Genomic DNA, 111,930 nt, shown 5'->3' with positions numbered 1-111,930 from the left:
CCTGAAGTACCTTATAAGGCTAAATATCCCTAAATATATATTAAAGTATGTGTGTATGTATAACACTTGGCCAAAGAATTGTGTTCAAACACTTGGCGTGTTCTTTGTTCGCCAAGGTATAACATAATAAGGACATAAAGGAAAAAAGAAAAGAACAAATAAAATTACAAAAAATAATAAGTTTTATTTACTGCGCATAAGCTGCAGGATAAAGTATATAGAATTATATACTTTAAAATATAGAGAAAACATGAAAAAAATATGACAAAGATTTATGAGAAAAGACGAAGAAACATTATAAAAATAAAATTATTTAAAAAATATATGAGAATTGTATTTAGAATTATTATTAAATTATTATTAAAAAAAAAATTTTATAATGTTTCTTCATATCTTTCATAAATCTTTATTATATTTTTTTCTTGTTTTCTCTATATTTTTAATTATATGTATAGATTATGAAACCACATATATTAATAGGAAAAAAGTCATTAATATTTTCCCTCGAATTTCAACTTAAAAATAAAAGCAACTAATTTTTACAGCTTCTATGCTCTTTCTTCATAACCCTTCTCAATAATTATAACAATTCTGCTTTGTTTTCATTTCAACAACAACAAAAATCATAATTTTATTTATTTCATTTATTTTCATGTTCGAAATCGTAAATGAATTTTGGGATTCCGCTAAAAGAAATTCTATCATTTAATGGTCCCATAGCCATAAATTAATTGGGTCTAACCCCTATATTAATCTAAAGAAAGTTAAACCATTTAAGGAGCTAAAAGATGAAATTGAAATTTTTTTTAACTTTACTATGCATATAACAAATTCATATTTTTTCCATGGATAGATATTTTTTATCTTTGACATTAAAATGCAATTTTTCCTTCTCATTCCTCAAAATAATTACGCATTTTTTCATAACAAAATATTATTTCATTTATCCGTTATTTCAGATTCATTTCCTAATTAATTAGAATAAGAACAAAAAAAAGAACTGGATAAATTTTTGTTCTCAGTAATTTTCCTCCTCTCTATGAATGTCAAAAGCAGTATTTGGTGAAAGGGATTATTAAGAGATAAAAACTTGAGGATAATTGTGCGATCACAATGCAATAAACAATGTGTTACAGTCACAGTCACTCACTGAAGCATACCATCAAACGTGACCGGAACATTAAACTATTTCACTTTTCTTTTTAGAGGGAAAAGTAACAAATTATCCTTCAATTGCTCCAGTGCATAAGTAACTTGATCTGGGTGTCTATTCCTTTCATGCTCCCTTTAACACGGGCTAATGGGTTTATGTCTCCCTTGTAACCTTTTGCACACACCGACTTTAAAGTGAATGATCTTCTTTCAGTGAACACTTTGCAAACGATAAAAGAATCAAGTTTTATTTTCAAAAATAAATCAATAAATTTTGGTTAACACTAGAAAACTATAACAGAAAAGCAATAATTTTAAATTCTAAAAAAACGAAATTTAAATAAAACTATAATTTTAGCGAGCATTAATTTGTTATATGAATCGTGTGATAGAATGAGAAAGTCATTTTAACTATGCCTATTATAAACGCAGATGCAGGCGACATTTTAAGTTATAAAATTGGTTATGAAAACGTTCTTTCTGTAGATAAATCTGTCCATCTCTTTACATTGGATTCGAGAGACTGGTTGTATACAGAAGAGTTTTCTTCCAAACAAAATTATCTCTATGTAAATAACACTAAAATTACAGCGGGGCCATTGAGAGTGACATGTTATATGCTAAAATACTTTATTTCATATGATAAAAGAACCTTCAAAAAACAGTATAATTTGCGGTATAAAAAATGTCTAACTTTGTAAAACATAGTAAGTGAAAATAAACTGATTTTAATTTATGCTAAAAATATAGTGATTTCCACCAAATAATTTTTTTAAATTAATGAGAGAGAAACGTATACTACGCTAACTATAAGTGCAGATGATAATTTAAATTACAAAATTCGACATAAAAACGTTTTATATGTGGCAGTAGTGTATAAAAATGTATGGATGCCGAGAGCAAACTTCTAGCCTGTGGAAAAATAGGGAAAAAATTTATATTATTTCTAGACATTGCAAAAACAAATCTTATTAAATTAAAAATGGAAAATAGTGGAACGATACATAATCATTAAATTTTTATCCATAATTTAAATTCGTGTTTATGCAAATATATGCGGAAATGATCCTGAAAATTTTGTTAGTGATTAAATGTTCTTAAATGTAAAAAATATTTCAATTTAATGACTTAAAACCTCAATAATAAATTTATTTGAAAATCATATTTTATTTTTCGTAAAATATTTCACTTAAGTCCAGTGTTTCTAATGAAAAGTTCAACATCCTAGTAAAAGTAATACTAGTTTCTAATACCTGGTTTAAAGATTTTATTGCAATTAGTCGTTGATTTTATGCACCTGGATGCCTGGGGTCACCCTATTTTCGAACCTGCCACCAGAGCGGTCGAAAGGGGTTGGCAAGGCAGGCTATCGAAGCAGGCCAGGTTAGAGGGGAACCTAACCTGTGCCTACCTACTTACTGGTAGTACTTGTGCATGATGGAAGAAAAAAATTTTTTGACAATCCTTTAACACATTATACGCTGCAATATTATCGAAGTTTGTAGTTAAACGATCTAACTAAATAAAATTTAATAAAACTAAATAAAATTTTAAAAAAACTAAATAAAATTTAAAAAAAATTACTTTTACAAAATTGGTTCGGAGAAAAAGGTGGGAGAACCAGGTAGGGGGGGGGGGCCGAACATCCCTTTCCTAGATTTAATGCTCGGTAAATTATTTCTTTCCTACTTTTTTAAAGATTTGGTTTGAAAATTTATTTATAAGCTACTTTTTATTAATTATATATTCTTAGGTTAACTTTTTTATGGTTAAAGTTCTCTCAACAAAGGCTTTACTGAAAGAGTGAAAAGAAACGAGTGCAGCAGACAAACAATTTGTTTGACATTGAATGACATTACTTCGTTTCGAAATGTAATTTTAATTCACGTTTTTCATTCAAATCTCGGTGGGGGTTTTTAAGAAATCAGAACTATTTAGAAACAAGACTAAAAGATTAATTTCTAAGATTAGATAATTACCAAGTTCTTAGAAAATTTTAAGTTAACAGCAAGAAACATATACAACGTTTTCCTTGCTTTAAAATTTAGTTGTTTCTGCTCTTTGTTCAAAATAATTACTTTTAAAAAAATTTCTGGAAAAAAATAAGACTTTTTTTCCCTAAAAATATTTGCTAATAGCAGACTTGATATTTTCTTTTACCCTCTGATTTGGCCGAAACGCGTATTATTGTTGCTTTTAGCGTAGCGCGTATATTTTTATTTATTTAATTATTTTTATACATAGTTTTATATACCAATATTATATACCAATCTGACTAGAAAATACCTAATATTTCCCAAAGGTTATTTGAAAGGAATAATCATTTAATATTAGTATGATGGCTGTTCATTCTTTTAATTATGTGTTTTTAATTAATTTTTAGAGGATATTTGTTAAGATAAATTTCATAAACAATTTATTACGAGTGCACTTGTCGCTTCGTCATGCAAACTGTTATCGTGAACAGTTTTAGACACAGTGAGTGAATAAAGGAAGAAAGATGAGTGATGATTATGGGCGCATCATTAAAGTGTGAATGAATGAGCTTTTAATTGCGTAAAAATATTTATGAGCAGATAAACTGTTTCATGGCAATCGACGACAAGTCATTGCCAGTTTTTTCATTTTTGAAATATTTTTTAACAAAATGACGATATATTGAATGCAAATTATATCGATAATGTAAATCAAAAATTAAACCGCAAAAACAACTGGTTTAGAACTGTCCATAAAAGTGTTTGTGACCGCTAAGCCCGAAAAAAAATTTTAATGTTTATGCCAATATATTCGAATGTTATAAAAGATTATACACATTAAAAATATTACCTATAATAAATATTAATTCTAGAATACTTGAGTTGATATTATCATTATTTAAACTAACGATTTTAACCTTGAATACATTAATAGGATACCTACAAGTAACGTGGTGGTGAGGGTATCTCGATCCAGATTGGTTGTTGAAACGTGGCATTTGTTTACTTTAGTAACTGTTCTTTCCACTCTATTTCGAGTAAGCCAGGCCCGACAAGTATCAATTGTCTTAAGTAACACAGTCTACATTCTTTCACAAATATTGCAATTCTTTCACAAAAATTTACACAGAGACTTACCACAAAGACAGGCACAAAGCCATGTGGACCATAAGCTAACTAATTCTGCATCGAAGCTGCCAGATACACAAAACAAAAATATATATCATAATAAAAGACAATACAATAAAATATATAAACAAATAATAAATCTAAAAAGTAAAAGAAGTAGACTAATTATATGTGCGATACGGCTCTGTATTTAATTAACTTATCGTTGATTAACTTATCGTTAATTAACATTGTAACTTATGTAGAGAAACTTAGCTAAACTTATATACACTTATATTAGATAACTTATATTACTTATCTCAACTAAAATACATAAACAAATAATAAATCTAAATTAAGTAAAAGAAATAGACGAGAAAGAATTATATTTCAACTAATTTGATGAGTGATACGCCTCTCTGTACACAATTAACTTATCGTTAATTAACATTCTAACTTATAAGAGAAACTTAGCTCAACTTGAATACGCCATTTTGCCGAGAAAGATTAACTGGTGCTGACATCATAGGTCACATAATGGGTATAAGAGGTTTTCTTCTTGAAGCGCAAGTACCCAATTGTAATTTACCTTGTTAACATATTTCCCAAATCAACATTTAGGACAGATATAGATTTTATATTTCTCTGATAAAAACATCATAATTTAAAATTAAAAAAAAAAGCATTTCTCCACATCGTTATGATTTCGACAGCAAGAAAAACACCAGAAGACGTTTTCAGTATCGTCCGGGGCGCAACAACGTGTTTCGTCAGCACTGCACGCCACTATTCTCTGGATAAATATTTTTTTCTACATAAAAAATAAAGCAAAATAAATGTACTATTTTAATGATGTCTTGTGAATCTGAAACATCTTTTCATTGTTGTTCGTTAGGTTATGTTCCTCTTTAGTGAACGGTTTTTCTATCGATAAAAAAAAGAAATAGCGAAAATTTTAAATTGTAAAATAATCTACCACAGTTTTTAAAAACTGAAAATCACCTGTGACCTAATTTCTAACACTTAGAAAGATTTGTTAGCAGTCTTTTTTTCTTTTTGTAAAAATTAACTAGTTTTTTACACATCTTCTTCTGCTTCTTCTATGACAGAGCATGACAGCCTTTTGTGGGCCAGAGCCTTCCCAAGAACCTTCCTCCATTCTGCTCTTTTCCCAAATATGCAAAATATATTTCCAAATCAAGTCAATCCTTTTCATCAATACAGCATATTTAGCATTAAAGGATGTTATTACTTCGATATTAGGTACCTCTAAATGGATTTTTTTAAACTTTCTTTAATAAAAAGTTTCAAAAAAGTTATACTTCAAATTTTAGTCCTAAAATCACGGACATAAAAGCACTAATTAATATACTTTTGTTCCACATTTACGAAATTCGTTTATCCAATAAAAATGTCACGTAAAAATAATTTTTAATGAACATTTATAATTATTTAATTTATTTATCAGCTAATGAATTTTGAATCCTATGAAGCTCGTAAAAATTTCTTTCACATTATGTTAAACTAGGGAGCCTATGGCATTCGTGCCACAAATGGCACACAAAACAATCCCAAATAATTATGTTACGTAATATTTTTTTTTAAAGTTTTTTTTCTTTTTTTTTCTTAGTTTAGTAATTTTAGTAATTTGTATTTCTTTCCTAATTGTTACTCCCTTTGCTAAAAATAAATATCATTCACCACTTCACCGCCCGCTGACTGATGAATTACCACTTTCTACTCCGAATATTGAAAAATTAGTAAAAATTGTGAAAGTTCTTCGCCATTATTATTTGTTATTGAAAAATCATGGTCTCATTTTTTTTTTAAATAATTGGTTTTGAATACTAATTTTCTCTCATAAAAATGATTTTCCTTTCTCAGTGGGATTCATTTTCATAATTATTTTATTAAAATTAAATAGTTATTGTAATTCAATTAAGAATTTATAAATAAACGATATTTGTTTTCCGTATAAAGTAAATTAATTTGTTTTACCATGTTTGCAAATTGTAAAGCTAAAAATATGTACGATTTAAATTTTAAGTTTCGGAATTTAAGGGGAGTTGGTAGGGCATATACAATTAATGCTAAAACTGACCTTTTTTCGATTCACCTTTTCTCAGCATCTAAACAAGATAAAGATTCAGTTTTTTTGCTTTTTTCACAGCATATTTACATGTACATGTTTACATTGCGGTAACTCTTAATGCATATTTTCAGCAGAATTTTTTTAAAAAAACTATGAACTGTAAACTTTTAATTTCTGAAGTAGTTTCATCAAAAATTTTAAAACAAAACTCAATTTTAAAACGAAAACTCAAAAAGTATTGGTGTTAACTTTAAAACATTATCACAGCATGCAACTGATATAATCTGTAATGTCACAATATATATATATATATATATATATATATATATATATATATATATATATATATATATATATATATATATATATATATATATATATATATATATATATATATATATATATATATATATATAATATATATATATATATATATATATATATATATATATATATATGTATATATATATATGTATGTATATATATATATATATATATATATATATATATATATATATATATATATATATGTATATATATATATGTATGTATATATATATATATATATATATATATATATATATATATATATATATATATATATATATATATATATATATATATATATATATATATATATATATATATATATATATATATATATATATATATATATATATATATATATAATTGCTCGTCTAATTAAATTTAATTCATTGCAATCAAAGTTTTAACTTAATCGTGTTGAAGAAAATGTGCTTTTTTAAGACAAAATGAGAGTTTAAAGGAAATAAATTCATTCTTCTGTGCCTTATCAATCCAATCATCAGATTTCCTGCTCTCTAAGAACTGAGAGGAAATAAAATTTCATAAAAACAATAGTAACTTTAAATAGAATTTTTATAGGAGATCAACAACTATTTGCCATTAGCAAAATATTAAGAATTCTAAATTTGTTTGATACTAACTTTGTAACAAATATGCATAATTGCCTCTGGGTTTGAGGCTTCTCTCTTCTTGCAAAGGTGCACTATTCGCCATAAGTGAAATAATTTTTTTCCTTTGGCTCGAAGGGATACAAATAAATCCGTTAAATGACTACAAATCCTTTTATCTTGTATTCGATGCATTATTTTCTATTTAAGTTATAAACCGTGTGGGAAAAATGTTTTAAACCAGTTTAACAAAAACTGTCATCCGAAATGTTCACAAGGGTGAGTTTTCCCACACTTTTCATTACATACAAAAATAGTTGTATTTCTTTTAAAGTATAGTAGAAACATTACAAATATTTCTTCTTTATTGTTGTGGATAAGGCATGTCGAATACGCATACATATGGCCGAATGCAAGTCAAATACGCATAAGTAAGGAATGCCATATAGGGGGTCTGTGAGCCATATGTGGTAAACGAGATTCCAATTAAAGAGGAATTTTCTTAAAATTGCATTATAATATACATATTTTTGAAATGATTTCAGAGGATCAATAGAATGAATCTAAATTCTAAAAGAGGTTCTTTCTTATAGAATTAGTGAGCTGTAATAATTTCATAAGACGTACAGTGAGCCAAAACAAACATTATTAGAATTTCATTTTAATGGTTTGAGAGGGTGACCTAAAATATCGTACTTCCTCTGAATAAACATAACGTACCTTTTTTTCAGCGGATTCGGATTTCTGTCCCCGAAAATATAGTGGGAAGTCGTAAAACTGGGAAATATGGTTCCCATAGTTGAGTCAGGAAGGCGATCCAAAGTATGGATCTTCTAATGTTAATTTTATTTTTTGCCTATTTTTCCATGTCTCGAGAAGTTTATTGCAAACAATTTTAAAATTCGTTTATCCAAAGATACTTCTTGCAAAAAATAATTTTTTTTAATATTTACCATGTTTTATTATTTATTTAAAAACAGTCGTAAAACTTTCGAATTGCAAGGTATATAAATTTTTAAATAGTTATAAAGCATCTAGTTTTAAATAGCAAAATACAAAACTTGAGCGAAATCGGTTAAATAACTCCTGAGAAATTAAATTTCAAATATCGACTTTTTTAAAATTCAGTTAATAATTTTGAAACAGTAAATTTTTAAACTTATACCTATTTTCTCTATTAATCTATGTCTAAATACAAAAAATATTGATCCCTGTGTGTTTTTTCACATTAAATCAAATAAGATCGAAACCAAAGTAGATAAAACTTAATAGTTTTGAAAGATTCTATGCGTAAAAAGGTCAAAAATTATAATTTCTTCACATAAGTTCAGTCAACTATCAACTAAGTTCGGACAGATTTCAATTATTTCAATGCGAAAAAAATATGCAGAAATATGCATTTTCTGACAAGCAAGTATTAGTTATGTACTGCTTATGTATAGAAACCTTTATTTTTTTCACCTATTCATGCTTATTTATACACACACTTTGTCTTATCGAAGGTTTCGTTAATTCGATTCTGTCAGATAGGCAATTAAATAAACATAAATAGAATACAGTGTCCGTCACTTATATATTTTATTCATCATCTCCATTAGAATAAAAACAGTTTATTGCACATAATATTTTTCATCTCACTATTGTTTCTATTTGGATATTTTTAATTATTAAGAAATTTCACTTTTGTCCTTTTTCCTGTTTTCTGTAAAAAGCATGAAAAATTGTCAAAATAAATCGAGCACTCTATTGTAAATCTTTATCACCATCTGTTAACAATAATTTAAATAATTCCCTTTTGATCAACCCCCCTAGCGTTTGTTAAATTTAATATTCATTGTCGAAAGTCGTTCGAGCTTAAAAAGTTGAAAAATAAAAGAACCCATTCGTAAAAAAATGGTTAAACAAACTGATTCATGTGAACGCGAATAAATATTTCTTGATGATTGATCACGTTTGAATAAGTCAATTTTTTGTTCCGAACTATTTTGAAAATAGGTATAAATTAAGTTCTCTACCCAAGTTCGTCTTCTAAAAGTAGTTGAAATAGTGCAACATCTGCAAAGTAGTTCGTAGTCGCTACATTAAAAAAAGTAGCCGTAGTTGTAGTTATCTACATTTGTAATTAAATAGTTGTACTTGTAGTTAACTACAAAAATAATGTAGTTTTTCCAACCACTGGGTTCACTTTGGAGAGGAGAGAGCAGAATTCAGATATTCATACTGGGCTTAAATCACGTTTTTAAATACAATTTACAGTATTTCCTCATTGGGCATTTTTTTTTTTGAAATATGACACAAATAATAATAATAAAATTATCTTAAACTATATATATATATATATATGAATGGTTGACTGAATGTAAACAATAATAAGCCTCCTTAAATCTGAAGTTATTTAGAAAATCTCCGGTGTATCACTCCGCTTACGTTATACTTATAGAATATTAAGCCTGTTCACACATCGTCTCGTAAGCATTACATTAGCTTACGGTAGATTACATGTTCTCCCCTTCCGAAATTATATATTTATTAATTAAGTAATATATAATTTCGGAGGGGGGTTTGTTCCCCAAACCCACCCCAAAACTATGCTATTGACTGTCAAACCACGTACAAACAAGGCACCGTCAACGAAATCCGAAAAAAACGAATCACATTAAGAAATAAAACATTTTTCGTTTTTAATTTTAGATTAATAACAATAGCTAAAACGAGAATAACTTTCCAAATTCAAATAAAGATAAAACTTGTTCCATAACTTGATTCTAACATAAGGAAAAGACAAAATACTAGTTTTTAATCCTGACATTATTTTAAAGTGCCCTTCACCTCTCATTTTAGGTTTGACAAAAATAAAATTATTTTCTCTTTTTTCTAAGATATCTTTTAAAATTAATTTCTTCTTTTTAGTTTTAAGTCTTGTTAGTTTCTTTACGGAAAGTGATCGTAATTTCGATAAAATCTACTCGGCAATAAAGGGATGATAACAATAATAAAATTCAGTAAACGAATGAAATCTTTATTGTTTCGGAGCTTCAGCTCAGTTTTGAACACGTTTAACTTGTCAGATCGTGGTAGAAATTATAATTGCTGATAAATTCTATTTGGCCGTAAAAAGACGTCAAATTGTTAAGAAATAGTATTAAGAAACGTTAAATGAAATTTTAAAAGAATTTTTAATAAAAGGCCTAATGTCAGTTGCAAGAATCCATCCTTGCCGATATGAAAGGGATTTAAGATGTGGAAAACATTTTGACGTGTACAACATTTTAAGCGCTCGAGAAGTTGTCAAAAATATTTTAATACTGTACCGAGTGGACGAAGGGAAACTCGCTCTAAATAAAGTTTAAAAAAAAACTGTTTTAAAGAAATGTTATTTTATTTTATCATTTTACAACCATCGTTGAACAGCCAACCGAATTTTCAGTTGACGACTAGCAATGTTTAACTCCGCATCTTTGTAATTTTGATCCCAATCCAAAAGACAAGGGAACTCCTGAATCAAGTACCAGGAGATATTTGCCATCGTGGAGGACTTTTTGAAGAAACTAACCCGTATTTGCGCTACATGGAGAGGAAAACCACGAAAACCTCCCACAGTAAGCCTGACTGCAAGAAGACTCTTATAACCCATTATCCATCAACCACTAAAGATATTTTTACGTCAGCACTATGGTCGGTGTGAGCCGGGTGCTGAATTAGAAACAACCCGTCATTGCAGGGATTCGGACCCGTTTCATCTCATTGGAAAACGAGCACTCTATACCCTGAGCCACCTTAATTTTTTTTTATAACCATCATTGAACAGCCGACCCAATTTAGGGCTTACGACTACTAATGTTCAACTCCGTAGCCTTGAGATTTTGAACCCAATCCAGAAGACAAGGAACTTCGAACTCCCGTTCTCACGAACACGAGTCCAATGCCCTACCAACCAGGCCAACCACTGGAAACCACCTTATTAAAAAAGCACAAGTTTTTCTGTATATTTCAGTATATCAACAGAGGTATAATCCTTTCTAAAACCATCTTTTTGAACCATCAACCGCGATAAAATTTCGCCAGTGAATCGTAGCGCCTATCTCTCACTCTTTTTTCGGCAAACACTTTTCACGATTCGTTACTTAACCTTGATCGCCTCTTAGACTTATGATTTCAATGTATTCAAACATGAATGGCAGACGTATAAAAAAATATCAAAATGGAGAAAAGTCGGTATATCAGATTGAACCCAAATCCTTATTAAATAAGAGTAATTTGACGAGATAGATTAGAAGATTAATTCTAAAAAAAAAGTGCCCTTAGTGATTTTATCCTAGGGATATCGCAAAAGGAAAGATTTTTGATCACCGTAGAACTTTTAAAACTGATAAAAAAAATAACTTTCTTATTTATTATAATGGTAGTATTTTTATCACTTATTTATTTTAATTTCAGAATTTCTATAAAAAGTAATCAATTCTGCAATCAATGCGAATCGCTTTGACAGAGCCAATCCAATTATTACCATTATTTAAGGAAAGAAAAGCTAACTTTATAAATAAATTTACAAGTTTATAAAAACTTTTTGTTATTTTTACTGCGTTTTCATTAACTTACTTAAGTATTTGTTATGACGAAATTTTTCTATCGAAATTTCTATCCTTTTCTGACTAGCTAGTGCACTCAAATATCTTTAATAGCTCTGTGTCTGATGATAATGAACGTTTCAATGGTATCATTGTTACAGAGAGAGTTTATCCTCATTTTATCACCGTATTAGAACTTTTCGTTAATCAAAATTTTCGACCACTTTCCAACTAGCTTAAGTACTGAAATTTTAACTGCAGCTCTGCGTCTGAGAAAAATATAAGTTTTAATTTTTCCTTGAAAACCACAAGAAAAATTTATCTCTAACATAACGTCTGAGATTTTATAGTTATTTAAAACTTTGACCCCTTTCTGACTAGTTAACAAGAGTTCTGCCTTGGATTTCATAAGGGCAACATAAATATTATTTATTCTCTGAACAGCTATGAGAGAATTTTTCTAATTTTTTTCAACTCCTAACAGAACTAAATGTCCATCAAAATTTCGTTTTCTTTCCGACAAATTTTGTTCTCAAATTTAAACTAGCATCTGATGCTAATCCAACTTAATATCGTTTTTTAAATGGTGCGAGAAGAATTCATCGCATTTTTATCACCAGAAATTTCTTCCACTTTCAGATTTGGTGTGAGAGAGAGAGAGAAAAGGAACTCTCGCTTATAAACGCACGCGTGCGCATGCACAGATAAAATCCCACTTAGCCATTTTCAAAAAACCTCTCGAATGTCTTTAAAGAAAAATAAGTATGGAATTGAATAGATAAATACAGTTTGTTTAGTATTAAAAGCGAATGATGCACAAATTTGAAGAAACAAATTATCCATTTAATTACTCACTACAGAAACTTTATCTTCATTTTTTAACGCACAGCAATTTCTACAATTAAAAGACTTTGAAAAACTGCATAAACGACGCTTAAGTTGAACGCTGAACTTGCGTAAATAATTTTTTGATTATATCTCGATATAAAAGAAAAAAAGATTTGTTTCAAGTTCTAAATTTTTGCCTAACTTGCTGCTTACTGTCATTATTCAAAACAATGCAAAATTTTGGACATTTCTAGAGTGCTGACTCATTAGCTTATAAATAAAATAATTAGTTCATTAGTTATGTTTTTATAAGTTAACTTTTTTAATTAGCTAGCCTAACTAGGAATAAAATTGTTAAATCAATAATATATTGATGGAAAAAAGTTACATTTTGTAAAAATAATATAACAAAATAGTTTATTTCTTTTATTGAAATAAATGAAGTACATCTTTAGATCTACTTTATTCCACAAAGTTTATGGTCTTTTACCTTACTTTTTCGAATCAGTCAAATAAATGTATGTATTTTAAAATATATTTATGAAATGCATTTTAAAAGATTCCGATAAATTTAAACTTAATATCCGGCCAGGTTTGTCAAATTAAATATCACATTGTTAGTTTTTCAAATAATAAATAAATGAAATTCTTAATAGTCCATTATTCTAAACATTATGAAAAGAATCGTTTAAAAAAATTTTTTTCATAACAATTATTTCATTTTTGCTATCGGGAATCTATTTCCTTAGAAACTTGATTCAGTTTATTGATATTGTATTGGAAAAAAACGTTGAACAAATTTGAAGAACTTACCTGTAACGGAATGCAACTAGCGAAAAGTTTAAAAAAAATTTCGTCAGTCATGTTCCATTTTGCAATCTATCTTATTCTGATTCTATTTCATTGTAAACTCTGTTTTTGATGACTCTTAATGTACTATATTTTCTCTATTGCAAGAGGATAATCTGTTGGCCAAAAAAAAAAAGATTTGATTTTGGTCAGTTGGCTAAAGCGATAAATTATAAGTTGCAAGAAAAACATAAGGACTAAAAACAAGCAACAAAGAGTCCAAACAATTGTTCATTCGATATAACTTATCCCCGTAAAAAAAATCAAAGAATCTTCGAGCAAAAATCGAAACTTTGTCTGGTGCTCCTTAATCACTATGCCACCATCCTGCCTGAGTACACAATTTCTGAGCCTTAAACCTTCTTGGTCGACAAGAGACTGTTGTTTCAGTTTTTTTTCTTTACTTAAGTTATTCTTCAAACTGGTTGAAATTATTTTTTCTGATGTCTATATATAAGAATTTTATTGTATATTTCTAGGTGTTGTTGTCTAGTCTTTTCTTATTAATTCCATTCATAGTGTACCATGCAGAAGGAACAAAACAAGTAAGCTGGTTGCTTTTTATCTTTTTAATGATAGTTTTTATGTACAGAGCGCAAACGAAAAATTAAACACTCTGATTAGCTTAGTGAGCAGAGTTTTCACATACTAGGACACAATCTCCATGTTCTAACCTTAAATATATTAATTACTTAGTGTAGACAATACTTTAAGTAACGGTATCCGACATAAACATGCTATTTCACTTCATAAACGTACTTTTATTGATGAATTTGGATTTTTAATTTTTAAAATGCTGGACCATTAATGTTAATTTTACTTTTTTAGGATTTCGCCATATTTCGAGAACTTTCTAAGTAAATTAAAAAAAATTTGAACATAATTATAAAATTCGTTTTCTCAACGAGAATTCCCTGAAGAAAAAACTAAACAATTACTATTTTTATTATTTTATTTATAAACAGTTCAAAGCATTTTGAATTGTATGGTATAAGATTTTTCATTTTCAAGAATCTGATTTTAAATGACTAAATGCAAACTTTTGGCCAAATCGGTGGATTAGTTTCTGTGTTATCACATTTTAAAAAAAAGTCGTATATTTAAAATTTTATTTCTCTGCTCTTTTAAAGTGTAAAAAGGAAATAAAAGATGAATCATAATCATTAATAATACAGACATTAATGATTAAATATTCTGAATGAATTAAGAAAAAAACTGCATTTTTCAAATAGACTAATGAAGAGATAGTAAAGTGCATCACTTTTGAAAAACTTTGGGATAGAAGATTTTCGATAGCTATAAAAGTTAATTAGAAAAGTCATACTACGTTTTTTAGTCTATTAAAAAACGTAATTTTTAGCAGACTTAACACAGGTAAACTAGTGTGTCCTCTACACTAATTATGAAAATGCAGTTAAAGAGGAAGAAAAGCCAAACAGTTTTGTGAAAGCGTTTTCTTCTTTTCGTGTTACTCTATAACAGGATTATCTAGACTCAGAATTGAGAATTTTTTAATTAATTTGAATAATTTTCATCTAGATTTTTTTAATAACGACAGGCACTGAACTTTCGTTCTTCGCCTTAGAAAATGCCGGAAATGTTGCTCATTTATCGTTACCCGGTGGGCACCTGCGAACCAAAGAAGGATTTCAAAAAGGAGTCGAGCAACGTTGCCCACACCACAAATACCCGTTCATAAGGTACCACATTCACACATCCCCACCACATTCCATCCGTACCGCATTCACACATCACATACAACAGAAGAAAAAATACATATAGAAATATCCATGCCCTGAGCGGGATTCGAACCATCAGTCTCATTGTCTTCGCAGTTAGGCAATTTAACCACTCGGCCAACTGGCAGTCTCACCTAGATTGCAAAATCTTGCTTAATTAGGAAAAAAGTTTAACATTTCTTTCAAAAACATAAAAGCTACTTGTCTGTTCGAAAGCCTAGCGATAATTCTATACATTAAATCCAATGAATAATCCCAAGAAACTAAACGGTAAGATATACTTGTCGATGGAAAAAACTTCATTTGTTTCGACGTGTTTCAAGCGTTCAAAACAAGGTACTCATTCTCAAGACACACCAGACGTCCATGTTGTTCTGAGATTGCTCTATCCTTAGAATGTTTTTGCAACGTCTATGGGAAGAGTGTGGGAAATTCATGAAACTGTAGTTTCTGGTGGTAAGTTAAAAACCCTTCAAAACTTGCAGAGTTAATGACTCTACAGGTTTTTCAATAAATCCCCTCCGTTCATTTCCTGAACTCTTATTTTTAAGGTTCCTTAACATTCTCAAAACAGCAGCCACAGAGTGAAAGAGCAGGGAAGTTCAAACAAAATAGTTGTCTTAACTCTCTTTTTAAAGGTTGGTATAGCCTGGCTGGTAGGGCATTGGGCCCATGCCCGAGAGGCAGTGAGTTCGATCCCCGCCTGCTGAAGACTCCCCGAGTACAAAACGGGATTGTCACAAAGTCCTCCAAGTTCCCATAACAAATCGATGCCAATGGGGGAGTGGACCGGAGATTGATTGTGCTCTGGTACAGGTCGACGATCTGCGGATGGATGGATGATGTGTGAATGTGTCCTCCCTGTAAAACGGGATATGACTTATGTATGTTGTCCTCAGAAATGTTTCCCAGACCGTCGTCACTAGCCTACTGTGCAGCTTTGTGCGACAAAAGTACCGTACCTTTTAACTTCTTTTTATTTATTTATTTATTTTTCGTGAGTGCTTTGCGTGAAATGAGTTGACTTTTTTCACCTTAAGAGGGCGCTAGAAAGCGTAAGAAAACCTTCTCTGCAAATTCTGTTTCACTTCCATTGGTATTTAAAAATTTAAATTAAGGAATAAGTATATTCATATTCAGAATAACGCTGAGTAGACCATGGAGTTCCAAGTGCTTAAAATAGTTCTTAAAAGTATCCAAATACAAACAAATTATGGCAGGATTACTCAGTAGGGAATAATCCTGTGCAATCCTTTGTTGAAAAGCGTTTCAGCGTTTGAAACTCTGTGGTTTACTCTATGTTAGTCCGAGCGCACTTATTTACTTAAAAATACAAGTAGAGGTGAAACAGAATTTGCCATGAACAGTTTCTCCGTCGGTAGGGCGAAAATAATTTTGAAGCAAATGAAGTTTTACCAAATAACAAAATAATGCTTTGCTTGTGGTATTAAACTGTGACTTTTTTTTTTATTTTCCTTGGAGAAAGAACCAAATAATCTCCCAAAATGTGGAAGGAAAAACAATACTTAATGGAATGCCTGATAACTCTCAACTCCTCTTGAACATTTATAGTTTTTAAAATATTGAAAAAAAAGCATTTCCCACAAAAAAAATTAATTAGAATCTCTTATTTCAGTCTAATCCATCACCCTACCATTATGGCTACGATGTGAAAGATGGTCAGTCATCTCATTACAAGAAAGAAGAAAGGGATCAGGACGGAACAGTGAGAGGTAGTTACGGTTACCTCGGACCTGATGGTATATTCCGAGAAGTTCACTACATAGCTGACCAGAACGGATTTCGAGCTGAAATAAAAACGAATGAACCCGGTACGGCAAACGACAATCCGGCTAATGTCCTGCTCCTCTCTGAGTACGATACGGTGCACGATTATAGCCACGATAAGGAACACATGCACGAGCAAGAAGAAAAGAAAACAAACGAAGAAGAGAAAGAAAGTTACGAAGACGATGAACAGGATCAAGTCGTTGAAAGCAGAACGCCAAAAGGTCGAGCGAATAAGAAATCCAACAAAAAGAACTATTCATATTTTAAGTTTGGTGAAAGACACGGAGGACACGTCTAAAATATAAGTATGTGTATTTCATTATTGCGTGCATCAAAGTAATTTTATTTCGTTTTATTTTACAACTGGCTTTGAGCAGCCACCCCAATTCTAAGTGTACGACTATCAATGTAAAACTACGTAGCCTTTGTTATTTTGAACAAACCCCAGAAGTCAAGGGAACACCTGTATCGAGCAGTGGGACAAACTAGCCTTCATGGAGGACTTTTTAATGGAATTAAACGGCATTTACGTTACTCCAATAGTTAGTCCGACAGCACAGGGATTTTAACCCATGATTCGTCTACCACTAAGGATATTTTACGTCAGCACTGTGGCAGTGGCGTAGCGAGGGGTGGGCAAGGGGGGGCATCATGCCCCCGGCGCTACTCACAAAGGGGCGCCAAATGGTCCCCAAAACAAAAAATTGCTGGATAATTTTTTTTAATTATGATTGATTTCTGGAAAATATATTTTAAATTAGTGCCAGTGAAATATAATAAAAGTTAATTCATAAATATTATTCATAATATTTAATATCTAATTCATATTAAATATTATATTAAATTCATATTCATATTAAATATATTTCAATATTTAATTCACGTCCTTGTCATCGCGCTCTGCTTAGAATAAAAATGAAATGTTATTAAATATTAAATATTATACATAAGTTTAATGTCAGCATAAATTATATTGTACATTTCACTATGTTACTACCTTTCAAATTCAAGGCATTCTTGGTAAGTAATAAATCAAATAAGATTACTTACTACATCTACTCGACTCTTCTATTATTAAGTGAATAGAGTATGAAAAAATTTGTTAACAGAAAAATTTGTTGTTCTCATATTTGTCACCACAGATTCAAATTCAATTCATTCATCTTCTGGCATCTACAGTTCGAAATCAACTAATAAACGATATCAAAAGAAATAAATATTATGGACTTTTGTTTGATTCAACTCCTGATATCTCTCATCGAGAACAAATGTCCCAAGTCACAAGGTATGTAGATGTTGATTTTATCAATAAAAAAGTTTCCATCAAAGAATCTTTTTTGAGTTTCATTGAAATACATGCTAAAGATGCAGCCTCGATCGAAAATACAATTTTAGAGAAATTAAATTACGATGAAATTTCATTCACAAACTGCAGATCACAATGTTACGATAATGCTGCCGTGATGGCAGGTCACACATCTGAAACGCGATGGAGCGCTAGAATACAAGCAGTTATCGTTATCATCTATGAGCTAGAGAATATAAAAGAACTAATAGAAAAGTTAGCAGAGCACACTACCAATACAAGTGACAACAGAAGTGAAGCTATAATTCTGTTGCAAAATATACTAACCTTTAGTTTTATAACTTTACTTCATTTCTGGTATGAAATTTTAAGAAGGATTGATCGTGTGCAGCTCAGATTACAAGATCCTAGAATGAATTTTAGAGAAGTGTTCCATGATCTTGAATCATTAGCGACTGAACTAGCCGAAATTTGAGACAAGCTCTGTAAAGAGGTAATAGAAAAAGCAGAGTCTCTTTGTGAAAAATGGAATATGGATACAACAATACGTGCCTGGAGAATTGGCTATGGTGGTCTTTCCGCAGAAAGTGAAATTTCTCGCGTTATGAAAAGCACTCTTGATCGTCTCCAAGAAATGTGTACACGATTTACACGATTAAGTGACCTTAATTTCAAATTTGGATTTCTACTAGACGTTGAAAATTTATTAAACAAGGATAATGTTGATAACGACCTTGAAAAAAATTGTAAAAATCTGGGTGAATTTTATAATACAGATTTCAATGTAATAGAACTTTTTATCAAAATATGTGACAGCAAAATGTTACTCCGCAGTAGAAAAGAAATTAAACCTAAAACTCCATTAGAATTTCTTACTTTTATAATCAATCTCGAATGAAGAAGATGTTTTTCCAAATCTGAGAGCGGCATTTCAAATACTCCTGACTATCTCAGTATCAATTGCTAGCTGCGAACGTTCATTCAGCAAGTTAAAATTAATTCTGACAGATCGCCTAAGTGACCTAGCATTTTTAAGAGTGGAAAGAGAAAAATTTTAAATGATCAATTTTGATGATATTATTGATACATTTGCTTCATCAAAAGCACGGAAAATTTAGACATAGTAATAGTTATATTAATGTATTATAATCATATGATTATTAAATATATGTATCTCCTTAGAGATAATAAATATTTACTTTTTTATTGTTTAAAAACTGCGTGCTTTTAAAATATTTCTTTATAAATATGCAAAATAAATAATAGGTATCTTTTGAACTAATTCTAGATGATCATATACATTTCAAAATCTAGTCTTGTTCTCTCAACTACATTTTTTGTCTCAAATTTAAAGCCTAGCTTGAGTCTATGACTTTATTTATTTTACTTTATTTATTTATTAATTTGCTATAATCCAAGTCGCCTATATATAAACCATATATATTTTATATATAATATTATATGGTTTTCGAATGGGGGGGGGCGCTAAAAGGGTATTGTGCCCCGGGCGCGAGTTAAGCTCGCTACGCCACTGCACTGTGGGCAGTGTGAGCCAAGTGCAGAATTCATATCAACCAGACACCGCTAAAAGGTGAACGCTTAATGCCCTGAGCTACCTCGGTACAAAAAGTGTTTTTTATTTTTAATTTTATAACCAGGGTCGAACTATAAAAGTATTTTAAAATATGGTAATTTAGAAAGTTTAAATTCACTCTCTAAAATTATGCAGGGTATTGAACAACGTTAACCTTTAAAGATGTTTTTCATTTCACTGCGATTCGAATATTTGTCACCTCATTGGAAGGAGAACGTTCAGTCTACTGATGCTCCTCGGCTCCATAAAAGTAATATTTTTTTTATTTTATAAATGGCGTTGAACCATGAAAGTGATTTCATAACAGTCGTTGAATAGCTGGCCCAATTTTTGGGTTTACGACTATTGTAGCCTTGTAATTTTGAACCCAATCCAGAAGACAAGGAAACTCCTGGATGAAGCAGTGGGAGAAATTTGCCTTCCTTCGTGGAGTTTTTTTTCTGTGGAACTAACCTTCATTTGCGTTTTACGGAGAGGAAAACCACAAAACCTCCCACAGTTGCATGACCGCAAGGAGATTCTAAGCCATGACCATTCTACCACTGAGGATATTTTAAGTCAGCAATATGCAAAGCTATAATTAATTACACCATCTTACAGTAAAAAAATTATTCGGGCTCAAAGTCATGTTTCAAAAGCTCTGTCGTGAGTGACCCATAAAATAACGCAAAAAAAAGAAAGAAAGAAAATTCATAACTGATGTGAATTATCCATTACTGTTCGTTCATGCATATCTTTAGTCAGCGCCGTCTGTACTCTGTAGCAAGTTTAAAAAAAAAAACATTATCCCTATGGAGGGAGCCTGTTAGCATCTAAGTGCACGCCAAATTTATGCCAAGCTCCTAGTACGAACGTATATCAATGTCGCGAACTCTTGAAACGACGTTACAGAACCTCCTTTTTGCTTGCTTTCTTATTAACAATAGTAACAGCTATTAACAAGAATAATCAATTAACAAGTAATAAGAATTAATAAAATTATATCTAAAAATCGTAACAATGTACATTTTTCTGTTCGCACTGATGAGAGAATAATAAATATTGTTTCTGGCAGATGACTTTCTTCTACAACAAAATAAAAGTGAAAATTCTTTATTTCACATCTAATTTGGGCATGTCAGCATAAGACACGTCATTTCTAGTGGTCCAATCAAATCCAATGCTCTCGCAACGTCATATAGTTGCTTCTTTTTCAAGAACAAATGTTCTCCTTATTTATCAAAATATGTCGCCTAGTCTAGGATTCCAGTAAGACTACGAGACTATAACCTTTTTTTAATAATTCTATGATATATTCGTAAAAGATAGCACGAATTAAATTTCTGTCCGACGAGTTTAACTTTTCAAAGCTATTCTATACTGTATATTGTTTTGAAAATATAATTTATAATTTGATAATCGAATAAAACGGAACTATATGCAAGCGCGGATGATTACTTAAATCCTCTACCGCAATGGTCTTTTCTTAACTTGCAACTGAGTATAGACTATTTCCGAAAATGTCGCTTAACATCATTGTGGAGAAAAACCACAGTTGGGTGAAAACGAAAAGCGTCTGCGATTTAATTTTTAAACACTAAAAAGGTTATTCTAACACTGCATCATATACATGTGCAAACATTAAAATTGACTCATTGATTTTGATAATTTTAATCTAGGTGGAAAATCTCCCCAAACTGGCGATTCTTAAAAAAAGTTTATTCTCTGTTGCAAGCTAAGAAGAGACAATTGAGGTATAGGATTTAAGTAATCTTCCGCGACTGCATATAGTTCCATTTTATTTATTTTTTTATCAAATTATACAAATATGCTTTCAAAACAATATTAAAGCTTTTAAAAATCAAAATTTAATTCGTGCTATATTTTACGATATATATCATAGAATTATTAAAAAAAATTATTATAGCTTCGTAGTCTTGCTGGAATCCTAGTCTTGGCGGCACAATGCGATAAATAAGAAGAACTCTTGAAAAAGAAGCAACTATTTGACGTGTCATATTGGATTTTATGGAACCACTAAAAATGGTGCATCTCATGCTGGCATGTTCTTAACAAATCAAATGAGAGATAAAGAATTTTTACTTTTGTTTCGCTGTAAAAGAAAATCGTCTGCATGAAACAATATTTATTATTCTTTCATCAGTTTCTTAAAATTCAAACAGAAAGTATTATTTAAATATTATGCATACTCTAATTTTACGAAAAGCAAAACAATAGTTTTTATTCAATAAGTTTTAAGAAAGCAAGCAAAAAGAAGGCTGCGCAACGTTGTTTCAAGAGTTGGCAACGATGATATATTTAAGTTATTAATGCGTTCTAAAGTCCAAATAATTCTTTACGGTAAGATGATATATTTAGTTTAAAGTTATAGCTTTGCCTCAAGTGCGCTTAAACTGATTTTATTGTTTTATTTTCCTTGGTGACTGAGCTACGTAAAAAGATGTTAAATATTTAAAAAATATATTTGTTAGGCTTTTTAAAAAATCATAAATTTAGTGGGCTAATCCCAACTCGATAAAAATTACTAAAATCATTTAATGAATATAAATTTATGATCCTAGACAATGATTATGAGCCAGAAATTTATCCAACATTAAAAAATTAGCTCACAAACGATTTTCATTTTCGCAAAATTGTAACTTTTTGAGACATTCTCAAAATAAGCATAAATAGCTCTATCTATGCTATCTATGCTTATTACTCTATCTATGCTTCTATATATGCTTATTTTATTTTATTTATTATTTTATAAGAGAGGCCAAGCCTAACGTAACAATCATAACTAACTGTTGCAAACTCAACAGTTATAAGAATAGTATATTATTCGCTAAAAAAATGAACGTTATTTTATGAGATCTTTCGAAGATCATTCTTAATGTATGTTTTTAGAATGTTTGTTTGAAATTAAATTTAAAAAAATATTTACATTCAGGGTAATAAATTAAAATTGAAAGGTGAAAAAAATAAAAATGCTCCCTTAATGCAACTGAGGAAAGATGGGAATTAAGTTATCAAAGAGCTCGAATGATTGTTAGGGATACCTCTAACAATCAAATCTGCATCAAACAGTTGAAGATGGTTTTAAAGGTTTTCAGTCCATTCTTCACTGGTGATTTGTTCGATTTTAGTAGAGAGTTAATTTATTCCTCACTTAAATAATAATCTGGGATTCTTCATGAGTATAATTTTCCGATATCATTTTCGCATGAATTTTAAGAACATCTATGACGGGTGGTGATTACAGCACACTTATTACAGCACAATATAATTGAAATTTAAAATATAAAACTTTACGGAACAAACAGAAGAACGAAGAAAAGCAGTTGATTTTTCAAGAGAGAACTTCAATTTAGAATTTTTAAAGTCTAATATTTAAAAAAAAAATCGCTCTTTAAGATTCCATCTTCAAAACAGTTATATTTTTAAATTTATATGCCTCAAAAACTGCTCGACCGATTTCAATCAAATTCGAATTTCGTTATGGCATATTTTAAAAAAATTTTGTACGTTACTACGTTAAATTGTAAAAAATAAACATAATTAGAGAAATATTGTGATTAATATTTATTAATTATTTTTTTTACTTGGTAAAGATACATTTTTGACACAATGACATGTTTTGGAGAGGTAAGTTTAATAACTGAGCTATCTTTTTTTTCATTGCCCCCCCCCTAACTTTCTTTTTATCTCGTCAATGATGCTGAAGAATATCTAATTTTTTCTTCTACGTTAGTTAAAATGTTCTTTGAGAACACTTGACAAAGCATGCACTTGACAAAGAATAATTAAAAAGAATAAGACTTCCTGAAGAAAGAAGGGAAGTTGTCACCCAACGATTAGCTCAATGAATCGAGAAAAAAGGAAGCTTTGAAGTACCCGGAGCCGCTCACTTCCTTTATTTATCCCTCCTTATATAAAAGACAAACACTTGTCTTAGTAATGACAACAATAAGAAACAACAACAAAATGATCCACAAGGTATGTTCCTCACCTTCATCCATGTTTAAGAATTTTTTCTTTTCTTCTTCTTTTTAAATTAAAATATCGTGTCGTTTTTTATTTATTTGGATTCCATCCATATTATTTAATTTTTTCAAAATAATTTTCATTGTAGCAATTATTATAATATTTTGATATTTGTTGTAATATAACAACAAAATAAAGTAAATAATTTTAACAATTTAACACTCGAGTTGGTAATAATAATAATAATTAATAATAGAAGTAAAGTAGTAGTCGATAAATGCATCGTACATCATCGAATTATTTTTTTTATTTAGATTATATTTAAATTACTTAATTTTTATAGAAATATTTATAATACAGAGTTTATTATCCGAACATATTTTACTGTTTTTTCTTAAGTAAAGAATGAAGTAAACAAATTTAACATTTTTAAATTTAAATTTCATGGATATTATTAAGAGTTATTTATTATGCAGCTTTAATTAATGTAATATATTTTAATATTTATTCGAATATCGAAGTGTTTTTTATTAATATGTAATTATATTCCATTAAAATTGTTTTTTTTTTATATATATATAATTATTCATAATAAGATTTTTACTATGCGATTTTATGTATTTGTCGTAAAATAAAAATTAGAAAGATAAACTTAACATTTAAATTGGTAATGATAATAATAATAGTAAATATAGTAGCTGTAAATAAATTTATCATTCGATATTATCGTATTGTTGTTTTTTTTAATTTGATTCCATTATATTATTTAATTTTTATAGAATCATTCATAATTTGTTGTAATAAAAAAATAAAATAGTATAAAGATATTTAACATTCTATATTATTTTTCTAATTTAGATTTCATGGAGATAGGTTATATTTTGCAGTTATTTGCAATTTAGCATCAACTTTTCGAACATAGTTTAGTATTTGTTAGAATATTGACTTTTTTTTAGATTTATTTGGATGTCATTAATATTATTTATTTTTTTACGGAATTAATCATAGTATCGTTTTTACTATATGAACATATTTACGTGTGTTTCGTAATATAAATCAAAATGAAGAAAATTATTCAACCTGGAAGATATTAAATTTGATAGCTTGAATAAGAAATTTCCATATTACATATTCATAAGATTCCGTATATATTATTTAAATTTTACAAAATTAGTCTGCAAATATAATTATGTAAACGAATTTTAGTATTCCTTGCAATACGAAAATGAGATGAGGTAAATAAATTTAACTTGGAAATAAATTTAACAAAGGAATTGATTCGACTTCCTGAGTAAGAAATTTCAAGCATTTTTTTCGATTCCACTGGAATAGATCTATTAAATTCCGATAATTATTTTTTCAATTTTTACAGAATTAACTTTACTACAGAAAATGACGTAAGCATATTTTGTATACAAAAACAAAATGAAGTAAATAAAGTTTAGAAGTTGTATAAATTTGATACCTTTTGTTAATTTCCAATTTTCGTTTCAACCCAGATCAAACAAAACGAAGTAATTCATTTTTAATTTCAAACATCAGATTCGGGTTTTTGAATGCGCAATTTTAAAAAAAAATCTAAAATTCTGAATTAAGTTTTTAAAAATAGAGGACACTGCTGGACCCTAGAGGAGTGTTGAGATAAGAGGTCACGAGAGGCCGCTGTTACCTCTCAAACGTTTTCACTATTTAGCAAATTTTGCTGACCATCCGGCATGTTTAAGAAAAATAATTTTCTCTTATTTTATTCAGAAAACACAAACGAAATTATGAACAAAGCATCTTACAATGTTTAAACTTCAAATTTATTTGGAGTGATTAAATTTTAAAGCTTAGGGATTGGGGATCAATAAATACTAGCGAGCGTAGTCATTAAAATTAAATATAAGAAAATATCAAGACATATAAATTGGGGAAAAACTTAAGTGAAAGGAGAAAAGCATGAGAACTTGGAAGGAATTTTCGGCGATTAACGGACGATGGCGATCAGAAAGCGATTCCCACTTGTAATTAAAAGAGAGAATATTAAGAACTTTGTGTCTGTAGAAATTACGTGCACATTAAATTGGAGAGAGGCTCTTACAAAATCTAGTTAATGCTACGAGAAAAAAAAAAGTCAACTTTAATTCGAACAATGAATTATCAATACTAATTTTAAAATAATCATTATCATTATTCCATCTGTTTATATGTTGGTTTCATTTTATTTATTTTTATGCATATTAACTGGAAAAATTAGGCAAAAAACAGCATTTACTATACCCGTATCTATTTTATTACTGTTCACTTTTAAATTCAACAAATCGATATATTTTAAATAGGTACATCTATTATTTATTCATAATTAATTTTTTATTCTTTTTTTTTTTTAATTTTTAACTACTGAAACTATATTTTTATTTTAGCAGAATTCTCAGAATACCTATTTTATTCTTCTCCGGTATTAGACCGGTATTAGACGCGTAAAATCCAGCCATTTAATTGGCGCCGAAAACAACATAATTAAAACATAAAATCCAAATGAAATGCATTTTATAACAAAATAAAACAAAAAAGTAACGTTAAAAGTAAATTCATGTAATTTAATATGAGCAGTAAACAAGGAAATATCGATTTATACCTTATTTACATGTTTATGGGCATGTTGCCTTAAATGAAACAACATTGCTAATCTTGGCGAACAAGTTGGCGATAGTCTAAGGAGCATCTCCGAGTATAGTAAAACCTTACTTTTCATAAATATAGATATTAGTGACATTTTATTCATTAGCATATTAATCTTATAAAATATGTCTCAGATAGCTAAATACTTTTAAAATTAATTAAAATAAATAAAAAAAACATTGTGTATTATAAAAATTTTTAAAAAAAGTGAAATAAATTTTTTTGTACAACTTATATTTTTATCTGTTAATATTCAAAATGTCATTTTCAGGTTCTTCTATTCATCTCATTGTGCTGTTTCTGCCTAGTCATTAGTCAGCATGTAAGTATTGATTATATCCTGCTATATTTAAAACTTGCTTTTGTTATAAAATGAATTGAAAAGGAAAATTTTTCTTAACATTTACTTCAATTTTAAAATCGTTTATTTTGAATACTATACTTTATTATAGAACAGTTACTTTGAATTGATACATACGTTAAAAACTCCTCCGTTAAGAGAAAACGATTACTTTTGAATTGATTGAAATGCAGAGAATTTCCAATGAAAAAATAAATCAAAATTATATTTTTTTAAAAAACAGTTACAAATTTAATATTTTAAATTTCAGACTATAAATGATTTTCACATTATTTAGTGACACTATATTACTATCAAAGGTACACAATTATAAAGAGAAACAATAAAATAGAATTCTTCCAAGAACATTTCAATTTCAGAGTGTTTTCTAAAATGTAAAAAAAAACAGGAGAAACTGACAAAATCCAGTAGACTAGAAAATCAAGTAGAGCTAATAGTTATGTGAGCTGTTGTAAAGGTGGGGCACGCAGGGTCTTGACCAAGGCCTTGCATTTCTAATACGTCATAGGTCATCCTACCAGTATAAAAAAATATAAATATTTTTTTAATAATCTAAAAATTTTGATTTTAATTTTATTTTCTGCAAAAATACGGAAACTTCCTTTACTATATCAATCGTACTGATAGAAAACATAGCTGCTAAAGACAGTGGTCTATATATGTTCTAACTATATAAAACAATCTTGGTTTTTTTGCCATAACTGGACGCAAATAAAACCAATGAGTATGCATTAAAAAAGTCCATGTTTTAACACAAATTTACAAATGTTAACTTACTTCCTGCTCCACCTGGACAATAAAAAAACATCAAATTAATAAAATAAAATAAAATTATATCAAAAAGATATCGCGACTATTATACATAACGATAATTATTGAACCCCATTCAGTGAGTGCGGATAAATTTTATTCGGATTACGAAAATATTGACGAAATAAAAAATAATAAAAACTAATTAAATCGAAAACATATTTTGCGATTCATTTAACAAATCACCATGGTATTACTCATCTGTTATAGGGACCAACATTCGTGTTGACGGCAAACACATCGTCCCAATATTTGATAAGCACCCAGTGGTTTATACATTTCTAGAAACTATTTACAGAATTAGAAAACATGAAATATTTTTTAAAAAAATTCCACATTCCGAATTCCTTGCTCTTGATACATCAAATAAACGATAATTTACATTGATGAAAATTAAATAATAGTATAAAATGTTTAACAAATTATACAAAAAAAAATATTTAGTTCACTTTCAAAAATTTATTCAGAGATAAAAAAAATTCATACAAGTTCATTTACATATATTTTGCTAGGCGCCCCACACACACAGAAATAGGATATTTAAAAACGTTTAAATGTGTATGAAATTTTTATTCGATTCTGTTTCAGCTGGAGGAGCCCCTGCCTTACAACTTCGGCTATGCTTTCCAAGATGATCATGGGGCGGCGCAGTTTCGAAAGGAAAGAGGTGATGGTCACGGTCAGGTTCAGGGAAGTTACGGCTTCACCGACGAGAGAGGAGTGCAGAGAGAAGTTCATTATGTAGCTGACCAAAATGGTTTCAGAGCTCAAGTCAAATCTAATGAACCTGGATTGAGTGGCAATGAACCAGCTGACGTCAAATTACATTATAGTGGACATTCAAATTATCATCAAGGCTTTCATCATTTACATGGCTAAATATTAAAAATCTGTATATAGTAACCACTGCTTCTTTTATGTGTTCTTTTCACGTTTATACGAATTAGTTTACTATTACAGATATTTCTTTCTTTTTTTTTTTTACAACACATGTATAGTTTATCTGAGCTAAGAACTCCTCCAACCACAAAGTCTGGGGCCGCCTGGTGCTATGGAAACAAGAATGGAGCATTTTAAGGAGGGTGGCTGCACTCTAGGACTAACACCATAGACTGAAGAGATTCCCTTTCTCTCGCCGAGCCGACTCAAAACCACTCCAAAACAGGGACCTCGTTACCATAGTCACCGCAACAGGTTCAGACGAATGTCTGGAGGAGTTCCTATTTAAGACAAACTATATTACGTTCAAATTCAAAATCAAAAATAATAATAATAATTTTAATTAAGCTTATTTACAAACTTATCTTCAGTTTCAAACAATTTATAAAAAAAAAAAAGAATCAACTAAATTATTTTCTTTTCAAACAAATTTTTTTTTACTCAGTTAAATTTAATCTAACTAAAAATGTTTTTTTTTAAAAAAGATTTATTTTTTTCAATCAATTCTATCAAACAGCTCATTTATAAAAAATAATAATTTATATACAAAATTAACTTTAATTTTAGCTATTTGGTTGAGGAATTTTTAACTATAATTTTTAGTACCCTTAAAGATTATTGAATAAAACAATATAAGAGACAAATTGTCAGTTGTAATGGTTTAGGATTTCATCAAGGTGACAAAAATCATGTTGAAAATTCCGTTCAAAGTGCTTCAGACATTTTCCGTGACTTTTTAAATTTAAAAGTAATAAAAATGGATGGTGTTAAATTGTATTTCTAGACGATTAGGTTTAGGAACATGTCAAATAATTTAAATGAACTGAATTTCGGATCTCTGATTCAGTATCCATTTGCCATAGATACATTTCCCTGTAATTTTGAGGCGAAAATAAAGCAGACACAAATTTATTAAAAAATATATATACTTTAAATAAATAATATGAAATAAAACACATAAAATTAACAATAACAACAAAAAAGACGATACGCAAGAAATCGTTACTTATTTTGATAGACAAATGTACTACAAAGCATGAAAATGGTAATTAAGATGCACAACTCACGGCATGTGTGTCAAGGGAAAATTTTCGCTGCAGCACGCATAGACTTAATGAAAATATGTTCCCTTTAGAAACTTTGCTAATATCTGTAAAACTAATTAATTTTTTAACATGGTAGTAAAATAGAATTTTCAAAGCTTATATAATTTTACTATCAAACGTAATTGTAAGTTTTGATCAATGATCAACATATATTAGTGCACAACTTTTTTCTGTTACAATCAAATTAAAAAGAAAAATATCCTTCTACTCATTAAAAAGAAAAATGTCTTTCTACAAACCAAAAAAAGTCCTATTACAAAATAAACCATTACAAACTGACTAAAACAAAATATGGCGTTAACTGATAAGCACCTACAATATGTAATTGTGTTAGCATATTCAAAAGTTAATCCTAGTATACACTGATGTAGACAATTAAAGGAAGTTTTTTTTTCTCTAAAAAAAGAGCAAAATAAGCAACGCCCATTCGTAAATAAGGTTTCAGATGATTGCTAAGCTCTTCGCAGAAAATATTATACTTATTAGTTCAGAAATTTTAAGTGAATTTAATCTTTTTTAAACATCGAGTTCTTAAATTAGGAGCGCACAACTTCTTGCTTTGGAGCCTCAATAATCAATGCAGGGTTCTTTGTTTTAAAACAAAATGTAAAATTGGAAGAAAAAAAACTATTTGAGTTACATTAAAAATTTTATAACTGTCTAGCAAACCAATATCAACTAAAGTAAACTGGTGCTGCTGTCAGTTCCAAAAATGCTAGCAGAAGCTGATTAAGTAATACCGATGGAGACAGTAAAACGGAACCACAACCAAAGCTAGCATCTATGGAAGGCATTGAAGTCTTTGTTGTTATATTGACGTCTGCCTGTGTAGGCAGAGGGGGTGCGATTGTTCTTGTTTTCCAGGGGCGCCATCTATGGCCAAGAATTCGACTTCTACCACACCAAAAGTCACACCCATTCATACATCCACAGATCGTAATTTTGACCTGAATCAGAGAACGATCGATCTCCAATCCAGTACCCCCAGAGGTATTGATTTGATATGGGAACATTGAGGACTTTTGCGACTCGACAGATTTAACGTGCATCAGTCACTTTACTCTCGGATATGAGTCCAGTGCCCTATCGACCAGGCTATCCCGGCCTTATCGAAGTCTTTAAAACACTGAAGAGCTTTCTGTAATTGTGCTAACTTCTCGAAATTTAACAGCAATTTATAACAAAGGTCCAAATTTTATTGTTCTATTGAGAAGAAACGAGTGTGTTCAAACGGAAGTTTCAAACCATTTTAATTAAATAAATAAGTTTATTCATCTTTTGCATTCTAAATTTTTATTACATTAAATACATAATTTTTTCAATTATGTTTTACTTATACTTAATGTAAAGTTGTTAATTTTCCATTACTTTTAATACACTTCCAAGGCATTTTTTGATATTTTAAACTAACCCGCATTCATAGTTTTCTCGTATCTATCGATCTCTATAAATGTTTTCTTGTAAAGTGATTAATCCATAGTATTAAAATCGAAAAAGATAAAATAAGTTTTAACAAATCATATTCAAAACAAATTTAGTTCAAGGATTTATTTAAAATGTAAGTAATTTAATGCAGTAAAATAGTTCGCAAAATAAATAATAAACTTACTTAGTATATAAGTTGAAAACCAGTTATAATTTAAATTTATTAAATAACACAAAATGTGCGAAATTTCTATTGTTTTGTAATTCGAAAGTGTGATGTACAAATAACTGCATACTTTTTACTTTTAAGTGACATTAATTACCTTAAAGAATATGTTCAATCGATATGTGTTCAAAAGAATTTTTCAGTGGCCTCACTTTAAATAGTTTTGTGGTACCTTGGGATTATCCCGTCGCTCCAATAAACGCAAATTATACTGTGAAATCATTGACTACGCGAATTAATTTTCTTTAGCGTGTTGAAATATACCATTTTTTTTTTCCTCAACTGCAAAATGATTCAAATTTGGGATTTGCTTAGCACCGAAGACAGAGCTAGGCAATTGTTTGGGGGATATTTCCGAATCGTGATCTGTAGCAGAATTATCGCCAAGTCTAGGCAACTTCTGGGCAGCGTGAGCGAGACACTAAGAAATACATCACAGAAAGGGACCAGCTCGAAAGGTATAACTTGTAGCCACCGCCGGGCAAACATCTACATGGGCTTTTATTTATTTATCTTTTTAATTGCAAGTTTAAAATCCATTTGGCACCTTGGCTATTGTAGTTGGCACGACAGATCACGATACGAAAGATCCCCCAAGAATAATTCAATATGTAATTATAAAAAAAAAAACAGAGGTTTTTACTTTGTTTTGACTCTTTTTATTACGCTTCCTTATGACGTATTTTTTCACTTAAATTTTTTGTTATTAATTTTTTATTATTATTTGATAAATTTAATGTGTTTGGAATGTTTATTTTGGAAATTGCTTTTCATAACGATGGCGCCAAGGGTTTGTGCATTTTTACGAGGATTGACAGGATAATCCCAAAGTACCAGTTTTTATTCTCAAATGTCATCTACTAAAGCAACATCATTATGCACAGATAAAATATATTTTTATTGTTTTGTTTTTTATAATGATCATTCTTTTACCACAGTATCGTATCTCACACAGACAGATCAGAATGTAAACTTGTAGTTTTAACTTTTAGAAATAAACTATGAATGACATATGACAGGGAGAAGAAACACTAAAAGATAACAAGAAATAATTTTTACATTCAAAAAGTTTAAAAAATATCAACTTTGATTTATTTAGTAGCCATTTTTTTTTCAAAGTTAATAAGCATTTTCCATATTATGTCCCAATCAATTTTGTTTTTAATAAGATAATGGCACAGTTATTCAGAAAGAAAAATTTTTCTTTTTTAAATTTTTCCAATCTAAAAATTATACCTTGACGTACTTTCGGAGTTTCCAAACACTTTTCTTTCCCTTTATCTAATAACAAATATTTATCTATCAACAGACATACATATATAAAAAGAAAAATAATTGCAGCAATTTTTTTAAAATCAAAACAAATTCTCAACAGCCATACAATATGGGACAAACTAAAAACAACACAAACACAGTTAAAAACAGAGCTAGATAAGCATAAAAACAAGAATTCTTTGAAAAACAAGGTGAATGTTTCAAATAAGAAATAAAATTATGAGAATTTTTATTTTGTATACAAAAATTTACAATAAAATATCGCAGGGTTCCCACTTAATTTCAGAAAAAAAATTCCTGACTTTACCAGGTATATCAGGTAAATTTCAATGAAAATCCATGCCATACTTTATCTATACCATAAAATTTTTCATCCATTTGTTTGTTTGTTTTTTGTTCGTAATGTCAAGCATTAGATATTATGAGCAAAAACATAAAATAGTAAGTGAATGGAGACATGAAAAAGTTTCATTAGATGTCAGAATTGTAATAAATGTTAGAATTATTTAACTCGAATCTCAATAACTTATTACTGTTACTGACAATTCTAAGACAGATTATTTTCCACATATAGGAATTTTCCAGACTTTATGTAACCAATGGAAACTTTCCCTGATTATTCTCTACTTTTTAGAGTTAAAATAAAATTTCCTGACGATTCCAGGTTCTCCCTGACCCATGGACACACTGATATTGTTATACATACTTTATTTTATACATTAAATTAGTAGTTCCCAAAGTGAGGCGCACATTTCCTTAACAGTTTTAGTAAGTAGCAAAGAATGCCAGGTCTTACAATTAATATTAAATGTATAATAATCATCGACAACGTTAATATTATGATCATTATTAACAACGATAAACATAGAATACAACTATTTCCTGAGTATTACTGATACTTTATGCTAGGATGTTGAAGATTGGAAAATTCATTAAAAGCAAAAAGTTTAAAAACCTTCAAAGATGTATTCAAAAGGAAAAATAAGAGTCTTTATAAGTTTCTGAAAAAATGTTTTACTTTAGCTTTTTTTATAAAAAAAATTTCCTCAAATCACAGATTGTATTTATAAATGTAACAAAAAACAATGTAATAATAAAAATAAATATATAATTTAAAAATAAAATAAAATATAAGTAAATAGGAATTTTTCAATTTTTAGTTATAATGTTCAAGAACATTAAAATTGCAATGTAATATCAAATGATTTTCAATTTTCGTCAAATTGAAAGATTGTTATTGTCCAAAAACAAATTCTTTAGCTCTTGAGAAACTCTGTTCAACATCAACACTTGTTATTGAAAGATATTTAAAATAACAAGGATTCAATCAAAATGTATACAAATTTATGAATAAAAAACTTAATTTACAAATATTTACCTTAAAATATCATTCAAAATTAAAATAATTTTTTAAAAAAAAGGGGGAGGGGACAAAAAAAATGATGAAAAAATCATAAATTATGATTAACTATAAAGGAAGAAACAAACAAAAATGCATTTATCATCAGCATTTTAGCCCTGCTGATAATTATTAAAGAAGACAAAATTTCGCTAGTACTAGCAATTATGATAATTAACAACTGCGGCAATGTCTCAAATATAAAATTACCATGTTGATGAATTTATATTCAAGTAGCAAATATATAGAATGATATAAAAATATTATGAAACAGTTAAGTTGAGAAAATTCCGTGATAAAACTTTATGAATTGATAAATGAAGAAAAAATTTATGAATTGGTGATCTTTCAAAAAATGCACTTCACTCTCTTTTTTAATACAACCATGGAGTAACTAAATATTCCTTTTCAAATGGCTCAAAACTTTGGGAACCACTGTATAAAACCACTCAATTTTTAAGAAAAGAAAATTGTATTAAAATGGGTTTAAACAAAAATTAGATAGGGTGTACTTAGCAACAGGTGTTTCCTAACAGATAAGAATAATATAAATATAATAAGTAATTTTTCTTTCAGCAATTTATATATACAAGGTGTAAAGTTAATTATTAATTGATAAAATGGTTTTAGAACCAATTTAATCCATTCTAATTACAGGAATTAAGCAAATAAAGTCACCTTCAATTGTGTATTTAAATCAACCATGTGGAAACTTATATTTGCGATGTTATGAATAAAATTTTTAGAAAAAATATTTATTACATGTTTTTAAAATGCAATTTATCCTTCAAAAGATTTTAAAATCCATCCTTAAAAAAGGAGCTTAAATAACATTTAGAAAAATGAAATCAAAACACAAAAAGAGAATAAAATTTACTGTTATGGGTAAAGAAAAGCATGGAAGTTAACGCTCCCCAATTTTGAGTCCAATGGCACGATAATCGCAATGTAGTCAGTATTGTGCAACAGCTGCCTTTACTTCAAAGACAAGATCTTCTAGTTATTTATCAATCTGGAACTGGGTAGGCTTCAAGTCACCAAAAGGGATTAAACCCTAGTCTTTTATAAAGACAGCTTTAACGATCTCCTATAACAGATCTGACTCCACACATATTGCCACAAAGATTGCTTTAGGTTTACAACAAACAAAAAATACAAAACTTTATTTATTTAGAGAGCAATACTTTCTAATGTACATATTTTAAAAGAGAAAAAAATATCTTGTTCAACCTTTGAATCTCATAATAAGATAAAAAAATACTTTTAGAAAAATATTATATAAAAATATTAAAAAAAAAATTAATAAAACCTTTTTACAATCAATTCTCAATTGGCAGGAATAATTTAAAAAAAAAAAAAACATCTGCACCATAATATAGATATTAGAACATAACATAATACAATAAAATTGTACATTGAATGATATAACTGTATATGTTGTATGATCACATTTTTGAAAGTTAAGACAAAAGTGAGATGTAATTAATAAAAGCCTAATAGTAGTAAATTTTCCAGAATTTATCTTGAAATTAAAGAAGTTGTTACAACATTTATCTTACAATTAAAGATACTTAACTACACATATTGCTGACCATATAAGATCAAATAATGTAAACTAAAATAAATTTTAAGAGGAGATATCAACTTTATTTTCTCAAAGCAACTTTAAAGTAAATTTACCAGGTTGCTTCACTAACTGCCATAGAATGGCTTACCTTTAAAGAGCAAGTCCTGCAATAAAAACAAATTTCTTCACTTGCATCAAATGAGGTGTCAATACAAATTTAAATTTAACTTGTCATTGCATTGGATTTAAGGCTTTCTAATGTCAATTTTTAGACCCATCACAAGGAATTAGAATAAAGTTAAGAGACTTATCAAAGCTGGAGAAAAGACGCAGACTCAATCTTTTTTATCCCACCCCTCTATCTATATTATTTGGCTTGGTAAGTTTTATCTTCTCAAGTTACAACCATAGGCTTTTTGTTACACCCTATTTAACCCCCCTATTACACCCAACATTAATTTTCCTGCATGTATGTATTTTATACATGTGTGTATTGTACATAAATGTATTTTCATACAGATATATATAATGAACAAATGAAGTACAATTTTTAAATTTTTTACCCTTCAGATTTGTAGACTCTTCTGAACAGATATTAGAATATTTTTAAACTATCAGCATAAGAATCTTTCCTTCAGTTCTCAAATATTATAATATACCACAAAATAGTTTCAATACACTAACAAATATTTACAATCCATACATATTGTTTCATTGGTACCTTTTACAGAATGAAGACTAGTTTTTATTTTCTCAAAATCATTTGAATGCCAAATACAATTCATTTGATTTGAGGCTTCCGATTTAAAATTTTATGCAGGGTGTTCAAAATCTCATGGAAGAAATAATTGTTCCGGAAAATTAGGGTTGAGAAAAAATTGGAATTTTTTTTAATTGATTCATAAAATACACTGTACAAAGTTATGTGTGTGGATTAGCATATCAGGAAAGTAGCCTCCCTGATTTTAATGACACACATGTACTCTTTTGTGTAAATTTTTAGCAGCTATTTTGCAAAAATGTTGCCAAGTTTCATTGTAACACTGCTCAATGTTCACCATCAAGGTGGTTGTTGGCTTGTTCTCATATATTTTATACTACTCAACTTAAAAGCAACGTTTTATAGCACAAAATTCATATTATGCCTGAATTCTGGGACACCCTTTTTATGATCAATCTAAATAATAATATTATAAATAAAAATGTTTCTTTTTACATCATTCAGTAATGCAATTCTTTCTTGTCTAGATGTATTTTTCAAAACATCTGCACTAGTTCAAAGGCACTCAATTTAACTTTTTAGTTGGAATTGAAGCTTCAAAGGAGGATTCTAAAAAAGAAAGAAAATTATTATATAATTCAAAGAGTCAACGTTATCACCAATCACAAATAATAAAGTTATTTTACCTCGTGTCCTTAAAATTACGATTTATTTGAAAAATAAGGAGGAGACGAAAATGCATGGTTACAAAATATCTTATTAGTTCCAAACTTTTTCAACAGATGGCACTGTTGAATGAGAAAAGCAGTAAAAGAATATTTTCATTTAAAATGACCACCATTTGCATCAACAAAGTGTCAGAGTCTGAAGACAAAATGAAAAGGCATCCATGCAAACATTACAGTTAGATTAGTCTGACATGTAGAAGAAAGCATTATCTTTTCAAAACAAATTGATATTTGTAGACATACTTTGCAACTAATTTTGAAATTTAATAAGAACATATCAATGATTTCTAAAGTCACATGCAGCAGACTGTGCATTTTTATCTCTATTAGGGTTTTTTTCGATTGATTTTTAAAATCATCGTAATTTTGGGGATAGCCCATATAAGTATAATGAGGTGAACTATAAGCAATGCCATGTAAGTATAATATCGCAGTTGTCTCCATAAAGTCATTAAAATTTGATATACAATTACTTAGTCAAGTCTGTCAAGTTTACTCCCTAAAAAAGATCGGTCGACTAATTTTACTACAAGTTTACCCTTTTTATATTATCATCAAAAATATTTAAGCCTGCAATTTAAGCAAATTAAAATTCGGAGTAAGCTCATAAATTTAATATACAATTTTAGCTCTAATAAAAAAGAAAGTTACTCTGATAACTTTTCACTCTCACTTTTACTTAAGATTTAAATTAAGATTTTTATGTGTCTGATACTTAAGGTATCAGGCTTTTGAAACTGATAAATAGTTGTATAAATATCAACTTATAACTGATATCAAAAAAATTAGTACTTACCACTCTCTAATAAACATTAAAAAAATTACCCCCTTTTAATGCTTAAAAATAATTGGGAATTGTATTTTTTTTTTTTTTAATAAAATAGAAAGGGAAAAATATTTATATTTTTACAATACTATTTCTGTATTTAATTTTTTTTTCTTCAGAATTCTGAGAATCCCAAACAGATAAAATACTTACTTCATTATTGTGAGACAACCACACCCTTTTTAAACAATGACTGTCTGGAAGAGGTTCACCATCACACAGTGCTATGAGCTAATAAAAAAATAACAAACTTATCAAATACAATATTTTTCAACTACAAACATAAAGTGAGTATGCATAAATATATAATAAAAGAAAAATGTATTAATATATTATGTATTAATTTATTATGCACATTATAAATCTATCCCATAAATAGAGCTTATATCTAATGCATAATCAATTAAAACTTTTCCCACGAAGAAAGTAAAAATACTAAATCTAATTATCTAAGAAAATGTGATGATGTGTTTTAAGTAGATAGGGAGATTGATAAGTCCCATATTACTAAGACCTATTCATTTTTAACCCCTTGCCTACTGCAGGCGTATATAACAGGTGGGCTGAAAAGTTCGTATGCTAACATAGAAAAAAAAAAAATTTGATAAAATTTCATTTTATTATTCAATATAGTTTCCTTCAAGAGTGATACAACAATTATAGCGGTCATATAATTTTTCGATACCATTTTTATAGTACGATTTGTCTTTAGCTTCAAAATAGGGCTTAGTTTCAGTGACTACTTCTTCATTGGCGCTAAATTTCTTTCCAGCGAGCATTCTCTTGAGGTCTGAGAACAGGAAAACCAGCTGGGGACCAGATCTGGAGAATACCGTGGATGCGGAAGCAATTCGAAGACAAATTTATATAATTTTGCCATCATTTTCATTGACTTGTGACATGATGCATTGTCTTGATGAAACAGTAATAGTCGATGGTTATGGTTGTTCCTTTTTCAAAATAGTCAATGAATATTAAACCATGAGCATTCCAAAATACTGATGTCATAACTTTGCCTGCTGACTTTTGCATTTTTCCAAGCTTTGAAGTTGGTTCTTCTCGTGCAGTTCACTCGCTGCCGGTCGATTGGACTCCAGTGTGAAATTTTGGAGCCATGTTTCACTCATTGTCATATATCGACACATAAATTCTGATTTATTACGATTAAACAGCTTCAAACACAGCTCAGAATCATCAATTCCTTGCTGTTTTTGGTCAATTGTGAGCTCGTGCGGCACCCACATTGCCTAGAACTTTCTCATACCCAAATATTCATTCACGATATGTCTAACACTTTCCTTTGATATCTTTAGAGTCTCAGATATTTTGATCAACTGCACTTTATGGTAATCTAAAATTATTTTGCGAACTTATTTGATATTTTCGTCGCTAACAGCCTCTTCAAGGCGTCCACGGTGCGCATCTTCATCGGTGTCTTGGCAGGCAAGGAGTTTAATATATTGTCAAGGAAGATATAAAAATCCCTCTTTCCAAGGTCAAATTGCCTCTTCTATATCAATTTGCAATGCTCTCATTTTCAAAAATGTTATGTTCTCATTCAAATGTAATGTTCATTCAAAATGTAATGTTCTCATTCAAATGTAATTTTTATTCAAAATGTAATGTTCTCATTTTTGGCTCTCTTCAGCTCTTACCCAAACAGAATTCAATTTTTCGATTTGTTCCTATATCAGTTTCAATAACCATCAGCTACACTTCCAATTTACCATGTTAATGCTTTCAAAGCATTACATATTATAATGATGAAAGCTTTGCTGCTTCCTTCATTAGGCGTATCATTGATAGTGGTATATATGAATGTTCATTTAGGCCAATATTGAATGAATAAAACAATAACAGTTGAGTTTCCAGGAAATAATGTGCAAATCATTGAATGTAAATTTAGATTTTATTAAGTATAATTTGAATCAGATAGTGGCCACATCAAAATAAGAAAACCCTTAAAGGGATGAAATAATAATACTCTCTATTGAGAGATCATAAAGCCAGAACAACATTTCTGACCGTTAGAAAATTGAGACTTGGGAGGCCCCCAAAAAGGGGTCCCAGTCTCCACAAATTTGAAATTAAAAGTGAATATATTTATTCTCAACGGACAGAGAAAGTATGGGTAGGAGATCCATAATTAGCGGCGATTTATCACCGTATATCATAGCCAAAAACAAAGTCAACTAGCATATCCACATGGGTTAAAAAGAAAACCTTGGCGATCATGAGTCGCCAACAAATTTATGTGAATTCTTATAACATTTTAGCCGTTGGAAAATTAGAATAAAAAGTTATAAATAGATTTTTGTTTTCGATTAAAGGCGACAGTGAATTAATATGTCTGCTTAATAATGAAATAAAAAGAAAGTATCCGTTACATTGATCTGGAAGAGAAGAAATAAATATTTTATGTTCGTTTAAAAAGATTAAGTTTTTGATTTATTTTAAAAGTAATTCTTCCATTAATAAAATAAGTTTAAGTAATTAAGGATATTTTAAAAGATAGAAAATAAATATGTGTATGCCAATTCTGGCATCACATATATCCCCGCTGGACACAGAAAAAAAATATATATACATATTTTATTTTTTTTTTTTTTTGAATTGGATCTCCCCCATGTTACAAAAAAATTTTATGCATTGAAACATAATATATTCAAGGAACAAAATATGAAATATGCACTTATGTATAATTAAATATCAAAGTAAAATTATTATTCAAAAAACTTTAGAACATACAGTTGTAGTTCTAAGATATACTTTTAACACTCAAGTTACTAAATATCATATGTAAATGTTCTGAGCTATACATGAAAAATTTGCAGAGTATTTAAAATGCTTCATTAGCTGAGCATTGTCATGATCTGGCCAGGATATTTTTAATTTCTCTCAACTCAGAGAGAAGAGCAAACTTACAATATTATTATTTCTACCTTTTCGTACAAGTCCTTTTCTTGAGAAAAATAATTTACTTCAGTTTTGTTTGCCTCCATTATTTCAAACTTATATATTTCAGCATAAAAAAAAATCTGAACATTTTATTATGTTCATCTAAATATTTATACTCGGCAAAAAGAATTCTTATCTTTATTTTAAACAATTATTAAATAGCTCATTTAAAATCATTCACTAAAAGTTGCATTAGCTTTTCACAGTAAAAGTATTTAAATCAAAAAGTAGTATTTTGGTGTGTATTACTTGTATTAAATAACCCTTTTCTTATGCACAGGAAAGTATAAATATATTATCGTATTTCATTTTACATTTAAAAAAATTTAGGACTGAGTAACATGTCCAATATTGTTAATAAAAATTATTGTTATTACATAATTTACAACTTAAAATCCATTTAATCTCTACAGTTGTTCTTAATTTAAAAAAATTATTTCCATTGAATTAATTATTCATAAGTTTATTTACATTGTAAGAAAAAATTTATCTCTATGTCACTTAATGAATTTAATTACCTGGGCCCTAGTAAAGAAAATCACCATAAATCATTTCGCACAGATGCCTCCATGCAAAACAACAGCGACAATGAGTTAGTTTAATCAATATAGATATCAAAATTTATTTATAATGTACTATAGTACTAGTTAAATGTGAGCATGTGGTTGAAATTCAATTATATATATAAATACAAGTATTATTTATGAATTACAAATCTTATAAAATACTTCAAAAAAATATTCATTATTTACCAACTAATCCTAGAATGCTTTGTGTTAGCATCCATTGTGCATAAGGGTTAAAGAATGATATATAAAAATTTGATGAGTTCTTAGAGTAAACGATTTCTTTCATGTAAATATTTATATTGCTTGAACTTTTAATCAATTATACAGTTCTTCATATTTCAACTGCACAAAATATCTTTACACCAAAATTTTACTGTGATTGCAACTTGTTAAAGTCTGTTTTCATTATCACATATGAAAACCAAATAAAAAAATATATAACTTGAAATGCAAAAATAGTAAATATATAAATTGAAAATACACTTGAAATAAAAATATATTTATATGAATGGAAAAAAATGTTTTACTTTATATTTGTAAACAAAATGTTACTGCCTTTACAGCAGGAAAGACTCGAAAAATCAGATATCTTTCATTCACAAAATCAAAAAAAAGTTTCTAAACGATTCTATTCCTTAAATTGTAATGAGATTTATAATTATTATTATTCCTAGAGACATTATCGTTATCATTTAAATGTTCCTTTCTTTTATTCATTAATAATAATCTATCAATATGTATTTTAAAAATCCTACCATGATGATTATCTAACATTTGAATTGAATATGTTACATCAGTATGCTTTTTAATAACCTTGTAAGGACCAGAAAACTTTTTGTTATATTTATCCCTTGATTTAATATACACAATATCATTAGGTATTAAGCATCTGAGTTTTGATTTTTCATTATTACTTTTGTTTTGTTTACATTGGGCGTCTGCAATATTTTCATAAGTTTTATTATACATTTTATTTAAATCCGAAAGAATTTTATCCAAATAATAACCTTTATCTATTTGTTGTACTTGAATATCGGGATTATAAGTATCAAAAATTAATGACAAATTTCGACCGAAATGTATTACATTAGGTGAATATCCAGTTGTGCTATGCTTAGCACCATTATACAAGTTTTTATGAATTCTTGCTGCATTTTTAAAATTTATGCCATCGTTCATTAAAGAATTTATTGTTGATTTTATGCTGGTATTGATTCGTTCACTAACAGAATTAGCGGCAGGATGTGCACAAGTAGTGTGATTCATTTTAATTCCTAATGATTTTGAAAAATATTCAAATATTTCTGATGTAAATTGAGTACCTAAATCTGTTAAGATCATATCAGGTCTGCCATAAGTGCAAATATATGCAAAAAGACAATCAGTGACAGCTTCGGTAGTAATTTTTGTTAATGTAAAAAGTTCTAAATGTTTGCTGAAATGATCAATAAGAGTTAAAATATATTGTTGATTAGAAAAAGGTCCTACTATGTCTAAAGAAACAAATTCAGATGGTCCTTTGGGAATAAAATTATTTTGTAAAGGAGCGTGAGGTATTCTATGGTGTTTGTTTTCCATACATTTGGGGCAAGATTTAACAAAATTTTCTGTATCTGAATACATACCATACCAAAAATATCTACATTTTAAAAATTGGTAAGTTTTCTTAATTCCAAAATGTGGAAGATGAATTATTGCAAGAACTTTAGATATTAAGGATTTAGGAACAACAATGACAGGAAATTCTCTATCATTTTCCATATGTACATACATTAATAATTTAGTGTCAGAATCAATAAAGTAATGTTGATTGGATTTAGTGAATTGTTTATTTTCAATATTAATGTAAATTTTCTTGATATTTTTATCTAATTTTTGTTCAATTAAAAATGTTTGATTAGAAATTTCCAAAAGGGGGTCTTTGTTTACATTGGTATTATTTATATAATTTTGTTCATCATCATTTGAGTTTTCAATAAAAGGAAATATTTCATCATTTACTTGAAGTAATTGAGGATTACTACATATGTCCTGTTGGGGAGGTTCTTGTTCTAATCTACTAAAATAATCTGCCAAAACATTTTTAACTCCAGAAATGTGCTTAAAAGTAAAAGAATATTCGCTTAACTGAATTAACCATCTAGTTGTTAAGTCCATGGGAGACGAAGTTTTCTTATAATGTTTAAGGGGTTTACTATCAGATAAAATAATAAAATGTCTATTATACAGATAATGTTTAAAAGCCAAAACTGATTTTACTATAGCCATTAATTCGATTTTGATGGCAGGGTACTTTCTTTCTGCATTTTTAAGTGTTTTGGAAAAATATGACACAGGAGACAGTTTACCATCAAATTCCTGTAAAAGTACACCAGAAATAGCAAAATTTGAACCATCTGTATTTAAAATAAAATCTTTATCCCATTGTGGGAGTCTAATGAATGGTTTATTGAAAAATATCTCTTGTAGAGAATTAAAAACATTCTGATGTTCCTGAGTCCATTTGAATTTAACTTTAGGGGAGGTCAAATCAATTAGCGGTTGAATTTGCTTAGTATAACATGGTATTAAATTTCTATAATATCCACAAACACCAATGAATTTCTTAAGTTGTCTTTTAGTTTTTGGAATAGGAAAAGATGTAATTTTAATGATGTTTGATTCAATTGGTAAAACTTTCTGTTCTGATATTTTAAATCCTAAATAATCAATTTCTTGAAGGTGAAATTTACATTTACTTGGTGATAGAGTTATATTATATTTAGTTAAAACAGAAATGAGAACCTTAAGTTTTTCTACCGTTTCCTCAAAAGAATTACTTGCAATGACTATATCATCTTGGTACGCGAAAATTCCCTCTAGTCGAGTTTCCTCAATTATTGAATCCATAAGGGCCTGAAAAGTTGCAGAAGCTGTTTTTAAGCCAAAAACTAATCTTTTATTTTTAAAAGTTCCCCAAGGGGTTGTAAATGCTAGCTTATCTTGGTATTCTTCAGGGAGGTTCAATTGCCAAAAAGCACTAGGAAGATCATATGATGAAAAGAACTTATAATTAGACAAATTTAGAATGATATTTTGAATCTTAGGAAGTGGGTAAGCCGAATGTTTAACAATGCTGTTAATTAATCGTAAGTCTAAAGCTAATCTAAATTTTTGTTTTTGTTTGGGGTCATTAGTATTCTTTTTCTTAACCAAAAGCATTGGGCAAGACCACTGTGTTGCACTCCTTTCGATCAAACCTGCTTCGACCATTTCATGCAATTGCTTAAGTGTCTCTTGTTGAAGAGCTTGAGGCACAGGAAATGGCAAAGTGCGAATAGGATAATCATGAATAAAAGAAATTTCAGGTATTACTTTATCTGTGTGCCCGAGTGTCTTTAAAGATTTTGAAAAGACTTGATAATTCTCTAACAATAAATGTTTTAATTGCTTTTGTTTTGCTTCATCAAGATGACCTAGCTGGAAATCATCTTCTTTCAATTCCCTTTTTCTTAAGTCCACAATATCTTTTGTTGGTACAATTAAATTTAAAAATTCCTGTCTTTTAGTTTGGTCTAGTTCTTGATTATTGGCAATAGAATCATTTAAATTTAATTTTGAATAGTCATAATCTTGGATAGTATCTATAGGATACATTTGACCGATAGCTTGTCCTTTATTTAAATGTAAAGTCTCTTCAGATTTATTTTTAAGAAAAATATTACAAGCATAGTACTTATTCTTTTTGTTATAGAATCCATGAAAATTTTTAACTTGTTCTAAATTATGTATTGAAGAATAAATTTCAATATTTTTATAGTCTATTCTTGGTTCAAAAATTACATTAGTATTCAAAGGATTCTTAACTATTACTTTAGCATAAATATATTCTTCAGGATTCAACAAAATTTTATGATTTAGTACAGCTTGACCATTTTGTTTAGTGTCCAAATTTTGTTTGTTTACATTTTGTTTATTTACATTATGAATCTCTCCACAAATATCCGACACAATATCTCCATCAAAATCAATGTCTACATTATCCGTACATTGTTTTTGTCCTATTAATGGTACTTTTTCGCCATTAATTGTTATAAAATTGCCCTTAGGTGACAATTGAATGTTATGCATTAGCATAAAATCATATCCCAATATCCCTTCAAAAACTGAATTATCTAAATGTGTAACAAAAAGTGTATGTTTGTATAGCTTGTTGTTGATTTTAAATGAGATTTGAATACAACTTAAAAATGAAACCTTAGAGTTTATAGTACTAATTGAAACTGAACGTGAAATATATTTATATTTAATGTTATGTTTAAGTTTATTAAATGTTTCATTAGAAATTATTGAAAGAGAAGAGCCTGAATCAATCAGAAATGGGGCAGAATAATCTTTAAGTTGTACATTAATGAGGGGTAGTTTAGGTATTTCATTGTGTACATTTGCAATAATTTCATTAAGTTCATTAGTTTGAGTAAAACATTCATTTTGCATTTTTATTTTATTAACTGTTTGGGTAAAATTATCTTTCTTTTCATTAATGCTTGACTTATTATTAGCTGATGACAAAATATTAGGTGATAGCTCAAATGCATCAGCCTTATTTGAGCTAAAATTTAGTTTAAATTGGGGTTAAAAGTGGTGGCATTAGGATTTGGGTAAGTTTGTTGTCTATTATCATTATTATAATTAGGATTATTATACGAGTGATCTCGATTATTTAGGTAACTTCTATTAGGGTAAAATCTATTGCTTCTAAAGTTCCTTCGAGTTTGAAAATTTCTATTATGTTGATTAATCTGCACATCCGATTGAGAAATATTCACAAATTCTCTACAAAATTTCATAATGTGACCATGCTTGCCACAGAAAACACAAAAATTCTGCCGAAAGGTATGTTGGTTATTATGATAAGGGGCCTTACGATAATTACTACTATTCGAATAAGTTTTCGATTTAAAATTTCTATTTTTGCTTTCAAATTGTCTCTTATTTCCATCAGATTTATTTTTATTATCATTATTATTTGAAACAATATTGTTTATCTGCTCTTTTAAATTTGAAATTTCCGAATTTAGATTTAAGATCTCATCAGTCCCTTTAAATTGGTTGTTAATAGCCGAGTCGATATTCTGAAGTTGCTGTGCTCTTTCGACAGCATTCTCATAACTTTTAATATTTTCTTTCAAAATTGTGACCTTAATATCATGAGGAAGAGCTCCCATTAGATGCGTGTACTTTAAAGTATCAATTGCATCTGAATCATTTAAGTTAGGATACATTTTATGGAAAGTTATGTTTATCCTATGAGCTAAGGATCTTATTGTTTCCTGAGGTTTCAACAAAATATTATTCAAAGCAAAAATAGATGAATTATCATCTTGTCTAAAAAAATCCAAAAATTTATGTTTTATTTCAGTCAGTGTTTTCATTTTAACCAATGAAGGTTCCTCAATATAAAATTTTAAAGCATTGCCTGAGATTAAAGATCTAAAAGTTGCAATAGCTTGTTCTTCATCTAAAGAATTAATCTTAACATAATCTTCTAATTGAAGAAAGAAAAACTTTAATGTGATTGGATCACCAGCAAAGGGTTGAATATGAAAGTTTATATTATTCTTACGTTTAGACATATTTATTAATCAGATAACTTAAAATTATAAATAGATATGAAAAATAGTTATACCAATTAAAATATCAAGTTAAGAAAAATAATAATCATTTAAAAAAAATGAACATATAACAGCAATAATAAATTGTAATCATTAAAATAAATAGAATATAAGATATTCATATCAAATGAAAATTAATTCCAAAAATATTTAATGAGAATAAGAAATAATTGCTTTAAAAAAATGTTATGCATTGAAAATATTAAGTACTGAATCTGTAAAATAATCAGTTAGAAATTGAAAAGCACTTAATAATGCAAGAATCTAATTGTGTTAATTTAAAAAAAAATTTTTTACTGCAAAAAAAAAGCTCCGATTTTGATGAAAGAGAGAGAGAAAAAAAATTCACTGTTGAGAGAGACACACACACAGTTGACTTTCATCTTTTCAAAGTGAGAAACACTTTCTTGAATAATATACTGATGAAACAGGAATTCACACTTTTGAAGAGGTTAAAGAACACCACTGGAATACTTTTTTTTTTTTGTAACAGACCCGAACACTCTTGAACATGTAAGGAACACCGTAGAAATTGATTTCAATCTTTTGGAAGAATATTATGAGAAGCACAGAAGACTCGTTTTTCTTTTAAAAACATCTACTGCTGGAAAACTCACTGGTAGGCTGCGCCGGACAGTAACAGATATTCATCAGGACCCCGAAAATCAGAGAACACCGGCTGGAATTTTAAACAGGATGCAAATAGGGATGATACATGATTAGCAATTTTTTTCAAAGATACGTTTCCCCGTCTTAAGGCACCATTTTTATAATGATGAAAGCTTTGCTGCTTCCTTCATTAGGCGTATCGTTGATAGTGGTATATATGAATGTTCATTTAGGCCAATATTGAATGAATAAAACAATAACAGTTGAGTTTCCAGGAAATAATGTGCAAATCATTGAATGTAAATTTAGATTTTATTAAGTATAATTTGAATCAGATAGTGGCCACATCAAAATAAGAAATCCCTTAAAGGGATGAAATAATAATACTCTCTATTGAGAGATCATAAAGCCAGAACAACATTTCTGACCGTTAGAAAATTGAGACTTGGGAGGCCCCCCAAAAAGGGGTCCCAGTCTCCACAAATTTGAAATTAAAAGTGAATATATTTATTCTCAACGGACAGAGAAAGTATGGGTAGGAGATCCATAATTAGCGGCGATTTATCACCGTATATCATAGCCAAAAACAAAGCCAACTAGCATATCCACATGGGTTAAAAAGAACACCTTGGCGATCACGAGTCGCCAACAAATTTATGTGAATTCTTATAACCATGCAACCGAAATATTTTAGCCGTTGGAAAATTAGAATAAAAAGTTATAAATAGATTTTTGTTTTCGATTAAAGGCGACAGTGAATTAATATGTCTGCTTAATAATGAAATAAAAAGAAAGTATCCGTTACATTGATCTGGAAGAGAAGAAATAAATATTTTATGTTCATTTAAAAAGATTAAGCTTTTGATTTATTTTAAAAGTAATTCTTCCATTAATAAAATAAGTTTAAGTAATTAAGGATATTTTAAAAGATAGAAAATAAATATGTGTATGCCAATTCTGGCATCACACACACATATATATATATATATATATATATAATCAATTCTTTTATTACTCCGCAAAATGTTCAATATTTAATTTAAATACCTAATTTTCAAACCTGATGATATGATCTTAATTTTGTGACATGAGTTCGGGAATGAGAAGCGCTCTGAATAGCTTAAACTCTTGAATGAGGAATTTTTTAAAAATCCCATGAGCAATTTGAGAAACCATTTTGAAACAATCTATTTTGAAAAAAAAATTTAATGATCAATCATTTAAAAAAATTTTAAATAATCTATTTTGAATGAACAATTGTTTGATTGAATTCCTGCTTGTTTAAATAGAACACCAAATCTTTTTTGGTTATTAACATTTGCCTTTCTTTAATTGATTTTTTGAATCACCTGTTACTTTTGGAATACTCAGTAATATTGGTTGTTAGTTATGTTTTTTTAAAATATTATTTTTTTAATAGCAGTAATTAAAGAATTAAGAAAAGTCATTTTTGTTTGAAAGATGTGATCAAATTTTTTTATTTAATTTTTTTAATTGAAATTGCACCAACAGAACACCTAAAAAAAATTTATAATAATCATTTTAACAATAAACAGATGATTAGATAGATTTTTAATTTTATCTTTAAAAAATATTTTTCATTGCTTACAGTAATAATAAATTTTTTAAAAAAATCGTACTTCTTTGTTTGAAAGATGAGGCCAAATTTTTTTAATTAATTTTTTCAAATGGAACACTTGGGCACGAACAGAGCACCTAACAAACTTTCTCAGTGGATATTTTAACTCCTGGTCATACAAGTCATTCCTACAAAAAGAAGAAAAAGTTTTTTAAACTAAAGGCACACAAAAAGTCATAAAATTAAGGGTAAAATTTAATTACTCATCATAGGGCTCTAAACAAATGTGAATAAGTTCATCATTCATAAAATAGTGCTGGGTAGATAAATAAACATCTTCTGATTCTTCCAAATTATTTTCAACGGAACCTGGAGAAATAAAAATTTTAACATATGAAAAAAGCACATAATTTCTATTTAAGAAAAAATAGCTAAATCATTTTCAACTTCCACAAAACTAAAATATAATATAAAATATTCATCAATGCATAATAAAAAAAATTTCATAAAATATAACCTTAGGAGAGATAAAAATCTAATAAGTCTTGTCAATCATGTTTCTGAATGTTACAATTTCTGCAAGAAAAATTTTTTAATGATATTGAATTTATATTAAAAAGAAACAATGAGTAATTTTTCTTCGCTATTCTGGAGTAACGGATAATGAATCACCTCTTCATTCTATTCTAGGGAAGAAGCTACTGCTACTATGGGTGACCTAAATTTTATTCATTCCAACATATTTCACATTTTGCTACTCTAAGATTGATATTGGACAAGAATAGACTCAGCAGTCTTTTAGTATATTTAGAAATCATGTTTGTGAAATCGTGTTTATGAAAATCATGTTTGCAGACGTTAAATGCATATAATTCCGCTAAAAAAATCAAAAAGTTCGAATTTTTGTTAAAATTTTTTTTCAAAAATTGGCTTTTACAGATGTAACATATTGCGATCCATTTGTATTACAAGACTGCAAGTATTCTTAACACTCAGTTTTTAATTTTTTTAAGACTAATGAAAACCACTAAACATAGTTAGCATAAATGGTACGAGGAGTAATTTTAACAAATATTATTAGAGCAGTTTGATGTTTTTCAACAGAGTTATAGGCATTTTAAAGCTGCAAAAATGACATTCATAAATCATGGAAAGTTAAATATCCATGATGATGTTTTGTTATACAAACTTGTTTAGTAAATTATCTCATACTTGGCTGGCACTTAGAATGAAATACTATATAAAAGTTTTGAATATTTCTGAAAAGGAGTTTAAAAAATTCCATCTAAATATAATAATTACTTTTGAAAAGATTTTCCAGAGCGTTGACAGTTAAAAAAAAGCTAGAAAAAATTAAACCAAAAGGACATTTTTCTTAAATAGTGTACACAAAGATATGCACATTTATGCTTTAAAGAAGGCGAAATATTTATCATGTGACACAAAAGAAATAGAGAAGTGAAGAAACAAAAATATGATCTTACCCCCATAAGGATTTTTTAATCCCCTTGTCATCTCAAAATCTCGACGTCTCTTCATTTCATCTGTAAATAAAATTCTTATTTATTCAAATTCATTTATTTTTATTTGAAAGAAAACATTTAAATGGTTTAAAAAAATTTACATCAAGAATGCATCTGAAAAATTATTTATTTGAATAATTGCTGAACCAAAAAATCTAAATTATAAGCATTAAATAATTAATAAAGTTAAACTACATAAAAAAATAATAAGGAATACTACAGAGAACTTTTATCAGGTATCTAAAAAAACAAGAAAAATTTTGCTGTCCCCCCCCCCTATTTTGAATTAAAAAGATAGAAGCAAAATGTTGAAATCCCAGTCATCCTTGAAGTTGAGTAAAAGGAAACGTGTGAGGTCCTTGATTTACAAGAGGAATTGCGTTACACATGCATATCAATAAACAGAGGATGGAAGGGTAATAAAAAAATATATATCTACACTTCACTATGCAAATATAATAAAGTTAAAAAAAAGTGAAGCGAAAATGCAAATTTTTAATTGGAATATGAAAATAGCTAATATACGAGTATTTGTAATCAATAGTTAAATCGAAGTATAGTTAACTGTACAGTACAAAAACTTTTTTTACGGTTTTCAGAAAACAGGGAAAGCTAGCTACTCAAGTCATTTTTTAACTAGAACAACTGAGTTATCCTTAAAGCTGTGAAGGAAAGGTGAAGACGATTCATTTCTCTTATTTTTATCCTATCAAGCATAAAGGAGCAACAGGCTTAAATAAAATAAAATGAAAATAAAATCTCAAAAAAACTTTTTGGAAGCAAATAATTGACTCCTGTTTCTCTAGTTTCAACTCATTCGCCATCAACTAATTCTGACAAAGAAATTTCGAAAAAAACTGAATTGGCACTGAATTTCGAATAAAACATCGTATTGTATGAAATATTTAAATTGTTTTTTAGAAGAAGTTTAACTCTGGAGTTGAATAGACGTGTTCAAACGAAACTACAATTAAACAAAACGTTCCAAGAGCTCATGTTTAAGATCCCGTGACATCACCTAAAATGGATAACTTATGTAATGGCGCGTTTGCAAACTGAATGCCGAAATACAACGTTCTCTGCTCCACAGAAAAATTAAGTCAAATTCAGTTATTTCATAATATTACACATTTTGATAAATTTTTATGGTAATGAATAAGTGCCCTTTTAAAACTTATAGTGCCTTTTTCTGAGAGGAAACACCTGTTTATTTCCTAGGGAGAACTCTGTTTTTAGTACAGCCAAATTTGTTTATTGCAAGTGTTGATTTAAAGACAACATTTTGCAAAGTTTTAATTTTGAAACTCAGTTATTCTGAATTCTCAAATTCAACATAGAAATTTAATGTCATTATCTTTAAGAGGATTTTTAAACGCCCATTAAGAGGATTTTTAAACGCCCCAAAATTAAACTAAATAAACCATACATACAAAAAATGTCCGAATAAGTCTAACCATGAATCACACAACTTAGAAGACATGTGAATCATTAAATAGATTCTATATATTGTTATTCATATCTGTGAACAGGTTTCTCACCAAATGTTTCACAGAATCTAACATTTAAATCACAGGACCACTGCTATATGAAGATTGTCATGTCATGAATCCAGCAAGTCAAAGAGTTATTGAAATTTAATCCCAAAAAACTCAAACCTTATTTCAATCAATGTAAATAAAGTTTAAAAAAATGAGTCATTTTTAAAGATGTTCATGTTGATGTATGTAGAACATGCCTTTTATTTTTGATAGTTTTAACCAACTCATTTTTATAGGAGAACCCTTATTTTTAATTCTCTTAATCCCTAAGTTCTCATTATAAGCGAGTTTGTATCTTGTTAATATAATAACAGGGTTCCCACTCTTTTAACAAAGCAAAAATTAAGCCCTCTTAAGGACTTTTCTTTAAAAAAATCAAGTACTTTTTTGAAAAATTAAGACTTTAATATAGTATAATTGTTTATCATCGTATACATATACACTACCAGTGACAGTACCATTTATTTACCTTTCTTAAAAAAAATAATAATAAAGCAATTTTATCATAATGTAAGTACTAATATAATTGTATTAATTGACAGGGCTCACCAAATAAGTACCAGGTAATTTTTGCATACCTTGGTTGCTTTAAAAAAAATAAATAAATAAAAAAAAAACATTTTCAGATTGTTAAAATTTTACATAATCTATTAAACTAATCAGTATTCCATTTGTAATGATTTCATTGAAATTGAATAGTAAAATTAAATGCAGAAATTAAGATTTGCAATTTTTTTCATGTATATTTTTAGAAAAAAAAGAGTAAATAAAGAAATTTGGCAAAAACATTGAAAAAATTATTACAACAAATGTTTATGTTTTGCTACTAGACCAGAAAATGTGTTATATTTATTTTCATGATGAACTTCACACAAAATTATTTCCAGCCAAACCTATTATTAGGAATTAACTTTACATAATGTTACTAAACATTCTGGCGAAAAACATGAACTAATTTTAAAGCAACCAAAAAGTGAATAAAAATTAAAAACGGTATATAGAGTTGCAATGTTAACTGAATAAAATGAAAATTAAAATCAAGGATCTTTTAGTTAAGTAGATTAAAATTTTTATGTAACAATCTGCTTGTCCTTAAGAAATAAAAATAATAGCGCAACAATCTAAATCTTAAAAAAAAAAAAAAAAAAATTTACATTACAACAAAACAAATTGTAAATAGTTACCAAATATTTAACATTAATATAAAATAATATTTATATTATTTTATATTATTGTGTTAGAAGAAAATCATGCTTTCTTATTTAGTACTCAGGAAAATTTTTTTTAAGTATTTTTGAAAAAAACCTGAGGTTTTCATCCTAACCCAATTAACCCCAGGTTTTTGATGAAAAACCTAGGTGGCCTGGGATTTTTCAAATCCTATTTCCTACAGATCTGTTTAATTTTTAGTACAAACACAAATTTTAATAAATGTTACTGCTTTCCATAAATTTACAATTGCCTATTTCAGATTGAAATACTATACAAATATATTTAATTCTTAAAGATTTTAGGAAATAGTTTTCGTTAGGAATTCCAGTTCAAAAAAATTTTTCTGATACTTCTTTTCTTTGTGTTTTATTTAATTCCTATAAGCAGATGTGTTATCAGTAGAACTGAATTTCTTGAATTCTGTCAATTTTGAAGGTTTGTGTCTTCTACTTACTTCTACTACCTTAAAACTGCCTCCCCCACAAAAAAAAGCACTATCTCTTCGATGTGCAGTATCCCCTTGTCCACACTATTCTTTTCTCTTAAAATGCTTCACTCTCTTCTAGGCCAAAAGGCAGTACCATTCTAGGCAAAAGGCAGAACATATTAATGAAATTACATGCTTTCTTCCCCTTGCCTGTAGCATTTTACATAAATTTTGTCTCTCACACACATTAATATTGTCTCCCTGAAATGCTTTACCCTCAATGCATGCTCTAATTCTAAGTCAAATATAATGAAGCTATCAAATATAATGAAGCTAAAAAATTAAGGACTTTTAAAAACCTTGTATCAAAATTAAGCAGTTTTAAGGACTTTTTATGACCATTGGAACCCTGTATAATTAATTATTTATTTAAGGTTTAACAGTCATAAAACTGCTAATAAGAAAGTAAGAAACTTACCGTCCCAGAGACCAGGTACTACTTTATAAACAATGTCCTGAAGAGTTCTGTCTATCTTCAAGTTAAGTAATGGCTGTGTTTCATGAACTTTGACATTGCACATTGGACAATACTTAGTTGTTTGTAAATACTTCACTATGCAGCTCTTACAAACTAAATAATAAATACACAGTAAGAAATTAATAACAAGAATTTATTAAATTAAAATAATAAGAGATGTTCTAAATTATATGAAATTACAAAAAAATTTTTAATTCACGTACATAAATAATTTAAAAATCCACAATCTCTCAATCAGATAAAATACGTAACATTTTTTTGTGTTGATTTTTCATCAATTTCGCTGTTTTTTATTAATTGTTAAGTGTTTAGAATTTTTGTAAAGTTATCTTTAAAGTTTAGATGGAATTATATACATGTATACATCTAAGATGCGGCAAAAAAACTTGGGCAAACAGTTTTCAAACTTTTTTAATAAATTAATTTACAAAATATAACAAATAATAAGAAGAATAGAATTTAATTGGTTTCAAAGTGACCGCCTTTCGCAGCAATGCAAAGGCGCAAACTATCTTTAATCTATTCCATTCTCATTTACTTTACGGAGTCAAAACTTTTGTGTATAAGAGTAAACAAACTATTTCACACTGTTGTTTTCCTAGCTCACACAATTTTAAAATCGCAGATCTTTAGCCCGACATCAAAAGCTAAACAATGCACAAACAAAAAGATATAAAATAGTTTATAATTACAGTGGCAGACAAAAATAAATGAACACAGATATTAAAAAGAAATTAATTAAATTCCATTCTATGGTGCAACAGCTTTGAGTTTTTTCGTCGCACCCTGCACATATCAGGTTGAGAAAGATTTTATTAGCAATGCTGAGCATAATATGAGTATTTGCCTAGAATTGTTTTGATTGCATTGTGTCATAATTAATGATATACCTAACATTAATTTGAAAAATAAGATTAACATTACATCAACATTTTTATTTTAGCATAACCCAGAGCATTATTAACATATATGTATTAAACATGAATAAATATTAATAAAGTAAATGCATAGAATTTTTATTCACGTAGAAATAATATTATCAAAATAATTTTGTGCCATAGGCAAGTTCATACCTTTTTACAATAAAATGTGACATGTAAACTTTAATTTTTTTCTTATGCACCATGAATAGGGTAAAAAAAAATTTAATAAAAATAAGCAAGACATGAGGAATAAAAAATCAAGAGCTAACTTTCCTTAATTAACTAGCATTTATCAAATCAAAGTCAATTATATAAATTTGGTTTCATCAAAAATATTCGATTTTTTCCCCTAGACTTTTGGTGTTGTTAATTTGTCCCATCAGGAAACTTAGTAAATTTCATCACATTTTTAATTTTAAAATGCCCGGCATGTAAAGAGAAAAAATACACAGTTGTATCTTTTATCCTTATGTACATGTAAAGCAAAATAAAAAATAGACATATGTTTACAAAAAATTTTAGAGCCAAATGTATAGTTTTTGTTCTCTATAGGTAGGTATAACTATTTATATATTCAGCATTAAATTACATTATAAATTTAGATTATAATGGAAAACTCTTTCTTTAAAGAATTCAAATAAACCAAATAGGAACAAACAGTAAACCAAATAGAAACAAAGGCTTATAAACACATCTTATTTTCGTTCAGGAGATTTGAAAGCATTGAACCATGAGAAACTGAAGGGGAAAAAACTCTATGGAACCAACCCAAAAATAATGCTTAGTCAAAAATAATGCATAGTCATCCTAATGGACATAGTCTGTAAATATTTGCTTTTATGTTTCAAAAAGTTTAAAATAACTTTGCCGTTGGTAAAAAAATAAGAAATCATCCCCAAAATGGATTAATAATTATAATGAAAAGCGATTAAAAATAAATAACAATAAGAGAAGAGTTGCTTACATGTATGCAGACATTCTGAAATTGTAGTAGCATCAATGAAATATCCAGCACAGAGAATGCATACAATTTGAGGATTAAGGTCCCGTATGCATACTCTGTGCTCCTAAAAAAAGAAATGAAGAATTATGATAATTCATTATAATCAAGCTAACACATTATGTCACTGTCACACCTCAATTCAAATGCATACCAATTCCATATCCTAAATCCAAAATCATTGAAAATAAAAAGTAACAGTAAATACCGGAAATAAATAATCAATCATATTATTTGTTTTCCGGAATATTTTATCACTTTTCGTATATGGATTGAATTTTTTTTAATGTAAAAATTCAGTCCTTAAACAAATTTTAGCTATAAATAAAAATTACATAATCTTCAAAACAAAAAATAAATAAAAGTGAAATACAGAATAGACTAACAATATTTTTTGTATATTTTTCAACTAAATGAACTATTTTTTCCAGGTTTGATATTGGTTTGGTGGATTGTATAAATATGAGGTTGTATAAAATTTGACAATTAGATCATTTTCTAAACATTGCAAGCGTAGTCACACTGCTTATAGCTTGCATGACAGATCTTAATTTCACCTTTCAGGGACCATTTTGATCAGCAATTTACGAACCTCTGATTCTCAGAATCTGATTGGTGACATATATTCTCACATGAAAAACTTACCAATCAGATTCTACTTTTCCCTCGACGATTATGTGCACTCGACGTGCACAGACCAGCAGAAATAAACCGCCGGAAATTTTTCTTATAAATGTAAACAAACTCAAGAAGATCGTACTTGTGCGACTAAAAATATATCTGAATTTGTGGGTACCTACTTCAATTGTACGTAAACTATCTTTAGCTTTATTATTATGAAGAAAAATAAAGGAGAGAAAAGAAAAAAAGTTCATCTAATATTTGATGAAATTGAACGAGCGTAAGTTAATAATTCAGATTATACCCTGCCTATTCCAACAATTATTTAATTATCAAATCATTTATTAACCACTGATAATAACTTTGAAAAGAAATTTGTTATTCTACATAAAGTTCTGTTTTACAATAAGATATTTAAACACTGCTATGTAGTTGGAAAGATAACGTGTTTCCTGACTTACTAATTCAAAGCATGGATGACCCAGTGGAAAATAACCACTTTAAAACTTCTGTAACTGTGCCAAAAAATTTTTTTCAAATTTTGGCTCTAACTGGTAAAGGGCAAGTCTGTGAAACTTATCTGGTCACTAAAGTAAATTTATTGCTGGCCATTTATTTACTTTCTGTAGCACTTTTTACTTTAAAAGTACCTTTAAAATAATTTTGTTTCTAAGTTGAATTATTTGTTTCTATAAAAAATAATTTTTTTAGTTATGAGACTGCTATTATAGGGAGATATCCGTATTATGATCTGTGACAGAATAATCGCCAAGTCTTGACTATTTCCGGGTAGTGCTCAAAAGAAATTTACACGAAGGGACCAACTCAAAAGATATAACTCGCAGCCACCTCCGGGCAAGAATATGCGTGTTTTTTTTTAAATGCAAGTTTAATATCTATTTGGCACCTTGGTGATTGTAGTTGGCATGACAGATCATGATACGGAAAAGTTGTTATTATTAGGTAACTAATAGCATTATTGCATAATTTAGAAATATTTCCCTATTGAGATCTTTTGCACCAACTACAACCACCAAGGTACTAAATTGGCTTGAAACTTAGAAATTTAAAAAGAAAATAAATATGTAGTGGTTTGCTTTAGGGTAACTATGAGTTACTCACCCTTCAAGTTGGCTCCCCTTTGTGATGTTTTATTTAATTGACTGGAAATTAAAACTTGGTAATTATTCTGCTCTAGATCACGAGGCAGAAATCTTTGCAATAATTTCAACATAAAAACATTTAATAGCACATGCTGATAATTCATTTTTAAAAAGAATATTTTCACTTTGTCAATTTAAAAGAGTTATTCTCATCTTAAGTGACTAAAGGCATGCACATGGCAAGTCGTAGGTCCAATTCCATCCTCCGAGTTCTCCCAATTTTTACCAAGACCTCAGAAGCATTTAAATGCGTATATAAGTAATTTTAAGATTTTATTTATTTTTCTGGAATGTTCTAGAAGTTCCTTACGTTAGCTCTTAGATGATTTTTGTTTCCTTATTGAATTATATATAAGTTCATGTGGAAATGGAAGTTACTATATTCTTTTTATTCTCGTCGTTTATAAATAAATCTGTTCTATTTGCAAGCGTAAATTATGTTCTTTATATGTTTCAATATTATCTGAGTTATCAAGCATTATTCACATTAACATATTGGCATATATAAGACATGTTTTATTTTATTTTATAACTGTTGTTGATCAGCCGACCCATTTTTTTGTGTTTACGACTACTAATGTTCAACTTCGTAGCCTTGCAATTTTTAACCCAATCCAGCTGATAAGGAAACTCTTGGATCAAGTATTGGGAGAAATTTGCCTTTGTGGAAAATTTTTTGATCAAACTAACCCACATTTATGTAACATGGAGAGGAAGACCGGGAGAACCTCCCATGGTTAGCCTTACGGCAAGGGGACTCTAACCCATGATCCATCATTGGTATCGACCAGCCGTCGCTGGGATTCGAACCTAGTTCACCTCATTGATAAGGTGAATGCTCTTATCCCCTGAGCCATCAGAGCTCACCTTTTAGCATATTGTTATATTTATTGTGTTTAAATGGCCAGGTGACCTAGTGGTCAGCATGCCTGACTACGAAGCCAATAATTGCAAGTTTGAATCCCACTTAGGGCATGGATGTGCTTCTCTGTGTGTTCTCAACTGTTATGTGATCTGTGAATTGTGCCTACTATGGCAGTGTGTCACAGGTAATATTGCTTGTCTCTGTAACTTAGGTTCGCACGTGCCCAACAGGTAACTTTAAATTAATAATAATGTCTATTTTTTTTTTTTTTTTACAAAAAAAAATATATCTTTTACCGAATATTTCAATTAAAATGTTATCATTTTTAATTTCAGAGAATTTCTCACTGGATCTCGAAAAAGAAATTTGGCTCGTAAAGTAAAAGCTAAACTAAATCTTGATAAGAAGTTAAAAGAAGAAATGAAAAAAATAAAACATAATGTAAGTGGTTCAACTTTATGTCTCACTGATTTGTTTTGACAAATAGTTTACTTATAATTTTTATGAAATTTTATTCTCATTAAAATAAGATATTTAATTACATTTGAGGCTAGTAACCAATAAAGTTTTAACTAGTTTTCTTAAGTAAAGTTTTTAATTATATTTTCATTTCTTTGATTATATCTTGATATTTATTTAGTAATTTCTGTTTATCAATATAATTATTTCTAAATGAATACACTATATAATGTATATAGGGAGAGACAGACAGAGTAAGTTAAACATGGGGACATGAACCAGCAATCATAATATTTGAATTCTATACAAGATTAAGGATTTTATATATATAATAAAAAATGTTGTAACTTTTCAGCAGCCAACAACAATAACAAATAAAAGTGTCATATTTCATTACAGCAATGTAAAGAACAGCAAATTTTAGTAGGAATGTGTATTGGCTGGATCCTACATTAACGGTAATAGCATGGGAACTAAAAGATGTTGTAATTCTAAAACTAAGAGAAAAAAATTCATCTGTAGTCAGTGCGAAACCAAATTCTATCCTAATTCAAGTTCACATATACCACCACATCAACAGCCATCCTTCCAAAAAGGCAACATGGCCTAAACCTTTTACTGTTCGCCACATTGCTCTAATGTAGCCAATATGCAGAGCTCATTCTAGGCACAAAAAAAGGGCAGGGTGCAAAAATTTAAAAATAGGGCATTATTATTCTAAAAAGGCAATAATTTCCTTCTATGGGTTTTACACGTTCTAGTATTAAAAAACATTGTCAATTAGTAAAAGAATTTTTTTTTTTACTTTACTAAAAGTAGCAAAGTAATCATATTAATTACTAATTTTTATTAATAAATTAACATATATATTGAGTTAATGGGTAGTAATTTATTTAGTAGCTTAGTAATTTATTTAAAATGCATGCATATATTAATAAAATAATAAATGTATGTTTTTAAGTTTCTGTACTTATGATTTAATAATTAAAATGATTAATAATTATGATTTAACGGTAGTGAAAGTAACTGCAAACTTTCAATGACAAGTTCAACAAGGGGTGTGATGGTTATTTTTCCTTTCCCATATAAATGTATTCCTATGTATTGACAGCAATGACAAACTAAATAAAAAAAGTTGAAAGTAGCAAAAGTTTAAGAAATCCATGGTAGAGTTTGGGGAAAAAACAAAGAAAGGTTGAGGAAAGAAAGGGCAAAAAGGTTATGGAGTCTATTATATCAGGGCACTAATTTACTTCAGGGGGGGCAACAAGGTGGATTCTTTTGACTAAAAGAGCAGCAGGGTGCTGCGCCCTGTTTACCCTGCCTATAATGAGCTCTGTATATTGTAGCAATTATATCAATAATAAGAAAAAAATTTATTGGTGTGTAATTTATTTATTTTTTTAAGTTTAAATAGATTTAATATTGTTTTATTTTGCTAATTTTTTAAACAAAACAAAATGTTGCCTAAGCATCATGTTTTAAAAGAAAAAAAATTGGGCATCAAGGGGCATTGATATCTCTTTCTTGATGTGAAAAACTTATGATTTCACTGTCTAATGTATCCTCATGATTTAAGAATGTCACTTTCAATTTAGATATCTGTTTCATTTATTTAATATTAACTCAATTTCATCTGGTTTTGGAAAAAACCCATATAGGTTAGACTTTGTTTTTTCTTTCTAATAAATAAGTAAACTAGTTTTTGGCAATATTGCCACTGCTACAGAGCAAATATTTCTCATTTAGCTTTTATTCTATTGGGGGGAAAAGGATTGTTTATTCAGTTGCTCCTATTTGTATTTTTTACCATGCTAACATATTAACTGAATTACTTATTTTTATTCTTTGTGTAGCAAAAGGAAGCATTTGAAGAAGCAATTAAGACACAAAGAACTGTCCCAGGTAAAACTATTTTTGAAGCTATCCATTTTTTATAACTTAAGTAACAATTTCAAAGTTTGTTATAAACTAATCTTCCAATATCATTACTGCTATTTTTATACAGTGTAACGTCCCATATCCGGGCGTCCCTTTTCCGGAAGAGTCGATTTCCCAGACACTTTTTAACAATCAAAATAAACAAGCATCTCTTCATCTTCCCCTCTCTTTGAAAAAAATAATTTAAAAAAAAAAGGTTTTTTGACATGTTTTCTCCTTTTCTAACTTCTAGTGATTTATGCATTGAACCCATAAATCAACAGACAGGGGAAGAGAAGATCTACCAAGACTGTCTAGTGACTCTCCTCCTCTGGAATGCAGGAAAGGAGGGAGTTTTGTTTTCAAAAGAGCACAACTGATTCCCTCCCTCCTCTCCTATGCAGCTGGCTAGTAAAAGATGCATTTCCTGGAACCTTTTTATAAGAGTGTTAGGGAAGGAAGAAATACTGTGAAAAAGGGTAAACACAGCAAAGGTTAATGTAGAGGGGGGGGTCACTTTCAGTCACACAAGAAAAAATAGAGAGTACCCAATCAGCATGCCACCCCTTTATGCTTGATTGATAGCCAATGATGGGAGAGAAAATATTGTCACTTCCCCGCCCTCAACTTGAATGACAAATGAAGAGGAAATGAATTTTTCTCCTTCATCTACCCCCTTAATAAATGACTGGAATTTACCCTTCTTGCTTGAATATTTCTAGTTCAAAATGGGGGGAGAGAATAATTAATATTTTCATAACTGTCAAAAAAAATTTGTTTTCTATATTTTAAGCAATAATTATTTTTTTTCTAATATTCTGTTTTCGGTTGATTAGATATCATTCTAACACTAAAACATTATTGCTCGAAAAATAATGTTTATTTATTTTTTGCTTCTTAAATTCAGATCATTTATTAGGTCGTTTAAGCTTTGTTTACCTTGGGGTCTATTATACGGAAAAATGTATTACCCGAACTTCCGGAGCTCCCACCGAGTCCGGATACGTGACTTTCCACTGTAACAAATCTTTCGTAAGAACTTTTTTTTTAGTTTGAACCTTAACAATGCATGCATTGTTATTTTTACTTAAAAGTGCATTTACTATTCTTATAATTATCCAACCATGCATGGGAAGATTGCCATCTTTAACCAAAACCAGACTTCTGAATTTAATGTTTTTATTTCTTGATTCTCTCTTTACTCTATTCTTGTAATATACTGATGTAAATATTTCTCCATTTTCAAATAATTTGCACCAATTTGGTAGTCAGTGTGACTGTAAATTTAGCTTATTGTTTTCCAAATTTGTTAGACATAGCCTTATAATCGCATAGGCGAAAAACATGTCCAAGGGTTTTTAAGTCAGAAATAAATGGAGTCAATGGACAAAAGTATAAAATAGCTGTGTGTTTAATTATTGTCAAAAACTCTTTGTAAGTTAATTTATAATTGCTTATGGCATGTTGTAAGTTGTATTTAGCCCTGGCCTCTCATTAGCTGCCATAAATTAGGTGCTCCAGAGAGGAAAAAGTTGAATTTACTAAATTCAAATGATATGTAACTTATCATTAGATTTATTTACAACTTTATTTAACTTTAACACTCATAATTAACTGTAACCAAGTCAATGAACACTGTTTAGGATTCACTTTCATTTCTTAATACTTTATGTGTGTTTGTACCCATATACATTTTCATATGTAATGCTTATCTTAAAACTGGAAGAAGTATTATTTGCCATATAATCGAACTTTTATAACCGAAATGATTGAAAGTCCTGACCAAATAATAGGCTTCAATATTAAATATCTTTTTATGGTGCTCAGTTACTCTCAAATACTCTTTTTTAATAATCTTAAGAAATTTTTGTTTTCCTAACTGCAAAACTAATCTTTAAAATGATCAATATTCGAAAACTGTTAGATCACAATGTGGATGATTTGAAAAGCACTAAATTTTTTAGTAGCTACAAGATAGAATGAAACTAATAATTTCTATCAATTCAAAGCTTTTCCTTAATTTTTATTATTAATAAAAGAAAAAGCTATATGAAGTTTGAAATTGTTTCATAATTTAAACTAAGGGTAATTTTGTATTCCGCAAAATATTTTGAGAATAGAATTTGAGTAATTTAAAATAATAAATAGTAGTCATTTTTAATTTTTTTTTATTTGCTTTTAATGTTATCTTGCTTATTTCTTTAAAAGTATTGAATTATAATTAAAAAAAGGGGGGGGAGAATAATTAAATTTTCCATAAATGGAATAATATGTTACACATTTTTTAGCTTGTTTGAAAATTAATATCCTAAATAAGAAGTGAATGTTGATTTTCTTTCATTTGAAGATATTGAATTATCACTTTGTTTCTTGCAGAAGTGGAACATCTTGTTGAACCTGTAACCTATGATTTACCTGACCATACAGTGACCATCAGTGAAGTAGACAATTCTCCTTCGACCTTTCTTCCTCTTGCTGCAGGCAAAACTCAAGAAGAAATTGAGAAGTAAATATTAGTACAACTGTTTTATATCATTAAAAAATAAAATTTATTTATTTCTACATTTTGTAATATTATTTAATTTCAAAATTTATTAGTTAAGAATTTATTTTGAATTAAATTATGGATATGTTGAAAAAAACACCTAATGACCAAATTAACTTTTTTTTTTCTTCTCCAAAGTCTGTTTTACTCCTCTTTTTAATGTTTTGGTCCCCTTTTCAATGATTTGAAAATCTGTTTAAGAAAGTGTTTCATTACATTGAAATTGCAATGCAAACTAGCCTAGCGTGTCAATCTCTCTCTTTTGTTTCTGTCGTTTTAAAGTCAATAACGTTGGCATTAAGTACACTGCTGTATTTTAAGATTTGTACCACAATCTTTGAACCTAGAGATCATTCGCTAATCATAATTTTCGTTGTGAGTTCAGAAAAGTCAGTCATGCTTTATCTGTTCAAAATTTTCATGCCTCTTTTTCTTTACTTTTATTTTTTCTATATAGTTATTTAATTTGTTTATTGATTTATTTATTTGATTTCAGAAAGATTAGGTCATACTTGCTATTTTTCTGTAGGGTATTGTATATAGCTGTATATGCAAATATATATATATACGTTTTACATTCATTCATAAATATATATATATACCCATTTTATGTATTTTGTAATATCTTTTATGACAATGACTTTTTTTTATGTTTATTTAAAGGTTACGAAAAATGATTAAAGAGATGAAAACAAAACGAGCAAAAGTATTACAAAAGAGCAATATTCAATTTGAAGTGAAGAAACTTCAAAAAAAAAGTGATAAGCTGAAAGCTAAAAGAGAAAAAAAACAGTACCAAAGGAATCTGAAGCACATGAAAAAGAAACATAAGAAGAAACTCAGCAAATAATATGTTTTAAAATAAAAGTACTTTCTTAATTTGTCTTCTTTTTTTTTCAATATTTACTAACACCTGCTTTTCATTTATGTACTTAAATTCATAAAGTAAACCTAATACAGTGAAACCTCCAGGGAAGACCACCTCTATTAGTGACCTCCTGTATATACGCCCACTTTTGGGAAATTTTTTCCATACACTTTGTGTTGAAGAAAACCTTTAAAAGAGACCATCAAAACCTCTACCAGTGCCCTAGCAGACCTTTACACCAAATGCAAAACAGGTCAAATAAGGAAACACGAAAAAATATTAAAACAAATAAGTAGATTAAAATGTAATCGATATATTTGTGTGAAGCTCTTATTTATAAAGCTCTTCTTGTCGATCTCTGTTGGAGATCTACAATCTCTTGTTGCAGTCAGGGTGCACTAAAGACGATGCTATCAATGATTGCTTATTTAATTAAAATAGTTCTATCATTCATAATTGGTAACTTCGATTTTAAACATAATTATGTCAATAGGGATCATTTTTATTGACTCTAAATTTTATTCCTTGATCCGGTTTTCATGACGCCAACACAAGTGGCATTTCTATACCAAGAGAATGGCACTGACTAAAATTAAAATCGTTAACAAAAAATCAAGTACATTTGATAACATTTTGAAGTCGATTGTGGTAACCTTTAAAAACGACTAACCTCCATTAACGACCATTATTACTATGGAACGTAGAGTAGTCGCGTTCAGGAGGTTTCCCTATACATCATTTATTTCAAATTGACCCCTAATTTTCAATTATTAGATTTTTTTTCTGTTTTATTTTTAAAAGCAGACTATCAACTTTTGGAACTCGTGACTTAATATTTTGTGACCCTTTCTGTAAGTCAAAAAATGATTGATTTCGAGAGAAAATTTAAAAGTGTACCTAATGACACTAAAAGTTAGTCCCTCTCTTTCTTTTTTTTACATCAAGAAAAAACATTTTTTTTCCTCTACATTTTCAGAGTTGTGGATGCAGTAGGTGAAATGTCTTCTAAATCCCAGTAAAGTAATAATATTTTTACTAAATTCAAATTGTGTATTTCAATTTTTATATATTATAAAGGTAAGAGGCATTTCATTTAAAATTATATTTTGAATTATAACATTTAGTAAATAAACTTTCAAAAAAATGTGCAAAATATTGAAATTTCACAAAACTAGTATAAAAAATTGAAAAGGAAAAAAAAAAGACTAATATTAAAATCTGACAAGCACACTGACACATATATAAACATCTTATAACAATATATATACATATAATAAAAGATGTATATGTTATTAGATATATACTATATATATATTGATGTTAATTTTATACAATTTAAATGGTGAATGTAATTTTAGTGTTGTTTAAATAATTTAGTTTGTTTTTTTAATTATTGTACGAGAGTTATAAAATACAAGAAGATGACATTAGTACTATTAAAAGATGAGTTTGATTGTAAAGAAACATATGATAAGGTAGTCGAAAATTAATTAAATGAATACATCACTTTCGGATGCGCTTTTGTTGAGAAAATTATGCTTGTAACATCGTTTAAAAAAAATATGTATATTAAGTAAAAATTTAAATGAAGTCAGTATTCCGAAAGGATATGAAGAAATATTTCTACCCCAATAATTCAATACTCCCTTAATTTCTTCATTTACTACTTAATGGCCACCTTTGATGTTTACTTTTAGAACCATTGTTAAAAAAGTAAAATATTAAAAAATACAATGTAAGAGTTACATATTAATATTTAAGCGAAGATGAAACAAAACCACTAATTGCTAGCAAAAAAAATAAAAATATCAAAGCCAGTTTGATTGCCTGAATAAACTTTGAGGTGTTTCCAGTCCAAGGCATATATACATATAGGAAAGAAATTGTGTTAAGATAGAATTGCTGAAAATTTTCTTTTTTGTAATTGCGTATCTACTTTAACACAAAGGGAAGGATGAAAAACGGTAAAAGACCTTTTCAGAGAATTATTTCCCTTTCTTATAAAAGAACAAACATATTTCACAGAGAAGGGGAAAGGCCACAGCTGCATGTAGTTGATTGTTAGCACTTTCAGTATATTGCAATTCTGGCTTACTTAGTTATTTCCTCTACTACCTATTGTCAGACCCAGTGGCTTGCCTCCCGGAGGAAGGCAGAGGGCCTCTCTAAAATTTGCAAACAATATGTTTCCCCCTCCTGAAATTTAGACACTCACAGAAATAAAGTCTAGTAAAATCAGAAATTTAAAAGAAAAGAAAAAAATTCAATTTTGAAGCTATTTTTTAAATAGAAAACTTTATATTCCTCTAAAATTTAAGTAGGGGGTCGAAAAAATGTGCTTTGACCCTTCTGATATTTAGTCGTTCGCCAAGACGAAGTTAAGAAATAGGTAATTTCAGAAGAAAAAAAGCTATTCTTTCTCAACTTTGAAGATATACACCAAGTAGGAAACAACTTTATTTTTTATTATGGGTGATTAAATGTGTTTTTTGAGATTTGGAAAAGCAAAATAAAAGTAGAGAAACATTTCCAATTTTCACTCTATTTTTCTTCCGAGATAGTAATGAGGGGGCGAACAAAGTGTTTGTTCCCTTCTGCAATTTCAACGTGCTCAAAAAGAATTAAAATTGGTAATTAAGAAAAATTTCATCTTCGAATCTATTTTCCAAATAGAAAACTTTATTTTCCTCTGAAATAAAAGGGAGGGGGTAAAAAATCTATTTCGCATCTTCTGAAATTTAGACATTAAGAGAATAAAATCAAGTAGAATCAAAATCAATTATCGAAAGAAAAAAAAATTTTGTTTAAAAACTTCCAACTTATTTTGCAAATAGGAAACTTTATTTTCCTCTTTAATAGTGAGGGGGAAGACAACTTTATTTTCATCTGACATAAGAGAAAGGGGAGGGTGGCAAAAATGTGTTTTGTAACTTCTGAAATTTAGACATTTGCAGTAATAAAGTCAAGTAAAGTTGGTTATTTTTTCCAAAAAAAAAAAAAAAACTTAGAAGCTATTTTCCAAAATGAAAATTTTATAGTCCTCTTAAATTAAAGTCATGGGGCGAAGAATAAACTTCTTCCCTTCTGAAATTCAGACATTCTCAAAAATTAAGTCAAGTAAGATTAATATTTAACTTTTTTTTTGTTTTCAAAGCTATTTTCCAAATCGAAAACTTTATTTTGCTCCAAAATTTAATTGAGATGGACGATATTGCTCTGAATACCCTTCTGAAAGTTTAATATTCGCAACAATAAAGTAAAATAGAATTGGTAATTTCAGAAAAGAAACTACTTTTTCTCCAATTTACTAGCTATTTTCCAATTTGAAATAGAAAACTAACCCCCCCCCCCGAGAAAAATACTTCTGTTTTGTTTTAATTTCTTTCTATGTATAACAACTTTTAATTTATTACAAAAAATTTAACACTAAAATACTTTCGTATTTAGTATAGAGAAGAAGAGCACAGCTTAAAAAAATAAAACAGGTCTTTAGAAAACTAAAATAATTGCCACTCTTTTATGATACCCTGGATGGAGTAATAAATGCATCCTACACTGACTATACCTCCCACAGAATTGACCCACAGTTATCTGACTCCTCAAAAAATAGCCATCTCTTTTCACACTATAGGAAAATGTCCTTTTGCTTCTTTAAATTGCCTTAATCATTTTTAAGGCACTGGGCTCTTTTGTACAAAGTCTTATATATTTACCGAACTACCTCTACACGTTCGATAAGTTGTCTTAAACAGGTAACTATCTAGAGATGTTCAAAGATGATCACTTGAATCAGTTTGCGTAGGGACCGAGGGTGTGCGGTATTGGTCTTCGTTAAACTGTTCTACCGTAAAGTGCTCGACTTCATATGTCGGTCGTCGGGCTACCGAAGCGGGGGTGCCATTGCCTCTGCAGAGGATCAAATTTGTATCGGCATGTATTCCGATCATCCTGCAGCTCTAGTGCGACGTAAATGAACAACAACAGAATGAATCCTTAATTGTGTAAAGTTATGCTTTTTATCAATTGCTTGCAAATATAAAATAAACTAAATAAGAGAAAATAGTAATAAAATGTTTATAAGTAGACGTTCAGCAGATTCTCGTTTGACTTCTAAATTCGCATATGCGATTATTTCGCATGCAATATGCTGTTGTTGTTGTTAATTTACGTCGCACTAGAGCTGCACAATGGGCTATTGGTGACGGTCTGGGAAACATCCCAGAGGATGATCCGAAGACATGCCATCACAATTTTGATCCTCTGCGGAGGGGATGGCACCCCCGCTTCGGTAGCCCAACGACCTGCGCGCGAAGTCGAGCACTTTACGGTAGCACAGTTTAACGAGGACCAATACCGCACACCCTCGGTCCCTACGCAGGCTGATCCAAGCATGCAATATGCATGCACGCATATTTCTACTGAACCTACTTGCAAGCTACAAGCAAGTTTTGAATCTGTAATGACAGAACAAAAATGACCTTTAATACAAACAAAAGTGGCCCGTGCTCGTTGATCTAAACATCTATAAGTTAAACTTGGTATTATCATTTAATTTGATCGCTATACGAGTCACTTTCTTTTCTTTTTCTATTTATTTTTATTTACTATCTAAATAATTTGGGGTTGTCATTATGTTGTTTTAAATAAATTCAAATCTTTTTTCCCCTGAAAGGTAGACAAAGTATTTTTTGTGTGATTTCCAGCGAATTAATTTACTCAATGATAAGTTAATAAATATATTGGTAAACCAACTAACATTTGTCAGCAATTCAATTAATGTTTTCGCCGTCAAATATTTCTTATTATTTTTTAAATTTGTAAATAATGATACCTTTCAAAGAAAATTAAAAATATTAGTAACTAAATGAATTTCGTATTAAAAGTTATATATTTCACAAGTTACTGTTGAGATTAAATTTTTGGAGTAATATAATAGATATCATTAATGTATCGGGGATATTTCCGTATCGTGATCTGTTACACCAACTACAGTTGGCAAGATGTCAAATAAGCTTTTAACCCTCAAATTTTTTTAAAAAAAAGATATAGATGTTGGCGCGAGGGTGGCCACGAGTTATACCTTTCGGGGTGGTCCCTTTCTGTGATGTTCTTTTTAGTTTTTTTTACAAGCCGCTGCCCAGAAGTTTTTTTTCGAATTTTCGAGAAAAAAAGATCCTTTTCTCTCCCTTTCCTTACCTATGCAACTGTGACTTACAACTATACATATTGATTTATTTTTACATGATTTTATGTCAGTTATCGAGTATTGCATTCATATGATTTAAAAGCTATTATGATTTGTGTTCAAGTTACTTCAAAATTACACGATGGAACAGCAACACCTGGGTGCATTTTTCCAATCCAGTGGCTTTTAATGATTTGCTCTACTGTTTGGAATTTTCTTAAATAAAATTAAAATAAAACTGGATTCTTGACTTTTTTATTAGTTCAGGTCTCACATTGTAAAAGAAATAAAATCTTGCATTACTATTGCAACCAACTTCAGCCTAGAGGAAAATCTGTAAAACAGAGAGTAAGTCATTAAAAGTTGTATCGTAAATTAGCTTCTCAGGCAAACCTCTACAGGTTATTTTTAAAAAATGTGCAAGTTTAAAGTTCGTTTGACTTCTTGACAATTATAATTGGCATGGCAGATCAGGATACACAAGATATACCCAAATCATTACTTCATTTTCTATATAAGTACTTATTTCCTATGATTCAAATATTTTTTCCCCTAAAACATGTCAAGATTTTTTAAACATACCAATGAGTTCTAATTGAAATCTCTCTAAAAAGTTCGTCATTTTACTTCTTTCAGGTATTTCTTCCAACATGGGGAAAAAAAAGCCGAAGAAATTTACTACTGTTTCTAACCATTCAAATGTATCAGAGATGAACATAAGTGATTCCTCTTATTCTCAAGATATTTCATTTAGCGAGAGTCCTGAAGAATTTAAAGTTTTACTTTCCCATAATACTGAAAATAAAGATGAATGTAAGTTATGCCTACTTTTTCCCTCCATTCTAATGTTTATTTCTTTTAACTTTCATAATTGGAGACATGTGGGTGTATAGCTTGAATTTTCTTGAAAAAAAAATGTTTTTTATTTATCCAAATCAAGGATTACATGTTTCTACCACAGTAGAAAAAACTCTGATTAAAACCAGCTAGCAATAAGTTTCTCCCAACCCAAAAGAAAGTGTAAAAAATTATATTAAAATTAGTCCAGAAATGCCTATTTTTACTTAATTATATAATTTGGTGATCAAATTCATCCTTTGGCTGTGCTTAAAGTTGATTGCTGTATTTTGCTTAAATATTCGTTCCTCTAATTCTGAATCACCCAAAATAAATATGCAGTAATAATATAAATAAATATACAGATACAAAATAAAAGTACAGTGTGTTCCATAATAACTACTCTTAAAATATGTTTTCTGAATCCTTGTCAAAAAGGAAGGTAATAACGTATGCACATTGTAGATTCTAAGTAAATATATAAACATGGATCTGCTCGAGACTGAACATGGTTCGCATAATGAAAAGTTCGGATAATTGGAAAGTTATTTAAAATCTAGTGTAAATGATTATTATTTATGCATTAACTTCCCTTCACACCTTTTGTAGGCTTAGGACTGGCAGTACTATCTAAAATAGCATTGGCATGTTTAAATTTTTTTTCCTTTTTCAATTTTAAATATTTTTAATTAAATTTTTTTTAAAACTTTTTTTTTTCATCTTGAATTATTTTTATCATATTTCAGTTTTTTATAATTTTTTTGTCAATTACTGATTTTAAAACATTTTCATTATTTTCCATTGCAAAAGAAATCCAACAAAGATCTCGTTTCAAAATCTAATGGTCATTGTGAAATCTAATGGATTGCATGCTTCTATATGAGAAGGTTCACCATCTTGAGCTTGATCACCTACTTCTTTCACTTCGTCTGTAGAGTTCCGATTTTCATTAAAAATTTCAGCAACAATTTCATCATTTTCATCCGAAAGATCTACTGGTCCAGAAACTTCAGTTTCGTTTGTTTTTCTGTTAAGAATTTTATTCCAAGATTTAAGATTCCAAGCACTGTAATCACTAATTATTAACCATAAGTTACAACTTTCCCATTCCCCAATTATAGAACTTCAGAACTTATCAATTCATAAACTCCTTCTGCATTCCAACCATTGTAGACTATCAAAATGAAGCTTGCATTCTTGGAAGATAATTTTCAGTTGTAAAGGGCTATGTAGGTTTAACTGTATCACAATACATGTATGTATGGCTACTATAAGAAAACTGCTAAAAAAGTTGTATATTAAATATGGTCTTCAGATGTAGGGGGTATTATTTATTCTTCTCAATTTAGAAAAATTGTCGATAGGTTAAAAAGTATTCTAAACTTTAAAAAAAACGAATTCTCGGACACAGTTCGGATAATTGGACATTCAGATAATAGGGTTCGGATAATCGGCGCTCTACTGTAATAATATTTAATAATATATGACAAATTGCTGTTGAAGCAGACTATGAGGACCAAACATCAAAACCTGTTTAATTGCTGATTGTAACATGGGAACTGTTTCTATTAATTGATTTCACTGTTTTCTCAGGCAATCAAATCAGTTTTGATGTTTTGTACATCCTCCTTCTTCAACTGTGATTTCTGAAGCTTTTTGGTTTTTTCCTCATAAATCAATTATCTCAGAATGTTGATGCTTATCTGGTGAGTGACTCATTGTTCGAAAGATAATGTTTCAACCACTCCTAATGAAGCACCATCGATTTCTTCTAAAGTCCTTTTCTGACTACTCATTGTATTGTAGAGGTTTTTGTTTCGGCATGTCCATTACAGTGTGGTTAATTCAGTTTTATTTAATTAGGTTCGTTTAGTCCTGTTTATTGATTATAAGAACAGATCTGCAGACTCTCCTTGTGTGGTTTCTATCAAAAATCTGAATTGTTGTTTGTCAAAAATTTTAAATTCATTTCTTATAAAGTTTATTTTAACCAAATTAATAATTCAATAATTGGAATTTTAAAAAAAAAAATGAATTGATGCACTTCTAGGTTGATTGAAAACTCTTTTTTGCTTAAAATTTTTGTTGCATTTAAATTTAGTGAAACTGTTTAATTAAAAATTAGCTAACTTGCAATTTTCAACAGAATATAAGATCTTCAGATTAGGTCTTAGCAAGAAATTATTCCAACTGAGAGACAACTTGAAACTAACATGAAACTAATATGAAAATACTGAATATGTTTTTAAAAGATTTATTTTTTTAAAAATTTTATTTAATATGAATATTTTTTGTAATATTTGTTATAGTTAAATTTTTAATTCTGAAAACCTATTTCTGAAATTTTGTTACCACACATAGTTCTGTTTTTCTTTTTCTATAACTGCTGTGGCATGTCTGTATGAAGTTTTGATTTTAATTTATACCTTTGTTTTAGATAACAAGTGGACGAAAAATTGCTACTGGAAAAATATTGCTTTTATCAGTCCCTCTGTGCTTTGTCATTATGGTTTCAACTCTTTTTTACTTTTCCAAGGAAAGTCAAATTCTGCAGTATTTATAGCTAAACCTCTGAAGTCTGTTAAAAAAAGAAATGTTATATTACTGAATGGCATGGGCTTTAACAATGAAGAAATAGTAACGCTTACTCCTCTTAAAGACATATATGAAGCTAAGGAAATATTCTGTGATTCCTCGTTATCTTGTGACATTCTTCAAAAAATGCTTGCAAAAAAATTAAGTAATGTATCTTTTAATCAATGTTGTTTCAATTATTGTATTATATAGTGCTCCTTGGTTTTGAAAACTCGCTGTTTAGTAGAATCAGCCATTTATTATCGTGAATTTTTCAAGAACAGAATAATTTGAGAGAGCATTGATTTAAAATAATTTGGTCGCTAATAGAAATTTACTAAAAGTGAAACAGAACTTTTGGAGAGTTAAAAGTTCCGGGTCGTTCCAACAAAAATTAGATGGGCATACTTTGTGAAAACTGATAAGTAACAAAAGTTTTTTTTTTTTTATCTTTTCTAAAACTAACCACGAATCAATGATGAGAAGTGACTTTAATTTGTGTAACTTTATCTTTATGAATATTAAGTTTGAATAAAAATAGTTTCCTTTAGTGAAGTTGTCGAATCGAAAATCAAAATTTGTAAATTTAATAAATCTAATTGTTTATTTAAGCTTAAAATGCCTTTCAAAGCTGAGAATATACTATCCATTTGTTATTCAAAGTAAATATTCCGCTGTAGATTTATTAGTAATAAAACCTTTAGGTACCAATGCGATCATATCGAAGAACAGGCACTGTGTGTGTATATATATATAGCATTTGTGACAATTGTGTAAAATGTGCAACTCTAGTTTTGTCTTGGGAAAAGTGGGCTTCTTATTTAATGTTTAGAAACTGTAGTTCTATGCATGATTTTTCATTATGGGTTTTAAAATTTTGAGTGTGTGATAAAAAAAAGTTTATTTTCTCAGTTCAGGAATTGTCCAGTCATCTTTCTGTGACTACTTTAAATTTAAGCTTGTAATGTTCCATCAAATCATTTATGTCAATGACACCAATCAATAGATGTTATTGGCCAAAATTCTTATATTTTGTTTACATTTTAGCTTTTTATTTACACTTTTTAGGGTGAATACACAGTCTGCTACTAGGGAGCAGGGTTATTGTTTACTGCATTATACTGCAAGTGTGCCACCTGAATGCAGAAAAACAACATTCTATGCCTTTAAGAAAAACCTATCGCTGTTGTTTCAATACTCGAAAGTCAAATGCAGTGACATAATCACTGAGAGAGTCTGGCTGCATTAAGCAGAGAAAATTTTTTTTGTTTATATCACTCTCTTCCAGATTGACTGCAGAGTAAAATGTGATGAATTTTGACAGTTTTTTTTATTGAGTAATTGAGAAATTTCTTCCGATGGGGAAAAATATTGACTGCAAAGTAAAATAGGGACATTTCAACAGTATTTTTTTTCATAATGAATAATATTAAATAGGTTTCTGCACTGTCATCTACGCATTTATGCATACCTGTACATATTTGTACCTGTAAAAAGCTGAAACCCTTTTGTCCGCCTTGAAATTAGTTTTTCTTAGAAATAGCTTTCATGAACATAAACTCCCCCCCCCATTAGTCTTCACGTATGTAAGATTCTAACTTATAAATAAATTTAGAAACTAAATGAATAAAAAGATTTTAATATTTAACTATGACAATTATTTCCACAAAACCTAAATATATAGTCAGGAGATGTGTTTTCTCTTTAACAACTGTTGAGAATTTCTGAAAAATTAATGTTAACCCCGGTTTTCGTCAAACTAATTGGCGTCTCTTCTACATTTACTTCCTTCTCCCAACATCTACACTTTAATGTTCACTCTTACATATATTATGCTTTTTCTTACATTTATTATTTTTTTCATGTTTCAGGTAATAGGTTTATCTGATGTGGCCTAAAACTAAAATTTACGTTATTTGTAAATTTTAATTTGTAGTTAAAACCTACAAATTGCATAAGATATATATAATTTTTTTTCTTACATTTATTTTACTTCACTTTTCAGGTAATAGATTTTTCTGGTGTGACCTAAAACTACAATTTACATTGTTTATAAATTAAAGATTTTTTTGTTTTTTGTTTTCTATTATTACAGTGTTCAACAATATATGACGTCTTATGATGAGCAAAATAATTTATGATTGTAATACCCCCCCTTTTTTTTTTTAAATTTATTGTATTACTATTCTTTGTCGCCTGGACAGGATTTTTCTCTTGACGACGAATATGTATTCTTTGTATTTATGTGTTTTTGTTCTCAATAAAGTTATATATTTGTTTGTTGTTAAAGATTGTAATTTACAAATTGCTTAAGATATATGTTACACTTTTTCTTACATATATTTTATTTCATATTTCAGGTAATAGATTTTTCTGGTGTGGCCTCAAACTACAATTTACCTCGTTCGATGTCAAATCTGAATGTGTTATTTCAAAAGCTATCTGTGATGACAATTTTTCTAAAAGCAATTGTTTTGGTGACGTCACCGACTCTTCGAAGCATATTTCATCTCTCTTTTCGTCATTAACTTTGCAAGATTCTATTCATGATACTTCTGGGTCCGTAGATGCACAATCAATCACCTGTTTTATTACAAATCATCGTTCATCAATTATTGTGAGTGAGCCTGAATCGTCGTATCCTCTTTTTAAGCACGTAGGAGGATATCGTCAACAGATTGAAATCATAAGGAATCATATTAATGCATTTCTGAAAACTACAAAGGATAAAGGTAATTTGCTTTCAAATGTCTCCAAAATACTCTTCAAATTTAAAATCAAAGAGAAATTAAAATTTGTGAATTGCTGCATTTAGTCGAGGAAACCAAATAAATAAATGTTTCGTTATAGTCAGAGAATTTTTAGTCAAAATCTTCTAACAAACACGCAAAATAGTTGATTTCAGAATTCACGGTTACACTAAATACCCAATGAGGTTCAAAGTATATAAATGTGGCATCTGTTTTTATTATTTCTTTAAAAATTTGGTGCAGCATTGTTAATTTTTTTATTTAATAAATTACAAGAATAATTTTTGAAAAAAAAAATTCTTTCTTTAATATGCCCTTGTTTTAAATCTTTTTCTTAAATATAGATATATTTGCAATGTTATGCTTTTAAAATGGAGGCTATTATCAATATAAATAAATTTTTGTTCTTTATCACAAATAAAGTGTACAATTGCAGACTCTATAAACGAGATTGCTTTGTTAATAAATTATATTAAATTTAGTTTTTAAGTATTTTTCTTATTTGTACAATATATTGCTTTTATCCATACTTCTTTTTCATAAATTCTATATGTTAAGATTCCGCCTGTGAAATTTTTTTTTTACAAAATGTATTTAACATATTTTTCATCAAAAAGTATAGACCTCATTGCTTAGTGAATGTAATATATATATATACACACATAAATTTAGATACAGGGAAAACTCGTCTCTCAATACGGATATATATTTAATTCCCTGTGAATCTTCTATGAATAAACATCTCCACAAAAGTATCTCCACACTCCTGTAACTGACAGTCAGTTTTGCCCCAAAATGTCATTTTTTATCTTTTTTCACCAGACACCATTTTTTCTAAATTTGCAGGGTGCGTAGCTTTTTTAAAAAGTGCTCTAAGGTGCTTATTTTTGTTTTTTAAAAGCCCTTAAAGGTGCTTTTTTCATTGGGTGTTTTTAAAAAGTGCTTAATTTTCCCGTTTTCAAAATAAGATTTTTCCTTTACTATTTTAATTTTCGCTTCGAAATATGCAAAAAGACACAGTTCACATTGACAATTTTTGAAAGTTGTCAAAAACAATTTAAAAAAAATTTTTTTTTTTTTGACATGACGGTTAAAACAAGATAAAACCGTCAATTGTCAAAAACTTTCCAACCCTGCCTAATTATGTTTTTTTTTTTAAAAAAATATTTTTAATAATACTTAAAAATATTTTTTGAGTTCTTGAAAAGTGCTTATTTTTTGTTGCATAATTTGGCTACATAACCTGATTTGGAAGAAGAAAAAAACTATTTCTGCTTTAAATTCCAAGAGAAAAAATGTGCAACTTTCCATACTTTTTGAAGCATGTGCAGTTTTTCCCTTTGTCTATAGCTAAAAATATTGTTAAGTAATTTCACTGCTAAAGAATAATTCTTTCTTCTGTCAACTTGCTTTATCTTTGTAAATAAAGAAGAGAAAATAGGAGGAGACATCTTAATTGTTCTACATGTCTCTTCCCCTACAGAAAATTTCTTTTATCTTCTTATCAATTTGAAGACTGTATTTAAAACAGCTAGGTTAAAAAAAATTAAGCAGATATCTTGTCTTTGACGATTTCAGATAAGTCAAACATATATTCAGACTCTTGATAGATGTTCAATTCTGAATATACCCACTCTATAGGGCCTCCTGCCTTTCAGGTATGCATTGCTTTCTTTTTTTCTGTGCATCACAGGAGGTTTTTCTTCAAGATTTCCTACTACCTGCAATGTTTCCTATCAAGTGATGGGGGTGTGAAACTAATAATTGAAACCGATGAGGATTAAAAGCTCTTTTTTGTTACGAGATGATTAACTTGAACATCTGTGTAAGTAGGTGAAACATATTCATTTCTACATTAACATTTGCTACATCTAGAATTGCCTAACATCTAGAATTATGTATATAAATCAAACTTTTCCATGCATTCCTTTTTTATTAATAAAAAAAATTGAACATTTTATTTAATAACATTGTAGATAGTTATTGTAGATTATTTAATTATTTCTATATCATTCACATTGAAATTATTTTAAAAGCAAATTACAAACTTAAACTTCCTTATTATTAGCCTACAATTTACTGTATTAAGAGCAGGACAACTTTTGTCCTTTTTTGGTTTTGAGAGTGCCCACTTAACCCATATGTTTCACTGTATATGTGTATATATATATATATATATATATATATATATATATATATATATATATATATATATATATATATATATATATATATATATATATATATATATATATATATATATATATATATATACAGACGTGCCAACTCTCCCGCATTTTGCGGGAGTCTCCCGAATTTTGAGTTATTCTCCCGCCCTCCGGAATTGATTAAAAAAACTCCCGAATTTTACTGCAATCGACAGCCAAACTCAAAATTACCTAATTTTTCCGCGATTGCGGAAGTTTCGTTTTTCTTTCAGGGTGAATTCCATCCCCTCTTATCGAACTACCATCTGCCTGAGGCGTAGCTGCACGTGCTTTATTTTTCCCTCCCCTTCAACGTTACCTCTCTTTAACACTCCTACTTCACCCGCCCCCTTACACTGGGATTCGTAGGAATCTTCGTGTGAAGTTGAATGTGATGACGTCACATGACGATATCGAGTGACGTCCGTACAGGAGTGGGGAAACTCGTACTCTCGATTGTTATAATTGATATTGTATCTTTCTGTTTTTATAGTTTTCAATTCGTATTTTACCATGGTTGGCAACAAACTTGTAAACTAGCAACGTGATATCCATTATTCGCTTAGTCTTCGTATATTAAAAATTTTTTTTTTTCAAGGATGTCTAAGTAGAAACGGAAGTATGCAACCAATTTCAAAAAATCATGTACCAATGACTTAAGCAAGACTTAATTGCGAAGAGCTACATCTGCAACTCTTTTTTTTATGCATACAGTAGAGAACCATTCATGCGGTATCCAGATAATCCGGGAAAAAGTTTCGCTCCTTTCTCCCGCCATTTTGAACTGAAACGATATGGAAAAAAAAGTGGAAATTGGACTCATCCTTGAAGGTGAGTAGAGGAAAGTGTGGCAAAGGGGATAATTTTTTCCCCCGTTTACCCAGAGAAACGTCATTTCTTCTGCGACCTTGAAGATTTTAGATCTTTATTTTCTCTTTTAGGCCGTCAATCGAACTCAGAGGAGAGTGGCATGCTGATTTCGTGTTCTGTTTGATTTACGAGGGGGTGGGGAAAATGCATTGCACATGCATATCAGTAAACAGAAGATGAATGAGAAAAATATATTTATTTATTTGACATTGATTAATAAAAAATAAAAAAAATTTCCTTTTGAATAAATTCTGATTCTTTGGAAGTGCGGTACCATTCGCAAGTTTTTCTTGATGTGGAATCGCACCTGCTTTAATTAAAAGTAGTGTTTTTATTAAAAAAAATAAATAAGAGGAAAATTGTTTATTAGTTTAAACATACAATTAATTTATGAAATAAATTGCAGTTTTGTTTTTCTTATTCCACTACGTTTGATTTTTTTTTTCCCTTTTCCTGATAAATTTCGCACTCAATAAATTATTTTTATTCCTAAATTTTATCATTAGGTTTTTTTTTTTTTTTATAAATTCCATTGATCTTGCCTTGATCCAGGTTTTAATATTTATGCTAGTGCCGTTTTTTAACTATCGTTTCGGTTCGATAATTTTCAAGTGTTGTTTTTATTTAGATTAATGAGTTTTCATTTTAAGCTTGTTTTTCTTGTCTAAACTTGCAAATTTTTTTATTCTTTTATATGTTATTTTTCTACAATTTTTTTCCTTTTTCGATTTAGGAGTGCTCTTCTTTTTTCTCTTACTTTAAAATGTTTTTACACTTTTTCCTTGTAATTTGGGCTCGATAAAACATCGATTAACGACATTTTTTGGTCGATCCAGAAAACCGGGAAATTAAGTCATCCGGGATGGCGATGGTCCCGAGCATCCCGGATAATTGATTCTCTATTTTACAGACATTAGTATTATTATACATTAGTATTGAATTGGTTTTTTAAAATAAAATAGTTCTTCAATTTGTTTATTTTTTAAAAGTTTTTGTTCATTTTTATTACAGTGTCAAGGGTTTTTGTAATGTTTTATTAAGGAAATGGTATTTATTTTTTAAATAAAGAGTATCTACCTAATATAATTTTGTTTCTAAATCTGTGTTTAATTATTTTATTTCTATTTAATATTTTTCCACAATTTGTGCTCTATTAGTGTGTAAAATTTCTTGCATTCTTATATTTAATAAATTTTTTACTTAAAATTCCTTAGAAGTGTCAAATATTGCATACCGTGCGCCTTTTTTTTATCCCTCCTGAAATCTCCTGAATTCTTGTTTAGGAAACTCCTGAATGTTAATTTTGCTAGGTTGGCACATCTGTATATATATATATATATATTCTAATGAAATGCTGTTGTATACACTAAAATGTAACCTGGAGTTTTACTAAAATTTTTCTAAAAACCTGGAAAAGACAGGGAAATTTCATTCCTAAAATTGAATGGGAACCCTGTAAATTTATTTTAAAACGTCAAAATTACTTTTGAGATTTTGTCAACAGATGTTGCTGCTGACTAGTAAAATTAAAAATATACAAATTTTTCTCCTGATTGTCAGATATAGCGATGCTTAAATTTGCTCCAAATTTTGAGTATTTATTGTCCCCTATTTATTACATTATTATGATCTTAATATGTTATATCTTTTTGTGTCTCTTAAATGTAAAAGAATTATTTTTGTTGTTTTTAGGACCAAATTTCCACTCTTTATACAGAAATTGTTTTATAAATTGCAATCACTAGTTAAATTTTTTTTTTTTTTTTTGGTTCAAGGTTGCATCTCAATGCTGCTGTTGAGTGGTCCCTCCAAAACTGGAAAAAACATGATTATGAACGCCATTATCAATGAATATGGAATCCCTACTATGAAAATAGATATGTCTTCCCTGATTTGCCTGTAAGAAATGTTCAAAAATGTTATGTTATGGGGTTTTTAAGAATCTGATTTTTTATTTATTAAAACAACTTATTTTAATTTTGAATAAGATTGAATAGGTTTTAATGATGCTTTTAACAAAATAAGTATCGTAATTACTGTTGGATTGATAACAGAAAAGTTCCAGTGTGTTAGCAGACAGTGTGTCCCCTGATGAAGTGCTGTTTTTGCTACCATACATATCTTTAGAATTTTGTTTTGTTTATTTTTGGTTTCTTTGTTTTTTTTTTCTTTGTTTTTTTTGGTTTCTCTGGAATTATTTCAGATTCAGAAACAGATGAAGTGATAGCAAAATGTATATTGTCATCCAACTATTTTTTCCGAAAATATGTTTTCCCTTAACAGTAACATATTATTTAATTAAAATAAACCTATAGTAAAATTTAAAAATTAAAATGTTTGCTGAAATGGGAAAATTCAACTTTGATTTTCTTTACAGATTATACACAAAATGGAAGCTTCCTGCAAAAATAATTATAATTAGATTTTCTTCTGTTTTATTGTTGTGAATGAACAGTCTGCTTTTGTGTTAGTACACTCGCTCATAAGTTTCAACTCTTCGTTTTTTTATTCACCCTAATTTTTTTGCCAATTGCTGAACTCCTGAGAAATATAGAGTAGATATCTATTTTTCCCTTTTAGTTTAAAGATTCTCTAAAGAAGAGTATTTGCATAAAAATAAAATTTCCTTTGCGAAGAGAAAATTTACAATAATCACATTCTCTTTATTTGTTATGCAAGAGTCATTAATGAAGTATCGGCATGTTTTGGTGAAATTTACCATTTTATTCACAAATTTTTACTGAAAAGTTTAAAGCTTCAGCAAATGTAATATATACACCGAAGAGCCATTGCATTATGACCACCCTGCTAATAACATGTAGGACCACCTTTAGCCCTCAAAACTGCTAGCACCTGCCGTGGCATTGATTCCACAACATGCTGATAGGTAGTCTGAGGTATCTGGTACCAAGCGCTCACCAACTGGTCCTGCAATTCCCTCACATTACGAGGGGGTAGCGTGGCAGCACGAATTTGGTTTTCCAAGTAGGACCACAAATGCTCTATTGGATTAAGGTCAGGTGAATTTGGGGGCCAAGACATGACTGGAAGGTCTTGGAATGTTCCTCGACGATTTAACCCTTATGACATGGAGCATTATCCTGTTGGTAAACACCATCCCCCGCAGGAAAAACTGTTGCCATGAATGGGTGAACCTGGTCAGCAACTATGTTCAAGTAGCGTACAGACGTCAGGGATTGTTCTATGAGGATTATGGGTCCTAATGTGCCCCATGAAAACATTGTTCCTGGGCAAGAAACCATGAAAACCTGGGCGAGCCCATTGTTATAGATGGAGGTTGGTCATAATGTAATGGCTCTTCAGTGTATTCAAATTCTGATATATATATTCATTGATGAATATATATCAGAATATTAAAAACAATATATGAATATTAAAAACAATATATTATCAGAAAAACATTTCAGATAAAAATGAAGAGCTTACTAAAAATATTTTTAACTCTTTGTAAATCAATAAGTTGATTAAATTTTTATAAATTCAAATATATAAAAATATCTGCATTTTAAAATTACGGGTAACAAAACTATATACGATAGATTTAACATGCATCTTGCCAAAATCAGACTCACAAGCCTAGCTCTCCACCGACGTTGTGGGCGTCCTGATCGATCAACTACTGGAGAGCTTTGTTTAATGGTACAGGCTATCAGATATTTACTCAAAGATTATGTTAAAAGATAATATCCACCTCTCATGGTTATCATGCTTTAGCAGAATCTTGAAATGTTTGAACAGTAGTGCTTACTTTTTATCGAAACATTCTCACTGCAAAAACACTTAAAATTAAGAAGTGGAATAATATTTTTAGCATAGGGTGGTGGCACTATGGAGAAGAAGATGCAGTATACAAATCACAGTTCTTCCTCTATCTTATTGTCGTCTCTGTACATTTAGTAGACCTTAATTGTTGATTTGTCAAAAATTTATAAAATACCATTTTCTTCATCTCTGATTTGTTCAAACATTTTTCTTGTCAAAATTCCTGTTTAACTCTTTCAATGTGAGTATCTTATTTCAATAGTAATAAGTGCACACTGCCATTAGAAAATTTTAAAATTCTTTGACTATAAGTGAGTGGTGGGCTATTGTTTTTAATATAATTCTTGAGTTTATAATTTGTAATACATTTCCCAAAATGTAATTCTGTGCTCTGGAATTGAATGTTAAAGAAGTTTATTTAATACATTTGTGTATGCTATGTTTTTAGGAACACTTTTACTGCTTTGGAGGAAGAAATGAACCTGGTAATAAAAAATGCTTCTGAGAGGTACATATTAATTCCGATACTCAACTTGAGTTACATTTTCTTTGATATAATTTTATACTTCACTGGAAAATATGGTAAATGATTGACTGGTTTTTATTAACTGAAGGGGAAAAGAAGATAGAACAAATTGTTTTCACTCGTAACTAAATATTTTTGTCTTTACTTTGTCATCCCAAGTCATCTTTGACTTTTATTACAATTAATTGTAGGATACCTGTTTTTATTCATCAAAAGAAAATATTTAGCTTTAATTGACAGTTTGGCAAGATTTGTGTGATAGCTTTTATGTAAGATAGTCAGATTTATCACATACTTTGCTTGATTGTGTATATTTCACGGTTGCTGGATGAATTAGGAAAATTTTGTTGAAAAAGTGTTATAAAAATGGTGAGTGGGTCGAAAAAGTGATGCACAGGGTTTTCAGATGGATGGTGAACATAGTTAGATTTAAAAAAATTAAGTATTTACGCACACAATCCAAAAGTATGTGAAGGCTCATAATATTTTTTTAGTACTAAATGCTTTCATTACTTTAAAAAATCTATAATTTTTTTTTTATTATTTTAACATATTTATTTATTCCTGCAAAAAGAAACAGTCTATATATGGGTCATTCTCACGAAAACTGTCATTTTTCAGTTCATAAAATCCCAAAAAAGTAAAGTGAATAAAAAGCTCTGAAACTTTTTATATTAATAGAAATATGTAATGGCATTATAACGAAAGTATATACCCTATAAATTATACTTAATATTTAAATTAATTAATTTTAAGTAATTAATTTATAATTAATTAATTTATAATAATTAATTAATTTTAAGTAATTAATTTATAATTAATTAATTTATAATAATTAATAATTAATTAATTTAATAAATAAATAAATTAATTAAAATAAATAAATTAATTAATTTAATAAATTAATTTATTAATTTTTTAATTTATTTTTCAAATTAATTAATAAATAAATTAATTATTTTCACTACTTAAAAAGTGAGGGAATGACACTAATAGTGAGGGAATGATATTTTATTTTAATACATGTTTTTATCTAAGTTACATCTACCTAAAGTTTGAAAATGATAACATACTAAGTATATCTAATATTTATTATAATTTAGTCTTATATATTTAATAGTTTTTACAGGTTTGGAAAATAAAAGTGGCTGGCACGATTGAACAAAAAGAAATTTGATAATATACTCATCGTGAATCATTCCCTCACTTTATACACTAGTGAGGGAATGACGAATTCAATTAAATTTGAAAATAACAGTTAGGCCTAATTAATTTCTGAAGTCAATCACATACAATTATATTCATACAAGAAAGCAACATATAATTATCCTCTTTCTCGATGAAGTTGTATTTTATTTTACTCTAAAAAATGACATGAGGGAATGACAAATGTAAAAAATTTTACCTGGTTTGATTCATTCAAATTTATTCCACAGCAAAGCTTCTTTAAGTAGAAGATGGAAACATACTGCAATTTTGTTCTATGATGCCAGTTGTTAACTTCTGAAGTTTTTATTAAAATATTTTTATTCTAAGAAGATTGCAGGTGATAAGAACATTGTTGTGAGGGAATGACGCGAAACACTGGGGACAAAGTTTAAAATAGTGCTGTGCTAATATTTTTATCAGAAATTAAATATAAAATTGATTTTCTGAATTCTATATTTCAGTATTCTGAAATAAAAAACTCGAATTTGTAAAAGATTTTTTTTTATTTCAGAAACAATTTTTTTCTTTTTTTAAATCAGCAGTGGGGACAAGTGAGGGAATGACATATTGGTATATTTTAATTACCTAAAATAAATAAAAAATAAAAATTGATAATTTTATTTTTATTCTTTTGTTAGCTTGCATTCTGAAGGACACTTTCCCTGAATTTTTTTTTCGTAAGCTGTAAAACACACATAAAATATACTGGGGACATGAAAATGACTGTTTTTGTGAGAATGACCCATATATAAGCTTACCGGGCAAAAAATTAGTCACCTCATTGCGCAAGCACCAATGAATTGTTAGATTTCGTTAAATGATGCGGTGGTCAATTGACGTGTTCAACTGTGTGCTCATAGATTCAACGTGATCAACGGCAAGTAACTATCAGTGAAAAAAATTTTTTGAAGCTGGAATTGTGTGTACATATGGGTAAGTGTAAGGATGTGATAGAGTGGCAAAAAGGGGCAATCGTGTTTGGCCATGGTCATACGGTGAATGAAGTTGCTGGATTTGTTGGTGTTTCGATGCGGACTGTTCAATGTGCCTACAAGCAGTAGTGTAATTTTTTGTGGTCACGGAAGACGACGTCAGAATTGTGGTCAGAAAAAGATCCTGCATGAAAGGGACCGGAGATGTGTTTCACGACTTGTCATTCAAAATCGCTTCCAAACCTGATAGGAATTGCTTCAGTTTATAAATGAAGGTCCATCCGAACCTGTTAGTGAGAGAACATTGCGACGGGAGCTGCATGCAATGAACATTTGGAGTTGAGCATCTCGTAAGAGGCCATTGCTTACACAGGCACATAAAGCTACGCGACTTTAGTGGGCTGGAAGTCACCGAACATGGGCAGTTGCTGACTGGCTGAATGTAATATGGTCTGACAAATCACGTTTTTGCTTTTATTCAAAAGACTCATATCGTCGAGTGCTACAAAGAGCAGATGAAGCATTTCATCCTGACTGTGTGCAAGGTCAGGTTCAGGTCGAGGGTGGATCTGTTATGTTTTGGGGGTGTTTTTCTTACTATGGATTGTGCCCCCTTACTGAGGTGGCCACTAATATGAACCAACAAGTTAATTTGAACATTCTGGATGATTAGATGCTGCCTTTCAATCAACATCTTCATGAAAAGGTTGTTGTTGATACCCAATACCCCTATTTTTCAAGATGACTGCAACAAAGCTCATCGGGCTGGAAGAATCTGTGACTCGTTTTACGAACACTCAGATACTCAATTACATCTCGACTGGCCTGCCAAATCACCTGTCTTGAACCTTATCAAATATATGAGGGATATGTTGACAACAGGTTAAACTTCAAAATCAGCATCGTCGCAATTTGGTGGATTTGCGTGATCAGATCCTCATCGAGTGGTTTATACTGGATTCAACATACCTGCAAAACCTTGTGGACTCACTTCCTGTCCAATCCAGGCGGTTATCGAATTTGGAGGCGGAGTTACACGCGATTAAATGATGTTTTTTATGATTTCTCTAAGGGTGACTAATTTTTTGTCCGGTGTGCTTATATATTAGCATTAAAAACACCAGAGCACATTAGCATTAAAAACACCAAAGGAAGGTTAATATATATAGTTATAAAAGAAATAAAATTTAAGAACTGCATTCATATAAACATTAAACATACCAAAACGGTCAAAAAACTTGTATTGTATTGTAAAGTGTTTGTACGTTTAGTGTTAAGTAATTATTATCACACTAAATATTAATAATTTCGCTCCTGTAATTCTTCACCATGAAATCCATATTTAACTTTTGGTCTTAAACGCGGGCAACTATGTTTCATTTTGATTAACGAATTAAATTGCGAGAAAAGATTTCCTGAAGTCACTGTAATGAATTATTTCCATTGTAAAGCGATAGTCATTTCTTCCGGTAACGATGGGATCACTAATTTTTGGGCTAAATGAGCAGTTTATTCTTTTCTTTTCGGTAGCAACATGCATACAACTAAACAACCTTCTTGTATGCATGAATTAGGATTATGTTGTCTGCTTCTTCTTTTTTTTGGGGGGGGGGGCGTGGATATTTTTTTCTTTAAATATTAAAAGAAATATTAAGAAAGTATCTGCAAAATTGAAGAATCTCTTCCAATGCATCTGCACATGCGTGTATATATTATCTAACTATGATTGGTGATTTTAAAGTAAGAGTAGTGAAATTTGAGTAAATGGTAGCGATTCTACTATAAGTAGCATAATGAAAAATGACAATTTGAGTCAGTTGTAAAGACATATTCATCCTCTTTCTCAAGGGTGGGGCAATTTTATTCCATTTCCTTGTATTTAAATATAAATTTAAAAGAAATAAGCTTTTTTTCTGATTGCTTTTTAAATGGTTAAGGAAGTGGATAAATAGCATACTGCTATTGAAAAAACATTGTATTTTATGATAAATTTCAAGAAATACAACTTTGACAAATATTCTCATCTCCTTGATAATACTGTCAATGCTAAAATAGAATTTCAATTATTTTATAGAAATTGATTTTAAATAAACATTATTTTTTCTTCAATATGTAATTTATTATGTAAAAATGCTAACTATAAAAATCTCAATTTTGATTTTTTTTTGTCGCTTGCATTGATTTTTTTATAGCACAACAATATGAATAGCTTGCATTGAATCATGGAAATTATTTTTTACAAAATTTGTATATAAACTAAAATTCACTTATTTCATGAATGTTGTGTGCATGATTGTATTTAACAAATATTAAAACTGTTTTTTAATCATTTTTACTTTCGGTTTTTAAGTTTTAAGTGACTTGTTAAAAATGATTTTTGCCTTTTTTCCTAATTATAATTATTTTTGCAGCTCTCCAAGTTTCTTGATGTTGGATAAGTTTGATTTGTTTTGCCATTTGAAATCAAAAGAACATGTGTCAAATATGTTAAGACACCTGAATGAAATTTCTGTAAAGTATTATTATTATTTTTTTTTCTCCATTTTTTTTCATTGGATTTCTATTTAAGAGTTAAGATATTATTTTTTTGCATGATTGCTATTTTTCCTGATTGTTAAGAGCGACTCCTTAATTCTTGCCACTTAAAATCATTATTATAATTATATATTTTTCAAACTAAATGGCTTGACGTCCTCTTTGCTATTGCTCACTGACTTTAAATTGCTTCATTGAGTCCCTTCGGATTGCTTGATTATCCGAGCTTGCTTCGTACACTTTTGCTATTTTTGTCTAGCTTTTTTCTATACTTTTTTAAAGACTTAAATTTAAACTAAATTGTCATAAAACTTTTCTTTTTACAAAATTCTGTTTGGTTTTTCTGTGCAAAGTTTTAGATATATACATTTCAATATTATTTTGAAATTGTTAATAGATTTTTCTTAAGTAGAGTAAGCTAACCAGTGAAGGAACACTTAAGCTTCGCTTGCCTCTTAAAAAATCATATTAATTTCAAAATTCGTAATTTTAGTTAAATGACAGTGTCAACATATTTGTTACTAATTGCAAATTATGTAAAAAAATTGTAGAGAACTTACATAATATTGTTTTAAAGTTTTGGAGGTTCAAATAACAAGTAGTAAGAAGACCCAGTGAAGGAACAGCCCTTACCAGTGAAGGAACACAAAATTGCCCAGTAAAGGAACACTTAATTTTGGTTATATTTTAATGCTCTGTATGAATTCATTAGCCATACAAATATATAAAAACAAGACTATTTATGAAATTATAACATACAAGTACTTGTAAAATGCTAACTTTATTCGGTAATCATGAACAAAAAATTAAAGTGATGTTAAATACAAAATAAATTTTAAAAAATCGTTCTTTCTTATAATTTGACAGTCAAATCTGAATCATTGTGTCATCCGATGTTGTTTATTATCATTATTATTTTATCACCTTTTTGTTTACTCTTTTTCCTCTTATTTCTTGAAGCTTTTTTTCTTTTTTAAGTATTTCTTCTTTCTTTTTCTTCTCCATATTCTCTTGTTTTAACTTTTTTTTTAGATCTTTCAGCCTCTTGAAATTTTTGCCATTTCTCTGAAGTTAGTGCAAAAGGTAATTTATTCATTTTTCTTCTTATTTGATCTTTCTTTTTATCATCAATATTTGGCCAATGTAAATGGTTCTTCCAAACTTCTTCTGATTTTTCAGCAACATTTCTAGAATGCCTTTCTCAAAAATAGACGGGGGAAAGGTGTCTTGAAGTTTGAGGAAAATCCATCTCTTGTTGACTTGTATCTAGAGGATCTTTAAAAGTACTGATTTTACTTATAGAATCATTTTTTTTTTCAACTAAGAGAGGATCAGCATGAGGACTCATTTCAAATTCGATATCTAAGATGCATTCATTATCAATACTAGCTTCAGTTCCTAAGTTTGACTAAACCAAGTGGTCTTCTTTTAATGCGTACTTCTTCCATATTGAAAAATGTACAGGCTCTTGGACATTTTCGATATTAGACTCTTCAGTCAATGCTGCGTTAAAAATTTCCAACATATCTTGAGGGATTTCCCTCTCAAGCATCTGAAGAAATTGAGTATCGTTTCTGTTTGACTCTGTTTTTTCTTGAGGAGCTTTCTTCTAAAATCTAACATAGTAAAGTAGTTTTTATAAATTATATAATCACGTTGCTATCCTATAATGATAACTTATTATCAGTTCTTGGTGCAAAAGCCAGCGAAAAAATGCTCTATTCAAATTTTTTTGGTTATATTTAATTAGTTTTCGATTTCTAAACATAGTTAATTAAGTTGCCTAACATTTGATGTAACTAACACACCCCATTAATAAATATAAATTATAATTTTTTCATAAATTAAGTGATTAAATTAACATTTTGAGCTGAAATTATTTCAGGAATTATTCATACAATTTTTAACGAAATTTCGGTTGTCCTCTATATAGCAGAAGTACTTATCCTAGAGTCATGTAAAATCATATTTCACACATTACTTTCATTCACTGGAAGTATTCCCAGTGAAGGAACATGCCTGTTTCTTCACTGGTTAGAAGTTGTTTTTTGTTTTTGAAACAGAATTTTAATGTATAATATGACTAAAAGTACAAGAAAATTAAAAAATTTCTTTTATTTTCATTAACTGGGAAAAGAACCAAGTAAAGAAACACTTGTTCCTTCACTGGTTTTTCATCGTTTGGTGATCCAGTGAAGGAACATGCCTGTTCCTTCACTGGTTAGAAGTTGTTTTTTGTCTTTTAAACAGAATTTTGATGTATAATGTGACTAAAAGTACAAGAAAATTCAAAAATTTATTTTATTTTCATTAACTGGGAAAAAAAACCAGTAAAGGAACACTTGTTCCTTCACTGGTTTTTCATCGTTTGGTGATCCAGTGAATAAACACCCCCTTATCTCAGTACCTGATTATGCTATGGTGCTTTAAAAAAAATAAAACGTAACTTCAATAACTATATTTTGAATTCTCTTCTTCACAGTGAGAAAAATAAGACTATTACATGCAATTAATTCCACTTCAAACATATAAATACAAGCACTCACCTTATAATTTTTTCAACGAAACAAGGTGTTGCAGAGATAATAACAAATTCAAAAATTTTTCCAGAGAAGTATATTTGACCAGGTAATCCAAAACATTGCTAGATGACTTCCTATTGTTTGGCAGTAAGATATTGTTACCAATTAATCTAAGGAAAAACTTTCAAATTCTCATTTTTAATCAATATATATGAAATTTTCCTTCACTGGGTAGTGTTCCTTCACTGGTTGGTTTACCCTACACATTCCCAAATTTCAGTGTTCAGAAGCACGACCTTTATTTTGTCAAAAAGTTGTATATATAAGTGCGGAAAAGTTGCCACCAAAAATGTTAGAAGGGTATTTTCATTCATCTCTGATTCTCAACAAATACTAAATCAAAAGTTAATATATTCTTATATATCTATTAAAAAAAGAGAGTGTCTAAATATTATGCGATGATAGATGACATTGAAATACATTTATATAAATTTTATTCTGAAATTCATTTGTAAATATGTAAGGAAACTTTAGCATCCTTCTATCAAAATCCCCATATACTTATACACACATACATGCAGCCACCCCCGACGAATGTAGGTAATGCATGTAGATTTTACTGTTATGAAAGACAGTATAGATGAAGCATAAAGCCTATAAACTGCTATTTATCCATGTATGTAGGCTCTGGCTTATAAACACAGTCACCCTGTGAGAGGCGGAAATACCAATTAAGGGTTTATTCCTAATTTACGTTTATAAATCTATTATTGTGTTTAAATATATATATAGTGTCAAGTATAATGAATATTTGATCAGCGGTAACTCAGGGGATAGAGAGCTAACCTCCCAATGGGGTGACCCAGATTTGATTCTTAGCAATGGTTGGTTTATAAGAATTCCTGCCCCCTGGCTCATACCAACCACAGTGCTAACTTAAAATGTCCTCACTGGTAGACCGATCATAGGTTAGAATCATCTTCCCTTAGTTCTCTTCTCTTTTGGGTTGGGATCATAATTATAGTGCTATGGAGTTGAACATTGATAGCATTGAATCCAAAGATAGGTTGGCTGTTCAATGCCAGTTATAAAATAATATTGAAACCAACATAGTTAGTTATTATTTATAATTGCCATTTATTATTAGTAGAAACCAATTTATTATGTTGACAGTAAGGTAGGCTTTGCTAATAACTAAAACATGAAAATTGATATATGTGATTGCACTGCTTATACCATTTCTTTTTTTTCTATAATGATGTAGGGTGATCAAGTTCTCATCATCACTACTTTGAGCACTGAATTTGATATTGATAGACAGTTTCTGCATTCATATTTTTCAGTTCAAGAAGTTAAATTTACACTTCCATGCACTTCTGATAGAGAAGAGGCGAGTATTTATCAATGTTTTCCTGACATTTATGTTTCCTGACAATGTTTTCCTGACATTTCCTGACATTTTTTTTTAAATAAATGTTTGGAGTTCCCAGAAAATAAGATCAGTAAGACCTCATTATGTTATGCTTGTATGGGAACAAAATTTAAAAAAAAATTTGATTTAAGCAAATGTGTGCATAACCAAGGTCAATGTAAAGTAATTTAATAAGGTACAGTATACAAATAAGAGACTTTGTTGAAATTTGATAACTCAGAAACTATTCGACAAATTCAGTACAAAATTTGTATTTTGCCATTTAAAGTTACATTCTTTTAAATGATGTAAAATTTTGCATCCCTTACAATTCAAAACTATTTTGACTATCGTTAAATAAAATAATAAGTCGTTAAATTATCGTTCGATAAACGAATTTTTTAATTGTAAAAACATTTTTTGATTCCCTTAAAAAATTTCTCGAGATATAATGAAATACACATAAATTGAAACTAACATAAAATATCCAAACTTTAGATTACTGTCCTCGCCAATAAATTGTTGCTATTCCCACCTTCTAATAATGACATGGTCAAAAATCTAAAACCGTTGCAAAAAAACAATTTATTCAAGGAAAGTATGTTCTTAACATATTTTGCAACATACAACATATAATTAATATGCATTCATTAACATATTTCAGATAGTCCTTTGAACCATTAAAATTGAGTCCTAGTATGTAAAATTTTGATCATTACATCAAAAGTTATTGGAAGAGAGTTCTCAAAAGCATCTAAAGTGTGATATAAATGTCAATGTAACATCAAATTTGTTGGGAATAAAAGGCTAAGAATAATTTGAGGAAGAAAGCAGCTCCTAACTCTGGCAAATATTCAAGATTTCATTTTATATTTAAAGAGCAAATTACTTTTAATAACACTGGAACAATAAACTTTTCAATTTGATTCTTGAATTCAAAAAATTTAATTTAAATTTATTAAATAATTTAATTTAAATAATTAATTTTAATTTAATTATTTTGAATTTAATTTAAATTAATATTTAAATTTAGTTAGATACATTAAGTCTTAATTTATCAGTTAATTAAGCTTATATATAAAGCATGATAATAATATATGTTTAGCCTTGGTAAAAAGAAAATTATCTTCACCGACAATTGTTATTCAATTATCATTTTATCATCAATCGTCCTCTGAAAAAGTAAAACTTGGCATTTAATGATGAATATTCTGCAAAATAAAGAAATTTAAAAAAAAATCAGTTCTAAAACTCGTAATAGAGTATATAATGGACAGTGGGTGATAAAAGCAACAGCACTTTTCTATTAAAATTATAATTTGCAAAGTAAAAAACAACATAGAATTTTTAGAAAAGAAAAAAAAAATAGTGTGTCTAGGAAATTGTTTTCAGGAATTCATCAAAAAAAAAAAAAAAAAAGAGCCTCTGCAGTAAAAAATGGGAAAATTGTAAAATTGATATAAATACTTTGTTTCTTTTTATAAATAACATGCAATTATTGATTTTTTTTATATAAATGGCGTGCAATTATTGAATTTGACATCTCCATATGATTTTTTTTATTATCTTTGAAAAGAAATTTATGAAGATGTCCTGTTTCCGTACTTAATTGATTAAATAATATCTGCTATATGCTCACGATTTTTTATCCCTAATATTTTGTTAATTTGTTCAAATAAAGTGTGAAATGTAATTAAAAGATTCTTCTAAGCTCAGATGATCATTTTTAGTGCATAAACTAAGCTAAATATTTTATCATTGTTTATGGTTCAGCCGAAACAATGACGTAGTTAAACATTCTTTGTCTCCATAACTCATGGAATATATTTAGATATTACTTTATTCTTATATATATAGATATTACATTCAAAGTTTTAGTAACACATTTGAAATAATTATCCTGTTTTTTTAGATAATTGAAAAGATACTCGTTAAGCAAAAACAAGAGTTATCATCCATTGAAATAAAGCATTGTGCCGAATTATTACAGGGATTGAGTGGCGGATATATAGATAAAATTTTAAAGTATGACGGTATGTATTGTTTTCTTTTTTTTTTTGTTCATTGTTACTTTATTCTCATTAGTTAAATTATGTTTTTATTGCACTTGACTGTAAAAAAAAATACTTTTTTCTATGTGTTCTCTCAAATAAAAACTATTTTTAATTATGACACTTACATTGTTTGCATTCTTAGGATTGTCTTTTATTTTTCCTAAAAAGAACATTTCATTTCTTTTTTCCTCTATTTCTTGTACTGATAACATCGCGTCTCTGGAAATCTGATGGTGTTAGTGCATCGTTTTATTTATAGATCAGTCACAATGTTTGAAATTGGGGATTGTTCACTAATCAAAACTTTACTTTTTCATTTTGATTTAGAGCAGTTTACAACAGAGCTTCATTGTTTTGTAATTTTTATCCTCCTTTTGGATTAAATAAAGATAAAATTAAATCAAAATTCTAGATTAGCTATGTTTGAGTTTAAGGACCCTCCACTCATTGCACAAAGTATTTAAGACTTTCTATCTATCTTATTGAGTTTATGATTTTCCGAAGTTTCATTTCTCTTGAGTTCATTTATGAAAGAAAATTCGATTGATATTTTTATAAAGTATGAATTTAAGGGTCCTTAACTTATTTCAAGCATCTACAATAACAAATCTTACATGATTTAAATTTATTATTTTAAAAAAAATTACCTATTTTATTTAAAACAATTTATATTAATATATTTTTACATTAATTCGATTATTATTTTATTTTTTAGAATATTAGATTTTATATCTCAAGTTTTAATCATTTAATTTAAATCGTGGAAATTGTGGTACTTGTTGTATTTACTTTTCATTTTATTTTTTAAATAAATCTTTTACAATCTGTAAAAATTGGTTAACTTACATTATGTTTATTTATTTATTATATTTGTGATGCTCGCCTGCAAAGCCAATGGCTGCAGGTTCGAATCCCGCTCAGGGCATGAGTGCTTTTCTCTCTCTCTCTCTGTGATGTGTGAATGTGACCCACCCTATGAATGAGCAGAGTGGCATTATCTGTGGGCAGTGTGGCGTGGGTAATGTTGCTTGCCTCCCTGAGTTTCGGCACAAGGTGCTCACCAGGCAACGAAAAATGAGCAAAATGAAATTTTGTCTGTGCTTTTTCAAATTATTAAAAATAATGTGAATTTGATTTTGATCCTTGAAAAGTTATTTGAATTACCACTTTTAATTTGGAAATACTCATTTACATTTAATTTGTTTTCATTACAGCTACTCTCTTGTCTCTGATACGGATGAAAAATACCTCACAGATCTCACCACCAGAGTCTAATTTAAGTTTCTCTGACATTGAGACTGCTATTAAGAAGAGGAAAACTTCTCTCTTATCATCTGACATGAAAACAGATAAAGTAAGGATATATATATATACCAGTTTTTATTTGACTCTTTTAATGTTTATAATAATATGGTGGTCAGGGAATCTTGCTATTCCGAAAAAAATCTGTCAAATATCTGGCAATTTAAGTTGAGATCTGAAAGTATAGGACTATCTATTTTTTCCAAAAATGGCTGTTATTTAGAGAGCATTCTTTGATGATCTTTGAAAGAGATTAACTACTTTCATGTTGCAGAAAAAAGATGCTATCAATGATTTATTTTTAGAGTTGAAAGTTAAATCAGAAAAAAAGTTAATTTAAAAAGAACTAAGCATCTTAAATAAACAAACTTCTTTTCATTTTTTAAAGCTAACTAATTTTTATAATATAAAATTATCTGCAAACTTAAAAAAAACATCATTTTTTATTTATTTGAAGTAGTTCTATCATTCATAATTGGTAAATTTGTTTTACAGATAATTTTATCAGTAAAGGTAATTTTTATTGACTCTAAGTTTTATTTATTGATCGGGTTTCATGGCGCCTACACGAGTGGCATTTCCACTCCAAGAAATTAAACACCGAATAAAATTAAAATTGCTTGCAACAAACATGTACCTTCAATAACATTTTGAGGATAATGAAGGTAACCCTTGAAAGCTGTCAACCTCCATTAATGACCATTTTCCTGTGGAACAGAGAGTGGTCGCTCTCGAGAGGCTTCACTGTATAAGTGTTTAGTATCATAATTTGTATGAAAGATTAACATATAACTAAGAAATGGATGATAAAATCTAGGTCAAGCTTGCAAAATCAGGAAAATTTTATAAGATTTGTGTGGAAAAATTAAGAAATTTTTTTTGTGAGTATTTTTGCCATCCTGAATAATCTCTAAAACCATGTAATAAATAAATACTCCTCACCCCTTTCGTTTTTTCAAAAAAAAAGCTCCATTTCAAAAATGTTCTGCTAAATATCTGTTTAAAATTCATTTTAAACTGTATTAAAAAAACAATTACATAAACTTTCAAATGCTACAATAATGTTTCCGCATCGTGCAATATTTTTATATGTTTAATGAAACAATTTAAAATAAAACGTTTTCCTTAACTGACTATCATGGGTAACAAAATAAAAGGTAAACAATTTTAGTATTTATCATTACATTAAACAAGTTTTAGGAATTTATTAATGTAAGTGGTAAAGGTACTTTTTATTGCAACTATGCTGGTTTCTGAGTATCTTTTTTGCTAGTATGAATAATTTTAATTTTAAAAAATGATAGGATATTTCAATTGGCTTGTAGACTCTGTGACCTGCCTGCGAACGACCAATTTACATTTGCTAGGTTATACACACTGTTTAGATGAATAAAAACTTTGTGATCATTATAGAACCATTTCAAAAACCAACATTAAAACTTTTAAAAAATAATATGTTAAAGTGGTTAGCATACAAATTGTAATGCTGTTCATAATGCAAAATGGCTTATGCATAATAGAATACAGATAAAAAGTTGTGAAAGACAATAGAAATGTGAGATAAAAAAGAAATTAAACTGAATCAGTCAATAGTTTAAAAAAATTATAAAAGTGCAGTAATAAATATTTTTTTTTTTTTTGGTTAATGGCAGGCACTTGGGTCTATTACCCATTGGCCTCAGAAATGCCAGGATTTTTACTCTCTTATCGTTACCCAGTGAGCACCTATGGCTAAGCCACGGCAGTGGAGTAGGTTCGCCCATGTCATACAACCACAAACCCGTTTATAGGGCGGGTTACAATCACGCAGAAGAAAGGGCATAGAACACAAAGAGAGAAAGAAACATCCATGGCCTGATCGCTATTCGAACCCGCAACCATCGGCTCCGCAGTCAGACACGCTAACCACTCGTCCACCATCGGCATAATTCCATTTGTTGATGGAAGTAAAAGGATAAATCAATGAAATAGCCGATGAAAAGCGCATATGGTGGTGCAGTTAAAACATAAAAAGATTTCCATACTCTAGAGATAAAAGGTTTTCAGAAGAACTGTTAACAAAATATACATTGTTTTTAATGATGTCATGGGCCTCGCAAAAATGTAAGTCTGGGAAAAAAATGAAAATAGATCAATTCGATTGGAACTTATTTTTAAACCAACAGTGTTGAACTATTGATAAATAATTAAACTATTTTGGAAAATTATATTTGTGTGTGTGAAGATTGGTTCTCGTCTTTTGCTCTGCAAAGTTAAGAGGTGGAAAGTATAAAGGGATTTTTTTATATAGGTGAAATGGACTGACATAGGGGGAATGGAAACAGTTAAAAAAGAATTGATGAAGGAGCTTGAAATGATGACTCAGATTCCAAAAGAGAAACTTAAACGCTTCAATATTTCCCCTTGTCAAGGTATACTTCTCTATGGACCTCCTGGATGCTCAAAAACTATGATTGCAAAAGCCTTAGCCACTGAATGCAACTGGAATTTCATTTCAAAGAAAGTAGGTCTTTCAACATCCTTTCCTAAACATCACATTTATGTTTGAAACCTTTTGAAATAGCCAGAATTTGTATATTACAAAGTTGTTTAAAGCTAAAAATACTATTTTTTGTAATAAAGTGCTATATAGCCTTTTCTTAGACAAGGTTGAGATTTTGGATGGCTGAAATGGACTTTGGAGAGGACACAGAATTTTATATTTAAAACTGTCCTGATGAGTCCAAAAGTTTTATTGAAATATTCAACCTACAAACCTATAATTTTTAAAATTACTAAAAAACTTATATCTTCAAATGTACTAGTATATAAAGTAAATATCTAAAAATATATTTTTCGTTAAATTAATTTTCATCGTTTCACCAATTATCCGAACTCCAACTATCCGAATCGCCGATTATCGAAATCGCTTTCAGAATTCCTATGGAAATATAGTAAAAAGATAAGTTTCTCTTTTTTTTTTTCTTTCTTTATATGAATAACATAAAATGCTAGTAAAGCCAAGAAAAGATTTATGCAGAGAAAGTTTACAGGATTGGACAAAGATAAATAAAAGGAATAACAAAGGAGGGGGAATCCAGTGACAAAAGAGCACATGGGAGACCGTATGAATAAGGATGTTAGTTGTGGAATGTTGTTTGTTGACAAAGAAATGTGAACACTAGACTCCCTGGTCAGCTTGCTTGTGCCAATTGGCGCTTGTCAGGCGCTTTACCGAAGACAACTTTTAAGGAAGCTTTTAGTAGAGGGAAAGGATGAAGAAGGTGTGTTGGATAACCACAAAGAGATAAATTTGAACGATTGCATGTACATGGTTGCGGAAACTTGGAATTTGGTTAAAGATGCCTCATTAAGACGTGCATGGAACAAGTTAAAAGGCGTATCAACTATAGTACAGAAGGAAAAAGAGAAAAGGGAAAAAGAAGTTAAAGAAAAAAAAGGGAAGAGACAGAAAATGAGGATGCCATATCTCTTGAGGAATTCAGAAACATATTTTTGAACAATCCTGGATGTTCAAATGTCAGTGCTGAAGATATAGGAGAGTGGATGACATGTGATTCATCAGACTGTGGATTTAAAATTTTAAATGATGATGAACTTATTGAAAGTGTGATGGAGGAAAGTGTCTATGAAGAAGATGACCCTAATGCTGAAATTGAGGAAGACACAGGGCCGTCAGCTAGTGAAGCATTTGCTGGCCTTGAAACTGCATTGATGTGGATGGAGCACCAACCTGAGTGTGACCATTAGCAAGTTTTCACTGTCAAATGGATGCGCAACTTAGCTGCCCAAAAACGGATGAAGACAGTTAAACAGCTTACTTTAACTGAAATGTTTAGCATGTAATAACTTTCATTTACTGCAAGGTGTGTACACATTATTCATAAAAAGATCTCTTTCCTTAAAAACAGTTCTTTTCCCCCATTTCCACTATGCATACAGTAATTATTTTAAATAAGCATTTTTTTAAAAAAAATCTAATTATCCGAATGGGATCCGGTCCCAATTGATTCGGATAATTGGAGTTCTACTGTATACAGGGTATCCGCGCACCTGGAAAGTCATGAAAAATCATGGAAAGTCATGAATTTCAGTATTGAACAAAATTTGTCATGAAAAGTCATGATTTTTGCTGTTTTTTTGAAAAAAATCATGGAAAGTCATGGATTTTGGTATTCCAGTGTTGCAAGTACTGCGCCAATTGTGGAAACCTGGGCCTATATGCTCCAAATTGAAGTAGTAGGCTTAAATTGCCTCGATCTGAGCCAAAAGGGATATTTTTCCCTGGGTATCGCCAAGTCACAATTTTGTGGCAACCAAGCTACTGCTATGTGATGGGTTGCTCTGGATTCAGTGGGAAGGATTCTTGCACTCTCATGTGCAACTCTGCTTCATTTTACAAGATATTCTCAATTTCAGGTTTCATTTTCCACTCTCTGAATAGAACCGAAACTTCCCAGGAATTTTCGGGGACCGACTAAACATTGCCAAAGTTTAATAGCAAACGAAAATTTTATTTCTCTTGTTTAATTTCATTGTTATTGAAGTGCCATCGTCTTCGTCAATGGCAAGCTTATGGCCTTCTTGCTCTATTCTATTTATAGAATAGTACTCATGATCTTGGAATTAACTTGGGGACCATTCACTAAGTACATATTTTCATGTTGATCCTCAGAGCAGTCAAGAATCAAAAAGCTTCATAACCTCAAAATTTCCATCTCCCTTTTATTCATTTAATGAAATAAAGATAAAGATAATAAAGATAAAAATTAATTGGGTTTCTTAAGTGTAAATTTTTTTTCTGAGGGACCATCCACTAATTGCATATTGTTTTTAAACATTTATTACTTTTTTTTACTAATATTTTTTTTATACTTATTGCATTTTATTATAGCTTCGATACTCATTGAATTTGCATTTAAAAATTATTTTTTTAATCATTTCATTAATGAAATACTGTACTGGGTAACCAATTTTAATTTAATAAAAATTAGGGGTCATTCACTAATTTACATTTGTAATATAAATTTATTAAAGTTTGTTTAATTCTTTACATATTTTTATAAATTCCGTATGATCAATATTAATCTTGTTAATGTTTTATTGAATATACTATTACAAATAACATTTTTTTAAATTTTAAGAAAAATATACTCAATAATGTTAAATAATAGTTAAATTAATTAGAGTTTTAAATTACCTTTTACAGAATTAAATAAAGTAATTATTAATTTAAAAAATAGTATGAGCCACTCAATATTGAATTTATTTAAATTGCTTTTGCCAAAAGCTCTTTTTTAAGTAATATTTCACCTATATTAAATAAATGTTTAGGTTTTTTCCAAACTGAGACACCATTGATTCACTTGCTGTATTATAAAATGGTGTCTCTAGTTTAAGCATTGTTAGGGCGTTTTTTAAAAGAGTTCTGCTTTTCTTAGTTTGACAGGAAAGGACTTAAAATCTTTGGATGTAGAAAACGCAGAAATTTGGCAAAATTCAAATTTAATAGATGTTGGACTAGATATCACAAATACGATGACATCATTATCTTCTTCAGTAAGAAATTCTATGTATTTAGGTGCCAGGTCTATGGCACGTGCAAAAAAGTTATTAAAAGCATTGCCTCTTGAAAATAGGTTACTATGCCATCTTAAATTGTTGCATCCTGTGATGAGAATGGAATTCTATTAAGGTAATAAGATATCTGGCAACAGAAACCCCATTCATTATAAAACCTGAAGAGGCATGTTTGTTACTGTTACATGTAGAACCAGAAGGTTATTCTTGTGACTCAAATGAATATGCACCAATTGATGTGTTTTGGAAAAACTATTTTGTGAAGAAATATAATTTGGGAAATATCAAATATTCTCTTATAACAAAGCTTTTTAAAGCTCTTTTGTGCATACAACATGTGAATGCCGATGTTGAAAGAGGTTTTAGTACTAGAGAGGTTTTAGGTTTGTTCATATGTGTGAATAAAAAGCTACTTGACAATAGGGCAAGTTTATATTTGCATAGTGTTAATGATTTGAGACAAGTTGTGTCACTGGGGATTTAAATAACTTTAAAGTTGACAAAGATATAATTAAAGGAACTCGTGCAGCATTTAAAAATTATTCTGCTTGATTAGAGATTGTGAAAAAAGAATGTGAAAACATTGAAACTGAGGGAAGCAGATTGAAAGTTGCTGAAATTGATTTGCTAAAAAAATTGAAGGCTTCTCAAGATCTCTTAGCCACTGATAAAAAAAATATTAAAGATGGGTTAAATAATAAAGACATGTTTATAGAAAGCGGACAAATCCTCTTATCTGAGGCTAAGTCGAGCATAGCAGAATATTTAACAGAATTGGAAGCTACCAAAAAGAAACTTAATTTGTTTATGCAGGGACCTTTAAAAAGTGAAAAAAAATAAGATATGTCATTAATGAACAAAATTGAAAACTCTTGTTTTAATTCTTTTTATTAAATATGCTCCAAATCTTTGTTTCGCTGCTCCAAAATTGCTCCAAAACCATGTTTTGCCACTTGCACCACTGGTCTCCGAAAAATCTAATTTTTAAAATGGAGTCCCCCCCCCCACAATTTCATCCTGTTCCAAACATCTGAATTCCTAACAAAATTACCACTCAGGCATATTTTATTAGAATATAAAATGATTTTATCATGTTCTTTAAAAATTATGGTGTTCTTTCAAAAAATGAAAGAAAAAACTTAATTTCTAGATCGAATTATCTTTTAAACTCTTCTGTCATTTAAAAATTCTTATTATTTATTTTATTTAATTTTATCAATTTAAAATTCTAGTTGAAGCAAACCAGTCATTGCAAATTTTTTTTTAATTCCTAAATGAGAACAGAAAAATTAGGAGTATTTCTTTCCTTTCAGATGAACAAGAAAAGTATCTTTAGAATATAATTCTACAGAAAAAAAATTATTTGCTTTTGCATTTTTTTCTAGCTATTTTATTGTTTCAATTCTTTCTTTACTCTGTTTTTTAAATTTAAAATCTATAAATATGAAGATGCAGAGTATAGTTTTGGTTATGCCTTTTATTATGTTATTATAATGCTTTTTTAAATGCATTGTTGCGTTTTTGTCGGAGAAAATAGTAACTTCATTAAGTCATGAAAAATTCTTGGAATTAGTCATGGAAAATCATGAAAAGTCATGAATTTAAAAATCTAAAATGTAGCAGATACCCTGTGTATATATATATTAAATTAAACTTATGTTTAACTTTTTAACAGTTGAAAGCAGGTCATACAATTTGAATATACTTTATTTAAATGACTTTTTTTTGTGGTTATTAATGACAATTAGCAATACATTAAAAATAGAAGTATTAATTTTTACATAATTTTTAGTCTGTAAGGAAAATAAGTAGTATTAAAATTTAGAATTAACCAAAAAAAATAAATAAATAAGTAAAATAATTGAACATACTTCTAAAAAGCTATCCTATAAATTTCCTTTGAATTTTTATTGTGATATTCAAATGTGACGCAGAGCTTTGCTTCGTATCCACAGTGCAATTATGTAATTATAATTTTAAAAAATAACTAATTAATTTAAAATAATTTAAATCATTCCTATTTAAAACAATCTAAATCTCACATTTATATTTTTAAGTGACTTTTTTCTAGTAGCAAAAATTGTTTTTTGTTATATTTAATTTTTTTTTGCCTATTAAAATCTGTTGAGGTGTTATTTATTTATTTTTAGTAATGGAGAATTACATATTCCAAGGGATATGTATGCAACATGTGGTGTATGAACTATTTATGTGTCTTAACTTTTTTTGTGTGTATTTGAGACGCTATAAAACATTAGCAGAATCACGGGGACAATTGACAAATGCTTTGCACAGTTAAAAAGCTTTGTAGACAAGAATTTAAGAACTATAGATTTTATCATTGTGTCTGAAGCCTTGCCAACACTAATAATAAGATCTTTAACAAATCTTTCATTATTAAAAATTTAAAAAATCATGATAATTTATCCCTTAAGAACAAAACGTTTATTAACATGTTCCATGAATTCATTGAAATTTAAGACATTTTTCTTGCTTTTTTTTATAGCAATGGTATTACAGAACCTTTTAACATTTATTTAAAATGCTGAATTTTTTTCCACGGAACTTTTTAGTGATTACCATGGAGTAACAACTAAGAAGTAATTATTAATTTACATAACATTTGTTACATTTCAAATTCTAATAGTCATCATAACTTTAATTCTAATTAAATCATTCTTATAACAAATAATAATTCCACAACAATTGCAATAGTAAAGAATTATTTGACTTTAAAAAAAAAATTATTATTTCAGGCTTCTGACATTATGAACATGTATGTGGGGGAATCTGAAAAAGCTGTTACCAATCTATTTCTTGAAGCCAGAATAAAAGCTCCCTGTATCATTTTTCTCGATGAAATTGATGCTATAGCACCTGCAAGAAACAGGTATACTACAACTTTTATGCATCTCCCTCTTTACTTACATGCATCTCATACTTTACTTATTGATTAATGCTAACCTTGCATTTATCAGCATCTTAACTCTGAGAGACACAAAAAAATATGACTAAATAAGCACAATAGTTAATAGTCTATAGCTGCCAACTCTACTGGATTTACCAGTAAATAACTGGATTTTTCCAATTTCTCCTGTTCTACTGCTTTAACAAAAATTCTCCTGGTTTTTGTATATTTTAAAACGTTCGCTAAAAGTGAGTAAATTTCCTTGAAAAGAATCCCTATTTAAATAGAATTATTACACAATTTATTGCTTGCTCGAATATTTAAATATATTACTTATACCTAATGAAGATAGCCTCATTTATAGTAAACAATTTAAAGCTTTTTTTTTCTATATTGTAATCTAAATTTTTTAGTTTATTTTCATTCAGAACTACCTTTTTAAATTAATTGAAAAAATCTTTCTACTATAAATTACTTGTCTGTTAGTATTTAAAATTATGAGTTAACCTAGCTAAAATAATTTTAACTTAAGGTACATTTATTATCAATCATAAATGGAAAATATTGCCGATAATTCAAAATTTTTAGTGTAATAAAATTTTTGTATTTTGGTGACAGTAAGTAAAAATCCCTAAAATTTCTTTTATGCAAAATGTTTAGTATAATATGCTACCGTTATCATGAAATTTACATCATCTCGTAAAATCTACTGTATTCTTTCCTATACATGTTGGCAGCTGTGATAGTATGTTTTTTTTTTGTTTCCTTGGATTATCAACTTATATTCTTTTTTTCTCAGCTCATCCTCAGCTTCTGGTGTTGAAAATCGAGTAGTAAATTGTTTACTCACTGAGATAGGAGGAATCGAAACTCTGAAAGATGTGCTTATTATTGCAGCAACAAATCGTCCAGATATTATAGATGATGTAAGAATTGCAATTATTATTCTTTCAAATATTTTTTTTTTAAATTTTCATTCATTTTTTTAAAAACTTGCATTATTGCAATTGTTATGCACTTCATATTGATGTGAAATGGCAAGGTTATGAAGGCAATCATACTACGAATATTTGTTCTGTTTTTTAAAATAAATTTGTAAAATTTATCTGTACAGTGAAACCTTGTGGTATAGGAACTCCTAAAAAAAGTGGCGTCTCTCAATACGGGCATATATTTCATGAATCTTCTATTTATAAACCATTATGTACATTCTCGGCAAAGTGGACAATCCTGTTATCTGGTGCGGATACAGTGTAACGTCCCATATCCGGACGTCCCTTTTCCGGAAGGGTCAATTTCCCGGACACTTTTTAACAATCAAAATAAACAAACATTTCTTCATCTTCCCCACTCTCTTAAAAAAAAAAAAAAAAAAAAGTATTTTGACAGGTTTTTTCCTTTCTTAGCTTCTAGTGATCTATGCATTAAACCCATAAATCAACAGAAAAGAGAACAGAAGATCTACCAAGACCCTACCGTTAGTAACGCTCCTCCTCTGGAATGCAGGAAAGGGGGGGGGAGATTTTTTTTCAAAAGAGCACAATTGAGTCCCCTCCCCCCTTCTTTCCTGTGCAGCTGGCTAGTAAAAGAGGCATTTCCTGGAACCTTTTTGATAAAGTGTTAGGGAAAGAAGTACTGTGAAAAAGGGTAAACACAGCAAACGTTAAAGTGGAGGGGGAATCCCCTTTAGTCACCCAAGAAAAAATAAAGAGAACCCAATCAGCATGCCACGCCTTTATGCTTGATTGATAGCCAATGACAGGAGAGAAAGTAAGAACTTGTCACTTCCCCCCCTTCAACTTGAATGACAAGTAAGAAGGAAATGAATTTTGCTTCTTCACCTACCCACCTTAATGAATGAATGACGGGAATTTCCCCTTCTTGCTTGAAACGTTCTAGTTCAAAATGGCGGAGAGAGGAATTAATATTTTCATAACTGTAAATTTTTTTAGTTTCCTATATTTATTTTTATAATAGCAATAATTATTTTTTTTTTTAAATATTTTGTTTTTGATTGATTAGATGTCATTCTAGTACTAAAACATTATTGCAAGAAAAATAATGTTATTTAATTTCTGCTTCTTAGATTCAGATCATTTTAATCTCTGTTTACCTTGGGGGTCTATTATACGGAAAAATCGATTATCCGGACTTCGGAAAGTCCCGCCGATTCCGGATACGCGACTTTCCACTGTAGTCATTTTTGCCTTGGAACGTTGTTTTCTATGTTTTTAAACCGGACACTTTTTTTTTGAATTTGATCCAAAAACAAAAATATTTCTGCTTTAAATTCCAAGGGGGAAAAAATTTACTACTTTCCACCATTTTTAAAGCCTATAGATGTTTTACCTTAACCATAACTATAAATATTGTTAAGTTATTTGGCGACTAAGGAATCAATCTTTCGTCTGTCACCTTGCCTTGCCTTTGCAAAGAAAGGTGAAAAAATAATACAGCTTGTCTGAAATAATTCGGACAGCGACATCTTTTGATCTTTCCATTTGGACGACACAGGTTATGAGACTGCACAAGCTGAAATGATGTCTTAAATACAATCAATGCTTCTTCCCCACTGAAAATTTCTTTCTTCTTCTAATCAATTCGAAGACTGTATTTAACACAGCTGGGTTAAAGAAAGAGAACAGAAATATAGTCTTTGAGTAGTTTCTATAAATGAAACATTTATTCAGACACTTGATAGATTATCAATTGTGAAAATAACAACTCCATGCCTTACAGGTATGCATTGTTTTCTTTTTTTCTATGAATCGCGGGAGGTTTGCTTTCAAGGAGGTATTAATCATGTTTCCCATCAAGTGATGGTTAGGTGTAAACCTAATAATTGAAACCGACTGAGGACTAAAAACTTCTATTCGGTATCACATTTGTCTAACCTGAATATCTGTGTTAATAGGAAAATTATATTCATTTATCTGTAACTACATCTAAAATTATGTATTTATATCAAACTTTTTCATGTATTCTTTTGTATAGAAAAAAATAGTTTTCAAAGTTTAAATAAATATCCTTGTAGATAGTTATTGTAGATAATTTAATTATTTCTATATCATTGAAAATATTCTAAAAACAATTTGCGGTGTTAAACTTCGTTATTAGGATACCCTCCAATTTTTTGCTCCCAAGAGTGTCCGCTTATCTAAGGTTTCACTGCTGTTCTCTTTTTCTTAAAAGAAATATGTCTAAATTTATGTGTATATGCTTTTTTATCTTAATTTTTTATTACTTATATTTATTTATTTATTTTGTGTGTGTGTGCTATATTTTGAATTTTTGTGGTTACTTGATTCAATTTATCTTAATGAACAGAGTCTCATGTTTTCTGTAATCCTCAGGCTGTCATATCGATCTATTCTGCTTTGGCAGTATTAATACAATATCAAAAAGCACTTAGTTTTGCAGATATAACTGTAGGTTCAAAAAGTATTTATATTTATTGGTAATTGACTTGTCATTATTTAAATTTTTCGTAATTTAAGAAAAAAAAATTTAATTTCTTTTTTTTAATTAAGAGTTTCTGTATATTTTCCCCCTTTACTCGTTTTTTGTTTTCTCTGTATGATTATCTGATATGTTTACAAACATATTCCAGGCTTTGTTGCGAAGTGGAAGAATTGGAAAACTTATTTACGTTCCTTTACCTGACAGCAAAACTCGTAGAGAGGTTTTCAGATTATGTATGAAGAGGAGAAAAGTTTCTGCTGATGTCAATTTTGATGTCTTGATTGAAAAAACAGAAGGTTACACTGGTGCTGAGGTAAGTTTGTTCACTGGTGCTAGGGCCCGATTACCGAAAAGCTCAAACCTCCACTCCGAATTTTAGAAAAAGATTTAAGGGGGCCCAAAATGACTGAAATTTTTTTGTTTTTGTTTCGGATGACAGTTTTTCTTTTTAAAATTTTTTAAAAGGTTTGCTAAATTGGAAAAATATATGCACTAATTAAGAAACGTTGCAGCAGACGCCTATTTCAGGCTTCTACAATGCAAATTAGTGACGGTAGAATCGGAGGAAATTGAAGATATGATAGCTGTTATACAGTTTAGAACTTTTTAGAAATTAATGATTCCACTCTTTAAAATTCAAATATTTAACTTGTTTACTTACTTGTTAATTATACCAGAAACTAGACAAAAATTAATTGCTTTTGCCATAATTTTTTTTCACTTTCAGCCATATACTTGTAGCTGCTAAGCTCTGTAACAGAATGGGATCTCCAGTTCAAATTAAACCCTATAGATTAAACCACAATCAATCATATATAATGTTAAATATGTCAATAATGGGAGGGGGTAAGAATATATTAATGCATCTGAGCCACTTTTGGAAATAATATTTGTAGCGTTAGTAAGTTTCATTTTAATGTGCATAGAATTTAAGAAAACTTTTCTGAAGCAAAAAAAAAAAGAAAGAAAAAGAGGGCCCCAAAACGAGTCTGAGCTTTCTTGAACTTCAGAGGTAAATCAGGCTTCGACTGCAGCAAAAGCTCATTATAATGTCGATACACAATAGTAAATGAAATTATTTTAATTAGTAAATAAACTTTTAATGTTAAAATAACAGAAAAAACTGAAAGTTGAAATGATGTGCTATAATAGCTCTTGATGTTATTGATTACACTAAGTTACTTGAAGAAAAGAAATCAAGTAGGGTATGGTAGACATGTGATTAGGAAAAGGAGTATTCTTTTAAAATGTTTGGTAGGTTTCAAAAAAACTTCTTAAGCCTTTTTTCGTTTTTTTTTTTTTTTTTAAATGAGAAAAGGTAACTTGAACTGATGATGCACCCCATAAATATAAAAAGGTTAACATTGCATGACAGGAAATAAGGTGAAATGATGTCCATTTTTCACTTTTCTGTACTCATGACCATAAATAAAAAATACCTTTCGTTTGATCTTTATTTTATAAAGCATTCCTTAGAAAATGTTTTTAAAAAAAAAATATTTGTCACTATAGTAGAAGTCTGGTAATTTTTAGCTTACCATAAGCATACAATTTTTGTATCTTTAATGGCTGTAACTTTTCGTAATAGCAGACTTCCAGTAAGATACCACACTTCTTATATTCAGCTTTTACGATACTTAAAAATTAGGTTTGATACTGTGCATTTTTTAGTCATTTTGAGGTTGTCTCTTGTGGTAAATTTTTAGTTGAAGTGGCACACTTTAACCAAAAATTTAGTAGCAAAAGAGTATTATATTTTCATATTTTTTATTATGTATGATTTTTTTGTTACACAAATTAAATAACTTGCTGTGGTATAATCTAATTTCACGACTTTTTTTTTTTTTAATGGTGCTTAACTTTAAAATAAATATTGAAAAAAAAATAATAAATAAATCTAATTATGATAATGAAATTCATTTAATAATCATTTGATGAAGCCTTATTGTATTCCTTTCAGATTGTTCAGCTATGTAATGAAGCTGCAATGCAACTTCTTATCGAAGACCCTGGCTGTGTATCTCCAACTTTAAAAGGAGAACATTTTGAGCGAGCTCTAGTCACTGTCCTTCCTCTTACTCACAGAGATACAATACATTTTTATGAACAGTTTAGTTTAAAAAAATAGCGAAGGAAAAGGAGCATCATAATAGTTCTGTAATATACGTTTTATTAAAAACTATTGTACATATTACATATTAAAAAATTCTGTATTTTTTATTTGTTTTTAAAATATTAATGTGCTGCTCATGAATAATTATTTCAGGACGGCAATAAATTAAGATATGAATGCATAGTTTTTCTAATATTCTAAAGGGTAGACTGAAAGCCTGTACAATCAACTTTATTTCAAAGTTAATCATCAATAAATTATAATAAAATAAAATTTTGTTATGCCTTAAACAAAAAATTTAGGGCACATTACTTTTGACAGGTTGGCGGGGGGGGGGAGCTTGCAGCAGTGACAAATAGTTGAAAACAATGTTTTCGTTTTTGGTCTGAAAAAATTGAGTTACTTTATATTTTAAAGTCCATTCAAAAATGTTGTTTTCGAAATTTTTATTTTATTGAATTCTTTTTATTTTTGTTAAATTGTTGATGTTGAAAAAAGAATGAAGTATCAATTGGGGATTACCATATGGGAAACAATTATAATGTCTATTGAAATCAGGCACTAGTTAAAATGTTAACAAATAAGTTAGTGTAACAGAATTTAAGATTAATAAATACTAAACAGAGTTGGTGGTGGTCAAGAGTGACATTATGAATTGACATAAAACTTGATCACGTTAATTTATTTTAAACGTGTATATTAATTTATTTTACTAGCAAGACGAATCTTGCTAGTAAGTGAGAGTTGAGTACCTAAAAACTTCATTGTAACATAGAAAAATAGATGTCGTTTGCCTTTTTAAGTTTTCCTGGTGATAAACTTTTCAAATTATTGGTGTTTGCATGATATTCAATCACTATTTGTAAAAGATAAACAAAATGCACACTTTATACACTGGGCACTGCCCGAGTGTGCATGTGCCTTAAGGCGGTACTGAAAAAAATATTAAAGTGTTGTTGAAACTCGGAAACAATTTGTTTTCTTTGTATTAAAGAAATGACGCCCGGTGGCTGAGTGGTAATACTTCACTCTCCCATGCCACAGGTCCTGGGTTCGATCCTCGGGCCGGGCGATGTTGACTTGGCCTTTCTTCCCTTCGGGGGAACTAAACACTGGGGGTTTCATGTTCGGCTGACCCCCTAACCGGAGCATCTGCTCCTGCACCCCAGAGCCCAAGGTCAAGAAAACTGAGTTGGGCACGGTAGGCCTTGGCCCTCTATGGGCTGTCGCGCTACTGAGTTTAGTTTTTAGTAGTATTAAAGAAATCTTGTCCTTGTGTGTTTGCTAATTTTGAAAAGTATTCTGTTAAAGGTATTAAGTTTCGCATGTTTTTAAGAAAATTATGGTAAAATACAGTGATTAAAATGTGTTTTAAATTCTATAATATGTGTAAAGAATTGTTTTGCTTAGTTATTCTCTTTTTTTTGAGGAGGGGGGGGAATATTCTTTTTAAATTTAAAGTTATGATGTCTGAAGCATGCGTGAATTGCAAATTTTTAAATTCTGACTTTTTGCGCGTTCGAAACTTAATATTTGTGTATGTTCTGCATTGTCCTACAGCATTACCTAGTGGAAAAATCCTTTGCCTCAAAAAAAAAGTATGTAAAACATAGTTTTTTTGGTTCTATTTAACAAATTAACTTCTTTCTCAGTAAAAAAATTACATCAATATAGTAAAAATCTGCTTATCAATTCCATCAGTAATGGAGTAAATAAGCAGATTTATCTATGTAAATTTACGTCAGAGGGTGCGTTTCTTGTTTTTCAGTGGTACCATTTATGGCTAAGAATACGACTTCCCGTTAATAGGGTGGACCCACTCATTCATCTACAGATTTTAATTTTGATCTGAAACAGAGAACTATCAATTTCCAATTCGGTACCCTCATTTGTTATGGAAACTTGGAGGGCTTTGTGACCTGACAGATTTAACATGTACCAGTCAACATTTAATACAGAGGGAGTCTTCGCCGGTGGGAATCGAAGAGCAAATTTTGTTAAATGACTTAAGGAATCCAGAGCGAAAAATATATTTCTGCACGAGAAAGTAAGAAATGAAATATTGAGTGTAACTTATAAGAAGGAACATCGGTTAATTTTTCAGATATATTACATTTACATATAAGATTTTATATTAAGTTTATCTTAACACTTTGCCGACCATTTAGGAAGGCCTCCCCGTTTGGCAATAGTTGAAGCTGTTAAAAAATGCGGTGTCTAATTTTCGACCCATTCGTTAAGTGTTAAAA

At 29.1% G+C, this 111,930-nt stretch overlaps 5 protein-coding genes across 5 annotated transcripts; 4 read left to right on the top strand and 1 right to left on the bottom strand.

The window, feature by feature from the left end:
- Positions 1–7,470: 7,470 nt before the first annotated feature.
- Positions 7,471–28,412, top strand: LOC107445404 (uncharacterized). The gene is made up of 5 exons (XM_021144496.4): positions 7,471–7,541; positions 13,987–14,052; positions 16,883–17,342; positions 26,839–26,889; positions 28,327–28,412. Exons 1-3 carry the CDS (start codon positions 7,530–7,532, stop codon positions 17,333–17,335), a joined length of 531 nt encoding a protein of 176 aa, XP_021000155.3. The 5' UTR covers positions 7,471–7,529; the 3' UTR covers positions 17,336–17,342; positions 26,839–26,889; positions 28,327–28,412.
- Positions 23,547–28,617, top strand: LOC147805245 (cuticle protein 10.9-like). Its single transcript, XM_087149387.1, has 3 exons — positions 23,547–23,564; positions 26,839–26,889; positions 28,327–28,617. The coding sequence occupies exons 1-3, from the start codon at positions 23,547–23,549 to the stop codon at positions 28,615–28,617; spliced, it is 360 nt and encodes a 119-aa protein (XP_087005513.1).
- A 7,922-nt stretch (positions 28,618–36,539) lies between these two features.
- Positions 36,540–56,967, bottom strand: LOC107445403 (polycomb group RING finger protein 1). Its single transcript, XM_043039673.3, has 8 exons — positions 56,635–56,967; positions 56,445–56,547; positions 54,498–54,650; positions 50,804–50,863; positions 49,583–49,688; positions 49,381–49,507; positions 38,104–38,181; positions 36,540–37,005 (listed from the first exon to the last, which is right to left on the bottom strand). The coding sequence occupies exons 1-8, from the start codon at positions 56,641–56,643 to the stop codon at positions 36,967–36,969; spliced, it is 675 nt and encodes a 224-aa protein (XP_042895607.1). The 5' UTR covers positions 56,644–56,967; the 3' UTR covers positions 36,540–36,966.
- Positions 56,968–57,151: 184 nt separating this feature from the next.
- On the top strand, positions 57,152–64,932 carry vito (nucleolar protein viriato). The gene is made up of 5 exons (XM_016059799.3): positions 57,152–57,381; positions 59,465–59,570; positions 61,445–61,493; positions 63,885–64,014; positions 64,717–64,932. The coding sequence occupies exons 1-5, from the start codon at positions 57,317–57,319 to the stop codon at positions 64,901–64,903; spliced, it is 537 nt and encodes a 178-aa protein (XP_015915285.2). The 5' UTR covers positions 57,152–57,316; the 3' UTR covers positions 64,904–64,932.
- A 4,482-nt stretch (positions 64,933–69,414) lies between these two features.
- Positions 69,415–109,788, top strand: LOC107445412 (ATPase family gene 2 protein homolog A). The gene is made up of 16 exons (XM_087149757.1): positions 69,415–69,459; positions 69,598–69,643; positions 70,743–70,919; positions 73,381–73,683; positions 75,878–76,249; positions 81,120–81,243; positions 83,576–83,635; positions 88,206–88,305; positions 92,116–92,241; positions 94,175–94,295; positions 95,531–95,670; positions 97,909–98,121; positions 103,955–104,088; positions 104,906–105,032; positions 107,717–107,881; positions 109,529–109,788. The coding sequence occupies exons 3-16, from the start codon at positions 70,757–70,759 to the stop codon at positions 109,694–109,696; spliced, it is 2,316 nt and encodes a 771-aa protein (XP_087005883.1). The 5' UTR covers positions 69,415–69,459; positions 69,598–69,643; positions 70,743–70,756; the 3' UTR covers positions 109,697–109,788.
- Positions 109,789–111,930: the final 2,142 nt, after the last annotated feature.

Source organism: Parasteatoda tepidariorum, chromosome 8, assembly GCF_982258835.1.
Source record: "Parasteatoda tepidariorum strain Cologne lab strain chromosome 8, Ptep-v5.0, whole genome shotgun sequence".
Taxonomy (NCBI): domain Eukaryota; kingdom Metazoa; phylum Arthropoda; class Arachnida; order Araneae; family Theridiidae; genus Parasteatoda; species Parasteatoda tepidariorum.
This window is presented reverse-complemented; position numbering and strand designations above follow the sequence as displayed.

Bases quoted from the DNA above. Each gene is read 5' to 3' on its own strand.
- LOC107445403 (XM_043039673.3), bottom strand. The intron at 54,651-56,444 runs GTAAGCAACTCT...TTTATTATTTAG, and splicing joins TTCAGAATGTCTGCATACAT to TTTGTAAGAGCTGCATAGTG. The intron at 37,006-38,103 runs GTAAGTATTTTA...TTTCTTTTTTAG, and splicing joins GGTTGTCTCACAATAATGAA to AATCCTCCTTTGAAGCTTCA.
- LOC147805245 (XM_087149387.1), top strand. The intron at 26,890-28,326 runs GTAAGTATTGAT...ATTCTGTTTCAG, and splicing joins GCCTAGTCATTAGTCAGCAT to CTGGAGGAGCCCCTGCCTTA.
- vito (XM_016059799.3), top strand. From the start codon at position 57,317: ATGAAGAAAAATAAAGGAGAGAAAAGAAAAAAAGTTCATCTAATATTT. The intron at 61,494-63,884 runs GTAAAACTATTT...TGTTTCTTGCAG, and splicing joins GACACAAAGAACTGTCCCAG to AAGTGGAACATCTTGTTGAA. The intron at 64,015-64,716 runs GTAAATATTAGT...GTTTATTTAAAG, and splicing joins ACTCAAGAAGAAATTGAGAA to GTTACGAAAAATGATTAAAG.
- LOC107445412 (XM_087149757.1), top strand. From the start codon at position 70,757: ATGGGGAAAAAAAAGCCGAAGAAATTTACTACTGTTTCTAACCATTCA. The intron at 95,671-97,908 runs GTAAGGATATAT...TTTTTTATATAG, and splicing joins CTGACATGAAAACAGATAAA to GTGAAATGGACTGACATAGG. The intron at 98,122-103,954 runs GTAGGTCTTTCA...TTATTATTTCAG, and splicing joins GGAATTTCATTTCAAAGAAA to GCTTCTGACATTATGAACAT.
- LOC107445404 (XM_021144496.4), top strand. The intron at 14,053-16,882 runs GTAAGCTGGTTG...CTCTTATTTCAG, and splicing joins ATGCAGAAGGAACAAAACAA to TCTAATCCATCACCCTACCA.